General features: G+C 53.7%; 6 protein-coding genes and 1 long non-coding RNA gene across 10 annotated transcripts in view; 2 read left to right on the top strand and 5 right to left on the bottom strand.

Moving 5' to 3' along the window:
* ARRDC1 (arrestin domain containing 1) overlaps positions 1-30216 on the bottom strand; it is a 36809-nt gene extending 6593 nt beyond the window's left edge. The window contains exons 1-2 of the mRNA XM_057407339.1: positions 29995-30216; positions 13560-13670 (exon numbers count right to left, since the gene is read on the bottom strand). Coding sequence (XP_057263322.1) covers positions 13560-13670; positions 29995-30112 — 229 coding nt within the window. The 5' untranslated portion in view covers positions 30113-30216. The remainder of the gene's footprint in view (positions 1-13559; positions 13671-29994) is intronic.
* Positions 30217-44590: 14374 nt separating this feature from the next.
* Positions 44591-50960, bottom strand: LOC130598171 (glutamine synthetase). 3 transcript variants are annotated; one of them, XM_057407337.1, is made up of 7 exons: positions 50938-50960; positions 50596-50771; positions 49940-50101; positions 48180-48326; positions 47241-47368; positions 45928-46127; positions 44593-45593 (listed from the first exon to the last, which is right to left on the bottom strand). In XM_057407337.1, the coding sequence occupies exons 2-7, from the start codon at positions 50759-50761 to the stop codon at positions 45272-45274; spliced, it is 1125 nt and encodes a 374-aa protein (XP_057263320.1). In that variant the 5' UTR covers positions 50762-50771; positions 50938-50960; the 3' UTR covers positions 44593-45271. The 3 variants fall into 3 exon arrangements, with proteins under 3 accessions (XP_057263319.1, XP_057263320.1, XP_057263321.1); XM_057407338.1 differs by lacking the exon at positions 50938-50960 and adding an exon at positions 50919-50937; XM_057407336.1 differs by lacking the exon at positions 50938-50960 and having other exon boundaries at positions 44591-45593; positions 50596-50800.
* Positions 50961-84114: 33154 nt separating this feature from the next.
* On the bottom strand, positions 84115-95927 carry NELFB (negative elongation factor complex member B). Its single transcript, XM_057407335.1, has 13 exons — positions 95772-95927; positions 95485-95648; positions 95199-95298; positions 94261-94491; positions 93102-93287; positions 91160-91272; positions 90420-90522; positions 89383-89478; positions 87894-88036; positions 86844-86950; positions 85973-86114; positions 85044-85152; positions 84115-84508 (listed from the first exon to the last, which is right to left on the bottom strand). The coding sequence occupies exons 1-13, from the start codon at positions 95871-95873 to the stop codon at positions 84371-84373; spliced, it is 1734 nt and encodes a 577-aa protein (XP_057263318.1). The 5' UTR covers positions 95874-95927; the 3' UTR covers positions 84115-84370.
* A 1917-nt stretch (positions 95928-97844) lies between these two features.
* Positions 97845-111207, top strand: LOC130598167 (ectonucleoside triphosphate diphosphohydrolase 2-like). The gene is made up of 9 exons (XM_057407332.1): positions 97845-98565; positions 100762-100879; positions 102495-102645; positions 103373-103520; positions 104751-104978; positions 106283-106552; positions 107345-107440; positions 108340-108474; positions 109464-111207. The coding sequence occupies exons 1-9, from the start codon at positions 98272-98274 to the stop codon at positions 109692-109694; spliced, it is 1671 nt and encodes a 556-aa protein (XP_057263315.1). The 5' UTR covers positions 97845-98271; the 3' UTR covers positions 109695-111207.
* LOC130598169 (uncharacterized) lies at positions 111145-118191 on the bottom strand. 2 transcript variants are annotated; one of them, XR_008971952.1, is made up of 5 exons: positions 117366-118191; positions 116681-116883; positions 116417-116497; positions 115665-115795; positions 111145-111506 (listed from the first exon to the last, which is right to left on the bottom strand). It is a non-coding gene; the product is annotated as an uncharacterized LOC130598169 (long non-coding RNA). The 2 variants fall into 2 exon arrangements; XR_008971951.1 differs by having other exon boundaries at positions 116681-116827.
* A 701-nt stretch (positions 118192-118892) lies between these two features.
* Positions 118893-121115, top strand: TUBB4B (tubulin beta 4B class IVb). Its single transcript, XM_057407333.1, has 4 exons — positions 118893-119025; positions 119129-119237; positions 119313-119423; positions 119911-121115. The coding sequence occupies exons 1-4, from the start codon at positions 118969-118971 to the stop codon at positions 120969-120971; spliced, it is 1338 nt and encodes a 445-aa protein (XP_057263316.1). The 5' UTR covers positions 118893-118968; the 3' UTR covers positions 120972-121115.
* Positions 121036-136458, bottom strand: CIMIP2A (ciliary microtubule inner protein 2A). Its single transcript, XM_057407380.1, has 7 exons — positions 136315-136458; positions 131190-131383; positions 128342-128625; positions 126568-126688; positions 125389-125483; positions 123365-123482; positions 121036-121194 (listed from the first exon to the last, which is right to left on the bottom strand). The coding sequence occupies exons 1-7, from the start codon at positions 136368-136370 to the stop codon at positions 121106-121108; spliced, it is 957 nt and encodes a 318-aa protein (XP_057263363.1). The 5' UTR covers positions 136371-136458; the 3' UTR covers positions 121036-121105.
* Between the last annotated feature and the right edge of the window lie 2091 nt (positions 136459-138549).

The raw sequence follows: 138549 nt of genomic DNA, 5'->3' as shown, positions 1-138549 counted from the left end.
GCACTCCCATCTGGATTCTGATTCCCTCCCAGGGCAGTGTGATGGCTGAACTGGACCTGCACTGTGATCTGGTGACATCAGGCACCTCCCAGAGTTGCCTTCAGTAAGAAAAACACCAAAGTTCACCCACATGTTTACGTGCAAAGAGGAATGGCAGTGCTGAGAGCAGACCTGGGCTCCCAGCCAGCCAGCCTGCGTTTATGCTGCTTTGTAAGACTATTGCTGGGGGAACCAAGACTCAATCTGGCCAGCTCTTGTGTAGAGGAGGCAGCTTGCTCCTCGGCAACACTGGCACCACAGAGCTGACAGCACGTCCTGTTGTCAGGGGATAAAGTGACATGGGAAGGTGGGGTAAAAAGGAAGGTAAAGCCATCCCATTGACACTGCTGCCAGGGGGAGCTGGTGTGTGACTCAGCGCATCCTTCACGTTACGGAGAGCTGCAACTCTGCCCCCTGCTCGCTCAGCCATTCCTCAGGGACACCCCCGTCAGTGAGCACCCTGTCTGCAGGGCAAGGGCAGGCAAAGTATAAGCTTCAGGGCAGGGCTGCAGTCACCGTCCCTGCAAGTGTTCACACCCCGTGGAGACGAGGCCTCAGTGCCATGGGTCAGTGGTGGCCTTGGCAGTGCTGGGGTAAGGGTTGGAGTGGATGAGCTTAAAGGGCTTCTGCAGCCTGGCTGGTTCTGTGACAGGACAGACATCCCGCCGGGTACCGCTGCAAAGGCAACACAGGAGAGACCCGAGGTGCGCGTTCACGTGCTTTGTCCTGCCGGGAGGAGCGGGCTGCTCCCTGCACCCCCGCACCGCGGCCACCTCCCGCTCACCCCGGCCCCCACGTAAACCCGGGTCGCGGCGCCCACGCTGCAACGCCCGCTCTTGCCACCAGGTGGAGACACAGAGCCACCGCTGCCGCCCTGCCTGCGGCGCTGGGGACCTGCTCCCGGCCCCCTGGGGAAGCCCCGCTCCGTTAACGGCGGCCGCTGAGGTGCCCTCGCGTGTTGGGGACAGGGTAAAGCCTGGCCAAGATGCCTCAAGGGCACCTGCCTTTTACTGGGCACCATTCAGCGTTATCCTTACTGCTGGAAAGCGGACTGACACATCGGAGTGCACCAACTCTCCGGCGCAGCTTCTGCACTGCAGCGAGGGGACTCGCTCCATCTGGGAGGGAGAGGGAGCAAGTGCTGGTATTGCCGTGCAGAAGGGAGATGGGAGTCTCTGAGGGCAGGGGCCACTGAGTTTCCACTGACAGCTGGAGGCTTTCCAGCTCTCTGACCCGCAGACGGACACACAAACAGTGATTTCAAGCCTCCTGCTACGAGCATGAAACCTCACAGCCTTTCCAGGACCCTTAGGGTAAGTCCAGACTCCACAAAGTAGAATTCCCCCTTCTGCACTATAGACAGCACGACCCAAGAAGTCATTTTGGTTGAGATCCTGCCCAGCTCATGTGCACCAACAAAACCAGCTGGAAGTGAACCTGTGAGCACCTGGCATTCACGGTTTCTAACACCCTGCAGAAACCCAGGGGTTCTCAAGGTCTCTCCCAACTGCAGCAAGCAAGGCACTCGATACGCTCTCCCAGCAATACATATGGCCAGCATCACTCACAGAGAATCCCAGCCTGGTTTGTGTTGGAAAGGACCTTAAAGTTCATCCAGTTCCAGCCCCTACCACGGCCAGGGACCCCTTCCACTGGAGCAGCTTGCTCCAAGCCCCTGTGTCCAACCTGGCCTTGAACACTGCCAGGGATGGGGCAGCCACAGCTTCTCTGGGCACCCTGTGCCAGCGCCTCAGCACCCTCACAGGGAAGAGTTTCTGCCTAAGAGCTCATCTCAGTCTCCCCTCGGGCAGGTTAAAGCCATTCCCCTTGGCCTGTCCCTACAGACCCTTGGCCAAAGCTCCTCTCCAGCTTTCCTGGAGCCCCTTTAGGCACTGGAGCTGCTCTCAGGTCTTCCCTTCAGGAGCTTTCTCTTCTCCAGGCTGACCCAGCCCAGCTCTCAGCCTGTTGGATGCAGTCCGGCTGTTGGAGCCACCGTGTGACTCAGTGGCACTGATGCAGTTTCCATGCAGGTAGCCCAGCCTCTGACTAAGTCACCAGATGAGAACTGCCCACAGGACAGCACAGAGCACCCTAATAGCTCAGGCCAAGCCTGAGCACCCCAAGACCATGCTCAGACCTGCTTTGACCCCATCTGCAGCCTACAAATCCCTCCTGCAGCTCCTGCCTGCAACAAGCTGCCCACGAGGGCTGGAAAAGCCCATTCCTGCTCTTCACAGCCAGTGAGGAGTACCAAGAGCAGCTACTCCAGACTGCAGCCGTGCCCTCTCACAGCTCACACAGACCGAGGGTGCAGGAACAATGGCACTCAGCCCATGGCCATCAGAGCCCAGACTGCAGCCCTGTGCTGAGCCAGGGGAACGCAGCATGCTCTTGCTCTGTTCTTCACTCCATTGAGCAAAGAGATGCTGCAGGCAATAAGCAATAGCTCTTGTTTTCAGACCTACTCCTTCCAGCCCACAATCTCATCCCAAAGGGAGAGAAGCATCTTTATGCCTCGAGATCCTCCACATACAGGGATTCTCCAGGAGGCTGGACCAAGCACCCAGATCCTACACACCGGTACAGATACCACTGCATAGGGGTTCGTTTGCTAGACAGCGGGCAAACAGGTTGGACTTGATGATCTTAAAGGTCTTTTCCAACCTGGTTGATTCTATGATAACTCCCAGCTGAGCCCCTGCTCTTCCTGCCCTTACTGCAAGCACAGAAGCTGTTAGGAAGGTCACTGGTGAAGGGGCTATCATGGGTGGCAGCATGCTCAGCCTGTGTCTGGCTGGGGACACCCTCGGCAGCCTGGAGTGGGCATTTCCAGAAGTCACTGGTGTGGAAGCAGAAAGCACCGGAGCTATTTATCACAGAACGGTTTGGGTTGGAAAGGACCTGAAGTTCCAACTCCCTGCCACAGAACAGGACATTTAATGTACCAACTGCACAAGCAAGTTGACTTTGCAACAGACAGTGGTTGGCAGCGGGCAGAGGTGAGATGGTTTCCTTTGATGGACACCCCAGCATGCCCAGGAGGAGCAGCCTTTGTGACAGCTCCTTTCCAAGCTGCTCCTGAACCAGCAGCTTTGCCAAACCAAGCCAGAGACTGCATGGGTGTGAGCAGGTCAGCATCACTCGCGGGGGTCTCTACAGCCCCACGGACCAGGCTGGAAGGCTCCTGAGCCGTTTGTGAGCAACCACACTGTGAGGGGAATGGGCTGTGCCAGCCACTGCAGCCGCTCTGAGCCATTACCTCCCCATTCCCAGAAACCTGAACAAAGGCCACAGTGTGCTTGGCTGCAGAAAAGCTTTTCCTGAAGTTTACGTGCAGCTAAAAATACCTTGGGAAAGTCATTAGGCAGCAGAGGCGGCTGCAGCAGCAGAGCGCTGCGGCGGGGCCGTACCTGCTGCAGCCTTTCCTCCGATAGGAGCCGAGCCAGCAGCCACCAGCGGCCCCCGCACGGCCTCTGGAAACATCCTCCCTAAACGTTCCTGGAGGGAAAGGAGCTGCTGCCCCGGACAGGCTGGGAAACAAACCAACCCAGGCAGCAGGAGCAGCAGCAACAGCCAGCAGTGTGGAAAGAGCAGTCCTCGAGTGCACAGCGGAGAGAGTGACCTTGGAGATGTCCCTAAATCCGGTGGGGAAATCCAGCCTGGAAGCAAACAGACTCTCCCTTTCCCAGCTCAGCTGCTCCCCTCCACACCGGGATGAGGGGTGGTTCTAGAGGGTACTAGAGGACATGAAAGAGGTTTGATCGTGTAGAGAAGAAACACCTTGATCCAGAGGGTAACCCCAAGTCCTCTGCTGGGTCCCCAGGGGTGATGCCAGGCCCAGGGGTGCTCTGCTCTGCAATCAGAGCCTGTAGAACATCACCAGTAATGGGGAGCACACCCCAGCCCAGCACGAAACACCAGACCCCAGCGGTGCAGCACCATCCTGCAGCACTCGGGGCATCTGTGGTCACCCTCGTGTGCGGTGCAGGGACAGAAACACAGGGGTTTTCCCTAGGGTTTATGGGGTTTCTAGGCAAAGCTCAAGCTGGCCTTGCCCCTGAGCCCACCCAGGGCTGGATGCACCATCCTCTCCCTGCAGACAGCTCTGCTGCAACCCACAAAGGTTTCCCTGTGCTCATCTCACTGCAAACCGGCACACCACTGCTCAACCACAGGGAAAACATGACACCATCGTAACCCTGTGTGGGCGAGATGACCACGTCTCTATTTACACTGTTAAATCCAAGTCGAGCTTACTCCACCACAGCTCAGGTGCTGAAAGACTTGGCTCTGAGCAGCACAGGCAGAGGAAGTGGCCAGCCCTTCAAAGCCATCATCTCTCCAAGAGCAAGGAGAAGCAGCTGAGGCTGGGCAAGGTCCTCTGGCAGCCTCTGCCCTGGCATGAGAGCAGGAACCTCCTGGGGCCAGGAGGAACCAACCACACACGCACAAGGACGCTGAGCCCTACCTGCTGCATCCTGCCTGTGCTTCCCAGGGCTTGTCTGCAGCTTTCTCCTTTAGTGGCCCAAGAAAACAGGCCAGCCTTACCAGAGAGCCAGGTTCAAACCAGTGCCACCACAGTGACATCACCAAACACCTTGTCCCAGGCTGGCTCCTCCATCCCTGTGGAGCTGGAAGCCACAGGCAGTCACAAGCAGCTCTCCACAAGGCTGACCAGCACCATGACACAGCCAGGACCTCCAGGTTGGGGGCAGCAGGGGGAAGGCACTGGAGAGGATCCAGAGGAGGGTTGGGAGATGCCTTGATCACTGATGCACAAACGCAACAGGCTCAGCCGAGCCTTGTTACCCCTGTGAACTCACCCCCTGGTGTGCTGGGAGAGACAGCCCAGAGCTCTGAGCACGCAGCAGGCTGCAGGCCGGCAACCACAGTGTGTGATACCACACACACCTCTGCTCACCAACCTTCATCCATGGCCAGACTAGGGCGAAAGAGATGCATATTCCATACACTGCTCCCCCTGTTCCCCAAAGAGGATACCATTTGCTCCATAACCACAGCAAGGAGCCTGGAAGGTGACCCTGCACCGCAGGCACAGGAGCCAGGAGTGGCTGAAATCATAGAATCCCAGCCTGGTTTGGGTTGGAAGGGACATTAAAGCTCCTCCAGCTCCAACCCCTGCCACGGGCAGGGACACCTTCCACTAGAGCAGCTTGCTCCAAGCCCCTGTGTCCAACCTGGCCTTGAACACTGCCAGGGATGGGGCAGCCACAGCTTCTCTGGGCACCCTGTGCCAGCGCCTCAGCACCCTCACAGGGAAGCGCTTCTGCCTAAGAGCTCATCTCAGTCTCCCCTCTGGCAGGTTAAAGCCATTCCCCCTTGGCCTGTCCCTACAGGCCCCTGTAATAGGGCTCCTGACCCAACCTCCACCCCTCCTGGCCAGTACCTGCCAAGCAGACGGCAGTGGCTCTGCTCCCTGCTGCTGCACATGCGGATGCTGGAGCAGGAACAAGCTGTGCCTTTGGAGCACACATATTTCCTGGTTCTTCTAGCAGAGGAACAGCAGGCCAGGCCATATGGCATTTTCTCTCTGGCTACTTAGCAAGTGATGCATTAAGTGCTGGCCAAATCACGCAGTACGGGGAAGATACCTGCTGGTCCTCCTGCCACTGCCTGTAGCAGTACAGTCTTCCTGCTGCCTAAAATCAGCCCTCTGTCTCCCACGGGGAAGGTGAGTTCCTCTGAAGATGCTGAGAGTGATGCCAGTGTTGCTGATGCACAGCTCAGGTGCTCTCCTCTCACTGTCCAGGCAGAGAGCAGGAAAGCAGCAGGTTTGTGGCTTCCACTTCGAGGTGGAGAAACAGGCAGCCCTGCGCCCACACTGTGCCACAGGACAGTGGTCCCCCAGGTACAGGAAGCACCAGCACTCACTGCAGCCCTGGCTGCAGCACCCTGCTCCCCCTGCCCTCCTCATCCACCTTCACAACCCAGAAAATCGAATACTGGATGTAAAAGCAAGAAGGTCAGAGCTCTTGCAGCCTGCAAGAGGCTGGATCAGGGACGTCAGATGGGAAGCATGAATTTTGGCTGTGCCAGGGCACTCCAGGCAATGCCCAGCCATTGCAGCTTCAGAGCGAGGACTCCAGCTCAGCCTCGGGGGGATGAGGTGAACACAGGATTACAAACTGCAGCGAATGAGGGGAAATGCACACGTTTGCTTGTGCCATCCCTGCAAAAGGCACAGGGGCCTCACAGGGAGCCAGAATGTGCCCTGCCAGCGAGCACAGCCAAAGCTGCTGGGGAAGGCTCAGTGTTCAGCTCAGCTTAGCTCTGCTCAAACAAGAGCTGTCCTGCTCCCCAGCAGAGCTGGTGTGCAGCAGCAAGGGAGCAGTCCCCAGCTGGCTCCAAGCTCCTGTTCAAAGCAGCAGATCAGAATCCCAGCATCACCTGTGATGGAAGGGACCTCTGGAGATGATCCAGTGCAACCCCCTGCCAGGGCAGGGCCACCCAGAGCAGGGCACATGGGAACGTGTCCATGGTGGATGGCTCCAGAGAGGGAGACTCCACAACCCCCTGGGCAGCCTGTGCCAGGGCTCTGATACCCTCAATGGAAACAAGTTCTTGCTCATGTTGAGGTGACACTTGTTAGTTTATGGCCATTGCTCCTCGTCCTGTCACTGGGCACCACTGGAAAGAGTCTGGCACCATCCTGCTGGCACCCATCTTTGAGATACTGATCTGCATGGATGGGATCCCCTCTCAGGCTGCTCTTCTCCAGACTAACCAGGCCCAGCTCCCACAATCTCTCCTCATCAGAGAGATGCTTCAGACCCCTGAGCATCCTTGTGGCTTCCACTGGACCTCCTCCAGCAGTTCCTTGTCTGGAGAAGCCCAGCACTGGATGCAGTTCTCCAGATGCGGCCTCACCAGGGTCAGCAGAGGAGAAGGAATCACCTCCCTTGATCTGCTGCCACACTGCTCCCCATGCACCCCAGGATCCTCTTGGCCGTACTACTCACTCACACAGGATTTGCATTCATACCAACACACAGTAGGTACAACCTTCAGTGCTCCAATGTGGTTAATGCAGCAGACACAAACCTTTGTAACACAGGAGGTGCAGTGAAAGGAGGAAAACACCCCAGAAAGCCCAGCGCTGAGCCTGGGGCTCTGCTGCTCAGAAATCCCTGTGCCAGCGGTTTCCAGGGCCATTTTTAGGGAATTAGCAGGATGTGGCAGTACAGCAACGCTGCAAAAATCCTCCAAGGATTAACACTGATCTATTCAGGCAAGAAACTGGGAAGTGCTGAGGAAGCTGCTGCAACCCAAGGCAATTGCAGCTCCTTCCACATGGTTTTCCTGGGCTCAACCTGCAGTTACTGCTGCTGTGGCCAGGAGCTGGCACCAGCGCATCCTTAACAGCGCAGCAGTGTCCATGGGCACCCTCCAGCCCTCACCACGGGCTGGGCAGGAGCATCCCTGCTGTCACCTCCACCGATCCCTGAGCACAGAACAACAGAGCACAGTCTCCCAGTGCCTGCTCTGTGGTCACTGAGCTTTCACAGTTCAGCTGCAAGCCAGGATCCTGACCCTGTGCCAGCTCTTGGCTGTGAAGGTGTTGTGCCAGGCCGGCACAGAACCACCCCAGGGAGGAGGTGATGCACATCTGCCCCTCTTTAGCTCTTTGTGCAAGAAATGTGTGAGTGGAGCAGCCAGGAATTCCCACTGAGGAACAAGCTGCCAGAGGTCAGGTCAGCTGGGAATTGCAGCCAGCTCCCTGCACAGCTCAGCTCAGGTGCAAGCAGGGTTTAAAGGGAATGAAAACCTTTGCATGCACAACCCATCCACAGGGCAGGAGCTGTGTGTGCAGGGATACAGGGTGTACAAGGAGAGCAGCCCGTGTGGGTACCAGCACACAAAGGACTTGCTCCTCTGCCTGAATAAGGCTGTAGCTGCAGTAAGGGAGGGGAGAGGAGCAGGAGAGAGGCCCCACAGAGCTGAATTACTCCATTATATCGCATCAAAAGAGGCAGCTCTGTCAGAGAGCAGCACTGTGGGCACAAGTGGTGCTATTCTGTACTCAGTGCAACCGGTGCACTGTAGTGCACTGCTGACACCTACAGAAACCAACACCCCCCACACGTGCACGGTTCCCCAGCCCCTACTGCATTTCTTTGTAAGAGGGGAACCCAAGAGAAACCAGCATCAGGAACAGAGACTCAGAGCATGGTTTGTGTTGGAAGGGACCTTAAAGCTCACTCAGCTCCAACCCCTGCCACGGGCAGGGACACCTTCCACTAGAGCAGCTTGCTCCAAGCCCCTGTGTCCAACCTGCCTTGAACACTGCCAGGGATGGGGCAGCCACAGCTTCTCTGGGCACCCTGTGCCAGCGCCTCAGCACCCTCACAGGGAAGAGCTTCTGCCTAAGAGCTCATCTCAGTCTCCCCTCTGGCAGGTTAAAGCCATTCCCCTTGGCCTGTCCCTACATCCCTTGTCCCAAGCCCCTCTCCAGCTTTCCTGCAGCCCCTTTAGGCACTGGAGCTGCTCTCAGGTCTCCCCTTCAGGAGCCTTCTCTTCTCCAGGCTGACCCAGCCCAGCTCTCTCAGCCTGGCTCCAGAGCAGAGCTGCTCCAGCCCTCACAGCATCTCCATGGCCTCCTCTGGCCTCGCTCCAGCAGCTCCAAGTACCCTCTGCTGCCTCACACTGAGCTTTCCATCACCCTCCACCCCCAAGTCCTTCTCCTCAGGGCTGCTCCACCCAGTCTCCCCCAGCCCGTGTTTGTGCTGGGGATTGCCCCGACCCAGGAGCAGCGCCTTGCACTTGGCCTTGCTTTGCTCCAGGAGTTTTGCTCTGTTCCAGCTCCCCGGCTGTCAAGTGGGAAAAGCAAATCACGCCTCAGCCTCCCCCGAGGGCTGTGTGACCTCCCTGCTGCCTCCAGCGCCTGCTCAGCCCCAGCCAGAGGCTTTCCCGGAGCACAGACACCGCTGTGCTCGAGCGGGGACAAGCACCAGGGACAAGCAGGGACACGAGCGGGGTTCCCTGCAGCGAAAGCACCCATCACCAACCTGCAGATGCTCAGAGCAAGGCTGAGTCCCCCTCACCACAGATGCTGCTTCGAGGTGGGGGATGAGAAGGGAAATTAAGGATGAGGCCAGTGCCTTAAATAAGTGCCTTATGTTGCAAAGCAGGCTGTATCTGGGTTATTTCAGGGCCTGCCTCCTTTCTCATACAGTGTACACCCCTAAAATACCCCAACCCAGTGTGTAATACAGCAACAGCTGATGCGATAGAGGACGAGGTGCCCCCTCACTTATTTCAGTGCAGAGGCATGTGGGTGAAGTACACAGTCATCCCTAGCTGCTTAAAGAGCAATCCAAGCCTCCCTAGCTCTGCAAACCCCCTCTCCCCTTCCCCTCTCGCGTCCTCAAAAGCACAGATCACTGATTTTCGGTTCCTGCTCAGGATGTGGGCAGGGAAGCAGTGAGGTGGGCTGTTTTCCAGGCTGAGCCTGCCTCCTGCACTCCTCCAGGTTCATGAGCCACGTGCCAGGGCAAGCCAGAGGTGCATTGGCTGCATGGCCTTGGGGAGACCAGGGACCTCCTCTAACATAAGGTGATGCTATCAGGCTGGATGAGGCCTCTGCAAGAGGGCTGGGGATGGTGCCACAGGGAGCCTGGCATCACCCTGCACCCCAGGGCACGGCCCTGCTGCCAGCTCCCCCCCAGCAGCTGCTGCTTCCCCTTGATGCACAAGTTCAGAAACAGAGGTAATAGCATTGCTGTAAGGGGGAACCAGGAACTGCAGAGTCCTCTGAGCTCTCCCCTTCCTCCATTTTCCATTTGTGCTGCTGGGAGGTGACACTGGGCAGCTCTGTGAGGGTGCTGAGGCGCTGGCACAGGGTGCCCAGAGAAGCTGTGGCTGCCCCATCCCTGGCAGTGTTCAAGGCCAGGTTGGACACAGGGGCTTGGAGCAAGCTGCTCTAGTGGAAGGTGTCCCTGCCTGTGGCAGGGGTTGGAGCTGGAGGAGCTTTAAGGCCCCTTCCAACACACACTGATCTGTGATTGTATCCCTTGATGGATGCTTTCACAGCGCTCCTCCACCTGACACATGGGGCCTCCCATGGTCCTGCCCTGCCTTCTGCCCCTCAAGGTGTGAGGGGGAAGGGTTGGCACAGCCAGCCCTCACCTGAGGAATGGGCACATATTCACCCCAGGGGGTGACAGCACTGTCCCATATACCACCACAGCACTTGTTCATTGTAATCTCTTCTTGTGATGCTGCTTTTCACTGGTGGCTGTCAAACGCTGGCCAGGGAAAGAGTCATGGGCTGGCCCCATGTTCTATGCTCAAAATGCTTCTGACTCCATTAACTCACCTGGGCTCCTGCCATCACCCATCAGGGAGCTCAACACCCTGAGCCCCAAGAGCCACGAGTGTTTCCTGCCTCAGTTTCCCCTGCCTGCCAGGTGTCAGACCTACAGGGGGGCACCCAGGGAGCATCCACGAGCACAGGGTGCAGGTCCCCAGAGGCAGCTCCCCTCAAACAGCTTCTCTGGCAGACACCGGAGCAGCTCGTCCCTGTGGAATGCTCCTGCCTGGAATCACAGGGAATGGGACAGCTTTGAGCAGAGCAGGCACCAAGGGAGGGTCTACCCGTCTGGAGCTGCTTCACACTGGTCAGGAAAGGCCAGAGCAGCTGAGAGCTATTCCAGGGGAGCCTAAAAATGCTGTGGCTGAGTCAGTGCTGAGGCCCTGACTGCACCAGGCCATTGCACGAGCCCCATAGCAAACCCCTGCCCTGCTGCTGCTGTGCCAAGCCAGGCACCACGCTGCCAGCAGCCCCCTTGGAGCAGGCAGGCAGGCAGAGCCAGGCACGTGTGGAGGCACGGACATGGAGAAGCAGCCTGGCTTCTTGCAGCCCCACCAGCCCAGACACGCACCAGTGTCAAGCCAGGCTGTGACAGCAGTTATCTTGCTCCCCATGCTACAGGCTGGGGCAGTGCCAGCCCCAAGGCTCTTGTTTCCACTCCCCACAGCCCAGTGTAACTGCAAGAGACAGCTTCAAACCCATCTCTGCTGGAGGACACGGGTCCAAAGGCAGATCCATGCTGTCCCCTACCATGTACATCCCACTACTCGCTCTGCTGTGTCATCGCTGGGACCAGCCATCCTGCCTGAAGACAGACATGGGACAAGCACTGCAAGTCCAGGACAACTCCTGCCCTTGGTTACAGTCCCATGCACAGACATGCCCACCCTGTCCGTAGCTGCATCCCTGCAATGGGAGCCAGAGGCTGGCTGGTCCCAGTGGCTGTGTCCCCTTAGCAGAAGGGCACACACAGGTCAGTGACCAGGTACCTGGTACAATGCCCCGGATTGATTGCTGGTAGCTGGGACCAGGCTTTTCTCCATAATTACATTGTAGGTTTGCAACACCAGACAGTAACCACAGTACAACACACCTCAGCTTTCAAGCACAGGACTCTACAGTCCTAAAGGACACGTTTTCCCTTCAATTCATTACATCTCTCATAAGTCACAACAGAATAACAATGATTTGCGTTGGACCTTAAAGCTCCTCCAGCTCCAACCCCTGCCACGGCCAGGGACCCCTTCCACTAGAGCAGCTTGCTCCAAGCCCCTGTGTCCAACCTGGCCTTGAACACTGCCAGGGATGGGGCAGCCACAGCTTCTCTGGGCACCCTGTGCCAGCGCCTCAGCACCCTCACAGGGAAGAGCTTCTGCCTAAGAGCTCATCTCAGTCTCCCCTCTGGCAGGTTAAAGCCATTCCCCTCATCCCTTACATGTCCTTACAAGTCCTCCACTGCTGTTTCTCTCCTCACTGGCCTGGAGCTGTGACAGCTCTGGAAGCCCTCAGCCAGCCCGGTCTGTCCCATCACACCCCTGGCACCGAGCTGGGCAGCTCCAGGAGCAGCTCCAGCACAGAGCTCAGCCCTGCCCTGGGCACCCGTTCAAGTCTCAGGCTGGCAGTCTGTAACAGTGGCAGTTCACAGATAGCAGCACTGCACCGGGTGATACACAGAGCCTCGGGCCAGAAATTAACAGCTAAAAGACTAGGGCTGCCCATGAACTGGAAAACCAGCTGGGAATACCAGCTTTAGGCTGTCTGTGGAATTCAGAGCCATGAAAGGGTGTAGCCATTAATGTATTTCCCTTGCATCCTTCCACACTGGCCCTAGTTGTCAAGGGGATAGCTCCCAAGGGCCACTTCACAAGACCTGACTATCAAACTCTCCCAGGGCTGCCCAGCCAACGAACAGCACATCCACCCTTCCCACTCCTACCTCCTGCTTGGCTTTTGCCACTGCTCAGCTTTACCAGCACAGAACCAACCACAGCATCACAGCTCTCCCTTGGATCTTTAAATCCTAGAAACAAAAGCTGGCAGGTGGGGTTTTCAGTGCAGTTCAGGTTTAAACCTCTCCAGAACACCACAATCATTCGCAGCCTGCAGCTCCCACCTCAGCTCGGTGGCCTGCAGCACCTTATATCCTCTGGGACTTTGCTACCCTGACATTCACAGCTGGGCTCTGTGCCTGTGATCAGCACCACAACCAGACCCAGGCAGGAAGGTTTCTCATTGCCCTCCCTGGCAGTTCACCTCCAGCTGCAGCCCCTGGGCTATGAGCCAGGCACAGGGCTGTCTCCCTTCCCCAGCCCTGGGAGGAAGCAGTGCTCCTGCCACTTGCTGTGAGGATGAGGTCAGTCTCCCCTCAATGCTAAAGCTCTACTTGGAAAACTGCTGAGCCAGCAGGAACTGCCACTTCAGGTTTACCCATTTCCTGTTACAAGATAAACCAGCAGTGCAGGGCTGAGCTCCTGCCACCCTTGGCTTTTGCCATGGCTCAGTTACTGCTACAGCCACTGCCTTTGGCAGGTGAACACTGGCCCGTCTTGATTTCAACAGGAGCCAGAGCACAGCATGAATTATTTGTGGTGAGCTGACCTATTTACCAGCAGAAAGACAGCATTCATTCCAGGCCAGAGTCCCCAGAGCCTGCTGGTGTCGATTTACCCCACAGGATAACACAATCCCACTGCTATCTCTGGGCATCTCACCTCATGGGAGTAACTTGTCCTAGGCTGTTCCTGCCATGTCTCTTGGAGGACAAGCAACAGCTCCGCAGCCCTTTCAGTGCAAACTGCTCCTGGCCTGCAAGCGGGCTCTGCTGACCAGCTCTGATCAGTGTTTTATGACCACCACAGCCAACACACATAGAAAGCAGAGCAGAGTGAGCCCAAAAGGCCTTGAAACAGTGGAGAAGTGACTGCTGGCAGCTCAGTTTCAGGCAGAGCAGGGCCAGAGCATGGGAGCAGTGTTAGCGGGGTGGCTGCCAAGTTCTGCAGCTACTCAGGATGCTTCTCTGCACAGCTCCTTCTAAGCTATTCTCATCTCTAATACTGGCTCCCATCCTCTGTGCACAGTCCTAGGCAGCCTGTGAAGGGGTACTGCACATCGAGAAGACGCTGAAATCTTGGCAACTCATTCCTGTTGAGCATCTCAGAATCACAGATCACCACATCGCTGTGGACCTTACCTTTGTCTGCCAGCGACAGCGTGCTGTTAAAGTACTGCTCCTCCACGGTCCATGCTGTGTCATTGATCTTGTTAGATACCCCACAGGATCCAACGCAGCTCACCTTGATGGCTGTGGAGAGAAAGCACGCCCATAAGCTCTGGGAGAAAGCAAAACCTCAAGTTCAGACTTGCTTCAGGTACTTGTGCAGGAGCAAGGCCTCATGAAACACACACAAGGTGCAAACACAGAGCAAAGGAATCGGGTCATGTTTTCATTCCATTTCAGAAGCATGTTTTCCCTTTACTCTCAACACTATTGCATGCTCCCTGCTACTCCAGTGCTATTCCCAGACGTTATCACCTTAAGTCCTGGCCTCCTTGCACTGTGAAACCCTCAGCAGCACTGATTCCAGCTCTCCAAGAGATAACCCTCTTAGTTCGCTCCCAGATGAAGCAACATGCACGTCAGCCTCAGCACTCAGGCTCACAGCAAAGACTTTGTGGCTTCTTCCTCCAGTTAGAGACTCAGGACTCACAGCAAAGCCACACAGCAAGGTCTGGGAGCACCGGAGATGCCATCTGATGGTCCCAAAGCAAGGAGGGTAAAACTGAGCTATGCTTGTGCCTTGCCTTGGGAAAGCCACCCCAGAGCCCACCCTGCAGAATGGCATTCAGAAGAGGTACCCACAGTACCTTTTCAGTTAGCCTTGGCCAGCTCACAGCAGGCTGAAATCAAGCTCTGATGTTAACACTGGACCACAGAGACAAATGTGATGGCCTGGCCTTGTTTCACAGCAGATAATCTGCAGCCTGCCCCCATGCAGGGGGGATGCAGACAGACCGGTCACAGCACAAACCGGGCCTTCAGCTTTCTCCCAGCTGAACATCTCCTGTCCTCATTGTCACTGGGTTCTGCAGCAGCTTCAATGGATCCCACAGAACTCCCTCACTGGATTTGCTGTGCGACTGCTTCTCCTGGCAGGAGCTACCAGACAGACTCTTCTCCCGTTTCACCCATCTGCTCCCCTCTATCCAAACCGTGTCTCACAGGAAGCATCTCCCTGGGAGGCAGGAGGCCAATCCATGTTGGCTTCAGAGCTCTCCCCTTCCCCACGCCTCCTCAGCCGTGTGCCTCCCCAGACACCAAGGGCTGTGTGATGCTGCACACAACCACCCCAAAAGCTCTCTAGAGCTCCTGCCTGGCTGGTATGACCTTGTTCCGCACCCTGACTGAGGACAGGGCGGAAAGAAACCCAAACCCAGGCTTCTCTGCAGGGGGAATGGGTTGTTCTTACCCCAGTGCCCTACTGGTGCTTTGCTGCGTGCATTCAGGTGAAACGGGCTCCTCAGGGCTTGAAGTCTCTCATCCCACAATGAAGAACAGCCTCCCCCCATCAGATCTCCTACTGTACCTTCCCAGCCTGATCACGACCCTGAACACCAGAGCCTGTTGCAGTCAAAGCACTGTTTTATACTCAAGGGCAACGGATAAACAGCTCCAGATGCCAACTCTCATTAACACACAGCAACAGAGCAGCAATGCTGACTCAGCAGCTCACCTGTGTGTGTCTGGGATGTGCACTGCCACTTCCAAGGCGCTTCCAGGGGAGCGTGGCCTCCAACTGGAGCTGCCCACATCACAGCATGTGGTCTGAGCAGACACCAGTCCCCTCTGGAAGCAAACCATCACCCCAAACCCCTCTGCAGGTCTGGGACATCCAACCCTCTCTTTTGCCAGATGGCAGAGCCAAAACCATGCAGGGCCTTCTGCATCCGAAGGAGCAGGGAATGGTACCCACACATTGGTACCAGCTCACGTGTTTCCGCCTCAGACACACTGCCACATCTCTGGATTCACAACAAGCCTGTCCCACTTCAGGTTAGCCCAGAACTTGGATGGCTTAAGTCAAATCAAGCCCAGACTCAACTGCTCCACTCCCACATTTTCACACGGGAGATGAGAGCAAGAAAAACCCAACCAAGAACTGGAGAACATCCACAGAACATTCACATCCTTCAGGAGCAACAGGCTCCCCCTCAGGCTCCCTTCACCACAGGAGTTTATAGATCACCACCATCTGCTGCAACGCCCAGATACAGGGATGATGGTCTTGAATGTGAGCTTGCTGCATTGCGGTGCTGAGGCATTCCTGCTCCTGGGAGGCAGGTGGGAGGAATGTTCAGGCACATACATGTTAGAGACCATCTCCCTTCCCACAGCAGACAGGCTCAGTGAGCAAAGGCAGTGGGTTTGCAGTAGGACGTGCAGAGCCAGCCTTTGCCTGGTGGCCCCTGCTGTGATGATGGAAGCCCTGTAACCAGCATCAGGGCTGCACTTAACTGTGTCTCAAGGTCTCACTGCGTGTCGTAAGGAGTTGCCCATCACAGGCACAGGAGTTGTCAGCTCCAGAGCTTCTCAACAACCAGCATCCCAAACTGGTGTGGTCGCAGCCAGCCTCTGCCTATGGAAGAGGGACAGGTCCTGGAGGAAGGAGAGGTCTGGGGCTCTTGGGGGTCCCAGTCCTGCTGCCCTCTCCAGTGGCATTCCTGACCATCACAGACCCTGGGCCTGCCAGCCCAGATGCAAGGGGACAAGCAGAGCCAGACAGCAACATCTCAGGCTGAAAAGCTTGAAGGCAGTTTCACACTAATGGAGAAACCCTCCCCTTTATGCTCTCCAGAGCTGCCAGTGTAGTGTTACCAGGCACACCGAGTCACTAGGTATAGGGCAAGCCTCGGAGCAGTTCAGGTGGCAGAGGATTTGCTATGGAGCATCTTCTCCAACCTATTTCAGAAGCATGAGCTTCTTGCACCTCACTGGGGGAGAAATGGGGTGGACAACGTCTGCATTGCTCCATGGCTGAGACAGGCGCTGTGGCTGGATACAGGGATCACCCCACAGCTCATCCCACAGGCTCCTGGAGGAGGCAGCAGATCCCCAGCTCTCCCCAGGGTGGGCAAAGCAGGGGGACAGCAGATCCAGGGCAGCCCGAAAGCCCCCACATTTCATTGCCACAACCACAGAGCAAGCAAGCAGGAAAGCCTGGCAGCTACAGGGCTCTTGTTCCTCCAGGTTATCTTGAGAGGTGCCAGGTTCCACAGGTCAGATCAGCAGCTCTGCTCTGGAGCCAGGCTGAGAGAGCTGGGCTGGGTCAGCCTGGAGAAGGCTCCTGAAGGGGAGACCTGAGAGCAGCTCCAGTGCCTAAAGGGGCTGCAGGAAACCTGGAGAGGGGCTTGGGACAAGGGCCTGGAGGGACAGGCCAAGGGGAATGGCTTTAACCTGCCCGAGGGGAGACTGAGATGAGCTCTTAGGCAGAAGCTCTTCCCTGTGAGGGTGCTGAGGCGCTGGCACAGGGTGCCCAGAGAAGCTGTGGCTGCCCCATCCCTGGCAGTGTTCAAGGCCAGGTTGGACACAGGGGCTTGGAGCAAGCTGCTCTAGTGGAAGGTGTCCCTGCCCATGGCAGGGGTTGGAGCTGGAGGAGCTTTAAGGTCCCTTCCAATACAAACCAGGCTGGGATTCTATATCTCTAACCAGGTTTTGGAGCAGCCTCACCATGAAATCCACAAGCATCCCACAGGCAGAGGAAGATACTGGGGACTTTCCTGGCAATCCGTATGGGCTCCTGCTCACAGGCAGGAGGAGGGATGGGGGCAGCTGATGGCCACAGCTTAGGCAGGTGGAGCTGGGGCAGCTGCAAGCTAAAAAGGGACAGTGGGACAGCTCTGGGAAACCAGCACCACTGGAGCTGCAACTGGAGCCACCTGAGGGGCAAAGCTGCTCAGCATCACTGTCAGGAAGCAGAATGCACAGCCTGAACCTTCCCAAGGAAATCTCTGTGCCAAGCTGCAGACAAAGCAAACGAGACGTTTCCACAACAGAACAGGCCGGTTCCAGTTAAAAGGAACCCATAAATGCCTCTGGAATCCAGTGCTACCAGTGCCCAGGTTACCATGCTCCTGCTCCCTGTGCACCCAGGCTGCTCTGAATAAATAGAGAAGGGAAGTGGAGGGAGGAGGCAAAGAGCAGCAAGCAGAGAAGAAATGAATTATGAAGCCTTGCACCCTGCAGTCCCGCAGGGATTTGGGAAGTGGGCAGCTTCACATCCAGCCAGATACATCCTTAGCAACATACTATGTGCCATAGGCTGGAAATAAAAGGAGACAGTTGAGACCTATCCATCTCTGCAGGAAGTAAAAATAGAGATGCCAGGAGCTGGGCATGTCTGCCGCCTTCCAAGGTGATTTGAGAGCAGTCTTAGACCTCAAGTTACTGCTGCTGGTGACCCAGTGAGATGCCCTCCTCGGGAGAGCTGGTATTGCAGCTGCTGGACGTGCACATCCCTGCTTCCAAAACCCAGCCATGTGCTGAGCAAGCAGAGTGTCACCAGCACAGTGAATGGGGCAGCAGGACCAGCCCTGTCCAGCTTCAAGTCCCATCCACGTCACACACCCACTGCAGCAGGCAGTGGAAGAGGGAAGGAGGCACCACCAGCCTCGGTGTGGGGGCTCTGGGGTGGGGAGGGGAGCAGCAGAAGTCGAGGGTGGTGGTTGTTGCACCGAGCAGCAGTTTACACAGGACAAACAGACCAACCTGTCATTCGAGTGTGAGGTGTCCCTGCCCATGGCAGGGGGTTGGAACTGGATGACCTTAAGGTCCTTTCCAACCCAAACCATCCTATGATTGCCCTTCCACTGCAAGGAGAGCCAAAGAGCTGGTGCTGAGCTCTGGACCAGCGCCTGCAGCCAGCCCTGGGGTTTCACAAGCTGAAGCCCACTCGGATGTGGCCTCAGCCGTGTCTGTTGGACAGAGGCTCCAGCGCCATGAGCATGGGATGAGTGGGATGGCACAAAGCCACCCTTTTCCTGTGCCATGACCTCCTGCAGGACCGGGATGTGTATTCCCAATGGGCTCAGAGGTACCTGCAGACATGAGAGGTGCTTTGGAAAACATGCTCACCTGGAGCAGATGAGGGAGCAGAGGGAGAAAGTGCTGGGGAGACAAGTGACTGTGCATTGGAGACTTACTCCCATAGAAACCAGAGCCCCCTTCCTCCTCCCTGCCCATCAGAGCCGGGGCAGGCAGGATCACCACAATGTAATTAGATTGCCTCAAGCTGCTGTGTGCATGCACGGAGCTGCAGGGACTCAGCACCTCGTGAGCTAGGAACGGGATGCATTTCCCTGCCCCAGCCCTGCATGTCTCACGGGCCAGAAACAGCCCCAGGAGAAGGGTGCCCAGTGCCCAGTGCCCTTCACAGAGCGATGGCTGGCACAGCAGCAGGGCCAGCTCAGCACACAGCACCGCAGCTCCACCCTGCAGTGAAACCTGGCTTCAGAGATGGCACCTTTTGGTACACCCTCAGAGCTCCGGGCCCGGGAAGTCCCTGCCCTCGATGTGATGGAGATGATGTGTTTGGGGTCACACACAGAGCCAACAAAGCAGGACCAGATGGTGCAGGGAAAAGGGAAAGCCCATAGACAGAGGGAGTTACTGTCAACCAGTTGAGGAGACTGGGGGATTCCTAGAAAAGCTCCATGAGCAGTGGATGCTGAGGAAGCCAAAACCCCACAGAGGGGGCAGGATGAGGCCTTTGTACTGACGGCCTTTACACAGAAACACCCCAGCACCACCTCAGACACAAAGGGCTCACATCTGCTAAGCAGGAAGGCTGGAAGCTCCCGAGATCTGCTACTCCCTCAGCGCCCAGCCCTCACGCACGAGTACTGTGACACTACTTCATAATACTAAATACTAACACTGTGACACTACCAATTAAACCAACAGCTCCTAATTCACTCAGCTGGCCCCATCCTTCTGGGGCCATCCTGTCAGCTCCTGAGACACAAAGAGTCATGAGCCAGTGAGGCAAGAGCAGAGCTTACACCGGCTGCTGGAGGCAGCGGAGGGTTCAGTGCAAGGTTAAGGATTGTCTGGGGAGGATTTTATCCTCTTCCTTCCCAAGAGCCCAGCACAGGGGCAGGGAGGGCTCCCGGCCTCTAGTGTGGAAGGAGAGGAGTTGTCGAGAGGAGTAGTTCACGCTTTCCAGCTCAAGTCAAACCCAAGCCTGCAGCCAGGCCCCCCGGAGGTGACTTGCCTGGACCTGACACACACTGAGCACATCTCCCAGCCCAGCAGCAGCCTCCAGCACACCAGGACTTGCCTGCTGCTCCCTGTGACCCGGGGGGGGCATCCCACCTCCCCCAGTCCATCACACAAAGTGACCCCAATACAGCTCTGCTCAGAGGCTCCAGTGAACCACCACTGAAACACTGCTACGGTTTGACCGGTCTGTGCCCCTGTGCTGCTGCCCATGGGCAATGCTGCTGCCATGCACAAGCCCAGCTGGGGCTCAGGACCACCCCTCTGCAGTGCACAAGCTTTAGCACCATTTAGTGTCCAGGAGCAAGAGATGCTCAGCCATTCCTTCCCGAGGTTTGCACTGGCCCCCTGCACCCTGCAAGAAGAATCACTCACACCATGGAAGAGACAGTCCCTTCCTAGCCCTGACCTTCCAGCAAAGCAAGCCCAAGCCCAGCAACACCCATCCTAAGCACCACCAGTGCCTGTTCTCCCTGGCTACAGGACAGGGCTGTATTTGCTGCTGCCAGGCTAAGGCAGGGGGACCCAGCCCCACACAACCTACAGGAAGCCCAGACCCACCCAACACAGCCCCACACTGGGGGAAGGCTGGACACAGCCTGTAGCAACAAGGCAGTGCCAGCTCTGCCACAGGGACAGTGACCCACAGCCATTATTTTGGCTGCACATGAGTTATTTTAGCCAGAGCCCACACCAGCATGGGGAGGGCACGTCCATGTAGGCAGGATCAACACAGGGAGGATGTTCTAGCAGATGCTGAAGTCTGAACAAAAGCAGAGCAGCAAATTGTCTCCAAGTCCATCCCCAGGCAGGTTGGTCCTGCCCTCTGCAACCACTTTCTTCCATCGAGCTGAGCCTAACAAGTTAACCTACATTTTCCATTTTCTCCCCAAAAGCAGGGGTCAACACACATCCCAGGGGAAGCAAGCAGGCTCTTGGGCTCCTCTTCAGAGCAACGTCCTGTTTAAACCGAAAGCTTCTCTCCCCTGTAGAGCTGGCAGGTTTATTTATAGCAGCCCGGTGTCTCATCGCAGTGTGCTGATAGAACAGTGGCTGCCCTCGGAGGCAGGGGTCACCTCAAACATGTGGGATGAAATCCCGGGCTGAGCGTCTTTAACAAGCCCGGCTCTGCAGGTGTCAGGCTGCAGGGGCAAAACCCACCAGTGAACAAGGCCACAGGGGCCGTGGGAGGGGGCAGCCACACGCCACAAAGCCTTGGATCTGCCACTCCTGCTGCCAAAGGCAACCGCAGCTCCTTAGCAACAGGCAGGGAAAGAGGCAGCATCCACATGCAGGGCATCGCGATGGGCTGCACCCATCCAGCCCTTCATCAACCCAGTCCCCACCATGCTGCTGATGCCACAACCCCCTCTCTGCTCACCAAACATGCTCCAAAAGGGCTGCCCCAGCATCACCCCCTTTCTCCAGAACTGCCTTTTACAAAAAAAAAAAGGTGAGTTTGGCTGGGTTTGTGGGGTTTTTTAGCTCCAGATGGATCTTGGGCTGGTTCAGCCTGGAGAAGGCTCAAGGGGAGACCTTAGAGCAGCTCCAGTGCCTAAAGGGGCTGCAGGAAAGCTGGAGAGAGCTTAGGACAAGGGCCTGTAGGGACAGGCCAAGGGGAATGGCTTTAACCTGCCAGAGGGGAGACTGAGATGAGCTCTTAGGCAGAAGCTCTTCCCTGTGAGGGTGCTGAGGCGCTGGCACAGGGTGCCCAGAGAAGCTGTGGCTGCCCCATCCCTGGCAGTGCTCAAGGCCAGGTTGGACACAGGGGCTTGGAGCAAGCTGCTCTAGTGGAAGGTGTCCCTGCCTGTGGCAGGGGTTGGAGCTGGAGGAGCTTTAAGGACCCTTCCAGCAAAAACCAGTCTGGGATTCTATGTTTTCTCCTGTGACACCCAGAGGGATGGATATCAGGAGAGGAGGCTGAGTGCTGGCAGTGCAGCTGAGGTGGGTGGCTGGCACAGAGATATTCCTAGTGAGTGTGAGATCCGCCTCTGCCAGTTACTCCCCAGTACAGATGGGACCGAGCTCCCATCAGAGCTTGCAGCAAGAGTCCCACACTGGCCCCAGAAGCTCTCAGCTCCCAGTGCTCTCAAGTGCAAAGCAGCAGATGCTGCCAGCTTGGTACAGAAACATCTCGTATTTAGGATCTCAGTGAGGTCCAGGAGAGTTATACTCACAACCTCTTAACAAGACAGATTCTAATTTCCTGCCACCCTTCTTAGGGGACCTGGGCAACTTAAACTCACTTGTCAGCCTTGGACAACCCGAATTTAAGCAAGTTATTCTCTTCAAAACAGAACAAGGCTGCATACATAAGCACTCAACATCTTCATCTGCAGTGTTTGGTTCCTAGAAGAGCCCTGTGGGAGGGGAATGCAAGTCCAGATGCCCATAAAGCAGCCAGGCAAGCGGAGCAGAGCCAGCCACTCGCCCCGGCACACAGGAATGCTGACAGACACCAGGACCTGGCAGGACTCGGCACCGCAGCCAGCCAGGGACCACAGCCACCCTTCAGCAGCACTCAGACAGCAGGGGAACCTCGTTTTTTATAGCTTGCCCATACCAAACTAGGTTTCCACCCTGCACTTAGCAATACTTCAGGCCACAGCAGTGGAGATATTCCAGTACACTTGGGTGGTTAAAAAAGAACCGGGCAAGAAACCCCACCGCAGCCGACCACACAGCGCTGCAGGTCACTGGGTGCTGCAAGACCAGTCCACGCTGCAACAAACTGCCCCTTTAAACCTATTAACAAACTGGATTGTTCTTCGCCAGCAAGTGCAGAGCCTCCTCCCAGCTCGCTGGCACAACAAGCCGTGATGGAGAGGCAGGCTGAGCTCCCTGCTGTGCTGGGAACACACCTCTGCGCTGCTTGCCACCTCCACCAGCTCGCTCCCACACACCGGAGCAGGTTCAGCGGGCTCTGCCCCCCGCCCCCGACAGCCCCTCTGCAGGAGCATCACCCCTAGTGCAGGCAGATAAACAGCGACTGATCAGGTTTCTCTGCTTAACCACAAAGAGGTTGATTCACCAGAGCCTACTCCCTTTTCAGGCTCTCTCGAAATAAAGGCTTCAAAGAGTTCTGGAAATTCATGCTTAACAGGCTTACTGTAACACCCGGGCTCCTGTGGGCCAGACACTGCTGCGGGACTGAGTCAGGCTCCTTTCCTCCTGGGACTCTCGGATACACTTGTCTGGGAGTTAAGGTTTGGACAAGTCCTGTTGGCCGATGCTCACGTTGGCAGATCCTCACTGCCACCCACAACACGGCGCTCCTGGTCTCCTCAGCAACAGCCAGCCCTGCAGATGCTCAGGAAAGGGGGTGATGCTCCTCCAGCCCCTCCTGGGCATGAGCCCCCCAGCACCCACTGCTTGTCCTCAGAGAGGAATCACAAGGCACTCATAGAACGGGCTGGGTTGGAAGGGACCTTAAAGCTCATCCAGTTCCAACTCCTGCCATGGGCAGAGACACCTTCCACTAGAGCAGCTTGCTCCAAGCCTGACCAACCTGGCCTTGAGCACTCCCCAAGTCAGCTCAGCACCCAACTGACCAGGAAAAGGCCTGTTACGGGCTGGACACCCCCCACCACATGCGTCTGGGGCACACACAGTACTGCCATAACCAGGCACCCTGAGCAAGCCTCTGCCTCCAAGGCACCAAGGACTAAAGCAGCAGGCTGAGTGCTCTGGAAACAACAGTCCTGATGTGAGGGGTCAGAGCCTGCATATGAGGGGAGGACACAAGAGCACAGGGGACAAGCAACTGTGCATAGCTGCACTGAGGCCCATCACCCTGCTGCTCTAATCCCGGCGCTGAACTCGCAAGTCAGCAGCTAGAATTTGCTGAGACACCTCCAAATGATTTAATGCTGCTGCAGCCCCCAACACGAGCCCAGAGCCAGCTCGCCCCTCCTAGCAGGTGAGGTTTCAAATGTCTTTTCCTTAGGAGCCTTATTTACAAGCAGTAAAACCACCCTGCATTTAGTGACTCTTTTCTAGTCTGCATACCAGCTTCTCCAGCGGGGGGGCAGGAGGTGCAGTGTGGCACAGCACAATGGGAGAACCCAGCCACATCCCCTCCCTTGCTCTCCACTGAACACGTCACACGCCACATCGAGCTCTCGAGCGTTGCTTTCACACACGTCAGTTGTCAAGAAACCCCTCTGCCCCAGCATCCTCAAAGAAAGCAGCTAGAATCCACTTCATTCTGCATTAGAGCTGCTCCTATGATTTTCTCTGATGCCATTCAATACAAGCAGCTGGATTCTCTATTTATAGCAAGATCATCAGTTTGGAAAGACAACTTATGTTCTTGTTATTACCAGAGCAGCAGACAGGTGAATCCCTGCTATGCTAGGAGTACTACCAGACGTTCTTCATGGTCAGGCGGGACACCTGCAGAGGTCGGAGCAGATAGAAAATGAAGCATTTGGGACCAAGACCTAAACCCCTGGACCTGACATTCAGTCCCATGTTGACACTCCCCATCAAAGCAGCACCACCCGATACCCACACACTGAGCTTTCCTTCCTGGAATGTTGCCTTCTGAGCCAATTTTATTCAAGTCTTACTGCAGGAAGCATTTGGGATTCAGCTCAGGAGGGATGGACAGCAAGCTGTTACCTCTGGCCAGAGCTGCTGGAGCCGGAACGACCGAGAGCACAGCTCCTCAGCAAGAACAAAGGATTGGAAGTTCCAAGCATTAGTGTTCCAGAAATGATTCATGCTTCTTGGAAACAGCCTTTTTGCTGCAGATATCTGGTAAGATCTGGTTTTTAATCAATAAGGTGCTCAGAGGTCAGGGTGTTTTCAAACTAGGTCTCCAAACAATCCTAGGCTGGCACTCAGCCTGACACCCTCATTTCGCCAAGGGGGTCAAAAGCAGCATCCACTCTCACCTCAGGACACCCCATATGCTCTTCACTTGACACTGGCACCCCATCAGCTCATTTTAACTGGCCATCAGGAGGCATTTGGGCTTGTAGAGTTGCTGTTCAAAAGCCATCACGAGGAGACAGAAGCCTGCCCATCTCTGTGGTCTGAAGCCATTTCACCTCCTGTATCGGATCCTGGACATGACCCAGGGACTCAGAGCACACACAGGAACAACTGTGCATAAGGGAAAAATCCTGCTGACTGGCAGCACTCTGGTCCTTTCTCATTTTCTCCTCTCCTAAGCAGTCTGCTCTTCTACACAAGAGATTTGAAGAGTGACAGGTTTTAAGAGCAGCACAAAGAGGTAATTAACTTCCACAGCAATCCCTATTGCCAGACTTCAGAGGTCACAACAGTAGCCTAAAGGCTGTACAGTGGTTATCTGGGCAATCAGCCCTCAAGAAAAGAGGCACCAAACTAAACCCCAGCCCCTGGTGCGCTTGCCAGGCTGACCCAGGAGCAGCTGCCCTGAGCAGGAGGAGGAAAGACCTGCCCCAATGCCAGGCAGAGCACCTTCCGAGAGAGGCTGCCCATAGCAGCCTTGCAGCACAACTCAACTCACCCACCGACCTCCTTCTCTTGGAAGAGCCTGAGCATTCTCTTCTCCAGACAGCAGAGGACAGTCTCCATGTCCATTGTACTCTTCCTGGCCTAGACTTCACCAAGTCAAGTGACAGCTACATGTCCTTTAAGATGTACTTCCTCCTCTTTCCCAAGAAAGACTTTCAGCAATAGGCATTCCCTGACACACCAGAGCAGAACATGCCCATCCATGCACCCGCACCTCCCTTGGCAGAGGGGCTGCCCCAACCATCACCTTCCTTGGCTGCTCCAGCTCACCCAGCCCTGCCTGTGGGGCCATGCTAGGGATGGGGACTTGCCTCCAGAGGGGAGGGATGGGAACACACAGACTTCATCCTTGCAGCCAAGGAGCCTCCCTGCTGCCTACCTGACTCCAGCCCTGAAAGACAACCTACGTCTCCGACAGCTCTGCGCTGCTCCGGGGAAGGGATAAGCACTCACACCCCATTTGTCACACTTGGAAGCAAATCAGACAGACAGAACTCTGCTCCACTTGTTCTCCCATTGTGTTAACAAGAGATGTGAGGCCGCAGCATGTCTCCTGGCCACAGAAAGCAGCAAACGAGGTTTCTGGATGAGCACAAGTGGTGTACAAGTGGGGGAGCAGCAGAGAGAGGCACACACTGCAAAGACAGGAGACACAACAATCTCGTGATTAGTTATTGACTCCAGAGGACTTGGAGCTCTAGCAGCAAGCCAGCCAGGAGAGCAGAAATCCCTCTTTTGTTCCCCAGCCTCAGACAGACTTGGCCACACAGCTCCCTGCTGTCTCGCTCCAGACAATGAGAAAAGAAAGTTAATCCACTTCCCCTGCAGCAGGAGCCATCCAGCCTGCCGGGGAGATGCTGCAGAATACATGAGCATTCCTGTGCATCAGCACCAGCCTCATCCCAGCACCCACCGCTGCCAGGGAATGCCAGACGGCTGGAGGACCCCACCAGGCACTGCCAGCGTTCCCAAGGACAGGGACAGCTTTGGATCTGCTCCTGCCTTCTGAACCCTTTGGGCCCTGATCAGCTCTGCACTGCAGGCACCGCTCCCTTGCCACGCAGCACCCAGAGCAGAGACCAGCTGTGGGGTCCCTCCTGCCCCAGTGATGTCCAGATGAGCACAGCAATGTCAAACCCACCTTTACAGAAGGCAGACTTCCAACCTGGGATAGAGCAAGCTTCAGCCTGCTAACAGAGATTGAATCCATCCTTTCACCATCACTTTCCCAAGCAGCCCAAGCCACAGCCCTTCTGCTGGAACAACGTTTTCCTCTGTATCAAGTGGCAGAGAGGATCGCGACCAACAAAGTCCTTTTGTGTCACCTCTTCCCCTCAGGAAGGGCACAGGTTACTCGCACATCAGACCCACCGTGCATGTGAACCAACCCCAAACTTCTCCCTGCTGCCCTTCTAGGGAAACAGAGGTCATCTTTTACTTTGGGCTCATGCCTCAGGATTTGAGTCACCTGCTTTTCAACCCCCTTGTCACCACCAGCTTTCTCAGTTCTCGTGAGAAGTGAGGATGTTTACTACACTGAAGATGAAAGAAGGCAATCAGGATTCAGCGGCACTCTGCTCTGCAGAGGGAATGTGGTACCCGGGTACTTCTAGAGCACAAACAGACATCAGTACTTGTGTCGGGAGCTTTGTAGGTCAAGGGAGTGATTTTCAAAGTCATCGTGGCATAAACTCGAACAGCTAAATACCAGAGAACAGCAAAGTGCTGAAACCTGCTCCGGAAGGCACTTGCCGTTTCTTTTACCAGCGACACAGGCAAGGGCTGGTGCTTTACCACTGCACTTCCGGACACGAGAGCCTGGCAGCAGGGCTGGAATAATCTGCACTGGCCCTGGAAGCCACAGAGCTGGGAGGAAAGTGCTCCAGCATCCCCAAGCAGCTCAAGCCTTTGTTCCAGCACACTCCCGCCAGCGGCCAGGGCTGCCAGCCCTGCTCCGAGCACACTTCTCTCCCTCCTCCCCCCAAATTACCTCCATCTCCAGCTGTCCCAGTGCCAGCTTCCTGTTTGGATTAATTATTCTTTGTGCACCCGTGTTTGACGATTTACCCAGCGAGCCAGGCACACACAACATGAGGAATTCTGCCTTCCCATTAGCGCCCTCCCCTGAGGCTCACAAGTTCTCCGGGAAGGACCTGCACCCTGGCACAGCCAAGTGGGCCTCCCCAGAAGGTCTGCTGGGCCACCACAGGCCACTTGTGACGCTGCTCCAAGGTCAGCTGCAGAAGGTGTGCTCCTGAGCAGCCTTTCCTGCTAGTCAGCAGGGCTGGCACGGAAGCCGGCGTAGGTGGGAGCGCTTGCGATCCCGAAAGGTGCGTCTCCAGTGAGGTTTTCCTATGACCCAAGATTTCCAGCGTGTTTAGCCAGGCAGAACAGAGCTTTGTTTGTAGTGTCTGCCTTTCAGAAGGTGCAATTTTCAAGAGCCATCAAAGGAGTGACCGTGCGAAGCGCTCGTCTACAGACTTGTTTGCATTTGTGATCTCAGAAAGCCACAATGCTGAGAGAAGCCACCACACGGGCTGGTCCAGCTCAGGCAATGGAAAGCACCAAGCCTCAGTGCTGGGGACCAGACCTGCAATGGGGGAGGACTTGGTGTCTCCTCCTGGGAGCCGTTTCCTAGTCTGAGAAGTAAGCTGATCACAGAAGGTGTAGGTGTATATACCAGATAAGGGGATGCCACCCACCTCTCCCCACACTCCACCAGAAAGCCACAGCACGTCAGGGTTGTCTGATTCCTTTGCTTCTGAGCCCATGGAGCTCTCAACAGGGCTGAGCAGCCCCTTTAAGACCTCTTGCCAGCAGGTAGCTGCCTGCTGTCACACCAAGAAGGATGTTTCAGCAGCTACATGAGACTCCTCCTCCTCTGAGGGTGAGGCATTTCCTTCAGCCAGAAGGAAGAGGGTGCCCATGTGGGAGATCCCCAGCCCCAGTGTGGAGGGATTAAACACCAGAGACTAAGATACAGAGCAGCAGGGAGGAGAGGTAGCAAAGAGCAAAGAGCTCTGCAGATGCTGGTGTCCCAGCCCAACGTGACTTATTTGGGTAGATTCACTTATCAGTTACAGGAAGTTTCCACCCCAGCTGGTGAACCAATGTACAGGGATCTCAGCCCAAAACAGCAGCTCAGGTCACCTCTGCACAGAAGCAAAAGGAAGAGCTACACACGGCCCACCTCGCATTCCAGCTGGATGCTTCTGCCAGCACTCTTAGAGCCTTGCTCAGCTGCTCCTGCCTCTTACCAAGATCAAACACCAACAGCAAACCCCCTCCTGGCTTCAGGACCAATCCTTACACTGGGCCCCAACGTTTCACAGGGTCAAAGCAATGAGGAAGCAGAAAGAAGGTCTGGAACAAAGAGACACATTCCTCCTGCCCCACCACAACCAGCTGCAGCACACCAGGAAGCAAAGGAGATCTGGTGTGAAGGAGAACGTGCAGTTCCTCTCCAACATGGGAGTCATAGAGGCAACAGCAAGGTGGAACCATGGCCAGCATAACCGAGCCCTCAGAAACCAAACACTCATCTTGCCCAAGAGGCGTCTTCAGGAACAGGCATGGAAGTGAACGGGATGGGCTGAGGATGGAAGTCAGCCACGCTTTGTTAACATCTTTGCTGGAAGAAGCATGTTTGGGAGTACCCTCCAAAACATGCAACTGTTTCGCTCCAACAGGAGTTGAACAGGCTGCAAGTCTGCACTTGTCCAGGATACTGTTTTCCTCGGGAAGCTTCCAAAAAGCTCTCGCAGACAACTGGGAATGGTGCTCACAAAAGCAAGACATAGACAAGCATAGGCACCACCATCCAGGCTGACGTCTCTGTTCAAGAGAGACTTTGCATTTCGCATTCTTTGGTCTTTCTTCCCCATAATAATTTGTTACAAAGGCAGAGCCAAGACAACCTCAGGGAAAACAGCAAATCAGCCTGCATTTCCACAGCACTGAGCACAACAACTAACTTGTAATGCAAATGACTTCTCCGGGCTGGGGGGAGCAAAGTTCCTGGTTTGGAAGGTCTGAACCAGCTGCTCATCATCCCCCAGCCCATCCCTGTCCCTCTGCCCCGAGGGACCGCAGCAGTCCCCATGGGGGCCCGGGGCTCACCTGGAGCAATCCCGATACCTCCTGCACCATGAGCACAGTGGGGGCTGCTGCTGCTGCTGCCTGCCCCACCGCGGGCACCCTCTCCCCAACACGCACAGGACCACAGGCACAGCCTGGACGCCTCCAAACCGGTGCTTCCACAACTCAAAACGCCCAAGTTCATTCCAGATGGAATAGAACGGATGCTCGCCTCGGACTGTGGTTGCAAACGGGCGGGCATCCTTCCTGCGGGGGCATGGCACAGGGCACCCTCCCCGCTGGGGTATCATCCTCTAGCTCCCCCCATGGCCCTGCCATACAGATCACACACTCCAGCGCAGGGGCCCGCTGTTGAGGGACCGCTGGCACCGCGATGCCGCAGCCCAGGGAGGCCGCGGGGCGCCGGGGGAGGCTGGACACGGAGCGCGGCTCCTCCGGCAGCCTCCCGGTGCCACTAACCGGGGCACCGCCGGGTGCTGTGAAACGAGCGTGCACCGCCAGGGTTTGCTGGGGTTTTAGGGGGTGTGGGGCTGCTTGCTTATGGGATGGGAGCAGAAAGTACGAGGAAGCGGAGGAGGAAATAATTCAGCAGGTTGCTGCTGCCGCCGCTCCCTTGCCCGCAGCGCCCGCTCCCCAGCGCCGGAGAACCGGCTCCTCCGCGCCCCCCCACCGCCCCGCCACCAGCCCCACGGGTGAGGGCAGGCCCCGGGGACACCCCATGCGGGGAGCGGCGGGCAGGCCGCGGGCTCACCTCGGTACTGCAGCGAGCCAGAGAGCCGCACGGTGACGGTGCCCGCCAGCGGCTCGCCGGGGCCGTACACGACGCGGCTGTCGCCCAGGCGGATCTCGAAGAGCTGCACCTTCCCCATGGCCCCGCCGGCCCCCGCCGACCGGCCCGGCCCTGCGCGCTCCGCCGGCAGCGGTACCTGCGCCCTCCGCCGCGCCGACCCGCGATGTCCCTGCCCCGCCGGGCCGCCCCCTTCCCGCCCCGCACCGCCCCTTCCCGCCCCAGCCCCACAGCGCGGCCGAGCCGGGGCGGGCCCGCAGGGACGGGGCGGTTTGTGAGGGGCGGGCTGCGAGGGAAGGAGGCGGCTGTGGGGTCGAGCTGTGAGGGAAGGGGGCGGTAGTGTGTGTGGTGTGTGAGGGAAGGCGCCGGTTGTGGGGCCGGCTGTGGGTCTGGGGTGTGAGGGAAGGCGCCGGTTGTGGGCCTGGGGTGTGAGGGAAGGCGCCGGTTGCGGGTCTGGGGTGTGAGGGAAGGCGCCGGTTGTGGGCCTGGGGTGTGAGGGGAGGCGCTGGCTGTCCCAGCATGGGGCCATATTTTCTCCTGGTGATCCCTGCTCCCTCTAATCCGATCTGCCCCCTGTAATTCCCTGGCCCAGCTGTCACCTCTCTCCCTCCTATTTTTATAACCCCAATCGCTTTAAGTGCCCGGTGAGAAGCAAATACAGGCGACCCGCCGCGTCCTGGGGCTGAGGGGTGAGCGACGGCCCCACGCTCCCCATGGATGAGTGGGGTGAAGGTGTCTGAGCCAGCCGGGGGTGAGCAGCGGGCTCCCCCGCCCCGCTCTACATCATGGAATAAACCCCACCTGCAAAACCCGCAGGAAGGCAGCGCCGGGGAAGGCACCGCTGCGAGCCCGCTGCGTGCACAGGCAGCAGGAGCACGTGTGGAAGGAAGGGCTGTTTGTCTGCAGAGCACACCCAGCTCGGACCCGGCCCGACACACACAGACATCCGTCCTGCCGTGGCCCTGCAGCGACACCAGCGCGGGCATGCGGGAGGCAGGACCTCTCCATGCTGCCTTAGGGTGGGTGCTGCGATACCGAACCCTTCACAGAGCACCAGAGGAGTTGGGGTGCCTAGAGCACAGGGCTCCTGCCGGGCACTGCCTCCTCTGGTGCTGCAAGCTACCTCGTTTCCAGCCTGTGTGTAGTCACAGGCAATACAAACCTCGTTCCATGGTCTCCAGCAGCTCATCTCCTTGTACCCCACGCACGTCTCGCCTTGCGCTGCCCTTCACTTTTGTTTTGCCAGGCTACATGCACTGATTTTCTCCAGTCTCTGGTGTTGTAACGCCAGCCTGAAGCAGCTTCCGTCAGTCCCTGTTTAGCTGTGACCCAACAAACTGGAGAGGGGCTCTTCATCAGGGACTGTAGTGATAGGACAAGGGGTGATGGGTTCAAACTGGAACAGGGGAAGCTGAGGTTGGATGTAAGGCAGAAGCTCTTCCCTGGGAGAGTGCTGAGGCGCTGGCACAGGGTGCCCAGAGAAGCTGTGGCTGCCCCATCCCTGGCAGTGTTCAAGGCCAGGTTGGACACAGGGGCTTGAAGCAAGCTGCTCTAGTGGAAGGTGTCCCTGCCTGTGGCAGGGGTTGGAGCTGGGTGAGCTTTTGGGTCCCTTCCAACCCAAACCAGGCTGGGATTCTATGATATTACTAAGCACCCTTTCCCCATGGAAAGTGGCCAAAGACTCAGGGCTTCATGCACTGCTGGAGCTACCCCAGAGGGACACCGCACGTGCAACAGCTCAGGGTGAATAAAACCCTTCACCAGGCTCCTCTCTCCTGATACAAAGGGGTTTGTGCACCTTGTTTGCAAAAAAAAGTTGACTTTAAGCATGGTAAAAGTTGCTCACCCAAGGTCACAACGTGAGTGAAAAGGATTCCTGTGCCAGGAGCTGAACAAAGGCGCTGGGCTCCAGCCACGCACGCTGTGGCATGGCTGCAGCACGGCGGGGCAGGCACTGTGTGCTTCACACAGGCACGGGAGCCCTTCTCGTGACATGACCAGTGATGCCACAGCGTTAGTCCATCACCCAGCCCACGGCTATGGTGTGCATGGCAGCTTGTAAGGCATAACTAGGTGGGTATAGAATAATAGAATCCCAGCCTGGTTTGTGTTGGAAGGGATCTTAAAGCTCATTCAGCTCCAACCCCTGCCATGGGTGTTTGGGAAACTGCAAAAGATCCACTTTCATGTGATTTTGGATCATTGTTTTGCTTTAAATTGCTTTGAAGGGTTTGATGTGGGAAATCTCACTTCTGCCTGCTCTCCCATCCTTTTTCCCTTAGTAAAAGGGAAATTTCTAAAGAGAAAACTGTCAACCCTGGGTTTAGAGTAAAATTTTCCTATCACATATCATCACGTTCCACTCACTTCAAGGAATATGACATTTCTTGACAAAGAACATGGTAGTTATTAAAAAACCACAACATGTATCAGTACCCCACGCACTGTCACCTGAGTGTGCCCTGCCTGCAGCAGACATGAGCTTCAACCATGGGCCCTGGGAGAGCGGCCGTGGGTGCCCGCGCACAGGGATCGGCTGTAGCTGCATGCTGTGCACTCCCCTCACATGTATGGTTATAGCAAACCTCCAAAGTTGAGTCACAGGCGCTGTCTTGTGACTTAAATTTGTTCCTCTTTTGGCCTCAGATGTTGTCCTGCAGCTGCGCCTGGTGACAAGCTGGTGGCACAGCCCCACCTGACCGTGCCTCAGTTTCCCCATGCAGGACACCGTGATCCTGCCTGGCAGTGCCTGTGCTGAGCCAGGAGCCGGGTGTCCTGAGGGAGAGGCACTGCGGAAATGCCCGAGCATAGCCCAGCTGTGACTGGCAGAGGCTGAGCCATGGGAATGCTTCCAGGTGAGGCTCAGCACGGTACCCCTGGGGCAGGGAGGAGCTGACACCATCGTTCCACCCTCTCGGTGCTCTCGGACACCCCTGTGGCTGCTGGGGAGAGGAACCAGCCTCGCACCCAGCACCCTGGGGACACCCTGGTCTCCTCTGTCACACGGGATGAGGAGCCCTTCTCTCAACCCTCAAGTTTTCTTGCTTCTGCTGTTCCAACCTCTCCCCCATCCTCCTGATGGGAGGACATGATGGGGGCTTTACTGCTGGCTGGGTGAGCTCCCTGCACCCCATGAGGCTGTGGCAGAGGAAGCAGCACAACCACAGCAAGCGGCCATCAGGTTTGTCTGGACCTGAGGGACACATTTTACAATGAGGGTGGTAAAACACTGGCACACGTTGCCCAGAAAGGTGGTGGATGCTCCATCCCTGGAGACATTCAAGGCCAGGCTGGATGTAGTTCTGGGCAACCTGATCTAGTTGAAGATGTCTCTGTTCATTGCAGGGGGTTGGAATACATGAGCTTTGAAGGTGCCTTCCAACCCAAATCATTCTCTGATTCTGAAGCTTCCCTTGGACTCACACACTTTCATCAATGAGCCCATGGAAGGTTCGCTGCTACTATATACATCTATTCTATATACCTATATATGTATAGAAAATCCATATTGATATGTTTATGTTACACTTACATTCGTTCTTTCCAGATCACTTCCCTGCCTCGCTCGGTGCCTCCCTGCTCCTCAGCTGATTCCGTGGCCATTCAACCACGTCATCTGATGCGACAGCAGCAACCATTACTCATTTGTTCCAGGCTGACACCTCTCACCAGCTCACCTGGGTTTGGTGGCGTTCAGCCGCACCTTCCTGCACAGCCATCCTTCACCCCGCAGGAGGCCACAAACCAAGGTCCCCAGCAACCTCCTATGGGTTCACGGGCTTGGCTGTGGGCAGCCGAGGCAGCTTCCCGAGGGCACGTGCTGGGATTGGAGCCAAGTGTCCCATCAGCGGTGGCTGAAGCTCTGGGATCTCAAGTTCCAGAGCATTGCAGCAGCTCCTTGAACTAGCATCTGCCTGATAACCCCGTGGTTGCACCAGCTCTCCCAGAGTCCCACTCCTTGGGATGATGAGAGATCAGGATCAGCCACACAGCAGAGCCAGGCTCTGTGAGGAGCCAGGGGCAGCTTTGGGCTTCATCCCAGGGGTGCTTCATGACCCTGTATCCTGAGACAGTGTCCCAGGCCTCGTTTGTAGGCTCATGGAATGATTTGTGTTGGAAGAGTCCCAACCCCTGCCCCGGGCAGGGACACCTTCCACTAGAGCAGCTTGCTCCAAGCCCCTGTGTCCAACCTGGCCTTGAACACTGCCAGGGATGGGGCAGCCACAGCTTCTCTGGGCACCCTGTGCCAGCGCCTCAGCACCCTCACAGGGAAGAGCTTCTGCCTCAGAGCTCAGCTCAGTCTCCCCTCTGGCAGGTTAAAGCCATTCCCCTTGGCCTGTCCCTACAGGCCCTTGGCCAAAGCCCCTCTCCAGAGGATAAAAAACTTAAAGGGGCTGTAACAGCGTAATAAATACCATCCCCTTACCCTCATACCATGTGCCTGACTGTAGAATAACCTCACTGAGCCATCTCCACCAGACTTCCCTTCCGCAAGGGACAAACCCTATGTGGCCCTGGGCAGTTTGCTTCTGCTGACAACCTTTTTGCTGCTAACACCCACACTTGCCTTTTAGTCCAGCTTTGGCAGGCTTCAGCCACTGGTTCTTGTCCTGGCTTTCTCTGACATTAAAGAGTCCTTGAGTGCCAAGTAATTTCCCCTCGAGGTGGTACTTACACACCAGAATCAAGGCACCTCTCCATTTCTGTGATAAGCTGAGCTTGTCAGGCCCCTCTCTGCATGGTGCTTTATCCAGCCTTTGTGTTCCTGCGCTGGTTTGTGCCTCTGCAAACCCACGTTCTGGCATTTGTGTGTGGATGGGAATCTGTGTGCGGGAGCAGCCTCCCCCCCCACACACACGTGCACACACAGGAGCTGAGGCATTAATTTATCCCCAAATGCACATGGGGTATGCACAAGCCCTTTAGATCACATCATGAGGGACCAGGTGAGCACCCACAGGTAACACACAGGCCGCTCCCGACCTGTTCTCCCCCATACGTTAACCCTCACCCCTGGGGAAGGGCTGATTCAGGGCCATTCCTCCCAAGCCGTCTCCTCCCTTTCAGTCTTCCCCCCAAGCCATGAAGGAAGATGAAGGCAGGGAGAGCCCCTACCTGAGCCAGTGTAGCCTGTGACCCAGCTGGCACCCATCCCCTTCTCGTGGGTGCTACTGCTTTAATCTCCTAATGCCAGCCAGCACCTGGCGAGCCTCACCGAATCCTTCGAGAGAGGCAAGGCATCCATTACTGTTATCATTCACATCCTGCTGCCTGGATTTCTGATCTCCTCCCCTGCTGGAGGAGCCTCTTGCTCAGTGCAGGACTGGGGAGGAGGATCTGGTGGCAGGATTCATTTCTTCCCTTCCCCACAGCATCCATGCACAGGCAGAGTGGCGAGGATGGTTTGCTGTGCTCACCTACAGGCTCTGGGAGCAGGAGGATTCGCTCACTCAGCCCCAGTGATCCCAGCAGGGCCTCACCTGAGAAAAGGGCCAAATTGAACCCAAAACCTGACTCTCGTGCCCCCAGCACCAGGCAGGATTTTGCAGCTCTCCCTCACTGCAAAGCTACACAGAGTCGGGGTCAGGTTCCCACAACACCAGGGCAGGCAGCAGTCGCTGTTCAACACGTATGAGCAGGATGAGGTTCCCCCCAGGCTCATGGGGACCCTTTTCAGAGCTGTGCTGCAGGCAGTACCCAGTGCCTGCTTCCCAGGAGATGCCCTGGGCAAGCAGAGGGTCCAACAGCAGCAGCATCACTCACCCTGCCTGATCCCCACCTGAGGTGCACCTCACCTGTATTTGCCCTGGCTCTACTTTTTCCCCTACACAGGTTCCTCTAACACCACAGCCTGGCTGCCCAGGACAGCAGCCCCATGCAACCCAGCCATCAGCTCTTTGACACTGGTGATGTTTGGTACCCTTCCTCACAGTGGGGATCGCTGCCCCACCACAGGCTCACCACTGGGGATGCAATGTCCCATCAGCCACTCCCATGCAATGTCCGCAATCACACCTGCAGCGCTTCCACCTAAATCCACTGGATTTCCCCCAGAAACGGGAGGGGAGCACTTCCATGTTTGGATGTGGAGGAGATAGCTCCCAGCAGAGAGGCAGTGACAAATATCCGTGGACAGAAGGCAGCAGTGCTGATATCCAAGACCGTACCACAGCTGCTACCTAGAGGAGTGGATTGCCATGCTGCTCAGAAGGCGGCTAGGGTTAATTTGCCCAAGCAGCCCAGGTGTCCCTCTTCCAGCTGATAAAAAGCTGTGGAGCGGACCCTGTCCTAGATGCCATGGCCTGAAATCAAATTCCCCCAACCCTCCAGGAAGCTCATGAGGAGGGTCTGGGGAGAGATCATGCACCAAGGGTCATGCACCCAGCTTGAGAGCCCTGGGGTGCAGCCCAGCACCTGGTGACAGAGCTCCCTTCTGAGCAAACCCCACCTCCATAGCGTGAGCCCCTTCCCTACCACCAGGGCCTGGGTAAGGGGCAGGACATCACACCAGCAGTGCTGATCCCAAGGACACCTCATGGGCTGGGCCAGAAACCACCCAGACCCAGGCGAGCAGGGGAAGGAGTTAATGCCTCGGCACAAGCTGCGGCAGCAGCAGCAGCACTGCCCGAGGGCACCATCAGCACTGAAGGGTTTTCTCTGTGAAGCAGTGCTTTCCAAAAGCATTTGCTGGCTGGCTGCATCCGGGTGGATGCCGTGTGGAAAGCAGTGGGGAAACGGGCATCCCCTATCACTGTACCTGGCTGTTCTTTACCCGTGCTCATCCAAGCTCCCTTGCCCATGGCTAAGATATCCCGGGATTGGCCCTCATCAGCTCTCCCTTCCCCTAGTCATTATTGATCTGGGGTTCTATGAGCTAATACGCAAGACCCAGAGGTCACTGGTCCAAGGCCAGCCGGATGTGTCACACAGCAGCTGAGTCACATCCGACAGCCCTGCCTTGGCCAGAGCAGGAGTCATTAAAGAGCCCTTCACCACCACACCATGAGCAATGCCTGCCCCAGCCACACATGGGTACGATGCTGCTGACACAAGGAGCTGATGGAGGCTTTGCCCGCACTACAACCATGTGCTGGACAGCTGCCAAATGAGTTGGTGGCAAGTGGAGTCTACAACCCATTTACACCAGGCAACGACGCTGCTTGTGCGGGCAGTTACACCTGGATGTGCAAATGCCCTGGGGAAGCAGCCAGCACCTCCCACCGTGGGATAAGAGAAGGCAGAGAGCTGTCTGCCTCCACGCCTCTCGCAACAGTGGGAGCTGAGCGTGATGAGCTTCTGCGTGTCCGTGTCTGCTACCCCTACACTGCCTCTGCAGGGCAACCTGCCGAGCTACTGCCACCCAGTGTACCCGCTGGGACAGCAGGAGCTGAAGGCACTGTGCCACCCCAGGGACCTGTCCTGGCACAGGGCCTCGAAGGGGCTGGGGCAAGCAGCACAACAGAGGCTGCAGCAAGAGCCTCCAGCACCCAGGGGTGGTACAAGGGTGCAGTCCGGCAGGGAAGAAGCACAGAAGGGCAGAGCACATCCCTTGGAGTTTAGACTGCAAGCCAGCAGCAGGTCAGTGTGTTACAGCAGCGCAGCTGGTCAGGAAGCACTGCAAGGCAGCTCAGGGCAGACCAGCAGTGAGCTGGGTACAGACCCGTCAGCATTTCCCTTCCACAAAAGCCTGAGGAGGTGGGAGAAGGACATGCTGGGCACTGAGGAGCTGGTGCAACAAACCATGGGGCCCTTGTCTGAGGGCCAGGAGGGACGAGACGTGGTATGCCTGATTTAACCCAGCCAGGATGGCTGTTAAGTGTGCTTCGGGTCCCTGTGAGCTCATGGGGGAGGTGGAAACATCCCAGACACAGTGTGGGTCCATGTCCTGGATTAAGCTCCATGAAGACAGTTATCCAAGCTAAACCAATCCAGATTGATCTTATTTCATCTTCCTCCTCGGGGTGTTTCTCTTACAGATCAGCTGTTGCCAGATCTGCCAAAGCCTCCTGTACTTCCCTGCACTGTAACATCACATGTGTCTTCCCTCACCCTCCCTGTATTCTGTGAGTTTGAGCTGGTTTAGGATGAAACCAGTTCTTTCACTTGCAGCTCTGGTTCCCGACAGCACCACCTTCACACACTCCTCCCATGGGCAAATATTCCAAGCCCAGCCCTATCTACAGCTATTTTCGGAGTCCTCCTAAAACTTGCCTTGCATTGACATTTCAGCCCCTGAAAACACCTACTGTGATGTGAATCGAGGCCAACAAATGCGCTACATGTGTTACCACAGCTATCAGGCTAGAGCAGCACCACAAGAAATCGCTTCATTTGGGTTTGAATCATGTCTCCACCAGCCACATCTGACTGCAGCACAGCTACAGCTCAGCCTGCCCCTGCTTCTCTTAGCAAGCTCTGCCATTACGGCTTAACCACTTGCCTTCCTTGCAACAACCCAAGGACCTGCAGGAACTTAAATAGGCTTGAAAAAGAGAAAGGCATTATAGGAGAGGGGCTTTGGCCAAGTGCCTGTAGGGACAGGCCAAGGGGAATGGCTTTAACCTGCCAGAGGGGAGACTGAGCTGAGCTCTGAGGCAGAAGCTCTTCCCTGTGAGGGTGCTGAGGCGCTGGCACAGGGTGCCCAGAGAAGCTGTGGCTGCCCCATCCCTGGCAGTGTTCAAGGCCAGGTTGGACACAGGGGCTTGGAGCAAGCTGCTCGAGTGGAAGGTGTTCCTGCCCGTGGCAGGGGTTGGAGCTAGGTGAGGTCCCTTCCAGCACAAACCAGGCTGGGATGATTCTATGGTTATGTCAGTGCCATCTCACCATCCTCCACAGGCACATCCCTGCCCATGGCATCCCACCACCACCATCATTTCTCTGCAGCTGCAGGAAATAAGGATTGAAGAAGAAATTGAACTCTCCAGGCCCAGTTTGCTACCCCCTGCCCCCATGCACAGCGAGGGGACTTCCTTGGTGTGAACACTTCATAATAGCCAAGTCTATGTTTCCCAGCTCCTCACACGGGTGCCTGTGCACAAGGTAACTCCATGGGGGAGCTGACTGCCTATTTCAGCATATGTTTCAAAAGGCAGCACAACAGAGACAGATACCAGTGAGGAACCTGGTCCTGCACCCACAAATACATCTGTATCCCCCCATCAGCCTGAGGAACCAGCTCCACAGCTCAACCCCTCCTCACAGCATCACCTCCCTCCTCTGCACCAGGCACGCAGCCGTGGGTACCACCAGCCTCCAAGGAGCTCACACAGCAGAAACATTGGCTAAGACTGGAAGGGACACCACAGGGGAGATTGTCCTACCCCATCCCTGCACATATCCCACACAGCCCCCCTCTCTCCCAACTGTATTTTCTCCTGTAGCCCCTTCTACAACCACTACCACCCACCAGGGTACAGCAAGGGCCAGGAGCACCCAAAGGTCCAAGAAGCCAGAAGAAACACCACAATTACAGGCAGGGTCTCCCCAGCAATGGCCTTGTCCCTCTGCTCCCAAGCAGAACAGACCTAGACATGATAGAAACATACAATCAGGAGTGAGGAGCACCAGGAAAGGTCCCCATGAGGGAGATCTAAAAGGCAGAAAGTCAACCTGCAGTTCAGGATCAGTGAAGGCAACCAAGGTGAGACAGAGCCTGGTGATCTTCTGGCAGGCCTACAGTGGTGAGACACAGCAAGCTGGGCAGTGAGCTCATGGTTAGAGGCTGGATGATCACAAGAGAAGACTAGTACTCCTCAATACAGCTCAGGCAGGGACTGACCCCTCTGGCAGAGCTTAAATGGACCCATGGGCTGGGGGTCCAGGTGAAGCTGGTCAGAGCCGTTAAAGCCTATTAGCGCCTTGACACCCTGTGTAGGTCCTGCCCCCGTGCAGCCCCCAGCCTGCAGTAGGGAGCTTTTGATGGCTCATCTGGCCTTGTTCACCCACCATAGGCCTGGGTGCTCAGGAGTGGGGCTGGGCCCTGGGGTGGCTGCTGTGGGACATTGAGGACTCGTTTGTGAAGGCTGCTCTAGGGGCACCTGCAAGAGGGGGATTCCTTGCAGACCTTTCTCAAGCCATCCATCAGCCCTGCTGTGGCTTCACAGCTCTGCTCTGTGAGTCTTGACTGAGCAAAGCAGCAGCCCCACTGCAGCAGGGAGCACAAGGAAGACCCTGTCCTATCCTCACCAGGGTGCCAGGGAGTCTTTGCCCATCCCAGCATGGCTGGGATGAGCAGGGACAGTGCAGGGCTGATGGGAACAGGCAGCAGATCTACCGAGTTGCTCCATCCTCTGCTGCTTTCTCTGCCAGGAGCAGGAGTGCAGACCCATGGGCTCTTCTTACACCTGGGTGCAAGCTCCAGCTCAGCACTCACTCATCCTTCCCCAGTGCTCCTACAAACACCCCCCTGGACTCTGGATGCTGCCACTGACCATCACATCACCCACTCATCCTTCCCCAGTGCTCCTACAAACAACCCCCTGGACTCCGGATGCTGCCACTGACCATCACATCACCCATGACTGCTCGGTGTTGCACCATCCAGGCACAGAGCAGGCAGGAGGCAAAGCTGCAGCTGCTGGGCCCTGCCATGGGAACAGGCTTTCCTGGGAAGTCTCCTTGCTCTATCTGCCCAGCACTGAGTGGGCAGCAGGTCCCCAGCAGCCGGCATGGCCCCTTCCCCACGCCATGTGGGCTGGTCACACAGATGGGAAAACCCACCCTGCATTGCAGGTTATTGGCTGTGTCACCCTCAGCAAGATGCTGCTCACCCAGGGTGTCCTGGGGGCTCCCCAAACACCCCACCTGCAGCTCAGGTTGGGCTGCTGGGGCTCTTCCATCCCATACTTTTAGGGACTAAGCTGAAAGCAGCCACTGCAAACCCAGCACCAGCCCAGTGGAGGCTGACCTGATAGACGGGCTCCCAGGAGCAAGGCTTGGACCAGGAATGCTGCACAGGGCTAGTGGGGGACCAAGCACCCCCCAGCCAAACCTCTCTCTACCTCATCTTCTGGCCCGTTGGGTGCTGCTATTGTGCCTGTCCCTCTCCAGTTGTGGCTGCATTTCAGCAGCAGTGAATTGCTGGTAATGAGCCTTTGAGACCAAAGATGCTCATATCCAAACCCAGAATGTGGTCACTGGCCTTTAAAGGCCAGACTAAGCTTCTGAGGGAACAGAACTTCAATTTTCTGTAGCTCTAATTTGAAACCACTTTAATGCTCATTAAGATAGAGAGACCCGAGCCGCTTGTGCAGGCTGGGGGACAGCGAGGGGAAGAAAGAAGTTATTATTGACATTTCAGTTTAGGTCTTTATTCTACCCAGAGCTCCCCACTTCTGGCCAGCAGCTTTGAGTAATGCTATTGTTAGCACCAGGATTGTAATTCTAATGTCCTTTTTATAGCTGGCTTGGGAAAAAATGATCCTGAAGGCCTCGAATGATTTCAAAGTAATGGAATTTATAGTGATAAAAAGAGACCTGAACACAGAGAAACCTGCAAGCTCCTCTGCCGTTGCTCCCTGTCATGGGGTGATCACGATGCTCGCCCGCCCTGGGTGTTCCCCTCTGCAGCAGGGTGCTCAACGGTGGGGGACGAAGGAAGGGACCACAGTGGATGCCTGCTGCTTGTGTGCCCCAGCTCAGCAGCCCACTGGAGCCATCTGCCAGAACCACTTGGCCATCAGTCAGGTCACAGCCCTGGGAATGACTGCCCCGAGGGATAACACACCCCTGGGCAGCTCCGTGCCCCTGGCCGAGGGGTGGCGTGGGTATGGAAAAGAGCCCAAAGTCTCATGAGACCCCCCCTGCAGCCCTGATCCAGCTCTGGGGCAGCAGCACAAGAGGGACGTGGAGCTGTTGGAGCGAGGCCAGAGGAGGCCATGGAGATGCTGCGAGGGCTGGAGCAGCTCTGCTCTGGAGCCAGGCTGAGAGAGCTGGGCTGGGGCAGCCTGGGGAAGAGAAGGCTCCTGAAGGGGAGACCTGAGAGCAGCTCCAGTGCCTGAAGGGGCTGCAGGAAAGCTGGAGAGGGGCTTGGGACAAGGGATGTAGGGACAGGCCAAGGGGAATGGCTTTAACCTGCCAGAGGGGAGACTGAGATGAGCTCTTAGGCAGAAGCTCTTCCCTGGGAGGGTGCTGAGGTGCTGGCACAGGGTGCCCAGAGAAGCTGTGGCTGCCCCATCCCTGGCAGTGTTCAAGGCCAGGTTGGACACAGGGGCTTGGAGCAAGCTGCTCTAGTGGAAGGTGTCCCTGCCCGTGGCAGGGGTTGGAGATGGAGGAGCTTTAAGGTCCCTTCCAACACAAACCAGGCTCTATTCTATGATTTGCCGCTGTCTGTGAGCGCTCGGGTGGGAGCAGAGGCTCGGGTGAAGGTGGGTGCGTCTGTGCAGCGGGCGAGGGCTCAGGGTGGTCCTGGGGCAGGTGGGGGTTTAGAGCCCCCAGCACCGTTCACCCAAAGCTCCTTTAGGAACCAGCCGTCACCCCCCTCGCCCGCTCGCTGTTACTCGCGGCTCCGCCTGCGGAGGGCAGCAATCCCCAGGGAAGCGCCTCCAGATCCCGATCCCTTCTCGCTCCCAGCTCCCAGCGCCATCTCCCTGCGGTGCTTCCCCGGGAAAGCCCTGCGGGTGGCTGGTTACCTGCAGTGGCCCCGGATGGAGCGGATGCCACCGAGGGTCCCACCGCTGCTCCCACCCATCCTGGTTGAGCCTGGAGCATTGGAGAACCTCCTCCCGGCACTATGCAACCCTCGGATGGGGATGGGTGCACTGTCCCCTCACAGTGGTCTCAAGCCCCAGCCTGAAGGCTGGCCGACCCCAACAACCCACCTTCAACAGGGGTGAACACAGCAAGACTATAAGCAAAGCTGTTGTGGGAAGTTGCTGGTGTCCTCATTTCCCCTGTGCTGCAGGCCCCGGGGGTGGGAATCACTCCTGCTTTAGGAAAAAGAAACCCAGGACATATGGTTTCTGGCCTGTTTTAACCTCAAAGTACAAGCAAGAGGATTTTTGTTCTGGCAAAGGAGAGGATGAGAATGTCCAAGCACGCAGCAGCTCCAGGGAGTGGGCAGCAGCATCCCCAGAGAACAGTGGCCAGGTCCTGGATCTCCCCTGGAGCCCCACTCATTCCCTGAAGAGGAGGGTCCTTCCTCAGAGGGGAATTGCAGGGTGAGATCCAGGAACGGGTACAAAGTGTTTGGAGGTACCACGGTGCTGTGTCTGGTCAAAGATGTTTGCAGTGTGGATTCACACGATCCCCCAGATTTAGCAGTGGCTGCACAACACAGTATGATGAAAGCTGAAGTCCTTTAAGCCACTAGTACAGCCCAGGAAACAAACATGCATCTTCCTGCTCCAGATTTAGCGCATTATTGATTTTCCAGCTGCATCCATCAGTCATTGTCCCAAGGCTCAAATTACCCATTAAAGACATCATAGAAATGAGAGGAGAAGAAGACTGTTGTGGTTTTGATGAAAAACATTAAACATCTCAAACAGCAATTTCTGGAAGGAAAATGTGTCCTTCTTAGGGAGGGGATGGCTTACATTTGTTCTTGAACAGCTCAGAGACACCGAGGGCTCCTGGATGCTTGCAGCACAGCTCCCAGCCCCCGCTCCCTGCTCCACTGGCAGCACCGTGACCCACAGGAGGGACTTGGAGATCTGCATTTCAGCTTGTCACCTGCTTCAGATAGAGAGAGAAACATCAAACCAGTTTCTAAATCCTCATGACTGCACTGGAGTGGACAAACGAGTCCAGAGGAGGCCATGGAGATGCTGCGAGGGCTGGAGCAGCTCTGCTCTGGAGCCAGGCTGAGAGAGCTGGGCTGGGGCAGCCTGGGGAAGAGAAGGCTCCTGAAGGGGAGACCTGAGAGCAGCTCCAGTGCCTGAAGGGGCTGCAGGAAAGCTGGAGAGGGGCTTGGGACAAGGGATGTAGGGACAGGCCAAGGGGAATGGCTTTAACCTGCCAGAGGGTAGACTGAGCTGAGCTCTTAGGCAGAAGCTCTTCCCTGTGAGGGTGCTGAGGCGCTGGCACAGGGTGCCCAGAGAAGCTGTGGCTGCCCCATCCCTGGCAGTGTTCAAGGCCAGGTTGGACACAGGGGCTTGGAGCAAGCTGCTCTAGTGGAAGGGGTCCCTGCCATGGCAGGGATTGGAGCTGGGTGAGCTTTAAGGTCCTTCCCAACACAAACCAGGCTGGGATTCCATGAAGTTGTTCCCTGTCCATGCTGCTCCTTCCCTTCACCTGCAGGTAACCCCTCATGGCTACTTCCTGCTCAAGGTGTCCCTGCCATCAGAGCTGTCCGCTGTGATTGCAGCTAGCTCCTCCCCACAGCTGTAGCATGGAGGGTCCCGAAGGACCAGGCCATTGGAGATGCTGTTGACACCGCATCTTCATGCAAATGCCCTACCTGGGGGCTTGACTCCATGAATACAACCCAAGACCCCTCCTGCAAAGAGAATCCCACTCCAGGAGCTGCACCGTGTGTCTCTCTTCAGCACAGCATCACTCAGGGTGCAGCAGGAAGTATCCCAGGCTCTCCTCCCTCACCCAAAGGTGTCCCCAGAGGGAAAGGCTGCTGCTCACCGTGCCCAGCGCTGGATGTGCTGACTCAGCAGCGCACACCCTATGTAAACCCAGCCAGCTGCTGCCCCTGTTTGCTCAGCCTGCGCCTCTCTGTTTGCTTTCAGGGATCACGATGGAAGGAGATGGCCTTTCAGCGCCGGGAAATGGGGAAAGGCAGCTCCAGGCAGCTTCCCCAAGGATCCTCCAGCGAGACCCAAACGCAATCCCCCCTGGAGCTCAAGGAGCTACAGAACAACGCACCCATTACAGCACAACCCGGCTGCCAAGAGCCAGGAGATTTATTACCATTTCCTTGCAACAGAGAGATGCAATAAAGCACCAACCCTCCCCAGGTGCCACCAGCAGCAGCCGCAGCTTCCACATAGGGATCTCTGCACATCCCAGCGTAAAGTCCATTGGGAAAATCTCAATCCAAGTTTAAAAAAACCCTCCCCACATACAACCTAAAACCAGGAACCAGAAAAAAAAAAAAAGGTAGTTGAGAAAATAGGTTGCCCCCTCCCTCCTGCTATAAAATATTTATATATTTATATATTCCTAAGGCGACGTTTCACAAGACCAGAAGCAAGGCTCCAAAAAGGCTGAGCTTGCAGCCCAGGGCACCGCAGAGCACACATCCCACATGAGAAGCTAGTGTAGAAACCAAAGCCTCCACCCGCCCCGTGCCTCAGTGGTCAGCATAGTCCTTGGTCTCCACCCCGGTCTCGTTGAGCACCGTGGTCCTCATGATGGCCTCGGTGACCGCGTAGGGGTCGCAGTTGGCCGCCGGCCGCCGGTCCTCAAAGTATCCGTACCCATCCTGGCCGACCTGGCGCGGGATGCGGATGCTGGCGCCTCGGTTGGCCACGCCAGCGGAGAACTCGAAGATGTTGGAGGTCTCGTGGTGGCCGGTGAGGCGCCGGGAGTTGTCCCTGCCGCCCCGCGGGTCGTACACACAGATGTGGTAGTCGTGCCGCTTGCTCAGCTTCTCGATGGCAGCTTCGATGTGTCTGTGGGAGAGGAGAACAGGGATGGGTTTGTCAGCTGGTCCGTTTGGGGGGGTGTTCCTATGGGCAGGAAGGGTGGTATCCCCTCCTCGGTGCACCTCTGTCATGAGGACACCCCAGGGGACAACCTGACATGACCCAGGCATGGTCTAGGGTGAGGTGTCCCTGCCCATGGCAGCGGTTGGAACTGGGTGATCTTAAGGTTCTTTCCAACCCAAACCATTCCATGATCCTATGACAGGCCCAGCCCTGCCTGGTGCAGCCACCCAGGCACAGAGACTTACACTTTACAGAGCCAAGGACACTCCAAACCTCCCAGGGACCCCCCAGGACTCACTTGAGGCCCCCTTCTCTCCGCATCTCCTCGGTGCTGTAGTTGGTGTGACAGCCGGCACCGTTCCAGTTCCCGGTCATCGGTTTGGGGTCCAGAGTAGCCACAACCCCAAAGTCCTCACAGACACGGTGCAGGATGAACCGAGCCATCCAGAGGTGATCCCCCATCTCAATGCCTTCACACGGGCCCACCTGGAATTCCCACTGGAAGGAGCAAGCAAGTACTAGTGAGGATGGGCAGGTTTGTGCCTCCGCATCCATCACACCCCTAACAACCCCTCAGGGAGAGCTGCCAGCCTGGGCAACAGCTGAGCTTTACCCTTGGGTATCAGCAACAGGGATGGGAAGCATGGAGTTAAGCAACAGGACAGCTTTGGCATGCAAAAAACTAGGAATAACCAGCTAAAACTAGAGCAAATCAGAAGGGTTTTAATAAAAAGGAGGTAAACAAACACGACTCCTGCCTTCAAGGCTGCTGCTGGAGCTGCTGGCATGAAGAATCCCCCAGCCCACACTGCAGAGGGCAGGGGACCAAGGAGGAGCCCATGAGTCCCCCCCAGGGCTGTTCTGTCCCGGCTGGAGCTGGGGTTGCGCCATCCACAGTGACTAAGCAGCGGGTGACGCATTCATGGCTGCTGCCATGGCCCGGCCAGATGGAGCCCGGGATGCAGGAAGCAGCCAAGAAGGACCCTGGAGAAGCCCAGGCAAACAGCAGGGTCGTTAGTCCTGGCCCAGATAAGCCCCTGCTTATCACCACCACATCAGGAGAGCCTGCGGGGCCACAGCGCGTCCCTCAGTCTGGCCACCCACCTAATGCAATCAGGGGCTCCTCCAGCTAACTCCTGACTGACCCCAGGTCCCCCCCAGCTGCTTCCCAAGGCCACGTCCCACTCTAGTTTCCCAGCTCCCGGGATGGAGGAGCAGGATGCACCCACTGCTCCATGTGCTGCTCCCATAGCCCGTCCTGGCTCCCACTGTCGCCCACAGCCCTGCTCTGTGGTGAAGAAGAGCACCCAGGGAAGCACCCAGCTCCACACTGGCTGCCACCTCTGTGAGGAGCTTCCCTGCACTGTGCCCCAGCTGTGATTTCACTTGCCTGTCCCAAAAAGCAGGGATTTGCATATCAGGATGAGTTAGGAGGACATCAAACACGGACATTTTCATCCTATCACCCATGCAACTGCTCCCATCTAGACAAAACCCACGTGGGGAGTCACTGGATTTGGCATCCCAGAGGAGCTGCTGGGTTATTTCAGCCTCACAGTAACTCATATCCATCACCATAAAGAGGAGCTGCACAGGGCCAGCCACACATACCTGGGAGGGCATCACCTCTGCATTGGTGCCACAGATCTTCACCCCTGCGTAGAGACATGCCTTGTAGTGGGACTCCACAATGTCACGCCCATACACCTTGTCTGCTCCAACCCCACAGTAATAGGGACCTGGAAAGGAAGGAGTCACCACCAAAGTAAAGCTTTTGGCACCACCAGCAGCAGCGCAGCATAACCCCCCAGCTCCCAGGTACCAGCCATCATCTGCAGAGGATTTATGGGAATTAAACAGTGTTTCCCCTCCATGGTGCATCAAGCCACTGACCCCTACTCCAAGAGTGTGAGCAATTCATCTCTGCAACCTCAGCCTTATCTAGGCAGTTAAACAGGACTTGTAATGCATCAACCAGGAGGTGGCCGGGAGATAAGGGCAGCTTGGTCTGCCCCGCAGCCCTCGGGACCCTCTGAGCACATCAAGCAGCCGAGATTGTTTTGACAACAGCCCACACTGCTCATGGCTGTGGTTTTGTGCAGCTCCTCAAGCAGGTCAGGCCCAGATCTCCTCCCCGCCTGCGGCAAGGGAGATGTTGAAAGCGGCCGGTCCCCACAACAGGCTGCTGATGCGGGTTGGGAAACCCCTGGCCCTGTCCCAGGCGGCAGCAGAGGCGCTGGGGCTCGCTCCGCAGGGCTCCATGAGCCGGCCCTTGCCGAGCAGCCACGGGAGGAGTTGGCTTTCCCAGCCCCTGCCAAACAAGTGGTGCCGCTGGGCTGAGCTGTTTGCGCTCCGCGGGGAGCCCGGCAGGAGCAGCCCTGCCGCGCGGCTCACCTGAGCCAAGGGCTCCCTGCAAACGGCTCCTAACCCCATCCCAGTGCCAGGCACCATGGGGAAGCTGCACCGAGGATGGGGATGGGATGCTCACAGCCAGGCAGCAGGGTGGGAGCCAAGGGGAGCGCTGGGGTTGGGGAAGGGATGAACACTCACCTTGTGGGCCGGGGAAGCCGTTGTCGGGCCAGCCATAGGGGTGGCCGTTGATGCCCAGCAGTGTGTACTCCTGCTCCATCCCAAACCAGGGGCGGCTGTCCTTAACCAAGTCCATGATCTTCTTGCATGTGTGTCTCAGGTTGGTCTCTGGGAGCAGAGAGGGCTGGGTTAGACCTGTGCCGTGGGCAGGCACGCACCATGCTCTGCTCCATCCTACCTCGCTCCACCACTGCCAAGTGCTTCCCACAGAAGCCTTAAGAGAACCAGTGAGGAAATTCCCTCTTCCTGCAAAGCTCCCTGCTCACCCAGCCCCTTCTTGCAGAGCTACTCCATCACCACAGCATCAGGCCATGGACCAAGAGTGTGTAATTAGCCTGCTCCCCAAACCACCAATGGTCCATGAACATCCTCCCCCTCTTACACACCAAGAGATCAGGAGCTATCCCCCAGCCCTGTCCTACAGGTATCTAGCAGATCTGGGAACAGGGACTATACATCTCCCATCACTACTTCACCCCCAGCTTAATCATCCTTCTCTTTCTCCAGCTCCAGGCTGGCTGGTGGAGCTCAGGGCAATCAGAGCTTTGCCAGGAAAGACAGCAGAGAACCATCCTAACACGGGCAACATGCCAGGATAGGGGAATGAGGACTCAGACCAAAACTGAGGGAAAACACAGCTGAAAAACTGTTGTGACAGGGACAGGCAGCCTCCAGGCTGCAAATTCTGCCTTTAAATCACAGTAAAAGACCCCAAAGCAGCTACAACACATGCCCATAGCGTGGGGCTGGAGAAGAGCAGTGACATCCCCCTTGCACTGATGGGAGAAGGGGGAAGGAAGTTACCACCCACCCAGAGCCCACAGAGTCTTTAACGTCCATGGAGACCCCCCTGGGAAGAGCTGGAGGGTGCACCCCTTATCTGTGGGGCTCCGGGCTGAGCTCTCTGCCTTGGCTCCAGCCCCAGGAGCTCCAGGGCCTGGGGGTCTCTTTACAAAGAGCTGCCATGGAGGAGCTGCCGGGCAGGAATCTCAACCAAGACTGAAAGCCATGGTGCTGTCTGAGGAGGAACCAGCTCTGTCTTTCACCATCGCTGCCCGCAGCCTCTCCTCTGCATCACCCCGCAGATGCTGCCTCCCTCCCTGATGCACCCACCACAGACATGGCCCCGCTTCACTGGTAAATAACCAGTTGGTTGCTGACAGAACCCCCTCTGGGAGCCCCTCAGCACGTCCCTGCACACCGTCTGCTTGTCCTGTCTGGGGCTTTATCAGAGGAACAAGACAGACACTGGGACTGCCGGCTTCTGCCTGCTGTGATAAGAGACCAAGAGCCAGCGTGCTCCAGGGCTGCTTGCGAAAGGTCAGCACCTTCTGCCTCCTTCTCTACAGCTGCCCATCAGCAAGGAAAGCAGCCACAAACCCGGCACTCTAAAACTCCCACCGCTCCCCGGGTTAACCCCAGCCCCAGGGCTGGATGTGCTCGGGCTCAAAAGCCAGGTGACGCCTTCAGCACACTTGAGCTGGCAAGCACCATGAGCTCCACAGCTCCCTGCTCTTCTCTTCGCCCTGCACCTCCAGAACAGGTTCCTGCAAGCAACCGCCACCACCAGCACTTGAATTTCAGAGCCTCAGGCCAAGCACCCAGTGCTGAGCTGCTCCCCAGGACCAGCGGTGCAGAGAGAGCAGCGCCTCGGAGGGATGGCACCCGAAACAGTAAGTGGGTAACCCGTGGAAGCCGGGGCGCGTGCTGGAGGTGCTCACCTGCGGGTTTCCTGTTGTATTTCAGCACTTCGCAGAGCACCAGCTTGTTGGGGTCCAGGCAGAAAGGGTCCCTGAACATGCGGACGGGCACCAGGAACATGTCGCTGTTGGAGCCCTCTGCCTGTGCCGTGCTGGAGCCATCGAAATTCCATTCAGGGACATCTACGAGGCAGGAGGGAGACAGAGAGAGGAGTGGGATTGCGAAAAGGTATCTCACATAGGGATTGTGCCAAGTGTTGGTGGCTTAGACCCAGGATGGAGAACCCAGAGGGCACTGAGTGCTGTGGGATGAGGATGGCCAAAAGGTTTTCCTGCCCAGCAGTGCTCCTCAGCATCGGTGTGTTCACCCCCCCCAGCATGACGAGGGGCAGGCAGGATCAGCCTCAGCCACTTCACCCTCCCCCAAACCCCATCCAGATGCTGACACATCTCCGTGCCTGTTCCCTGGTGGAGAGGGGTGAGGATCTCATCCTCCCCTTCCCACCCAATGCTACTGGCACAGATTAAGCAAACCACAGCAACACGCTTGATACAACCTCGTGAGATAACTAAAGTATCATCAGTGCCACACAACCAGGGACAGCAAGTGCCAGCCCCCAGAGCACCCCAGAACTTTTCCCCAGCCCTGCACGCAGAGGGACAAGCAGCCGCCTTACCTTCGATGCTCTTGGGTTCCTTGTCGAGGGTCCTGCTCTTGCAGCGCACGCCCTCGCCGCTGCCGTCGATCCAGACGTAGGTGACCTGCACCAGCCCGTCCTGGGGCAGCCGCACGTACTGCTCCCGCACCAGCTTGTTCAGCCTGGAGCTGTGCGACACCGACATGGCGACGGCCCTGCGGGAGCGTGCAGGTGAGCGCGGCATCACCCCCGGCCCGGCCCCCACCCGTTAAAGAGCCTCCAAACAAACCCCCGGAACGAACCGCCCCGAACGGCGCCCAGGTAGCACCCCCCCACCGAGCGTCCCCCCGCGGGCATCGAACCCGCGGCCCCGCCGCTCACCGGCCCCAGCGCTGCCCACGCCCGCGTCCGCCGCGCTTTATACGCGCCCGCGGCCGGAGAGCAGGGGGCGGGGGCGGCTCCGCCCCGGGAGGCTGCGGCACCGCGGCGGGACCCCGAGAGCAGCCTTCGGTGTGCGCTGCGCTTCCCATCCACACACGGAAACAGCGGGAAAGCTCTGCCCTGGGAGGGTGCTGAGGCGCTGGCACAGGGTGCCCAGAGAAGCTGTGGCTGCCCCATCCCTGGCAGTGTTCAAGGCCAGGTTGGACACAGGGGCTTGGAGCAAGCTGCTCTAGTGGAAGGTGTCCCTGCCCGTGGCAGGGGTTGGAGCTGGGTGAGCTTTAAGGTCCCTGCCAGCACAAACCGGTCTGGGATCCTTTGATTACTTATTAAAGCAATAACTCATGGTGAAAATCTCTATTGATCAACAAGTTCTTGGCGAATAACTTGTTATTAAACACCATGTATTATTCAGCGAAAATATAATTTACAGCCTCCTGCTCCCTCGCTGCCGCATCCCCCCTCCTGACACGTTGTTTTTGTAGGGTCAGCTCCTGCATGCCAGCGGGAACTCTGCCCAGTGAGGCTGGCTCAGTGCATGCCCCCCTTGAAAGTCCCCCAAAAGCCTCAACGGGCCTATGCCCTGTGGATGCCTCAGAGTGGAGTAAGGTGTCTGGCTGGCCCATGGTCCACATCCCTGGGCCATGGGCATCCAGATCCCTGGGGACAGCGACAATTGGGTCCCTTGGGGATGTGGGTATCCACATCCCTGGAGACAGGGACATCTGCATCCCTGGGGACAGGGATAACCACATCCCTGGCAGCCCTACCAGCACCCATGTACCCCCTACCCAACCCCGGACGCCCCCAGGACAACTCCAGCCCCTTGCTGCTGCAGGGCTGCATTTGCCTCCTGGGTGTCTGTGCTTTGAAAGAACAAGAAACACAGGAGCAGAAATCAGCTGCAGCCCCTCGCTACCGTACAGTGTTGAGCTGAAGTACAACTTTCGCATTTGTAAGCACTGGGACACGGTTAAGTACCCTTAAACCCAAACGCTCTCCACGCTCAGCAATGGCTCTGATCTGGTTTACACTCAATACCCCTCAGCCGACAGCTGGGAATTGGAAGAGGTTATTTCAATCCAGCCCCACCGTGCAGCTCTGCAGGCGGTCCCAAAGCTCTCTCGGGTTAAACGGGGCTCTGCCTTCCCTGCTTTCCATCGGTGCGCCCCGGGGCCCGCGGCTGTTGGAGCAGAGGGATCCACACCGCGCCCGCGCACAGCCCAGCGCAGCGCAAACAGCCGGCGCCTCCCGGCTGTTATCACAAAGACTCCGGTGTTTTCCTTCTGGGAGGAGGGCAGGAGCCAAACAACCCCCAGCAAACGCGGCCGGGTGAGCGCACCACGACCCTTCAGCCCCGGTCCGGGAGCAGTTTCCCAACGCTGCAGATGAGAAAAGGCTTTAAAGCACAACCAGGCTCTGGGTTTTGCCGATTCCCCTGGTCCTTGAGGCAGACTCATGCTTGTGGCTGCCTGACTCACCCCCAGGAATGTTTTTCTGCAAAACAGTAAAACATCTGCATTGGGGCAGCGCAAAAATCCTCTTGACAGTCAGTGTCCCCCCATCGGGACACCTCCTTGCTAGGCACAGACCCACAAACTGCCCCCATTGCACCTCCTCACCGGGCACTGACCCCAAACCTCCACCCCTGTTTTCCTTCTGAAGGTGTTTTGGTCCCACGGGCAGATCAAGAACCCGGAAGAAACCCGAAAGCATCTGGGATTGCACAAGAACCAGGAAATGAGATTGGCAGAGAGAGAAGCAAAACTTAATGAGCAATTTTGGTCCCGGGGTGCTGACATCAGTGGCAGTGGGCTGCGGGCAGGCTGGATGTCACCATCACCAGCCCCACTGCCCCTGCCTGCTGCCTCCAGCTCTCGTGCCAAGGAGGTGGCACCCAGGGATGTGCCCGAGGTTCCCCAGAGCAGCAGTGGCAGAGCCATGTGTATCTCCTCTGTGTCACCCTTGTGCCACCCAGGGCTCCTGTAGCTGGAGCTGGGGTGCAGCTCAGAAACAGCCACCTCCCTCTCCGGGGTATTTTAGGGTCACATCCATGAGTGCAGTTGCAGAGCTCACTGTTTCCTCATTCCTGTTTGGAAATCATCCCAGCACAGGAGGAAGCGTACCCCTGGGTGTGCAGCCCAGCAGCAGTGCTTCCCGGAGCCGTTGCAACACGAGTGATGGAGCATCAGCTGCTCTGCCAGGTCTCTTGGCCTGGTGCACACATCCTTGTCCTGCTGGAGTTCATGGGACTGGCCTCAGGGCTGATGGAGCAGTGCTGATGGTGAGCTTTCATGGAAAGCAGGAAGAATGGAGACAGACCTGCATCCCCTGGGGAGCATCACAAACCCAACCGAGGGAGAGCTGAGCCATCTCTCTGGAGTCTGATGGGTTCCATCCTTCCAGCAGACAGCAGGGCCAGCACCAGTGTGTTCATGTGAGATGCGAGGGTTCACATCCCTGAGCTGGGTATGGGAGAGCCTCTTTTTATTGCCAGTGAAAGCCCCAGTTTCCCTCCTGGAATCACCCAGCTGGGCAGAAACACCCCAAAGCATGAGAGGGCTCAGACCCATGGAGAAACCAAGCAAGCTTCAGGCTGTGTTAACACTCACTGGTAACTGGCTTGGGGAGCAGAGCTCCTCTTTGAGTGACTGAAACCACCGAGCACCAAAGTACCCAAATGGGGCAGTCAGAGCAAACACAATAATCCCTCACCCGGTCAAAGCCCATCCGGCTCCAGGAGGACAAACACGGGCTGTTTACGGCTGTTTGGGGACCAGCCCGCGGCTGCATGGCCACATCCCATCCCTGCCCCAACCCTGCAGCCGAGCAGTTCACCAGGTATGTGCTTGATGCCAAATTGTTTCATGTCAAGAGGGATTTCAGGGAGCACAAAAGGATTTCTGCCATGGAGTGCTGGGAATCTGCTCATTCAGGTTTTCTTAGGATCAGGACTTGCCTCTCCTCAGTCTAATTCCAGCTGTTTCTATAGCATCAACTCCATGTTAGACCAGTAACACCGGACACAATCCACGCCTGGATCCTTGAGCTCCTCAACAACATTTCATCCCCCAAGCCAGCCCATGCTCTGCAATCAGCAGGTTCCTGCCTGCTCCCCTCCGCACCAGGTACAGTAAATATTAACCATCACAAGGCATTGGACTCGGAATCAGTGACTGGCCCAAGGTCAGCAGCCGGAGGAGATGGAAGCAGAAGGGAGCAGCGATGTCCTTGTAGAAGTAAAAAGTGACACATTAAATCTCCAGAGGCCTTTGATGAAGCCCATTCAGAGCTGTAGCACGGTGCTGGAGATAGCACATGGCAGGAAGAGAAGCTGGTTCTGCTTCATTGCTGCAGCACAGCCCAACCATCACCTCCACCACGGTGAAGGAGATGCCATCCAGTGCCCACCGATATCACCCAGCAGCTGCAGATGATGCTGCAGGATGCAGCAGGGCTGTTCCCTTTCCCAGCACTGTTGTTTGGGGTGATGGCCATGGACCTGCAGCCAGATGCCCACAGAGCTCTCCTGGGGAGACCTGGCCAAGGCCTAAACATTTTCAGTTCTTACCTCTCTGACTTTGAGACTTTATCAGCACAAGTGTTCTCCAGCCGTGCCAGAATACACCAAAGATGTTATTAAAGCCTTTGCTTTAATAGTAATAAAAGCCTTAGGAAATTTGCCAGGTTGAAACACTTCAGTAACACAACAGGCTTTACCAAGAAAGGGTTAAACAGGGGCTAACTTACCTGCTGTGGTTAAACAGGGATTAACTTGCTTCCTGGGGTGACTTTTAACACCTTCACCCCAGCTACAACAAGGCAGGGATTGAGCTGGGGACCCTGCAGCCTTGGCTCTCAGATCCCACCCCACACCAGCCTGGAGGCATCACTGGAGGGATCACCCCTGGGCACAGCACGAAGCAGAGCTGTTGGGATGCAGATGTGTCCTACTCCAGGTCACCCTCCAGGGCTCAGGATGTGGCTCAGAGCCGAGGTTGTTAAAGCCCAGGAGCATCCCCCGGAGCCTTGGGTACCACGGAGCCCGGGCAGGAGCGTTTCCTCTCGCAGGTTCAGTGGGATCAGCCCGTGTCTGTGTCCTGCCCAGGCTGTTTGGTGGTGAGATTAGAGGGGAGGCAAAGAGCAGGGTCGGTGCAAACACCATAAAGGGATTAGAGAGGCCGGGGGGAGTGGGGAGGGGAATGTTCCTGAGCGCTGCTGGGAGGAGGCAGTTTCAGAGCTGAGGAAACGCTGTGAAGAAAGGGCCTGTGGGGCAGCAGTGCCAAGGTGAGGGGCCGGGGGTGCTGCTGGGGTGCAGCAGGAGAGGACCAAGGTGGGGCAGGTCAGTGCTGGAGCGGAGACCACCCAGCCCCGTGCTCAGGGAGGGCTGTGCTGGCGTTTCCCTGTCCCAAATACACCCTCACTTTTACACCTTTCCTACAAAACAGCTGAACTGACAGTTTCCCTTTACAGTTGAGACATATTTAAGCAACAGCAAATCTCCTTATGTCTACATGTTTGCACCCAAACCACTTCCTCTTCATTCAAAGAGAATGATAGATCTTTTTATGTACACACACACACACACACGTCATAAAATCATAGAATCCCAGCCTGCTTTGGGTTGGAAGGGACCTGAAAGCTCCTCCAGCTCCAACCCCTGCCACGGGGCTGCTCCTACCCCGGGGGGAGCCCAGGAGACCGCAGACCCCGATTTTCCTCCTCTACTCACCCTGGCTCGGCTGGGTCTGGAGGATGCTTCCCCCCCCACTCCTCTTCCCAGCCTCCCCTGTGCAACATGGAAATAACCCCCTGGAACAGCTCCTGGAGGGGGGGGGAGTGAGAACCTGCTCCAGGTCTCAGAGCAACCCCACTGTGAAGCCAGCGACTCCCTTCCAGCCTTGCAGCTCCCGTGTGGGCTGCCCAAAGAAGCCCAGGCTCCCCCGCAGCACAGGGCTGTCTGCAGGAAGCTCAGCTCCAGGAGTAAGGGGTAAGCTTGGGGTAAGGTTGATCTGAAGAGGCAGCAGAAAGGGCTCACAGAGCAGCAGCACTGGGTAAGAGCTGCCCTGAGCATCCCCATAGAGCCCCAGAGCTCCCCCACTCCTCCAGCCCACAGGCAGAATAAATCTGGGGATGAACCCTGAGCTGTGTTCATAGAACCCCAGCCTGGTTAGGGTTGGAAAGGACCTGAAGATCATCCGGTTCCAGCCCCCCTGCCATGGGCAGGGACACCTCACACTAAACCGTGGCACCCAGGGCTCTGTCCAACCTGGCCTTGAGGGTTTCCTCCGCAAGGATTTGGGTTGAATTTACCTTTAATCCCCCGGCAGTCACTTCAGGCTGCAGGGAAAGCGGCTGGGGGGATGAAAGGGGACGTGCGGCACCCGCCTGACCTCGGGAAGCTCAACGGGACAGGAGCCAACAGCGCAGGAGCAGGAGCACAAAACCCCTTAGCGAGGAGCAGGGCTGGGCTCAGTTCCCCTCAGGGTCACCACAGCCCAGGGCTGATGAGGGCAGGCTGCTGCACGGGGCCTGAGGGGTGCCTGGCCATGGAGAGGGACCAGTTCCCTGGGTGGGCTCTGAACCACGGGGGGAGTTTCTTCTCATCTCTTTCGAGGAAGAAATCACGACTCGGATCCACCCAGATCCATCCCTGTCCCACAAGGATCTCACCCGGCTCCCAGCTTTTCCTGCAGCCCTTCGCTTCAGGGACAGGAGCAAAGGTCCCATTGCCACCGGGCTCCAGCCAGGCTCCTGGGATGTAAAACTCCATCTGAAACACATCCAAACTCCCATAGCACAAAGGGCTCCGAGCAGGGACCCGCCAGAGGTGAACCTCCACATGTGGCGGATGGGACGAGAAGCACCAGCAAGCGATGCACCCAAGCAGGAGGGCAGCTGGCCGCGGCCTCCTCACCCAGCTGGTTTCCCAGCCCTATATCCTGTTTGGCAACCCGACTTTGTACTCAACACACATGCAAAAGCTTTTTCACTTATCTTGCTCACATCCAGCCCGGGCATTCAAACCCATGAGGCTTCCTTGGCTGGAGCCAAAGGAGGGGGTTCCTGTGATGCCGGTGCTTTCCCAAAAGCAGTGCTTTTCTCTGCAGCAGCATTGTCATCTCCTTGCAATCACGTGCTTCCAAGAGCTGGAACTTTGAAGCAATTCAGCATTTTTAAGGCAATTCCTACAGCTGCAGGGTTTGGCTTTAGATGCCCAGAATAAGGCTGCCTTGGGCAGGTGCTGTGCAGTCTGAGGCCATTGGTGCAGCTGGGGAGACATCTGGGGGCAGAAGCTTTGGTTTTTAAAGGAAAACACCTTCTTGCCAGCTCGTTGGAGCCTTTTGCACAAAGGCAAATCCTTTGCTCAGCAGGGTTGGAGCTTGCAGTCTGTAGCTCATTTCATATCCTACAAAGGGAAAACCAGGAGGGCCTTTATGTGAACTTAAACCAAACCTGCCAGATTAAGAAACTCCCTTGTTCTGAGGGAAAAGGCCCTCTAAGCCCTTCATTTTTGGTCTCATTTAACCCATTTTGGAAGTAGATTGATACAAAAGGAATTACTTCTCTTCCCTAGCAGAGCATCCCATCCACGAGGGCTGTCACACCCTCCCGGCAGAGCTTAAACTGATCCAAGTGTGGTCTTCTGAAAGACCACCCACCACCTGGAGTCGTCACCCCATGGCAGTGCTCATCTCGTGCCCCACAACGTGAACCCCATCCAAACACGCTGGAGACCAGAACGGCTTCTTTCATTCCCAAAATCTTCAGAGCCTCTTCCAGCATGGCCATGGGGTGGGCTGGGGATGCAGCCCCTGGTGCTCACTTTGACTTCGAGGAGAGATCAGAGAGACCATTGTGTTCAGGCTGTTTCCTGAGGGCTTGCTAGGGGAGGATCTTGTGTTGATGGTGTAGGAAGGGAAGAAAACAAAAGCTGCCTTCTCCCCATCTCCTGCTGCTCCGCTCACCCTTCCCTCCCAGCTCCACTGGCCCTGAGGTGTCTGGTGGGAGAGGGGATGAGATCCAAGCCTTGAGCCATGGCTGCTGCACGGGGTGTGGAGCATCCCAAAGCTGTTCAAGCCACCGAGAGCTCTGTGATCTCGCTCTGTGTCTTTTCCTGGGCTCCCCAGGACAAGAGAGGGACATGGGACCATACGAGCTCCAGAGGCCCCATCCCACCTCAACCACTCTGGAAGAAGAAGGAAGCTTTCACAACGGCATCGAGCCAAGGCAGCAGCCGCCGAATGCCTTCGAAGGGGGATGAGCCGAGCTTTGGCATGGCACGTTCATTTAGGCTGTGGTTAGATTTTGTCGTGTCATAAACAGGAAGCACGTTTCCAAGTCACCAGCTAAAAATGTGGGTAAGTGGCCGTGGTTCTTGCTGGGCAAGCAGGCTCTGTCAGCACGGGCTGCCCACGCACCGCATCGGTGCTGCCAGGATGCCAATGCTGTGGATGAAATAGATCCTCAGCCCTGCACAGCGGGGAGAAGCTGAGGGCTTTCCCCAGGCCCGTGTCAGCAACGCTTCCTCCCGGGGGTGACCACTGGAAATGCTCAGAAGGGCTCTGATACCATGAGAAAAACCTCTCACTATGGCTCATTATCCATCGTCATCCATCATCTTAACATGCAAATAGGCTGATATTCCCCTGGGGGAGGAAGGGCTCTGGGAAATCCAGGGAATCTGCGGAATGAGGTGTTTGTACCCAGGGTGAGAGCTTTCTGCTGAAGCACTGAGGAATGGATCTCCATCCCCTGGGACCCATCCATAGCACCCCTGCTCCCATGTGTGCCGTGTGCTGCAGCACCATAGAATCACAGAATCCCAGCCTGGGTTGTGTTGGAAGGGACCTTAAAGCCCATTCAGCTCCAACCACTGCCACAGGCAGGGACACCTTCCACTAGAGCAGCTTGCTCCAAGCCCTGTGTCCAACCTGGCCTTGAACACTGCCAGGGATGGGGCAGCCACAGCTTCTCTGGGCACCCTGTGCCAGCGCCTCAGCACCCTCATAATAAGGAATTTATTATCTCCAACCTGAACTTCCCCTGTTTCAGTTTGAATCCATCACCTCTTCTGTTGCTAAAGCCCCTGATGAAGAGCCCCTCTCCAGCATCCCTGTAGGTCCCCTTCAGATACTGGAAGTGCACAGGGTGCAAACCTCAATGCAATGCTCCACACAGCACTAAAGCACACAGTGCAAACCCCGATAGAACACTGCTGTACTTCACAAAGCCTGACACACGCTTTGGCTTTGGTGGCATCTGTAAAGAAACCACTGGCTTAACCCAAACCTTGAACCCAGCTTCACCATGGGCAGGCACCATCTGCCCAACCCCAAGGCTCTTCCACCATTTACAGTCTTTTACCAAGCTTCTCCCCCCCATCACCACCTTTGCTGTGCTCCCAGTGAGCTCAGTACCACAAAGCATCATCACAGGACCAGGACCTCCACGCTGCCAGGTCATAGAGGGGGACTTGGTGCCATGGTCTAACCCTTTCCAGCCCTGATCAGGCTATGATTCCATGGTGAGGTTTTGGGCCTGGGCTCCCCAGGGCTGCTCCAGAAGCTCACAGTGCTCCACAGAAAACCAGCTCAGGTCAGACTCCTGGTTATTTGCCTGTCACTTGTGAGGGCAAGGACCCAGGCCACTGATGGGACACTGCACATGCTCCTGCAGTGGGCTCCCAGCCCGAGCCCAGCTGAGGTCCATCACAGCACCACCAACAGCCATTCTCTACATGGTCAAGAAGACTTAGGACACCAGTAACAGGGTTATAAAGCCCATTCCCCTGGTCATCACTGTTCACAAGAGCTCAGCCAGTGACCAAGCCCCTTACAGCCTGCCCCATTAAAGCCTGTATGTGCTCCAGGAGTGAGGACCTGATGGCTCTTCCCTGACCCAAACAGAATCCCTCTCTAGGGAATATTACTGGAAATCACAGGCTGCTTCCGTGCTTTTTTAGCGCAAGGGGATCTCACCTGATGGCGCTGTGGGAGGGTCAGCAGCCCCTGCAGCGCTCACTCATCCCTGTCTGTGCAGAGCAGGTGATGCTGATTCACCTCCTTGGGTGGGTGAGGGATCGGTCAGCCCTGGAATAGCCATTTCCATGTGTGAACCACCCGGCGATGGGTGCCCGACACCAGCCACAGCCTGTAATGTTCCTGAAACGTTCCTGCTGCCTTCCCTCTCCCCTCTGCCCAGGCTCAGGCGATTCCCGTTTCCCAGTCTCAGCCCTCAGTTGCTCTTGGGGGTGAACCAGAGCTTGGGGCTGAGGTGGGACCAAAGTCAGTTTAAATCAAGCTGGAAAAGGTGGTGCCAGGAGCTGGGAGCCTGCAAGTGGCCACCCAAAGCCATTGGTGACTTCGTCTTTGCCCACAGCTGGGGATCAACTGTGTTGTTTGCCTTGTGAGCCTTTAGCACTAGTGCTCTGCCTGGTTCCTCCATGGTGAGGGGCCAGATGCAGTGAAGACACAGCCATGGGGCAGTGGTAAACTGGGTTGGACCAAGGAACGGTATGGCCGTGCTCCTTATAAATGCACGAGTTCGTCTCAGGCATAAGAAAATCACCTTTAAACAGAAAAGTTTCACAACCATTTTCCTCACAGCAAGTGAAAAGGGACCATATTCCCAAATGGGTTTTTTCAAACCAAACATGTCAGGAATGGGATGACTTTACTGGATTTACTGAATACTCAGGACCACTCAAACCAAGGAAGGGCAATGGGATTTGTGGTGTTGCTTAGGTTTAAAATGTAGGATGAGATACAGTCCTTTGCAGGACTGAAGATACATTTTAGTTCCTGATTATTTGCCCCATCTGTTTTCGAACAACTATGGGATGTAAAGCTGGGGGTCCAGGTGAATTACTGGCAGTTAGGTAAGAGCAGATGGGTGAATGTTGACCTGCAGAAGGGCTTAGCATCAAAATCACGACAGTTATGCTCCCTGGTGGAATAAAGGGGCATTATCCTCACCGCTTCCTCCCCATCACTTGCTTCCCTGCGTTCAGAAAGATCAGGCTTCATCTTTTTGCTGGGCACTTTGGCAGACGTTGTGGTGGGGATGGGAACAGGCACCTTTCCCCCAGACATTTACAAGTGTCCCCTCACTTATGCATCGAACCAGTAACGCAAAAGCATTTCCTCCTCTAAGTCAGAGCCCGAAACCAAGGTGCTGTTTGCTGCCACCCACACGCCTGTGTGAGGCAGGGCCCTGGGGCCTGCCTGGGTTTTGCAATAGGATTTATCCCATAGGAGTGTTACCACCAGCAGGGAACTGCAGCTTGGCTGAGCTTGCGAGGTGCGCTGTAGACACAAGCTCAGCCAAGCTGCCCAGCAAGCCCTGGTAGGGCAGGCAGGGGCTTAGCCAGAGAATTAACTGGGAGAGAGAAGCCAAGGCAGAAAATGAGCCTCTCAGTCACTCGCACCCTGCCCTTGAGGCAGGTTTGTAGGATAAATGTGTTATTAGATGGGGCACGTTGGAGCAGACCCCTGCAAGAGGCCTTCCTGCACCTACTGCTGCCCTAGAAGCCTCCTGAGACCCTGCCTGGTGCCAGGGAGAGCCCATCCAGCTCAGAAATGCTGCCCCCCACAACTCCTCCTCCTCCATCCCATCACCCCAGCTCCCCATGAGCTCAGTCCCTTCCACTCCCCCTGCTCCTGCTCCCTCCCCAGGTAACAGAGTGCAGCCACTTCCCACCACCCAGGAGGAGCTGCTTGTCCCGGGGCTGTTGGGCTCCCAGGGCCCAGGCACCCGCCTGCATAGGAAGGAGGTAAAGGGACCACTGAGTGGGAGCAGACAGGGGTCTGGCCCTGCTCACCTTCACGAGAACCAGGCGACAGCACAAGGTGGGCACGGGGTTTGCATCTGGTCTCCAGGCTCCTGCATCCTCCATCCATGCTCTTGTAAGGGACCTTGTTCTCCCCTGGGTGTCACCCTGGGATGGAGGCAGCTCCTTGCAGGCTTCAGACCCATCCCTCTGGGGTTAAGGCTGCGCTCCCGTTTCTCAGGAAGCTCCTGGCTCATAAAGCACCATCCTCACATCTGCCTCCTGCACTGAGGAAAGACCCAGCTGATGGTTGGAGCGTGCCTGATCCCATCACAACACGCTCAGGTTGGGATTGCCTCCAGGGCTGGGGAGCTCCCCACTTCTGGGTGGCCAAAGGGATGGCCTGGTCAGAGCTCCCTCACAGCCCAGGGAGTCCCTGCCCACAGGAACAACCCCTCGATAACACCAAAGGATCCCAGAGAAGCCCTGAAACCCCCACAGCCCTGCTACCAGCTCCAGGGACACGGGGCACAATGGGAGGAGGAGGAACCTCAGGGTCTGGATCTTCAGCAGCCGCCCCACAGAAGCCCCTGGGAAGCTCTGGGGTGGCTCTTTCACACTCACCTGGTGCCTCAGCATTTGCAAAAGAAGTCAGCAAAGCTCCTCTTAAACTCATCATTGGCAGCCACACACACCTGGGCATCCAGGCAGGTGTTTGCCTGGCGTAGTCAGCACCTTCTCCTGGGTGCAAGAGCTCGCAAGGCATGCCAGAGTGCTTCCCATCACACCCATGGCCCTGGAGATGGGCAGGGGCCAAAGCGGGCAGCAAAAGCCTCCAGTCGCTGTTATCATCTGCAGAGCCCTGCACCGCTTCTTGCCTCGGGAGCTTTCCTTTGTTGCTTCAGCAATGGCAGCTCCCAACAGAGCTCCTCAAGTCAAGGCAACAGCAAAGGGCAGCACACGCAGAGCTCAGGCCGTGAGCAGGACGCAGCCCAGCAGGAGAAGGGTCCCCAGGGCAGGGATGGAGGGTGCAGCCCCCGGGGCACGCGGTCCATGTTAGTGTTCATGGAGATGAGGGAAGCCAAAGCCCCAAGGACCTGGAGCAGCCCCCGTGCTGACCTGCAAGGGGTGGAACAGAGAAAGCAGCAAAACCAGGCGAGCTCATCCTCCGAACGCTGAGCTGGGTCAGAGGCTGCAGCAGCAGGAGCAGGGGTTGGGGCACCTCTGGTCCTGCGGCTGTCACCATGGGTTGGCTGCTCTGCGTCCCAGCCCTCAGTAGGTGACCTGGCAGGTGGAAAGGGGAGAGTCTTGCTTTTCACATGTCAATATGTGACCTCAGAGCTGCCACACTGGGCTGGACTTGCCCTGATTGTGCTGCAAAGGAAAGAGAAAGGGCCCAAAGGAACTGCAGGAGCAGCTGAAATGTTCCCTACTGCCAAGAGCTGATGGGGGAAGGTGAAATAGATGATGCTGTGCTTGGCTCCCAAAGCCTCTGTGCTGAAAATCACCAGTGAGATCCCAGCATCACCCACACTGCCGTTGCTTCAGCCTGCTTTGTTACAGAGCTGCCCACAGACCTGCTCCCCCTCCTGCTGCAGACAGAGCAGCCCCAAGCAGCCTCTGTGCACGTCGCTCAGCCACCAGATACCCAAACTTCTCCCCCTGCCCACCAAGCAGGACACCCCACTGGGTGTGAGGTGCTGCTGTTTATTCACAGCCTGTTGAAGGGAGCATCTCTGCCGCATGAGCTGGGTCTCCCTCCTGCAGGGAGGACCACAGAGGGGGTGGTTGATGCTGCTCCCTCCACTCACACCAGCTCATGCTCTTCAGGTACCTCATCATTGCTGGGGACCTCCCCTGGCTGGGGACTCAGCATCCTCCAAAGCTGCTCTTTTCCATTGAGCACAACTGTGACCCAGACCCACCCATAGCCCAGAGGGTGAAATCCTGATGCTTCATCCTAAAGAACTCCTTGGGACCAGGTGCAACCAGTCCCTGCAGGAAGGTTCAAGCATCAAGAGCTGATGCTTTACAACCTCCCTGCAGGCTCCTGTCAGCAGCCAGCACCAGGGGGACAGGGGCTCTCACTTCCTCATGTGGAATGTTCTCTGAACCATGTCAAGCCAAAAGGGATTTTTTCTTGGAAAAGCAGGGTTTAGCACAGAGCCTATGGCCCACGAGGCTATGCAGAGCAGAGCCAAGAGCCTCCCGACCCAGGACTTCATCTAATGCAGTCTGCAGCCACACGAGGTGACTTCCAGTGCTCAGGAGCAGTGCTGCACATCCTAGCCACAGCACTGGGGGGGTGAAGTTCTTTGTTTCCCCCAGTGCTGTGGCTGTGCTGGGTTTGTGGTGCAGTCATTGCTGGGTACAGCCCATGGGACATGGGTTTGTGGTGGCCTTGGCAGTGCTGGGGCAAGGGTTGGACTTCATGATCTTAAAGGTCTTTTCCAACTGGTTGGCTCTATGAGCTCTATGAGCTCCATGGCTCTATGAGCTCTATGAGCTCTATGGCTCTATAGCACTATGAGCTCTATGGCTCTATGGGTCTATGGGCTCTATGGCTCTATGAGCTCTATGGGTCTATGAGCTCCATGGCTCTATGGCTCTATGAGCTCTATGAGCTCTATGGCTCTATGAGCTCCATGGCTCTATGGCTCTATGGCTCTATGAGCTCTATGGCTCTATGAGCTCTATGAGCTCTGTGGCTCTATGGGTCTATGAGCTCTATGGCTCTATGAGCTCTATGGCTCTATGGCTCTATGAGCTCTATGGCTCTATGAGCTCTATGAGCTCTGTGGCTCTATGGGTCTATGAGCTCTATGGCTCTATGAGCTCCATGGCTCTATGGGTCTATGAGCTCTATGGCTCTATGAGCTCCATGGCTCTATGGCTCTATGAGCTCTATGGCTCTATGAGCTCTATGGCTCTATGGGTCTATGAGCTCTATGGCTCTATGAGCTCCATGGCTCTATGGCTCTATGAGCTCTATGGCTCTATGAGCTCTATGGCTCTATGGGTCTATGAGCTCTATGGCTCTATGAGCTCCATGGCTCTATGGCTCTATGAGCTCCATGGCTCTATGGCTCTATGAGCTCTATGGCTCTATGGGTCTATGAGCTCTATGGCTCTATGGGTCTATGAGCTCTATGGCTCTATGAGCTCCATGGCTCTATGAGCTGTCTTCTTGGGAGTTCCTGTTTGGAGTCATTTCTTGTGTTGTGGCACATCCCTTCCTCCCTGTGGGGTCATCGCTTCTGCACGGGGGTGAGTTTGTCCAAGGGTGCTATGGCAGAACAGTGGGGTGAAAATGTAGAATCAGACCCAAACCCCGCAGGAAACCTTGGTTACCTCAGCACAGAGATGGAAGCCGCCCACCCTTGGCTACACCTTCATCCAGCCCAGTTAACTGCAAATCCCAAGTGGGAGGTGAGCCCCTCATGGGGGGCTGGATGCAGACTGCTGGGTTGCATCGCTCGCTCAGGTCTCTGGGCTCCACGCCACCGATGCTGGATCCCGAGTTCTCCATCATCACCAGCTCCCATCTCGAGGTGAGCTTCTTGGGCCGGATTTTCTTCACCAGAGCTGCAAAGCAACTGGAATGGCTGCAAATAAGCAAAGCCAAGCCTACAGCATCCAAACCAAGAGTCTGGTCTGCAGACGTGCTCCTCTGCATAAAGGATGAGAGGACAAATATCTGTGCTATAGAAGCAGCATCAAAGATGCTTTTCACCACACTGGATCATCCCTTACCCCACCAGCTGTCCCTCTGGGGTGGCTCCCAGGCTGAGAAAGCCAAAACCAGCAGAGAGATGCAAGGCCTAATAGAGAGTGGAGACAACCTATACACCGTGTATGTAAAAGGGTTTATTGGAGGTAACCATGATGGCGTTTACAGGGATAAATCCAGCATGTGATCAGCAGAGCGAGGCATCCCTGCCCCTTCATTCCCTAAGGGTGCAGCAGTGAGGACATCTGCCTGCCCTGTTCAGGTCAGTCTGTCCCCATTCAGGTGCATCTGTTCAGCTTGTGCACTGGGGACAGTCCTACCCCGCAGCACTTCAGTGGTTAATTCAAACACACTCGAGCAGAGAGCAGGGAGAACACCCAGCTCCATGTCCTGCCTAGGACCAGGGCAGGCTCCGCTCCAGGAAAACAAAGTCCCCACCACCCAGAAACACCTTCTGAACAGTTTCCCTCCTGCCACCTTCTGCATTTGTTGCTCTGTTACCAGTGGGGTGCCTGCATCTACTGGGATGAGCAGTGGATGCCTCGGGAAATAGCCCCAGTGTCCCAGAGCTGGGGCACTTCTTTGCAGAGGGTTTATGCTATGCAATGTGCAGAAAGTGTTAACTGCTGCTCCTGCCTCTTTTCCCCAAAACATCCAAGGACAAGGCATGAACTCCATCTCCCATGCCAAAAGCTTCATCTCCCCTAAGAGTAGAGGTCTGCATCTGAGCTGCTTCCCCAGCCCGCCTGGGGTAAAGGATGGGGCACCTCAAGAGCAGGGTTCAGCCGGCTTCCTTTTGATGTTTATCTTTGGAGGAGACAACTCACAGCCCCTCACGTGCCCCTCTGTGCTCACAGGGGTCTGGGGGCCTAATTCAGTGCAGGGGCAACTCCTGCCATGGGTGAGCCAACACCACAACAGGAACAATTTGCAAACAACTGAGCAGGAGGCAAATCCCAGCCTGGTTTGGGTTGGAAGGGACCTTAAAGCCCATCCAGCTCCAACCCCTGCCACAGGCAGGGACACCTTCCACTAGAGCAGCTTGCTCCAAGCCCCTGTGTCCAACCTGGCCTTGAACACTGCCAGGGATGGGGCAGCCACAGCTTCTCTGGGCACCCTGTGCCAGCGCCTCAGCACCCTCCCAGGGAAGAGCTTCTGTCTAAGAGCTCATCTCAGTCTCCCCTCTGGCAGGCTAAAGCCATTCCCCTTGGCCTGTCCCTACAGGCCCTTGGCCAAAGCCCCTCTCCAGCTTTCCTGGAGCTTTAGGTATTAGAAGGCTAAAATGATGCACATCTGCAATGTATCTACATTTGTATCTGGTGGCTACTTCTGGATAATGAATACATCATCTATTCCAGCTCCCTTCCCTACCTACTCCTGGGTAATGCCTCTGTGAGCCTGAGTCAGGTTTATAAACGGTTGGCAAGGAGAAGAACAGGCAGCACTTGAGCCAAACATTATGTTCAGCAAATAAGGTTGTTTTGCCATGGCCAGTTGCTGCTAGAGCTCAGTGTCAGCTCTCAGCACTTCCCATCCCACATAAAACTGCTATATGGGGTGGCAGGACACAACAACTGATTTCACCTCTAAAATCTCATTTCATGCCCGAAGAATAGACTCGAATAAAAGGGCAATATTTTATTCCCTCCCCATCTAGCTGCTCATTAGAAAGTCACTCTTACATTTGGCTCGACTGCTGGGAATGCTCCAAAGCAAGCTAATTACAAGGCCATTGCACTTGGTGGCATAACTCCAAATCACCAGCTCAATGCTTTCCCCCTTCCACCCTGGAGTAACTCATTTAATAAGGGTGAAGAAAAGCAGAAAGAACTTGACAGACTCCCAGTGAATAAGACTTAATGGGGAGCCAGCGTTCCCAAACTGTCCTGAGCCCTGGGTGCAAGTTCTCTTGGGAATGGTGGCAACCTGGACACCAAAGAGCTTCCAGTCGCTTTGGGAAATGCTGCTTACCAGCCACAGAGCCCTCGCGTGGAAGGAGAGGAGCCTGAAACCATTCAGAGGCCTCCCAGGGTTGCCCATGCAGGAGCAAGTTTCTTTCTTCCCCCCAGGAATCTACTCAACCCTTTGGGAAGAAGAAGGAAAAGTCACTTCTGTGTGTCGGGTGGTCAAAGCCTCATCCCACCGCTGCTGATCCCGCTGCTGGCTGAGGGGTTTCCACCCTGGTTCCTCACCACGCAGGGACGGGTTCGCAGGAGGAAGGGGTTGTTCCTCCTCATCACGCCAGGCTCGGCGAGGAGAAGCAGGCTGCAGGTTGCAGATCACGGTGCCTGGAGGATGCCTCCTGCCGGCTGCTGCGAGGTGGTAAGTGGGTGCAGACCTCGTGAGCGATGGGTGCCTCGGCTCCGTCAGCTCTCCCCACGCTCCCAGCGGATGCATCCTCACGCTTTCCGGATGATCCGCCCCGGTTTCCTCCAGTCCCTGTACCTCTCCCTGCGCACCGAGTGCACCAGCGGCCTGGAGAAGCTGGAGTGGTTTGATCTGGTGGTGCTGCTGCTGAGGAGCAAAGCGAGACAGGCTTAAAGTGGTGTGGGGCAGAGCTGGGGCACGTCTCCTGCATCTGGGCTGTAGGGACCCGGGTGAGCCTCTCTGTGCGCCTGAAGCAGTGATGGGGGCCCTCCCTGTCTCACCTACCGGAGGCTTTGGGTCACCGCTGAAATACAAGTGCACAACACCCCATGAACAGCCTGTCAGAGCCGCAAGGACCGTCCCCTCCGGCCAGGTGGGTCACTGAAAACAAACCCCTTGGCTCTGAAACTTCCACTTCCAATACCTTTGAGCAGTTTTCTTTACACCCACCAAACACAACAACGTGCTTTCTTTGGGCTTCTGCCACCCTTTGTTACAGTCCATGTTCCACCAGGGGGTTATCCAGGGGGAGAACCAACCACACCACATGCAGAGATGCCCAGGACACTCCAGGCTGCTGGAGCAGTGGGGCCGGGTCCACCTCAGGCTCTTTTGGGATGCCTGAATGCTCAGCCCCACTTGCCCTGGGCATTTCCACTCTCCCTGGGCACCGTGCCTCGGGCTTTTCTTTCTTTCCTCCTGGCTAACACCTTCTCTACCTCTTTTTATCTCTAGCTTTTGCTAGCCTGGCACAGTGAACGTGCCTGTTCCGCTGCCAGAGCAGGGGGTGATGGGGGACACAACGGAATCTGCAGCAGAGCTCCTGCAGGGTGAATTCCCCCCCACATCCCTGCACAAAGGGCTGGGTCTGCCTCTTAGGGACCCCTTCCCAGGTCCCGCTCAGTCCCGCGATCCCAGGGGTCGATAAACACCACGCAGGCACCATCTCCCCCGTGCCCGTACGCGGTGCCGGCAAGGCTCCCGGCCGGCGGAGCCATGTGGATGAATGGAGCAGGGCGTGGGGAGCGCCAGCCGCGCCGGGAGCGGAGGAAGGCAGCGCTGGGGGAAAGCTGTGAATGTGAGAAGAGCTGCTCTACAACAGCTTGCTACTACCGAGCAGCCCCGGGACGAGGAAGGGCCCCGCCGTCCCTGGCCGCGCCGCGGCTGCAGCCGGCAGAGCGCTCCCGTGTCCTCGTTAACTCGCTGCTTTGTGACTTCATTTCCTAATTGCTTTTCAAGTTAATTACTTTGACCGGGGGAGGCGGCAGCTCGGGCGCTGCGGCAGGAGATCAAGCCTCGCTCCACAGCTCCAGGCCGTGCTGGGAGGCAGAGTGGCCTTAATCCCCCTCTTCCAAGGAGGTCTTGCTGGTGGCTCAGGTTTAAGCTCTTAGGGGAAGGGTCTGGGACAAGGCAAATCCTTCCTAAAGCGACAGCAACCCATGGATCCCAGACTACACCAGCCCCTCGCTCGCGTTCCTCCCAGCTGCAGATGGTACCCAGCAGGGCTGAAGCGTGCCCAGGGGGAGCAGACATCACATTCCAGCACACAGGAATGAGCTCACCCGGGTGCCCCAGATCCGTACTCCCAATGTGGTGCAGGTGTGGGCGTACAGACACTTCCTGACAATTCAATCCAAGCTGATATTGCAGCTTTCTTTATGCTTTCACGTTTGTGCTGCTTCAGCTGCGCGAGGACGCGTGATTCTGGAGCTGGGCTGCAGTGAAGGGATGGTCCCTGGTCCAGCGTTAAACCAACTATGCGAGCCCCACTTGTGAGCTGGCTTTGTGCTGTGCTGCTCCTGGCCTAATGCAAGGCATGAGGAAGCTTTCCTGCACTGCTGAGCCACAGCTTGGACCCTGGAGAGCCAGACCACAAATGTGGCCATCACTTCAGAGCATTTCCTAAGCCTGTACTGATGGGTGAACATCTGGCTGTGCTGCTTGAGCATTGGAAACCTGTCCCTGAGGGCTCATCACTCAAGAAAGCTTCAGCATCATTGCATGAGCCCAGGCTACACCACATTCAGGGTGTCCATACAGGACAATCTCAAGTCCACCAAGAAGATCCCAGTTCATCCTGTAATTTTCCAGTTTCTGGGCAAGGAGCTTCACTTGTTCATGGTACAACCTGTGACCAACCTGTGCAGCACACACAGACCTGCTGGCTCTGCCTTCCCAAGCTGGCTGGAATCAGGAGGGGGTTTAGGGCAGGGACAGGCTGGGCACAGCCGGTTGTGACCACAGGCAGGGCAGGCTGTGTGATCCACTTGGATGGAGGTGGCTGGGATGCCCTGCACAACTCATCCAGCTTGGTCCCACTTCCCCAGATGAGGCTGGGTTAGATGGCAACCCCTGGAGATGTCCAGGGGGGTACCTAATTCCCTCAGGTCCTCTTAAACCCCCCCATAATGAGTCCTGTGACACTAATCCTGGCTGTCTCATGAAAATTCCTTGCTGGCCTTTAGTAAATAAACTGATTCCTTCAGGTTTTCTGCATTGCATCTGTTTTGCTAGCGCTGGGGTACCTCAGACCTCGGTGTAAGTTACTGCCAATGCCTCCCTGCGCTCCCCCCTGACAGCAGGGAATCTGCCTCTAACCTCAGCTATCAGCAGCCAGCTCGGTCGCCTTCAAGCTATTTCTGCTCCGGAGCCGTCTCCACCCATGGCTGCGCTCCCAGGGCTCATCATTTCACTTGTACCACACCAGACAGTGCAAGGTGCACTCCGGCTTTGCTGGGCTATAAAAGCAGCCACTGCATTTAGCCCTGAGCTGCAGACAGAGGCCGGTGTCTGCTGGCTGCTGTCTCCAGCAAGCCATGGCTGCATCCTGGCTCCTGCTTCCTCTTGGTGCTCTCACCTATGTGCAGCACCAAGCACCGTGGGGCTGGAACTGCGGTGGGGATTGCTGCGCATCAGAGGATTAGGATAAGGAGCTGTGAGCTCTGCATGCTGCTGCTGTCAGATCCAGAGCAAACTGGGTCACGGGCATCTTTTCATGTCCAAAGGTACTAGATGTTGGTCTGTCATTGCCCAAGAGCCAGCAGGAGGTGAATTTGGGGTTCTGGGGGGCAGGTCTCTAATCTGTCGGTATCTTTCTTTATAAGACCCCAACAATATTAAGACCAATTATTACAAGTGAACCAGGGGTAAGCAGTATTTGCAGAAACAGCTGACTTTTAAGGGCATGCAGTGCTTATCTTTAACGTCCTTGTTTCTCCAGCTCCTTCCTGTTGTTGGGCAGAAAACAAGGCAGGGATTAGTGTAGTGGGCACAGCCCAGAGAGTGGGAGGAGACGGTGAGATAGTGACATGCACGCTAGTGATTTAACATGAAACACTCGCGTTGTGGGGAGTCTCTAGAGGTTTGTACCTCATTGATGAATATCATGCATGAAGCGTAGCTCCTTTTGCTACCCACAGTTTTCTCTTGCAGGTATGCTGATGGGGAACCTGAGTCAGGGGAAACGTGCTGAGTTACAGCACATTTCCACACACAAACCCCCCAAATCACAGGCATTTTGTCTGCAAGTGTGTCAAAGGCACAGTCTGTGCAGACAATGCAGGCTCAAAAGATTAACAGACCTTAATCCTACCTCTGTGGTTCGCACGCAGTGGATGATACCCACACATACGCAGCTATAAGGACTGAGGTACACGCACAAAAGGCAATCTTCCCCGTCAAAGCACACCTGAGCTATTCCCCTTTTGGATGCATAAGAGGCATTAACTCACCTAGAAGACCAAACTGGACCCGCCTGCTTCTTTGGCTTGGCTATCTGCTTCTGGTACTCCATCCAGCCACTCACCAGCTCGTGAAGGATCATCACGTACAGGAGGAAAATGAGAATCCTGGGATCCATCCGTGGCACTTCGGGGTCTGCTTCATTGGGTCCAGGTGACATTGGATCGAGAGCAGGGGAGGGCAGCCGGAGGTCTGGGAGCTGGAGGGATGGGGAGACTGCTGCTGGAGAGGAGCCTTTGCAGGCTGGGCTTTGTGCAGAGTGAATTAGCGCTGTCGGAACCTCCCGGGGGATGAGAGGCTGGTGCCTGGGGCGTGGAGCGGCACGAACACAGCTGCAGGGGCTACGGCCACTTCCTTTCACGGCCAGGATCACATCTTGCGGGACTCCATCCCTCCCGTTCCCCCTCACTCCTGCTTTGCCTGCATCACTCCGCAGCCATGAGCTCCCTGCACTGGGGCGGCAGGAGCAGCCCTGCGAGCGGCGCGGGGGGAGAGCTGCCTGCGGAGCCGGCACCGGGAGCACCGGCTGCCTGCGAGGGATGAATTCAACGCCTTCAGTGACTCGGGATCCTCCGGCTGCCTCTCCCCCGTGGCTCAGGGTTTGGGCTGCACTGAGCCAGTGTTGACTGGGAGCGTTTCCAAGTATTCTATCGCTGAAGAACCTTGTCTCCTGCTCACTTCTCTCACACTGATTTTGCTCTCCTCGTTATTATTCCTTACCTAAACCTTCCGATGCTGTAAAGCTCTGGAGGGGTATCCAGTGTGCAGGACAACCCTGCTGCCACAGCTTCCTGTCTTTTCCCTACTACAGCTCCTCTCCCAGCCCCTCGACCTCTTTTTGTTTAGCAGTGTAGCATCGTGCTCCATTGAGACCTTGTTGTGACACCAAATCCCCTCAGCATCTCCCTTCCTTCCCCAGTGGAGACCCCCAGGACACAAGGCAATACACGTACCTGGTATTTCTAGCAGGACAAAAGCACAACCCACTGCCGTTTAGACACCTGCGTAAGCCAAGCAAAAAATCACCCCAACTCTAAGACCATCTTGCTCAAAGTTCAGGTTACTCCAGTGAAATTCTTCAATAAGTGAAACAGTGAACCCTCAGCAATGATTTAATTACCAGGATCACCTAGAAGCAAGAAGGCAGACTGATCAACCTACCTTTGCTTAATGGAGTTGAAAGGGCTGTACCTAAAGGCACTACAAGAAACCTGGAGAGGGGCTTTGGCCAAGGGCCTGTAGGGACAGGCCAAGGGGAATGGCTTTAACCTGCCAGAGGGGAGACTGAGATGAGCTCTTAGGCAGAAGCTCTTCCCTGGGAGGGTGCTGAGGCGCTGGCACAGGGTGCCCAGAGAAGCTGTGGCTGCCCCATCCCTGGCAGTGTTCAAGGCCAGGTTGGACACAGGGGCTTGGAGCAAGCTGCTCTAGTGGAAGGTGTCCCTGCCCATGGCAGGGGTTGGAGCTGGAGGAGCTTTAAGGTCCCTCCCAGCACAAACCAGGCTGGGACTCCATGAGCTGCACCAATTCAGTGCAGAGAAAGCGGTCCAGGTGAGGGGCAGATCCAGCAACACCCATGATCTTCAGCTCCACAGCTCCTCCGTGAACACAGGGACCGCTGGGCTTGCTCTCCACACAGAGCAGGGCTCAATGTGATGGTCACTGGGGTTCCTCAAGGATGTGACAGACACATAATACACAGTGTCACAGTAAATGTACCACGAGGAAGCTGCTTCCCACTAACTCAGGTTACGTTACCTGTGGGTTTAACACCTGAGGTTAGGATTTTCTCAGCAGCTTTTGCCCTTTGGGATATAACTGCAGACAAGTGTGCAGAAGCGAGAGATTTTGATAGTTGTCTATTAAGCACCATCTCAATGCCCATTAGGGGATGCTAACTGTACAGTACATCTGCATATTTAACAAACCCAAGGGCAGTATCAGTGTCCCAGTCAGATGTGCACCTCAACGCATGGAGTGACTTTCCCTCAGCTAACTAATGTTCTTTCATTATGACTCCAGAAGCGTTGAGTAACTATATTGGGAGGAGAGGATCTCATGGATGGGAGTGAGCAAATGAATGAAACCAGCGGGGTCTGGAGGTGTTCCAACAGCTACAAAAAGCGGGACACTTGAGGTTCTCCACCAAAGGATAACGGAGCCGTTCCTATAGCAACAGAGAGAGTTGCCAGGCTGCAGGAGATGGGTTCTGATGCTTGGTACAAGTCATTCGTAGTGAGGGAGTTTAAAGACAACACTGATATTTGATACATATGCAATTAGCAGTGAGTAAAGAAAACGTGACTGCTTTGTTCCAGGGGAGAGCAAAAAAACAGAGAGAGATGACGGGGGTGAAGCTGCAGGATAACTCACTGCACCTCGCTCCTAGTTTGCATGAGGGCTCCATCTTATGAATACAAACACATACATAAACATCTGCTGCTTGCTGGACATCACAGTCCTGGCTGCCTGCTGCTCCTTTTACACCCTGCAGACTGCCTCTGCCCTTTTACCACTGTCAGTGCTCAAGCAAACATCTCCTAGGGCTGACGAGTCTTAAAAGACTTGAAGCTTATAAGTTCTTGAGTCTTACAAAAGTTCTTTGAACTTCCACACACCGTTTTTTGTTCAAAGTTTCACCAATTCATCCTTAATACTACATAAGGCAGCGAAGCCACGAGCTGTGAGTTACTGCCAGAGCCCACAGCTTCAACTCAGCACTTGGTTTCCAAACAGGTGGGTGACACTCACAAGGAAGTTCTTTGACAAATGATTCAGAAAAGGAACTGGAAAGGCTGATTTTAGGGTGATTACAGCCCAATTTGGGAGGGCAGGGCAGGGCGGGAGGTGGATGTGTTGTTGTTCCCCTCTGCCCCCCCCTGCACTGGTGCATGAATTCAGCCCAAGGGCACAGCCTCGGCGTTGCCCTGGACAGGTTTGGTGGGAGCAGAAGCGCCTGTGTGGGTTCTTTGATTTGTGCAGATGCTCTGACAGTAGAGACCAGCAGCACTCGGCAAGCTCAGGGGGGACTTACCAAGGGTTTGGAGCACTTGACACCTGGGCTGTGCACACCTTCACAGACTGGGTTTGGCTGGAAGGGACCTTAAAGCTCCTCCAGCTCCAACCCCTGCCACAGGCAGGGACACCTTCCACTAGAGCAGCTTGCTCCAAGCCCCTGTGTCCAACCTGGCCTTGAACACTGCCAGGGATGGGGCAGCCACAGCTTCTCTGGGCACCCTGTGCCAGCGCCTCAGCACCCTCACAGGGAAGAAGATAGTGAGAGTCATCAGTACAAGACAGATATGCCAATAAAATGCATATACAAGGCTATCGTGTAACATAGGCACCTGAGTGCTGAAGCAGACCTTACCTACAGACCAGAGCCTTGATCTGCTTCTCAAGTTGTCCATCGTTCTGCAAATGGTTTTAATCAGGAGCCAGCATCCTCAGACACATCATGGCAACAAATAGGTCAAATACAGGTGAAGTTTGTGTGAAAGATGTGGCACGGGAAGAAGCTTCTCCAAGCTTGAAATGAGCAGGGAGCAGAACCTGGAGTGAGGTCAGAGAGCCTGGAGCTCAGGTGGGCTCTGAAGAGCAAAAGCAAATGGAAAGCAGGCTCTGGAACACAAAGTTTAGTTGGGCAGAAACCCCTGCAGGGGACTCCTCTTTCCAGTTTAAGCAGACACAAAAGGAATGGTGACAAAGCCGGGCCACTGATGCATTCATCAAACCTCATTCCGAAGCAGCAGAAGCAGCAGCATGTGCAGGTTTGTGATTCCTTTGTGAATCCAGGCTGGAAACGAGGCGCTCCGTCCAGGCAGTTGGGCTGGAATAAAAACCCAGAGTACTTGAATAGTTACTGAGCCTTTCTTCCTGACTGCTGCAGCATTCCCACTCTTCTGGGCTGTGTATTGTTGGAGCAAAGGCACTGAGGAACAGGACTCTGTCATTCTGCTACTTGGTGCCTATTCCGCTCTCTGCTGGGTGACAATCTGGGCCTCTTTACTACTAAAGAGATTTTAAACCACAGAGGTGAGTAGATGCCAGTCAGTGTTAATATTCATTGCAGCCCCAAGGGCAGCACCAAAGATCACTTCCTTCATCTCCTCATTCTTCCACTTGGAATGCAGCACTACGGACTGGAAACCCACCCTCCCAAGGCTCACCACTGACCCAGAGCTCACACAGTCTCCTAAGTGCATCACGGCTGTTTTGTTGCAGTAAATCAGGGTTGACCTCAACTGTGTGTTTGACCTGTTGCATTTACTGGCTGTTTAGAAGGAACTTCACTGAAAGGGCAGTGACCTGCATTCCCCTTGTGCAGGGCCCAAAGGCTGCAGGGTTCCTCTAGCTCACAGGATGACCAAGGACTGGGAACATCAAACCTGCCCCACAAGTCAAACTGAAGGATCAGGCAGAGCAGCTCCTACAGCAGGCCATGGGGTCATGGTCCAAAATCCCTCTGGCATCCAGAAGATACAGGGACAAGCCCAGGCTGCAGTCAGGCCACAAGCACCCACGATGTGAAGTACCTCTACATAGACACAGTGTGAGTAAAGGTGCATCTGAGGTCTTAGGGTTTTCGAATACCCCAGGCAGGAGCCCATTAGCTGCTGGCATGCTTTCTGCATCTCCACACACACCTGTCCTCAGCCAGAGCCCATGAGTGCTGTCCTGCCGGGACAGGTGAGATGGAAAACAGATTGCCCTTTGTCTGCTCGTCAAGGAACCTGCCTGGAAAGAGCCCTCTGTAATTATATGTTTCATCTCTATTGAGATTAAATCTCTATATCAGAGACCATGGTGCTCATTTGGAGCAGGCCATGGGCTGGTAACAAGCCTATGACCTACTGGACCAGATGTTTTGCTATTGCTGCCCAGGTTTTGTTTCACAGGTCAGTAATGACTCTGCCCCAGCAACTCTGACATCTCCAGTGGGGCTTCATGGGCAGTGCAGAGGAATAAACATCACCTGCAGACACATAGCATTGCACAGCATGGTTTGCATTGGAAGGGACCTTAAAACTCCTCCAGCTCCAACCCCTGCCACGGGCAGGGACACCTTCCACTAGAGCAGCTTGCTCCAAGCCCCTGTGTCCAACCTGGCCTTGAACACTGCCAGGGATGGGGCAGCCACAGCTTCTCTGGGCACCCTGTGCCAGCGCCTCAGCACCCTCACAGGGAAGAGCTTCTGCCTAAGAGCTCAGCTCAGTCTGCCCTGTTTCAGTTTGAACCTGTTATCCATTGTCCTATCACTGCAGTGCCTGATGAAGAATCCCCCTCCAGCATCCTTGCAGCCCCCTTCAGACACTGGAAGCTGCTTTGAGGTCTCCACACAGCTTCTCTTCTCCAGGCTGAACAGCCCCAATGTTCTCAGCCTGCAGAAACCTCACACAGGAGGTGCTCCAGCCCCTGAGCATCCTCATGGCCACCTCTGGACTTGCTCCAACAGTTCTATGGCCTTCTTATGTTGAGGACACCAGAACTGCACAGTGCTCTCCTTCCCCTCTCACTGACATCAGTGCTGCCTTCCTAAGCTCAGTAGTGGTCAAACCGATCTGGGAATAGAGCAGCAAACAGAGCCAGAAGAGAACAGATCTCAGCAGATCTCGGCCTTCACAGCAGACAGGAAAATGGATTTTCAGAGTTCTAAAGAGAAAAGCGGCACTGCAGAATCTGTCAGCAGCTTCCACAGCCTCACACAAGCCCTCAGTGAATAAAAGACAACAGACGCTCTGAGACACAGTTATTCAGAGGGGTTTCAATTGCTTCTACCTACAGATGGAGTTGGAAACGTGGCAATGTGAAACTTGCACGCTTCACCACCAGATTGCTTTGTATCAGATTGCTCATGACTCAGCTCCAGGGTTTTACAAACATTTCACCACTTTTCATTCTGTTAACCCTGATCAGACAACACAGCTTTGGCACAGCAAACGGGTGCTAGTCTGAGGGAAAACATACTATTAATAATAATAATTGTGTCCCCAGTTCTGGACTGCTCTTCTAGGACAATACACAAGAACCAGGAAGGCTTTAGTGTGACTCGAACTGCAGGACTGGTTACAGGGGTTATCTTATTTCATTGCATAGACTGACATTCAGAGCACCTGGAGGAGATAAAGGCACAGATACCCACTTCTTGGCTGCTGCCTTTAGCACAGATGCAGAAGCTGTGGTCAAATACTGATGCTTTTCCCCTTCCCTGAGCAGATCAGGGGCAGCAGCAATCTATGAGGTGAGATACCTTTGCCCCTTGTGCAATTGTTTTGCAAGGAAAGGAAGCTGGTTTCACTGCATCCACTTGTTCAGCTCTGTCCTTCCCATCAGACTCCCCTTGCAGGTCCAGCAGCCCCAAACGCACCCACCCTGATGGTTTAGTTGCTTTCTGTGAAGTTATCCTTCAAGCTGGACTGACGTTGGTATCTTCAGTATGGTCTCTGCAGGCTGATGGATACTCCATTCACTGCTGGTCCTTCTTGCACTCCGGAGGTGTTAGCCAGGTTCAAAATTCCCCTACAAAGCAAGAAACTTTCCAAAATCAGTGTCTCCTGCCAGAAAAATATGATTATTAAGTAGTGAAGATGGTGAAGATGAAGACAATGGAGCTGAAGATGATGGCAATAAGTGCCAGGCACCCAAGAGCGAGAAGCAGAGAAGAAAGGACCTGGGAAAGAGCAGTGAATGCAGAGGATACTCATGAATGGCAAAGCCTGGAGCAACCATAGAACTGAAACCCTGTCCTCCACACTAAGAGTAACCTGAACCTGGGTGCAGCTGCCCTTAATCCAGGTTTTAAACCCACCTGAAGCTGTGAGGAGCTGATTTGCCCCTTGTTGTTAACGCTGAACCTGGCTGGTGGAGGGGCATGCTGCAAGGACACCCAGAGCATGTCTGTGGGTTCACAGCTTGGGCTGGTCCCTGAGTGCTGCTGGGCTCAGCCCTTCCTGATGTAACAGCCTGAAGGGGAAAGGAAGGGGAGAAAGCAAGCGGGGACTGCAGAGGTTCTGTGGTCACAGTGGGATCTACCAGAGCTGCAAACTGCAGAAGTACTTACTCCTCCTGAAGAGCTGCTCCACCAGGACCTTTCTCCAGGCAGAGCTGGATTATAATGGCATTTGTATGCCAGGAGAGGCTTGTACCAAAGAGAACATAAGGCAGCACCTGTGTGTCACCCATCACAATTGCAATAAGGGTCAGAAAGTCTCTAAACCACCCTGTGGTGTTGTCTCTTGCTCCACAGAGTCCTGCTGCAGGTCACCTACAGGCACCACCTCCCGTTGCCTGACACACCGCTCCAGCTTAAGGAGTTCTACGCTAGAACTATAGACACCTGCAGGCAAAACTGGTGTAATTGTCCATCCTCAAATGGATTAACTGGTCTGAAAAAGGAATTAACAAGACTGTCCATGACACTTCATTTTCTGTGCCAAATGCAGCTCTTCCACAGTCAAAGCCAAACAAATCCCAAGGAAGATGGGCAAGGGGATCCTTGCATACAGGGGAAGCCACATACCAAGTACCCAACCATGCACAACTCATCAGTTAACCTACAGGCAACTGTAAAGCCTGAACCATACAGCAGCTACACCAGATAATTCGCTTTGCTGCTGCGCAGCTTCTGCTCCAGACTCAGACACTCCTTTTAGATGTCCATCTTCCCTCCAGCCATCTGCATCACAGCCCATTGCTCCCCACCACTTCTCCATGGATCCACTGCCCACAGCACTAAGAGCAGGGTGTTCTGCCAACAAGCAGATGTTCTTGAGCATTTAGCCTTGTAAAGATACAGGACAATGCCTTTCAACTGCTGGGTCCCCACCTCTCATTATCCTGCAAGTCACAGCCTTCCAGAGCTGCCCTTACAAGGATCCCAGCTGTGGCTCTTGTGGGAGCATTTGGGAAATACAGGTTGGAAACCAGAAGCTGGCAGCCAGGGCTCTCCAAGAGGGTGATTTCAGGGCTATTCTGTTCCACCAGTTCAGGTTTAATCCAGAGAAGAGCAGGAGCTGCAGGCTGTCAGCATACAGCCCTCTTTTTGAATAAGAGGCTTCCTCTCGTAGGTAGAAATTGGTGGCATGAAACTTCTCCCTGCACCACTAAGGATCCTACTGAGGCCATGGCACAACCAGAGGCTTCTTCAAAAGAAAGACTTCTGAATGCTCTGTCCTAACGGGAGCTATTCCCTACCTGCCAGGCTCCTTGTTCTCCTTGTTCCTTGTTCTGTGATTCTCCTTTCACTGCTTCAGGGCAAAGGAGCTCTGAAAGATAAAGCATCTAAATCTCATGAGATGGCTCCTAAAGGCACTGGGTGGACACACATGGTCCCTTGTCAAAACACCAAGGTTTAAATGCCTAAATTGGATGGATCTCAGTGGGGAAATCAGGCACCTGAGTAGCAGAGAAGTGCTAAATGCTCATGTTCTTGTTGAGCACATTCCAGCCAAGCAGGACCTGGTAGATGGGCACCAAGGCACTGAATCAGCATCAGCAAGCATCACACCAGTGTCTTCTTTCTGCCTGCCAGGCTGCAGGGTGGCTCTGCAGGCAGGGAGGGTGCTGCCATCCCATCGCTCCTCTTTCCATTCCTCCTGGATAAATCCACTGAGCAACACCCCTGGTGAGCTGCAGGAAGAGCCCTGAAGGTCAGGCACAGCTCACAGCATACAGAGCTGCGGCAGCAGGTCAGGGAGCTGCTGCTGGTCAGTGAGGGCTCTGCATCGCCAAGTGAAGGTCACAGACTTCCCCAAAAGCAGAGCAGTAAACCAAGGACAGAGGTGTCACCCAGCCCCAGGGACCTCCAGGGAAGCAGGAACACACTTGCTGAACAGAGCCAGGATGGCCAGAGCCCCCAACAGCACAGGACAACCAGGGTGATGGTCACACCATACCCTGGTTTAACCTCCTAGATGAAGGTGCACACTGAGAACTAGTACCTGCCGTGCAGTCTTGCACTTCTCCACAGCAGAAGGCCAGAAGACACATCTAACTGCTCCCACCACACACTGCCTCAGCAGCCAACCTTTAAAGTCATTGCAAGAACAATTTGGTGAGGCTCCAGGCATTCCAGCAGTAAGGAGTAATCCTGTCCATCTGCACAGAACCATCACTCCACAGGCAAGGCGGAGTTGCACTGCAGGAGGAGCAGTGAGGGAGTCGGCACCAGTGCCTGGTTCATCCGTCCCTGCAGAGCAGCTCCAGCCCACAGACCTGAGCTGCTCCAGAGCCAGAGCACGGGGACCACAGGGTGAAGTTCAGACAACCCAAGCTTTGTGTTCCCCCCACACAAACAGGTCAGACATGGAGATGTGCCTTCCTGAACCCAGCCACTTCAGTTCAGCATGGGAATCAAACTGATCTGGGCAGAACACATGAGAAACCTGGAGAGGGGCTTTGGCCAAGGGCCTGTAGGGCCAGGCCAAGGGGAATGGCTTTAACCTGCCAGAGGGGAGACTGAGATGAGCTCTTAGGCAGAAGCTCTTCCCTGTGAGGGTGCTGAGGCACTGGCACAGGGTGCCCAGAGAAGCTGTGGCTGCCCCATCCCTGGCAGTGTTCAAGGCCAGGTTGGACACAGGGGCTTGGAGCAAGCTGCTCTAGTGGAAGGGGTCCCTGCCCATGGCAGGGGTTGGAGCTGGAGGAGCTTTAAGGTCCCTGCCAGCACAAACTATTCTCTGATCCCACACACAGCTCCGGCTCCTGCTCTGTGGAGGTTCACACATCCCACAGGTGGGTGTGTGGTTTCTGACACTGGGATGAAATCATTGGCACCGCAAAGGACGGAAGCAGACCCTGATGTTCACTGCTAAAAGGATGTTTTCTGGAAGGTATCCCTTATATTGCTCCCATTCTCAGCTGCCCACGTTCCACACCCCCCCCCCCCAGCCCAAACAGCCACCAGCACAGGTAATGGGCAGTTTGTGCTCTGGGACTCCATTCCCTTATGGATTTAAACAACCTGGGAAAACCCCCGGCATGTATCTCTGTGTACAGGCTGAAGCACAAGAGCCCTTTCCACCAAGCAGTAAACCACACAGCCTGGATTAAAAGGAGTTTGTGCTGCAGGAGTGGTCAGCATGTGGGTAAGGGAAACCTTTAGTAACCAAGAGAACCCCGCCACAAACCTACAATACACTTTTGAGTCTGAGCAGAGCGTGGGGCCTGAGCAAGTTCACTGTGAAAGCTTTGCCAGCAGCGTGGGATGTTATTGTGTGTCAGTTACCATGACAGTTTCAATGGTTTAAAACAAAACTTTGCAAGAAAAACATGATTGTTATACCCAGATCCTGCTTCCAACAAGTCTGATGCCTGCACTGCTGTGAGCTGCCAAAGGCAACACCGACCCCAGGAGTTGGAGTGGAGGTGCACAGAGGTGGTGTGGATCAGAGGCACCAGTATGAGTGCATCCACAAACCTAACCCAGCTTCCCATTGCCACAAGATACAGACAGGTCCCTGCATGAAAAGGGAAATAAAGCCCCAAGGTCATGAAGAGAAGTGACACTCACTTTCCTGACACAGCATCTGAGAGCTCAGAAGGAAGAAAACCACCCCAAGAGGGAGACAGCAGCTCTGGGGAGGGATGTCCATCTCTACTTAACCAGCACCTGGTTTTTGATTTCAGGAAATGAAGCCTCACAAGCAGGATTTGGCACTGGGAGTGCTCAAGTCCCAGGAAACAAGGAGTGATGAGGGGCAAAAATCATTTCTAGAAACATGATGGAGAAGGAAGTGACAGGGCATGGCCAGAACAGAGGAGAAATTCCAAGGGTTAACTGTGCCTGACAAACCCAATAACCTGCTCTGAAGAGATGCCTGGCTTGCTGGATGGGGGAGCACAGTGTGTAGCTTACCTTGACTTTAAAAGGGCTTTTGACACAGCTGTCTGAGGAATTCACACAGGCACATCACCTTGAGACAGTTCAGATGGCTGCATGGAACCAGGCAGGATACCCTCAGAGGGCTGTGAGCTATAGCACGAAGCCCCATTGGCAGCCCACTGCTCACAGCATTCCTCAGGGGGCATCAATGGGGCTAATATCCTTCATTGCCTCTATTTAGAGACTGAAGACAGAACACAGCCTCAGCAAAGGACACCAGGTTGAGGGCATGGCTGACACATGGGGCAGGGCTGTTCAAATGGACCCCCTTCCTCAACAGGCTGGACAAGTGACCCACCAGAAACCTCACGAAACTCAAAGGTAAAGGTAAATCCAAAGTCCTGCTCTTGGGCAACCTCACCAAGGCTGGTCCTGCTCCGAGTCACGACCACACATCCTCAGAGGTGCCTTCCTACCTGAATTACTCTGCCATTCAGAGTATGCCATGCAGACAGCTTCCTGCTTACGGGGGACTGGCAAGACACTCTTCAGGCACATGGTACCTGCTGAAATCCATGTAAAGTGCATTGTAAACTAGCCCTACCCATTCTTCTCCCATGTCCAGCTTCCTGCACACTCTACCTGGGGTTGTGGTAACAGTAGAACAGGAATTAACTGTAGCAGTACAGATAGCAACACAAAAAACAGCCATGAAGAACAGGCTATGTTTTCAATGACAGAATTTTACCCCACCTACACTCAAACTTTCGTCACTGGGGAACGTGCTAGTGTCTTGGTTTTCTCTTCCCCCACTGGCTCCAGGACTCATTTCAAGCTACTCCTTTGGAGAAAAGGGGAGAGAATGATTCAGTCTCTGGCCTCCTTTGCAAGAGCCTAGCTGAGAAGATGGCTGTTGACTGCTGCTTGGTCTGGTGACAGTGGTGGGCATCTCTGACTAATGCAGCATGTCCTACCATGCATCAGAAGAGCTAAAACCTCAAACAGGGAATGGTATCAGTGGAGCTTTTCTCCTCTGACATTTCTTTCTGTGAACATCTTATCCAAAGAGCCAGAGAGCCAGAGGAGGCCATGGAGATGCTGCGAGGGCTGGAGCAGCTCTGCTCTGGAGCCAGGCTGAGAGAGCTGGGCTGGGTCAGCCTGGAGAAGAGAAGGCTCCTGAAGGGGAGACCTGAGAGCAGCTCCAGTGCCTGAAGGGGCTACAGGAAAGCTGGAGAGGGGCTTTGGACAGGGGCATGTAAGGACAGGCCAAGGGGAATGGCTTTAACCTGCCAGAGGGGAGACTGAGATGAGCTCTTAGGCAGAAGCTCTTCCCTGTGAGGGTGCTGAGGCGCTGGCACAGGGTGCCCAGAGAAGCTGTGGCTGCCCCATCCCTGGCAGTGTTCAAGGCCAGGTTGGACACAGGGGCTTGGAGCAAGCTGCTCTAGTGGAAGGTGTCCCTGGCCGTGGCAGGGGTTGGAACCGGATGAGCTTTTGGGTCCCTTCCAACCCAACCCAGGCTGGGATTCTATGAAGAAAGTTATGGTTAACCTGTCGGAGTTCACACTACCTGCTCAACTATAACAGAGCTAAACACTCATTGATCAGCTCTTAAAGGAGAGTTTAAAAATACAAGATGCCAAGCTTAAAAATACGCCTTTTTTTGGGAAGTAAAAAAAACAAAACTGAACCCCAAAGTCAGATTTTAAAGTGAATCTAAAAGACGACACTCAACTATCTTTAAGAAAAGTAAACCTTTGCAATGCACTGCATACAGAGTTTTCTAACCAGCAAGAGCCAGTGGGGTGGTGTAAACTGCAGTGTTTCCTGAAAGAGCTTCAATGGCTTTTGGTTTGGTTTCCACCCCGTAGGCAGAGACACTTGAAAGGCAGCACAGTGCCTTCACGCTGCAGAGCACGAGGTTAGTTCCTCTCCTGTGTCACTCAGGGAGAGCTCAGCGTGAGGCTGGTGTGGGCACAGTGGGCAGGGGCAGCTCCATAGAGGGGGTCTCAGTCACTTCAGCTGGACTTGGCTTCCGAAGCTCCAGTTTCTCAGTGAGCTGGTTGTAAAGCTCCTTCACAGCTTCCCCACTCTGTAGAATGAGAATTAGGAGGAACAAATAGAAGAGTTACACTTCATTCTTCATCAGAAAGTATAGTGATGGGACAAGGGGTGATGGGTTCAAACTGAAACAGGGGAAGTTCAGGTTAGATCTAAGGCAGAAGCTCTTCCCTGTGAGGGTGCTGAGGCGCTGGCACAGGGTGCCCAGAGAAGCTGTGGCTGCCCCATCCCTGGCAGTGTTCAAGGCCAGGTTGGACAGAGCCTTGGGTGACATCGCCTAATGTGAGGCATCTGTGCCCATGGCAGGGGGTTGGATCTTGATGATCTTAAGGCCCTTTCCAACCTAAACCAGTCTATGATTCTAGTCACTATGAACTACAACACTAAGCATGCAATTACCCTGTGTGTTTTAACACAAAGCAACAGAGAAAGAGGAAGTTCCAAGCTAATTAACACAAATCGTGGTACAGTTGGAAAGCAGAGCACATGTTCCATTAAGCAATGTCCGGAAAGGAAGCTGCTTTCATTTGCTATTAATTTTCCCTTTCTCCTGCTTCCTTTCTTACCTGCTTGGTGGGTTCCAAAGCCTTCTGGAGAGACTCTAACTTGGCAGGTGCCACTTTGTGATGCAGATGAAGCAGCAGCCTTAGCACATGTCTGTGTACATTCTCCTTTCTGCAAAAAGCAATTTAAAGCAGAGGAGCTGATATCAACAAACACCATCTTGAGAACAACAGAGCTACAGCAACAGCACCAGAATAATTCACACCTCCACAGACTGTTGTAATTTTTCCAGACACCTGAGAACTGTAGCCTGTGTGCTACAGAGTACTAACTCTGCCTTAGACTTTCAAGGAATTCAGGTAATTCTTCAACAGGAGTGAACTGGAGCACCCATGAGGAAGGAGGGAGAAATACTGAGCACAGCACGTGGCAGCAGCTGGTCTCTGCTGGACAGGCCACATTGCACATGCAGGAGGATGTTTGTGTCTCAGTTTGTGTGGAAGGGGTGGCGGCAGCATGTGCTGCTGTGCCTGAACAGCAGCCCTGGTCACTTTGGGAAAGCCTCCTGGGGGTTGGAGCTGGGCTGCAGGTCTCCACCTGAACCACTGAATTAACAAACAGATTATCTGTATGCAAAGAGCTAAGCTGGCTCTTCATCTTCAGAGCTACTGAGAAACAGGATGGATACTGTCTTTTGCAACTGCAATTTAGGAATAATGAGTTACAGTTTAGGTAATAATTCATAAATCTGAATTAATCTGTGGGGCATCCACAGCTTCTCTGGGCAACCTGTGCCACTTCCCAGTTTTGCTGATAAAAACTCGGGCACAAAATATAAGCGTTTCCTTAAAGAAGAACAGCATTAGGGCAACATTCCCACTGTACGTGAAGAGTTTGCTGAACCAGAACTAAAGTTCAAAGCAGTACAACCTCTCTCAGGTATCCTGCAAACTCATTTCCCTCACTTTCCCCCGAGGAAAATCCAACTTACTTTGAGCAGGCAGTGAGAAAGAAGTTGTCAAAGAGACTGGTGCAGAACTCCTCAAGTGCAAATTCCTCACCCAGCAGCGTGAGGTTTCCAGTAAGCAGATGCAGAAAGATATCACCAAAGGCCAAGTCACTGAATGTTTCAACTGTATAACATGAAAAGGAAACAGACTGAGACACAGGTACCAAAACCTGGTTACAGAGCAGATGTTCCTGCTGAAAACTTTGCAGTGAGATTCCCTTTTCAAACATGTAGCCTAGGCAGGTGGCTTTGACCTTTCAGACATAAAAGATTAGGAACAGAGAGGTGAGAATACACAGAAAGCCATGTCTTCAGCAAGGCTGAAGTCTTGCTCCTGCCAATATTACAAAGTCCCCTGCTCCAGCATCCTCTGCTCATGGCCACATCCCTCTCCTACACTCCTCAGACCCCACAGGGAGCAGATGCAAACCACGCATGTAAATGAGCTGACAAATGATCTAAGGAACTACAGACCATCAGGCACTGCCCCTAAGTTCTCAGATCAGCAGAGAAGTATCCTAATTGCAGACAAAAAAAGACCAACCTCTCTCCTGCTCTTTTATCATTCAGATTTATTCCAGGCAGTTGTTAACTCATTTCATTGTTAATACAGCTTTTGATCTAAGGAACTACTGACCATCAACCACTGCCCCTAAGTTTGGAGATCAGCAGAGAAGTATCCTAATTGCAGACAAAAAAAGACCAACCACCTCTACAGGGCCTTACAACTAAGTCACTAGAAGAGCCAAAGGCAGGACATCATGTCCTTGATGCTGAAATCACTTTCACTCCAGGTTTGCTTGCCTCCTGGGTGTCCTGGCAAACAGCTACAGAAAATGAGACAAAAACTTACCTAGTGCTGGCAGGAGCCTAAGGAAAGCATTCTTGTTCCTCTGTTTAGTGATGTGAAGGATGTAATACAGCCCAATCTCACAAGCTATTCTGTTCTCCTGCAAGAATCTGTTATGGTAGAAGGAAAGTTTCTTAATGAATAAAGCTAAAATAAATTCTGTATTAAGAGGGCTTAAAATACCACACCAAGCACTTACAGCAGTGGCCAACCTCGGACCCACTGAAGAGCAGCTACTCAGTGACTGAGCACATGATGATCACTGTGTTCACTACCATGGTCCAGAAAAATCTACCATTCAACAAACACAGCACAGTCTTGCAATCAAACAGTTGGATTTGATTACCAGCATTTAGAATATTATTTATGATCAAAGTGCTCTTCAAAATGGGTTTCAGAAGCAGCCCAAATGCTCAAAAATTACATAAAACCCAATATTGTTTTGTTATAACAAAATCAGGTCAAATACCAGCACTGTCATAGCAGAGAATACAACCCTGAGGATACAACTCCAGATTCTGGCATGCTGGTAAGAGCTGTGCTGGAAATTAGTGCAAGATCTGAATACCAGAGAGCACAAAAAGGTTTTCTTTATCTTTTTGAGGCCCCTGGAGTGTCAGCTTATCAACAGAGCATGAGTGTGTGACAAAAATGCCAACTTCACAATTTACAACAGCCCTCTTCAGAACCAAGCACAGGCACTCATCCAGCTGCACCCAAGTATCACCCACTCCTTGTTCACTGCTTGGGAAGCTACACAAGTAGTGTATTTGGAAGCAGCAACACCAAATACTTCCATATTCAACCTGCCAAAAGAATGGTTACTACAAGAAATATTACTTTATGTAGATTTTACTTGAGGAACATAATGGAAACCTGTTCTGCTAAAGGAGAAGTTCAGGTCTGATTAACTGGCACTAAATCTTACCCCAAGGAAGTCTTCATTTTACCACAAAGAGTATCTTCCCCTGTCTGTTGGCTGGCTCCTTGCTGCTCTGCTTTGGTAGCAACACTCTATGTAACAACACAAAATCAGTAAGGCAGGTTACATACTTGGTGAAAGCTTCAGGGATGGTGCTGGGGTAGGGAGTTGGTCCCTTCTCCTCTGAGGGCAGTTTCTGATCTACGTTGAACATCTGGTCGTCCACCACAAAGGACATCAGCATAGGCAAGAACCTGGTGATCAACTCAACTTCCTTGGAGGGATGGAAGAAGAGAGGGAAAAGAACAATGCTTTCATCAGTCACCTCATGCCACCTAATGGTCCCAGAGTGCTGTAACAGACAGTGAGGCACTCGCATGAGCCCCATCCTACACTTGGGAAAACAAGCTTCCACTTTCTAGTTCTAGTCAAAATTCTTAAGCAATTCATTTCCACATGTTCCACTGGTAATTTGGAAAACTACTTCACCTCATCTGTAGAAACACTCCTGCTCAACTCCTTTCTCTTGACAATTACTTAGCATTTCTTCTGTGAGACCTTTCCCAATGCTGCTGCAAGCACTGCATGTTAAGGATGATACCAACTGCTTTTATCAACAATAACAAATCATTTTGTCCATTCCCTAAGCTGACAGGGATCAGTGCACAGCTAGAAGTGCAACAATAAAGAGCAGCTCCTCACACAAGGCGGATCAGCCTGTGTTGTATGATATTCACAGAATGGGAAGTTACAGCTTGTGACAATAACAGATAAAACAGATTTTAAATACAGATTTAGAGATTCCCTTCAGGAAAAGCTTCACAGTTCCTTTCTAAGAGATTCATGAGAGCCCCTCTGCAAGTCAAATCAGTCACACTCAGTGTTACAATCCCAGGATGAATGCACACCCTGTGGTAAATTTAAACATGCAGTCAACCTGTAATATATATTTTGGAGCCTTCAAATGCCCCCCAAGGTAGATATTTGCTGCTTTATAGTACAGAACAGAAACAGCAAGTTTCTCTTGAGAAACAGCCCTGGTGTGCAGTTTCCTGTCACCAGCTGAACATACCAGCTCCCAAACTACATCAGAGCTGCCCTTTGGAAAAGTATTTCCAAAGCAGGAAAGACTGTAGCTAAATGTGGCAGTACAAAACACTGCTATAAGATAGCTGGAAGGGAACAACTTCTTCATCTCAATGAAAAGCTGTTACACTGCTTCCAGTTTCAGACCAGTCTCTGAAATCCCTCTTTGCTTATCCAAGATGTGTTTTACAAATGCATCAGTTGTGTAGTGATGCATCCAGGAACAACGTTCTGCACGCAGCTGTGTTGCCAGGATCAATGAGCACCCAGTGCAGAACCTAACATAGGTACAGTCTGATTTAAAACAGCAGGGCCAGGCATTCATGTAAAGAAAAAAGCAAGTAAATTAAGCTAAATTAAGCGGGTAAGTAAGCTTACAGTGTGCCTGCTTAAGCTGCTGCTGTGACCACTTACATGCTTTGTCTAAGGAAGCTGTGATGAGAGGTATGTTAAATCAGGGATGCAATAAAACAATGATCAACTCTAAATTTGTTTCATTAAATGTGTTAAATTCTACACATCAAAATGACTCACCATTTTTGGTTCCTTGAAGACTTGACTGTCAATCATGTCCCAGGCCCCCTGGCCCAAAGACAGCATCCTGAGGAGCAGCAGCATATCTGGGCTTTCCTTGGATTTTTAAGGGGAGCATAAAAACAGCTGTTTTGATCTTCCACAACTTGCACATACAGATATTGACTTGGAAGTGGTGCTTTACATTCAAAGCTCTCCAAGACTGCTAAGGGCATTCAGTTCTCCCATTTATTGACAACTGATTCCTCAAATGGGACTCAAATAACAGACACACCTGATGGTTTGTGGGTTTTAGTAACATTTGAGAATGCACCAAGAAGTATGCAGCCAATCTGACCTTATTTTTAAAGGTGTAAAGCCAAATCAGTACACTGAAATATAACGGATGACAAGACAAATCATGTCATCTCAGCAGAAGTAAGGAGGAGAAAGTATAAGGAGGACAATGGGGTTTTGGTTATATTGTGCCCTGAAATCAAGACAATTTTCAATCTTACACTGGAAGTTATTCAATCCAACAATCAAATTTAACTCAGGGATAAACCCACCAAATGCCTTACACTGTTCAGACACCTGTAAGGTTACATTCCTTTCGCTATTAGCTTAATTTAAGCACCTCCTGCAGTGACTGCTTGCAGGAAGTGCATTATACCACAGCCAACAGACCAGAACAGTGTAAACTAATCCTCTGTATTTACCATGGTGGGGACAAAAGGCTGCTGCTATTAGGCAAACTGATGGAAGGACAAAGCAGGAAGGCACCTATTCTATGTGTGCATAGCTGCTAGGATAGAATGAGCTCTGCAAAGAATTCACAGTCATTTCAGAGAGCTCCAAAACGCCTGTCTCCAAACAGCGCTCCTGCAGAGCTCTGTGATACATGCTGCAGATGGAGAGGGAGCATCTTGTTTCCCCTATCTCAGTTTACACGTGCATTTGAGAACTTAAATGTACTTCTACAGCACCAGTCCTGTGTTTACGGATGCTGTTCAGTTAAAACTACAGTTCAGATTAGGAACACAAGCTGCAACACTCACCCTGGGTAAGGTGTCCTGCCCAACCAGGTCTTGCACATGCCTTATGGTACTCAAGGCTAAGGTGTTAACGGCAAAGGGATCACACAGGATCATTGATAAGTCCCTGAGAAGTAAAAATCAACTATGTGTCATACAAAACAAAGACCCCAACCATACAGTTCCAGACCCAGCTGTAGATACCAGCTTCCTGAACATGTGTTTCACTAAATGAAGATATCTGAGCCCACTCTTTGTTGCCATCCTGTCAACTATCAGATATCACATCAAAGTAGTGTGCGTGTGTGCATGTAGGTAGACAAAGGGCAAGTACTGTAACAATACCCTTACTATGATAACGTAAAACCTGAGGTTCTCTCTTTTGTTACCTACACCTATCCACCTGATGAACCTTCTCCTGCCTTGTAAAAACACCATTAATGTTATTTCTTCAAATTGAATGTTATCTGAAAACAATTACTACAAGTCTTCTGCACTGAAATCACACAGATCTCCCACAGCCAGTTACCACAGGCCACAGGGGAGACTCAAAGAGTGGTAATTTAATACAAGCTGTGTTGCCACAATGTGCTTGGCTATGCCCTAGTGCATTAATGCTTGTGGATGTACTGGATGTGACTGCACAGAAGAGCAACTGGCTGTCAGTGAGGTCTGGGGAAGAATTAACAACTGCAATACCTGCCAGATGCTGTGACTGACAGGCTACTTATTCAGTTTCTCAATAAACAGCCCAAGCACCGTACCCCAACACTTGTTCTTGTCCTTTCTTCACCCCATCCAGAAATCCCTGCAATTCCCGAGCTCTCTTGTTGTCTACAAACTTCTCCCGAATGCAAGCATCAAGGCACCAGGTGAACTGTCAGAGAAACAGAGAAAGCTTTATGAAGCACAGCCTCTCATGAAACCAGCAGTAAGATACACCATGTCAGACAAATCTGGCTCAGAATGACTGGGACCACCAACACAGGAGGGATGTGGAGGGAGGAGGCCATGGAGATGCTGTGAGGGCCGGAGCAGCTCTGCTCCGGAGCCAGGATGAGAGAGCTGGGCTGGTTCAGCCTGGAAGTGAAGGCTCCTTAAGGGGGGACCTTAGAGCAGCTCCAGTGCCTAAAGAGGTTCCAGGAAACCTGGAAAGGGGCTTTGGACAAGAGCCTGTAGGAACAGGCCAAGGGGAATGGCTTTAACCTGCCAGAGGGGAGACTGAGATGAGCTCTTAGGCAGAAGCTCTTCCCTGTGAGGGTGCTGAGGCGCTGGCACAGGGTGCCCAGAGAAGCTGTGGCTGCCCCATCCCTGGCAGTGTTCAAGGCCAGGTTGGACACAGGGGCTTGGAGCAAGCTGCTCTAGTGGAAGGTGTCCCTGCCCGTGGCAGGGGTTGGAGCTGGATGGGCTTTAAGGTCCCTTCCAACACAAACCAGTCTGGGATTCTATGACCTCCAAATATGTGGCATTAATACACTTTAATAATACAGTTAGGTATAGTACCAAGCTGGTCACAAATACTGGAGGTCAGAAATACAAACCCCAAAAAGAGGACAAAGCAATGTCAAGAAAGGCATTCCTTGGCAATCAAGGAGCAGGCATGTATAAAATACACCACTGCCCAGGCCAATGGGTCAATGTGGATTTACACAAGCAGGAGACCAAGAAAGAAGCAGCAGCACTTAGCAAAAACAGCAAGGATATTTTAGCTACTGCAATACCACTCCCACCTTCTAAGTAGGGGATACTAACAGTGGAGGTGCTTCTGCTTTATAGCTGTACTATCAAAATGGAAAAAGACAGTCAAACATCCTATTTGACTCAAAATCAAGGGCTTTTTCTCCCCTTTCAGAAAACAATATGTATTTTACAGTAAAACAGAAAACAATAGATATATTACAGTATTTTCCCACAACAATTCAGCAAGAACAACTTGTTGAATTTGCTGCAATGCTTTCAGCAGGCTCCCTGCCTTGCAGCAGTAACTGCATGTTGCAGTGGCAAAATGAGGTTGATAAAAATGATCTGTAGCTTGAATAAGAACTTTCCTTTTCTAGCCAGTCACTGCCTGCATACTGATTTTGGGAGTCTTGATCAGAAGACATTAAAAGCATGCAGTAACATTTATTGTCACTCTAGGATATAATCTCTATAAGCAGAATACACATAAAACAGCAATTTTACTCAAGAGAAAAGGCCTTGTTCTAGATCAGAGTGATGTTAACTATGGACAAAGACTGTAACAAGATCCTGGTGTGACATTAACACAGCTGTTACCTCCTAACATTTTAATATTTTCTTATAATTCAATATCCAAAGTATTTATTGTTACACACAAGTTTACCAACAGATGGAGTGTATCACACCCAGCACAGCAGGGAAGGAAGCAAGAACCTGGGTCTGGCTAATGTTTTTGATCACTTTTGGCAGCATCTCCATAGGTCAGATTAGGCTTTGTTCTTACCACTGCACAAGTACCATAAACTTGAATGATTTATGGGTTATGAAATGAAAGCAAGCTGCTGGTTAACCAACATGAGATTTTCACCTAAGTTCCGAGGAATTTAAGATGACTTTTGCATTCAAGGTCTGAGCTCTCTTCACAGAGAGGAGTCACCTTCTCTGGGCTGAAGTCCTGCTGGGCAGCAGGTACAGGGGAAACAAAATTCTCCAGTAATGCCCTCATGTGTCCCACATGATTAATACCTTATGACAGGGGTCAACAGTGCAGATTTCACTGATTTCCAGGTCGTGCAGTGACATGAGGAGCTCTGCCCGTAGTGTGCAGTAATGAATATTCCTTGTGCGGAGGAACAGGGTTCTCAGAAACTGCAACACCATGTCATAGAGCTTCACGTTCTTCCCAATCATCTGGGTCAGCTTCTGAACCACCTAACCAAAGCAGAAAAAACGTGCACTCATTACCAAGAGATGCTGTTATTTCACACACACACAATGTGAATTCTTTCTTTTATCTGATTTATTGAGACTGAACCATCTGCACTGAGAGGAACTCCTGGAAAGGAACTATTTATACCAAGATTTCCAAGAGCATTTGTTCAAGATATGTTCACCAAATTTTTCATAGCCATAATGAAATAGAAAATGACCAGAAAAGGTTCTCTTGCCAAAGGAAATTGAAGCATTTGTAGAATAAGGTGCTCAGCTATGTGAAAGAAGCAGTACCTGTTATTGATGAGTCACAGAAACAGCTGATTGCTTCTCTGAGTGGATCCAACTCACTCTCTTGGAAAATTACTCACTGGTTTTATTTGCTAGAGTTTCCATAGCAATTATTGAGCTGAATCAGGGTGACAAGCACCAGAGCTACATGTACAGAGGAGCAGCCCCTGCCCTTCCTGTGGCTCAGTGTTGGATCAGCCCAGACACCTCCAGTAATGCCATTCAAACAGCAACCTCTCTGAATGCCTTAGCTGCAACTTGCCATGTCCCTTTCCATTTGTGCAAAATAAATGAGTAACTAAAGTTTTTGCTGGTCTATGTCCTCAAGAAAAGCAATTTAATATACTCAAACTGATTTGATAGAGAACCTCAGCCTTTAAAACAGCTTAGCAACACTAAGCAACAAAGGAAATTTGGCCTTGCCTTTTTTTTTTAAAGCACATAAACAGCTCAGAACATTAACATGAAACATTAACAGTTATTGCTCAGCACTGAGTAACTACAGTTACATCAAGAGATGTAGGAAGAATCAGCTTGGTACTTCTGGCAAATACTTTTTCTAGTTAAAGAGCTTCAGTAACGAAGCTGAGTGGGTGAAATGGACACCGTTATTTGCTGAGGTGGACTGAAAGCTAGTGAATTCCACTAACAAGCCTGTTGACAGGGGTTTCCTTGTCCTTACCTCTCCCTGACGCCTTGTTTTGGGAGATGGACTGAAGAAATTGTGCAAGACAGAAATGTCACTGCTGAAGAGAACGTTCTCCTTCTCCAGGATGTATTGCTTCAGCAGTGGAGAAACCTCATCACCAAACAGAGCCTGGTTGTCCTGCCAAATCTGGCGCTTCACCTCCACTGCACATGCTTTATACAAGTCCTTATCAGCCATTACCAACTTCAGCTTCTTTTCGGGGACCTGAAATCAACAGAGCAGTTACCAAGTGCAGAGCAGCTCACCTGCCTGACTGTGCAAGGAGTAAGGAACTGACTGCAGAGGACATCTAAATCATAATCTGGTAATCTGCACAAGAATGCAATTTAACACCAGGCAGCATGAGACTCATCTTTTGCCTCACCTACCCCTGTAAAAGCCAGTCCTCAGACACTTAACTTTTTCAACAACAAAATGACACCTCAAGCTTTTCTTTACTTCTTTCAGAGGACAAAAGACTTCCTTTAAACCTCTGATGCTGAGATCTGGGACGATGTTCCAGTAACTTACAAAAGTTCCAGTAGCAGTTTTGAAGCCATTACCGTAAATACAAGACGATGCTCTTAGTAAGGCTACTCTGAGATTTCATTCACAGATCTGAATGTCACTCCTGTCTACCTCTAATTGTGGTCTTCAAATCTCATTTTCCAGTTGTCATTACATCAGCTGTGGAAACCTTCACCTGTAAGTGAACTTGACAACGTTTAGGAAGCTGCCTATATTGAATAAAGCTGGGAAATAGCCTCATCTAACTATGAAAATGTAAAATGCTTTTTGAATTACCAGATAATGTAGTAAATCTTCAGCCAGCTCCTAACACTGAATGACAAACTTGCATTTGGCTGCAGATGGAGCACACAGCCCATCCAACAGCACAGCTAAGAGAAACTGCACAACAGAGATGGCTTTACCTTGGGCAAGTGCTTCATGACACACATGACCACAGGCTGGATGGAAGGCATCTTGACCAGGGAAAAGCTCTTCTCTAGGAGATCTTCCAGCTTTTTATATCTGAAAACACAGAAGCGCAAGAGACTAAGTACCACATAACAGTTAAGCATCAAAGTGGCTCATCCCAAAGCCACCAGAACTTGATCCCTGAAGAACCCGGCCCTTGCAGAAGTCACTCATCCACTCTAACTCGTGTTCACGCAGACCTCCCAGCTCACTCCGACCAACCAGCACGCCTTAACAAACCTCTCCTCGACCTTCCCTTCCAAGGCGATGGCAGAGACCCTCTCCAGCAGCTTCTCCCTCAGCTCATCGAAAACCGACTGGTGGAACTCCAGCCGGGGGGTGCCGTGCAGGTCCAGGAAGGGCAGCGCCGACTGCAGCGAGGGCAGCAGCACCCCATTCTCTGTCTGCCAACACAAACACCATGCGAAAGGACAAACCCCACAGAGCAGAGCCCTCCTCGGGCCCTGCCGCTCTCCCACCACCCCGCAGCGCCGGCCCCGCCGCTCGGGCACCTTGTCCCACCGCACCTGGAACTGCTCGATGGCCTTCAGCGGCTCCGTGCAGTTGGTGAGCGTCTCCTTCAGGTCCTCGCCGTTGGCCACCCCCAGCTCCTGCAGCCCCGCGTACATGGCGGCTGCCGGGCCCCCCCCGGGCCCGCTCCCACAGCGCCGCGGTCCGACCCACCGCGGGTCCCCCAGCGGAGCGCGGTCCGGCGCTGCGCCCCGCCCCGCGGAACCCGCTCCAGCACACAAAGGTTCCGCCACACAAAGGCTCCGCCGCCGCTGCCGCGGGGTACCCGGGCTGCCCGCACCCCCGCCGGCACCGGGGAGCCCCAGGGCACGCTGCTGCGGCAGCAGCGTTAGGGCAGCGCGGTCGGGGTTGGAGCGGGGCGAGGGGAATCCCTCCCTGCGGGGCAGCCGCAGCTTCTGGCTGATCCCTGGCAGACAGCGATGGAAAGGGGAAATGGAACCAAAACCGGCCTCATAAAGGAGAAGTGGCCTTTTCCCGTTCATGGTTTGAGATCTGCAGGCTCGTACTTTCGGGATAGCTGGTACAGAGCGAGGAAACAAATCTTACCGTGTCTTTCACAAGGGCTGCGGCCAGGCGCCAGGGTTGTATTAAGCTGCATCAGTCTGATCCACTGCAGAAACACCCTTGGCATCTTCCCACCACATCTAGTGGCAAACCAATAGTGGCAACTAATATCTAGGCAAATCTAATGGATTTAGAGCCTCCCCACACCCCCAAACCATTCTAAGGTTGGGCTGCTGTTGACAGACCCCTGTAAACCTGGATGTCCAAGCAGAACAGATGCTCTCCACTATTCCCAGCCATGAGCTGCTGCAATGCCCTTCAGTCCCATGTTTCCCCTCTCTATGTCCCAGCTGTCAAAGCAGCCCCTGCATGGATTAAAGGGCATGGGGGTGGGTTCTATGGGAGCAAAGCAGAACTGGCCAGACCACAGCAGCATCTGGCAGCTCCTCAGTGGCTGCTGGCCATCCTTTGGTTCTGATGATATATTATGATATTGTATAAACTATCGTGAGCAGCTCATGGGCATGAGCAATTAGCCAACACCTCCACACAACCCATGTACAGCATTCCTTTGAGGCAGGAGGACACCTGGGGCACCATTTCATTTGCAAGACTGCAGCAAGATGAGCTGCTGTGCAAATCCTTCCCACCGCAGCACTTGAAAGCCTGCCTGTCTTCATGGGGAAATGGGAAAGCAGGGCCATGAGGATTGTCAGCACTCTGGAGATTTAATCCTATTGCCCTTTGCAAAGCAGAGCATTGTCAGCCCAAGTGCAGGCAAAACAAAGAATCCAGCCTGGTTTGTGTTGGAAGGGACCTTAAAGCCCATCCAGCTCCAACCCCTGCCACGGGCAGGGACACCTTCCACTAGAGCAGCTTGCTCCAAGCCCCTATGTCCAACCTGGCCTCAAACACTGCCAGGGATGGGGCAGCCACAGCTTCTCTGGGCACCCTGTGCCAGCGCCTCAGCACCCTCATCATCAAAAAAGTCTTCCTTATGTGCAATCTAAACCTGTCTTCTTTTAGTTTAAGAGCATTCCCCCTTGTCCTGTCACATCTGTAGATGCATTCTAGTCACTGACCAGCAAAATCAGAACTGGAGTCTAAAGTCTGCAGGAAGAGGAGGGAATTCTGGCACTTTGCTTAAAACAACACTAAGATGGAGAAGTGCATCTCCAAATACCCCTGCAAAGCCAGTAAGGTGTTCTGCAAACAGAGGCCTGGCTGGTGAACTCCTCTGGGGGGTACAAGATGGCCTTGCCAATAAATGGTCCAGCTCACACACACAAAAGCTTTTCTTTAAGGAGTAGCACTTTTATTCCTAGCCCCAGTCCCTGGAACCAGATGGGGACAGGCTGAAAGGAGCCCATCTCCTGGGAACAACACATTTTTCTCCAGGAATTCTGGTTTGGGGGACAGGTCTTTGTGGCACCAGAAAGGAGAAAGCAGGCACATGGTTTGTAAAGTCTGGGGGTTGGTTATCCTTCACGGAAAGGCTGTGGAAAGGGTGTACAGACACCTATGCTGACACTGACCCTCTGGAGGCAAAGTTTCAAGCACCCCTGCTGTCTCCTACCCACAGCAAAGGCCAAACCAGCCAGAGTATCCTGTAGGTATAAACACAAATGTGCATGGGTTTTCGTGTCCCAAGTGCCACCTGATATGAGGCAGGAGCAGCCTGCAGGAACTGTGCTCTGCCCCAGCCCAGTGCACACATGCTTGTGGAGAAGCACCCCAGGTTCACCCTGGAGCCCTCAGACCTAAGTAAACCCAGCATAAGGAGTTTTCCCACTTCTAATTTTGACAGCTAGCACTGCCAGGAGCAGAATACCAAACACATGAGTTCTGCCTGCTGCCTGCTCATCACACAGCTGAGTTAACCCCACAGGTCTGTTTACCTCAACCCCATCGCCCAGGGCAGTTTTGAGGTTGCACTGATGCCTTTGCACTGGAGCAGGCACGAAGCCATCATTGTATTTACTGTGTGGAGGGATGGAAGGAGAACTGCTTGAGTCATCGCTCCCTGTGGTCCCCGTGGCTTGGGGCTGGGCTGAACCCAGAGCGTGGCCCCAGCTCCGCCTTTCTTCTCTTTTAAAGGTTGTGGAAGTAGCCGCTGTCAGTTCACTGCTCCACTGCTTCCTCTCGTGTCTCTCTGTAGGGAGAAAGCACTTCATGTCTTGGCGTGAACTGCTTCCCCCCTGGCTGGTGATCGTGGCAGGACTGACGGGCATCGTGCTGCTCTGCGTCTCCACTAAAGATGTGCCCTACACCCCTCTCAGGACCAAGGTAAGAGCATCCACCTAAGGGGTGGCCAAACTGGGGTCAGGTGGGACAATAAGCAGAAGACCTTCTCATTGCCTATGGGGCCACTTCTTAAGGAGAACCTGCTGTTTCCTTGTGCAAGCTGGGCATTTGAACTGGTGTGTTTTGTTGCTTTTTACATTCATTGCACTACTGAGTTATTTACTAGCCTGAAACAAACTGAGGAAGGGACTACAATAAGACTATGAGGACAGATTGGCATACTTTAACATGCTGTAGCTTTTCAAAGTGAAAAAACAAACCAACCCCTTTGGCTGGACTGGGAAATACAAGCTGGATGTGGGCCATGGATCAGCAGAGATGCTCACCACAGGCTGGGGAGCTCATGTCAGAAGCTACCCCAAGAGTCCAGAGGTGTTAGGGGTGGGAAAGAGCTAGATCCCTCTTCAAAGTTGGTAGGAATCTGGGCCTGAACTGCTGCTTCTCTATTAAATATATGTATTATATATATTTTATATGTGTATATCTATCTATCTATATATCTATGTATCTTCCATGCCTTCTCCTCTTCTGTTCTCTCTTGATTTTAACCAAAGAGCCAACCTGTTCTACATGGCAGGGTCAGATCTGCCTGGTGACCAGGGGGTTAATGCCCATCCGCTCTGCCTCTTGATGTACCCGCTGCTGAGGTGGGAGCAGTTGGCACGCTGTGGTTGAATCAACCAGAAGCAGGTTAACCTGTGTGGTTAGAGACACTGCCCCTCCTCCACACTCCTCTAAGGGACAAAACTGGATTTAAAACAAAAAAAAACAAAACAAACCCTTACTGCTGCGTGCTCTGTCCTTCCCTGGGGCCGAGCTGGGGCAGAAGCGCCATGATCCTTCCTCCTCCCTTGCGCTCCCAGCAGCCTCTCCTTTTGTGAAGGAGGAAGAACCCCAGGTTCCTCTGCCAACACCACCCGTTCCTTCCTCTTCTGCAGCAGCCGACGTGTCCCTATGAGCAATAGGAGCTGTCACTCATGTGGGCAGATGCCAGCAGGCTCAGGCAGGGAGCTCCGTCCTCCTTCCGCATTTCTGCTCCAGCTCCAGTCCCAGGCACTGTGTCTGGTGCAGCTTGGACTCCCAAGGGAAGAGGCAGCCAGCTTGGCTCTGAGGCTGCAGCCATGCTCTGTCTTGTGCTAAAACCCTGCTGATGGTGTCAACATCAAACCTCTCGGGAGGTTTCTCCTCCCACTCAGTCACAGCTACAACTATTTCTGTGCAAGATAACAGCTTAGACCATGTGTGTCATCGTGTGTCCCCCCCCACCCAGATCTCATGAGTTTCTTCTCCATCTGTGTAAATACCCATTTGTGGTCATGTAATAGTGGGAGGAGAGAAGGAGACCCTAGGATAGCACTAGGGCTATTTTGAGTCTGAGGACATCCAGAACAGTCACAGAGCTGCACTGCAGGGTACACCAGTGGCCTCTCACTACCCAATCCTCATGTATGAGCTGCAGCTCAGCAAAGCTTGGTCAGCAGCAAACAGCCCAGACGCTGGGCTGCAAAGAGACTAAGCAAGCCCTTGGCCTCCCTGCTAGGTAACAGGATGACTGTCAGTGGACAAGGTGTTGAGAAATCCCATGCTCGCTGCTCCTCTTTCCACCAAGATGCTATCTTGGTCTCAGTGGGGCTGCTGCACTGGACAGTGTATGTGCTGGATGGTCCCAGTGTGCTGCAGCTCCTGCCCATGTCACACCATCTCCACAGTGGGGCATCAAGGGGATGTGGGATTCAGGTTCCTCAGAAGTAGGAACAAGCCACAGCCCTCTAATTCCTGCACAAAAGCTGTAGCAAACCAATCCAGCAGCAGCCTGAGTCCCAGAATCAGTCAAAAGCCTGGATACTGCCATCTCCCACTGGTTTAAGACCTGTTTTTCCTGAGCTCCAGGTGGCTAAGCTCAGTGGAAGCCCTCTGCCTGGTTTCAAGAACACAGCACACCACTGTAGTTCTGAAGGATTTCTGGGTGTCTCCACTCCTGCTGCTCCTCATGTATATTCAGAAATGCAGATGGTTCGCTGCAAATCCACATCATCTTCTGGCTTCACCCTTTCTTTGCATGTAAAAAGCTAACTCAGACACTGCAGTGCAGGCCCATGGGTTACCTACACAATGCTACAGTAACAAAGCAGCACACATTCAGTGGTGTTGATCTGGAATGTTTTTGGGGTTTTCCAGTATGGCATTGTTCTGGATGCTGGCCCATCCTGCACCAACCTGTTCATCTACCAGTGGACCACCACCAAGGCAAATAAGACCGGGGTGATCAGAGAATGTAGTTCCTGTCCTGTGCAAGGTAAGGTGTCCGATTCATGCTGGCTGGGCTGTGGGACTGGCTTGGGATGGATAGAAACAGATATCTGTGCATGGACCATTATTGCGATGTCCTTGGCTCCTCTATCATCAGGCTGTATGCTGAAACAGTGGTGATAGTGAAGCAAAAGCTGCTTATTTCCACCATGAGTCTTCTCAACATGGGCAGATTTAGCCATACACAGCTGGACATCAACAGCAGGTGACAGTTTCTTTAGCCTGCTGCAGGCACAGAAGCTCAGAGAGGGGACAGGGCTCATCCCCATGTCCATGTGGATCAGTGGCACAGCCAAAGTTGCTGAGCTTCTTACCAAGTGAACAGCAACAGAGACAAACCTGGCTGCAGGGTGACATTTTGCTTCCTCCTGACTGTACACTGGGCTCTAGTGTGTGTAGCTGGTGTAGCTCCGAAGCAACAGAAGTACAAAGACTCCAGCCCCCTATGTAGGGTTTGATAGCACAAGCATGAGTACAGTGTGGGTTTAGGTGTCAAATTTTGGAGAATATTGGGGTCTTCCTCACTAGTTTGAACCAGTTTAGCCCTGCCAATGCCAGCTGATAAGGTTTCATGCAGTAATGCTTGGGGTTTTCCTTCCCTATCTCTGAATCTTGCTCTGATGTTGAAGCCTGATTATAGCAGGATGCTGGGAAACCCTGAACTCCCAGTAGCAGTATGCTGTGGGAGGGCAGCTGCACAGCAAGCAGGGAAGAGGGTTTGTGCCCTTGCAGGCTGTAGGCAATACAAACCATGTAGAGAAGATGCAGTAAGGGCTCCCTGAAACCTTGTACATGTCCCTTGCCTGCTGCCACCTTCACCAGATGGCTTAAAACCAACAACTACAGCTCAGAGCAGCAGTTTGCAGCAGCAGCAATAAGAGGTGCAGGGAGCTCTCTCACCCACATGTGAGAATTCATCCTTTGCCTACACCCTCTACAGCCTTGGAGTAGCTGCAGACAAGCTGCAGCTCAGCCCTACACAGGGCCCAGGAAAGCAAAGCAGGGAGTCACACAGCCAGGAAGATGATGGGCAGAGGATGGGGAAGTGAAGCTCTTTCTGGGTAGTAGTTCAAAGCCAGCATGTAAGACTCCATTGAATCTTGCTGGAAAGACGAGGCAGGGCTTGCACACAGCTTCTGTCTGCGCAGCAACAGCTTCCTCTAGAGCAGAGGTGTCTTGTGGTGGCTCAGAAGCCACCTTTGTCGGCACAAGAGGAAGTGGCTGGAGGAGAGAGGTGACACATCAGCCTCAGCTCTGTCTGCATGGCAGCATGTCCTTTTGCTTATCTTTTACAGTGGCTAAAGCCACATTTTTCCTCTTGTGGCCTCAGCTGCTGAACTGCCCTTTGATTGATAAATGGTCACTTGTAGGACATCTCGGCAGCAGAGCTAGGTTCCTCTCAGTGTGATTTGGGATTTACATGCACGTGTTTCCCTCCCAGTACCATATTTCAGCAGGATGGGTACATGGAGGAACTCCATTCCACCTGTGGCAGGTCCTGACTTTAGCCGTGCCCTAGGATAGCAACCTCCTGGGTAACAGCTCTCACACTTCTTCCATGCCTTTCCTTAGAAAATGCCAATTTTATCCCTGGTCCTCAGGTCTGGGAGTCTCCAATTACGCAGATTCTCCTCAGAAAGTCATGGAGAGCCTGCAGCCCTGTTTGACCTGGGCCCAGCAAGAGATCCCAGCAGAGCAGCACAGCCAAACCCCACTCTACCTGGGAGCAACCGCCAGCATGAGGCCATTGAAGTGAGTGAACATTGCAAACCCATCCCCAGCCATCAGCACACGCCATGGGATCAGTCTGTGGCTGCATGCCAGCCTGCCTGCTGTGCAGTGCTCCATCCCTGGCCTGGTAGCCAGGTAAACCTTCCCCAGGTCCTGATGTACCCCAGGGGACTGCGGCTGTGTGTCCACAGTGTCCCCCCAAGCAGCCATGAGGATGACAGTCTTGCTATTGCTACCAGTCTGTGTTGTGTCCTTCACAGCTGTGCTTGGGAAAACACCCATCAGTCTGGAAGTTGAAGTTTATGTGACAGCCCACCTGGGCTTGCAGGGGTGCTTCTTGTCAGCAGCCTGGGAATGGTGGTGGGGAGATCCACCTCATCATACACACTTTTGTGGATCCTGTTCTCAGTTACCTCATTACTGGGACTTTTATCAGCTTTAGACACTGGGGAAAAGTAAAGCCTGGAGGGGACCTGGTCAGGGGAGCAAGGCCACAGGACTCCCTCAGTGGCACAGGGTACAAAGCTCTCAAATGGTGGCACAACTGCTCAAACCACCCCTCTGCTCTTCTCACCCTTAGTGCCATGTGAAGAGAGAGGGAAGCAGCAGCAGGAGTGGGATTGTCATTTTGTCTCCGTGCTGCTACCCAAAGCAGGAGCACAGCAAAAGCCCTGCAGCTATGCCTCCAATGCAGGTTGCTCCTGCAGGGTCCTGCAGCAACAAATGTGCCTTTTTCTTTTCTGTTTAGCCTCACCCATCCCATCCTCTCTGATGGTCTCCTTGCAGCCCTGAAGTCATCTCCTTTCAAGTTTCAGGGGGCACAAATCCTGTCCAGTCCAGAAAAGGAAGCATTCAATTGGGTTGCTGTTAACTATGTCCTGGAGAACTTCTTCAAGGTAAAGGACAATCCTACCTGGGGAGTAGAGAACTGAACAACTCCCATTAGCAAACAGCCATACAGACATGTATGTACGTTGAAATCCTGTAGCTTAAACAATGCTTAAGCACAACTTGCACTGCCTTTCAGAGGAGGAAGGTTATATCCAGCACCAGCTGGTTGGGGGACAGAGTATGAGATGGTTATAACTAGGATGAAGGACTAAAGCTCTAATATAGCTTGTCATGGTCATACTCACACAGTTGCCCTAACAGACGTGAGACTTCCTGGACAACACATCCCATGCTTGCATAACCTGGCCCTGGGGTGTCAGTAACAACTCCACTGCTCCAAGTCCCTGCAGCTCTAGCTCAGCACCACTGTCAAACAGGCATTGCTGCTGTTTGTGGCATTGCCCCTGGAGACCAGCAGTCCCACAGGATATCCTGTGGATGGTGGACAGAGAAGCAGTCTTTTGCTGCCAAAGCAAAAGCCTCTTATGGAGATGCCAGTGAGAGTAAATCTGAGTGTCCCCAGCACAGGGGACTGGTCAGTATTCAGAAGGCACGCTAAACAGAAAGAATACACAGGAGTTTCCTTGCTGTCCCCTCAAGCCAAAGCCTTTGAGTTCTTCTTATGAACTCAAAGGGCAGGAGAAAGGCAGGTTAGGCCAAGTGATTCCACATCAGCAAAGTGAAAGGCAGTTCTGATTACCAGCAGCAAGCATGCACTGGTTAGGGAATTGCTAGCAAATTCCAGCACAGCCTCCCCCAGCCAGGGCAGAGCATTTCCACCCATGTAAACCTGCCTGCCTGCACTGCTAACTTCAGCATCCCCAAAATCAGTTCTGCAAGACTGCAGGAGATGAAACATCAGGGCTCATCTGACAGCAGGGTCACTTTAGTACCAAGGCAGCACTTGAAGCCCATACCTTCCCACCTAGAAACCTCCTTTCCACCACCCTCTCTTCTTTCCCCTGCTCCTACCTGCCAAGACCACTGCTTGCTGAGCCCCGTTTGCTCTCACTGGCTGTGGGGAGCTCTCAGTGCAGATGGCAGTGCTTGTTCAATGGCTCCTCTGTTCCCTGCCAAGCCACCACTTCAGCATCCTTATATCCTGTGGGCAAAACAAGAAGTTGGGCTGTACTGCACCAAACAGCTTTCTCTCTCTGTGCACTAATGCTTGCACTGTGACTGCGACCAGATGCAGATGTTTTAAGAACTGGCCTCTCTGGTTCCTTTTGGGTCAGTATGACTGGCGAGGACAGTTGGTCCCCTCCGGGAAGGGGATGGCAGGAGTCCTGTTGGTGGGAGGAACCTCAGCACTGCTCACTGCCAAGGTAGAAGAGGAGAACCAGGCACCTACAGAGGAGGTGAAGCTGCAGCTGTATGGTCAGACACACAGAGTGTACACTCATCACTGCCCCTGCCACGGCACAGCCCAGCTCCGCAGCAGGCTACTCGCTCTGCTCATTCAAGTGAGTATCAACAGAGGGTGTTTGCAGGGTTCCTGACTACAACAGTACTATACAAAAGTTGCACAAGGTGTAGTTTCTAACAGGCAAAATGTCAATCACTGTCTTTAACACAGGGAATTTGCATATACTTTAAAAAAGCCAAATGCATTGGTAGAACATACTCCCTATGCCTGAATCAATGCCCTCCAAGCAGACACACAGGCACCCATTCAGGGGTTTCCTACTTGTAGGCTCTATTTGGCTTCTTTCTTAATACACATGAGCACAAAACTGCTCTCCAGAGGTGCTAAGATCACCTTCAGGGTGAAGAACAGCAGCACCCAGGAAGCAACGGGGACCTTCCATTTGGGGTATTTCCTTTGCTGACTTAAACCCTGAAGCATCTTTAAAAGAGCACTATTTCATCTGGAAAACACACAGGTCCTTTGGTTCTTCCAAACTTTATTATACTTGGCAGGAGGCAGGATCTGATGTAAAGTCAGGAATCACTTTAGTCTCCACCAAACCTGTTTTTTTTTTGTCAGAAATAAACTACCTGCTGCCCATCCACTTGTCCCCTTCTAAACCGCACCTCTTATATGAGACCTGAATGTCCTACATAGAGACCCACTTCACCACAGTTATATTGAGAATTCCTAGAGATCCCAGACTGGTTTGTGTTGGAAGGGACCTTAAAGCTCATCCAGCTCCAACCCCTGCCATAGGCAGGGACACCTTCCACTAGAGCAGCTTGCTCCAAGCCCCTGTGTCCAACCTGGCCTTGAACACTGCCAGGGATGGGGCAGCCACAGCTTCTCTGAGCACCCTGTGCCAGCGCCTCAGCACCCTCACAGGGAAGAGCTTCTGCCTAAGAGCTCATCTCAGTCTCCCCTCTGGCAGGTTAAAGCCATTCCCTTTATCTCCTGATAAGAAACACTGGTTCTTGAGGTGTTGAGCCATCTGGATGGTGGACCTGAACAGCATCTTTCTTGCAACTAGAAAGAGTACAGGATCCATTGAAACTGTATTTCTGGTTTAAGGGAGAGCAGGTAGCACTGGGACTCCTCAGCCTCCCATAGCAGGCCCAGTCATTGCAGCTTGCCTGGACCCTGCGGGAGCTGGGAGGCTGCTGCATTGGTCTGGGACTTCCAGCTGAGTGCCTGAGACAAGGTTTGCAAACATTTGCAGCCTGTTTGCTCATTACAATACCCTGGTGGCAGAGGAAAACCATTCTTCACTCTGTCCCATTTTGTCTTCCTTCGTGAAGCCCTGGGATGCCAGCCCGTTCCCTTGCTGCCTCTGTCCTTGTTTTATTCTGCCTCTAGGATCAGAGAGGGGCTAAAACTGTGTTTAATCCTTGCTGGCCCATCTCCTACTCCCGGGAAGTGCAGTGGCAATCGGTGCATGCTGGGCCTTGTGCTGTCAGTGAGGACACATCAGACATCTCTGGCCCTGAGGTCTTCAATATCACCGGCTCCAGCAATCCCACCGCCTGCATGAGACTCATGCAGAGCCTGCTCAACTCTTCCTCTTCCTGCAACTTCTTCAAGCATTCCCTCAGCGGAGTCTTCAAGCCTCTCCGGACCAGGTTTCTGGTGAGTTCTCATCTACACTGGGGTAGGCAACTGGTGTGGAGAATCCATGCCATGGGACCAGTTTGATCATTAAGAAGTACAGTGGGAGTTGCCACACCGTGCCCTCTGCTTTGGGTAATGCTCTACAGGTGCTCTCCTGCCCTCTCCTCCTCATTGACACACAGCTGGTCAAATATGGACCACAGGCTTCCTACCAGTGACTGTGACAGGGCTTTGCTCATCCATGTCTCAGCAGTGCTGGGGCTCCACAGAGCCAGCCGCAATAGAACAGCCAAGAGTCTCCTGCTGAGCAGGTCTGCTCACATGAAGTCTGTGGTGAAGCTGAAGATCTTCTGTCACTTCCTCAGCAAACATTTGGGCACGTTCCACCACAAGCATCCTTGTATCTGAGACCCTGGATCTAGCGTCCAAAGTCATTGGGTTGTTAAGTCAGGACTAGCTCAAGATCCCAGGACAATCCGAGTGCATTTCAAGGAAGGAATTACAAACATTTCCTCAGCTTCCTGCTCCTGAGAGCCTCCCATGGACACAGTGCCAAGGAGCAGAAGGACTAGTCTACTTATCCAGGTAGGGCACAAAAGCCAGAAACAGTCCTGTGTCTATCTCCAGAGAGTAACAGGTCTGCTTGTCCTCCTTGCACACATCAGAAACACCATAACCACCAATACAGGCACATGGAGAGGGCACCCTGGCCACACACCCCACGGCTACTGCCACTTTCTTTCCTATAGGCACTGTATGTGATGTGAGGATGCAAAATGCAGTGTGACCTGATGATTATTTCTGTTGCAGGTGATTTCTGAGGCCATGGACTTCATGAGAGAAACCGTGCCCTCTCCTGACTTGGGTCAGGCAGTCAACAGGCTTTGTGGGATGTCCATCAATGAGGTAACTGGAATAACTCAGTGTGCAAGGAGAGTGCAAAGCAAGGAACAGGCTGTTGTAAAACCCCATAGGGCTCAGACTGACAGAGCTTAATTGACTGGCTCCCTCAAGGAAAAACCTCGATTTTCCTGTTTGCTGTTTACATTCACTTTGAGGAAACAGGCTCCCCTTATTTTCTTTCAAATCCCAGCTGCTGGTAACGCCTGGACTGAGTTAAATGAAAAGCCACAAGTAGCTTTTGCTGCATATTAAGGAGTAAACAGGAAGGCTGTCTACTCACTCCTGCACATCACCCTTCTCTCCTTAAGCACAAGGAACATTCACTCAAATGCCAGCAGCTTTCCCATTTCACCTAGGTCCATGCAGGCCAAGCCAGGGAGAAGTTGCAAGTTCTCTCCCTCAGTTTATGGCTTAGAGGTCACACTCATTTGTGCCTACACTGACCAGCATCCACAGTAACATTCAAACTGGACAGTTTGCTAATGGGGTAGCAAAGCTGTTTCTTAGAACTTTCTCTTCTGGACAGAAGAAACAGATCTTGTTCATGTTCCTGCTGAGAGAAAGGCTGCAGCATTAGCTCAACCTAATTAGAGAGCAGATGATCATACCAAGCAGTGCACCTGCAAGGCAACTGCAGGAGACCTGCCTGCCACCCTTGCTGCTCTTGAACTGCCTGGGCTTTAATAAGATGGGAACAAAGGCACATAGAGATGACACCAGTTCCCAGACTGCATTCCAGAAGGTGCAGGAAACATGGTTTCAGTCTGCACAGGACACAAAGCCTTCCTGCAGTCCCACAGGTCACCCCAGAGCAGGAAAGGAGAGGTTATAGCAAGGCTGAAATTCTGCTACTGAATATTTGCTTTATTTTTTTCCTCATCTTCTTTTGGAAATGACACCAGCTGCTGAAGGAGTCCCAGACAAGCCTGGATACACTTGCAGATTACTGCCTTGTGTCTGCCTTCATCTTTCACCTCAGTACAAAGGGATACACCTTTGACTTCAATGGGTCTGTCTGGACTTCATTCCAGAAGAAGGTCAGTTACCTACAGTGTGTACTTCCAGTTACAAGGGAGGGGTGTTTTCAGCAAAGCCAACCTGTCCCCATTCCTGCAAGCCCAAACCAGCCAGGTTTCTCCAGCAAGATGCTTTTGCAAAATAAATTCATAACTGTGATAAGCAAGAAAGACAGTGACAGAAAGCTAGAGATTGCACTGTCCTCTCTGAAAAACAGATGGGTCAAAACCCTACCTGGAGCAGTGTTATCCTTTAGAGCTTGTATCCAACAGGCAGACATTGCTTGAGTGACACTTTATGCTAAGGACAAGCTGCTGATATTTTCTGAGCCAAAAGATGTTGCCCTACCTCTTTATACCAGTGAGGCTTTATAACTGGATTACAAGGTATGAAATTGCTTCAGGATCTGGAGCCCCCAAGAAAAGGAGGATTGGATTCAGGTTCTCCCCTTCACAAATGAAAAGAAAGCCTATTCCCAGACCCTGTCACAACTCACCAGTAAAGCACAGTCCCAGTGAGCAGGGCTGCAGCAGTGACAGCAGTTCAGTCAGCCATCACGCTAAGGCAAGGTAAGGAGGTAGGACCATGGCACATCCAGGGAGCCCAGTCTGGGAAGCCTGTAACATAGGTCTGAGGTGACAACCAGGCAACAGGGCCAGAGACAGAACTAAAGACTTAAGATCCACCTGGGAAAACCAGATAGCAAGAAGCAAAGGAACAGCACACACCTACAGCCTAGCTCAGGGAAGAAGGGGCTGCCCAGGCCAGAGCTTAAATGGAGCTCCCAGGCCCACGGGCAGAGGCAGGGGGGCGGAAGTGTCAGGTGAGGCTGGTTGGGGCAATGAAGGCCTGTTAGTTCACTCAGGGCACCGGGAGTGCGATTGCCTCTCATTTCAAACCTTGGATCAATCTCAAATAAAGTATATGAGGCCTTAGGCCTGTGCACAGAAATACAGTTGAGGTCCAGAGTGTCTCCTCTTCTCACCTCTCCTCCTTTTTCTTTCAATAGATGGGTGATAGATCCTCTGGCTGGAGGCTGGGATACCTGCTGAGTCTGACCAACACTATCCCCCAGGACAGCCCGAGCTTTCTCAAGGGGATTGAGCCGGGGGTCTGGTCTTTGCTCCTCATCCTCTTTGTCGTGCTGCTCACTGGCTCTTTCATGCGCATCTCATACCGAGTGATGGTGAAGGAGAACAGCTTCAGTAACAGGAACAGCAGGGTCTTTGATGACATCTGACCGTTACTCTGGGACTCAATAATTCTGCCAGAGGGCAGTTCATAGGGCACATACAGAAACCACACCACTGTAAGTCACTGGAGGATGCAAGTGATTTTCCTGCAGGACTCCCAGAGCCTCAGTGCCTTACTTCAACTTGCTAGCACTTGCACTGCCATACTTTTGAGACAATGGATCCTGCTCTACAGGAAACTTGTGATTCCTGGTGGATGGCAAGCTGTTCGTTATCCAAATGAGGCAGCCTGCACTGATCTTGCTTGGGCTGCAACTGGGATTACTCATGTCAATGTAATGGAATGATGCCTCTGGGCAGTCAGGCCCTGAGCTAATACAGACTTAATACTGAATAACACTGTCAAATCAGGAGAGGACGTGTCTGAAGAAAGTGCTGTGTCCTCTTCTGTGGCAAGAGAGACACCACCTGCAGTACTGCCACCAGCAAAGACTGGAACAGCATTAAATACAGTCAGAACGCAACAGGCAACTTGCTCCCACATTCTAGAGAAAAAGCAGGGGTTTTCTGCCTGCCTCTACTGATTGTCTTTGCTCTATCTCAGTGATGGTATCTATGTGGCCCTTCAAGAACTCTCCAAAAGCAAAGCTTTTTACACTTGGCCTCTACAAAATGCACAGAGCATCGAAGGAAAAACAAAGGGCAGCTGAGTTCCAGTCTCTTGGCTGAGTCGTGGCAACTCAGGGTTAACACTGTCTATTTAAAATCTTTAACCAGGACTTGGAATTAGATGATCTTTAAAGTCCCTTCCAACCCAAACCATTCTATGACTTGAATTAACACATTTAATTTCACATCTGCTAAAACAAGGTGCAGGGGAGGCTGACGATCACCAGTCTGGTCATTTGCACTGAACTGCTTGACTCTGAAAGGGCAGTAGCTCATCTAACACTGTCCCTCAGACAGGAGCAGACCCAAGAAGACCTTTCCTAATTGACTTTCATATTAGTCTGTGACTAGATATACTTTATAATCCAACACTCCAGTTTCCTCTGGGCATTGGCAGTCATTCCAAGATGCCCTGCTTGTCTAAGAGCTGAGGCACTGTATAAACTCTGTGTTATTGTGAAGAAAGGGATCAATTCAGACAAACACTGTCCTTTGACTAAAGCACTCAGAGTTCACCTCTGCTTCAAAGCAACAAACAGGCTGCTAAAAGCCCAAAGGACAAGTGTCTCCAGCTCTTTTCAGACCACTTGAAAGAGAAATTTAAATGCTCACAGATATAATGATGTGCCTGGCAGGATTTTTAAAGCTACCATGGAACCCAAATCCTTTCAAATCTGATTATTAATTCTTTGTGCTCCCAACTCATATACATGGACACCCCCATAATATTGGGGCATTCATAAATTTTCAGGCCATTAATGAAGGTTTGGAACCTGTCAGTCAAGTTTGGAGGGGTGTGGAAAGAGATTTAAATGAACTTCATATTCATTTCTTGGAGTTGCACATTAGATATTTTTAATTACATCATGGTATTAAAGATGTTTTAATAGACTGTCTGTGTTATTCTTGGCAAGAGATCACAGGGGGGTGTTATTGTGCATACAGCACGTCCCAGTGAGGAGGATGGGGGGTGCTGGGTTTGCCTCTGTTTACTTCAGAGCTGTTTTACTGTGTACTTTCGGGGTACACAATGAGATACCCTGAAGGCACTTTCTCCCCAGTGGAAGGCAGACAGAAAATGACTTCAGATAACCTGGCTGCTGGTATTCAGTTGATGAAAGACATGTCTACATCTTTGATGTGTTCTTTGCTCCAACCATCTGAAGAAGGTAGGAGGGATTCAGGCAAGCCTGCATAGGAAAACAAAAGAGGTTATCAGGGAATCAGTGATACCAGGAAAATCCCTGAGACTTCATTTGTCCCGTATCTGGAAATGCAATTCTTAACAGAGCTCTGGCTCTGTGACCTGTCAGCACACAGGAGAACTATGGGATTCCCTGTGGAGATGTGCAACCTGCCCAAGAGGAATCCTACCACTGTCAGGAATGGAAATAAGCCAGTGAGATGCCAGGAACCCCAGGACTGGGTGTTCTGGCCTGCTCAGTCATTACAACTTCTTGACTTTGGATACTAGATCACAGGCTCCAAGAGAAAAGGACACTGGCTGCAACTTCCCCAAGCCCTTGTTTAGAAGCTTTGGGTCTTCCATGTAGATAATAAGTGAGCAATTAGACAAGAAGCTCAGCATGTCCTCCAACACTTTAGTTTTGCCTGTACTGAGCCCTGTCCTGAGCTCTACTGAGCGATGGCACGTACAGATGCCTAACTGGACCCATTAAATGCATGATACTTGAGGCACCATTTGACACTGAGTGCACTGCAGTGCAAAGACAACCCACAACCACTTGATTTCAAGCAGATCTTAAAGTCTTGACCTAAAAGCTGCTGTTCTCACCAAATGCACAGTGAGATGTTTCAATGGCTGAAGTTCTTTCCTCGGTTGTTCACACACTGCAGGTGGCAGCTCCGCTCTCTCCTTTCCCACCTCTCCTTCCAGATACCAACACTACTGCCTCCTCCAGCAGGCAGGTCATGGGGACAGGCAGGGGCAGGAGTTCTCATGTAATGATTGTGCTGCCCACCTCGAGCTGCAGCCCCCAGCATAAGGGCTCCCAGTGCACTGGGCTTGGGCTGGGCAGTCTTGATGGTGCATATCATTCTCTTCCTATCTGGCAGAAGAAAACCCACTTACAGATGTATTTAGCAGACTATGAGCTAGATTGGTATTTTTAAATCCCTGAAGTGTGTTTTTAGTCATAAAAAGGCAAAATAGAACCCAAAATTGGGAACCCTTGAGAAGAATGGAAACTAAGAAAAGATATTCCTTTCTCCCAGCTCTCTATGGAAGCAGATTCTTCATGTTAGCACTATGTAGCTTTGCAGAATTAACCCCCAGATTACCTGGACAGAGAAGACCTACTTAAAATGAGATTCTAGATTAACTCACTGACTTTGAAATGAAAATGCTTGAGCCCTTTGGTAACAATGCAATTGTGGAAATGCTTATTAATGAGGATTTTCTATCTGTCCATAAATTCTTTATGTTTATGCATAGCTGCCTCGCTACCCCCTCAGGCTGAACCATTGGAGAGCTCTTCTGGCAAATAATGTTTGCTCATGTGTAATTGCAGTTCTCCTGCTGTTGACAAGTACCAATAAGAAGGAATCAAAAGCATTAGATATAAAAAATGACACCAGAAAAGCCCTTTGACTATTTTAGCTCCAGAAACACACTAGGTTATGTGACATGCTGCTGGCTACAGCAGCCTAAATTTCATTTAGGCATGTTTGGAGTATATTAGGTCCTGTCTTTCTTCCAGCTTGTACCATTTCCAAAGCATCATGGATTCCCAAAAGTACATCCCCTGGGTTGTTTCAATGAATTCTCATGAAAGCTGTGAGAAATAATGGTTTATTGCCTGCAGTCCTGTTCTGCAGTACAGAATTCACCACTTTGCTTTTTGAGTATAGGTATTTCACAGGATGCTTACAGATGGATTAGTTCACCAGGATTTCACAGGGCTGGAATCTCTACCCAGTGCTGTCACAGACCTCCTGGATTATCTTGGTGAGTGATGAGAAGGTCATTCACGCTTCAAGGACTCTTCCAAAACTTGCCACACGGCTGAGCTCCAGCTTTCCATTAGTAACGCAGTGACTGTAACTCTTCCTCTCCCTGAGATGTGGAGATATCCAGTTCAGTAGTTAAGCGAAGGCCTCTGGAATAGCAAGGGCAGAAATGATGTATAGCACCAGGAACTGCACTCAGTTTAGTTAGAACAATAATGAAATAACTTAAAATCCACAACCACTGGTGGAGCAAATCCAGAATAGGAAAGGAATGGAATCATAGAATCACTTAGGTTGGAAAAGACTTCAGAAAAGATCATCAGATCTAACCATAGAACACCTTTTGGAATGGCTGGATTAGAGACTGATCAGAACATTTCATTTTGTTACTATACCATAACTATGATCATGTATCTGGGTATCTTCCAGAGAAGTAGGAAGCCATATGATGTTTATATGCTACCTCATGGACTGTCACTCCTACTTCAAGAACTAATTCAGAACACACCAAAGCAGATGGAAATGCTATCAGAACAAGCCCAGATGAATACTGGGGTCAGTAAAACCCCAATTTTGCCACATATCTCCTAATGTAAAAGTCCTTTCATAAGGGTGGTGAGGCGCTGACAAGGGCCTGTAGGAACAGGACAAGGGGGAATGGCTTTAAGCTGCCAGAGGGGAGACTGAGATGAGCTCTTAGGCAGAAGTTCTTCCCTGTGAGGGTGCTGAGGCGCTGGCACAGGGTGCCCAGAGAAGCTGTGGCTGCCCCATCCCCTGGCAGTGTTCGAGGTCAGATTGGACACAGGGGCTTGGAGCAAGCTGCTCTAGTGGAAGGTGTCCCTGCCTGTGGCAGGGGTTGATACTGGATGAGTTTTAAAGTCCCTTCCAACCCAAACCAGGCTGGGATTCTGTGATAATCCATCAAAGCCAGGCAAGTTAAAGTTTTGCACAGTGGAAACCCGGCATAAGAAGTGTCTTTGACCTGGTTTTCACCATGCTCTCGATACGAGAGAGTCAGAGCCTCGCTGCAGTAGATGCTTTTAGATCCCTGATCAAGTGAGATCAACACAGAACGTTGAGCTGTTGCTCCCCTGAGCGTGTAATGACAGGGACTAGTCACAAGAGGGAGAACGGCAGAATAGCGCCTTAAGCTTCAGGAAATCTCCAACGCAGCGAGTAGCTGGTCCCACCACAAATGAAAATGAGCAAGCAGGCGTGTCTGGAGACTTGTCAAGGAGACTTCTGATGCGGACACAGATGAAAGACACATTGTAGCATGGAAGCTGTCTACGTGTAGGATGTGAGAGCAGCACTGATCAGTGATTTAAGAAGCCACAGCATTAGTGGAAGGCAGCCTCTGTGCAGGGAGGTAGGCACTAGCATGGAGTGTGGATGAAAACTTTTCTGGAAGCAAGAGGGAGAAAGAATAATCCCCAATAGAGAGAGAGGACTGTGTTGGGAATGAAGAAGAGGGGGGTTGAGATAGAAAGGAATGATAAAATCAACTCTTGTGTGAAGGAAAGCTTATTTTTGCTCACAGCAGGGGGGTGTCACCATATGTGCACCTCACGATGGAATTAGTCACCACTTCTTGGTGGAAATTCTCCAGAGGAATAGATCTCCTGAGTGAAAGAAGGTGCTGCCTCTAGGGCTCATCACCGACCACAGCCACAGAGCTGTGGGACTGAGTGAAGGAAACTCTATGCGAACAGTGTTCAAAGTTCACTGGATTTAATCATAAAGGAGACGTAAACTGCTGATTAATGCTGACCCTTATGTCAAGTACAAGCTGGTTTAGTATTACCTCCCGTTCCATGGTAATCGTTGACAGTGGTTACGACTCTCTTGAGTGCAAGCTTTGAAGTGACAGGCTCATAGCCACCTTCTGACCTGAGGAGCTCAGTGGAAACCATCAAACCAAATGGAATGAGTTCTTCTTCCACACAGGGTGTGGTTAAACCATGGGCCTCATCGTGACAGGAGGTTGTTTATGCCAACAGTTTACATGGCTGTAATAGGTGATTAGATAAATTCATAATAATCCTTTGGGGGTATTGAACAAAAGTTACTTGCTTGTGGCTAAAGAATTGCCTGAACAACCTGCCACATCCATACGTGTTTGCCCTGTTCTTTGGCAACTGCTGCTAATCGCTGGAGACAAGACTGTCCCAGAGGGACTTGTGGCTCATTCCCCTTCAGCTGCTCCTACTTTTCCCAAGCAGGAATCCACCCACTGCACCTCTCACCCATCACTCTCTGGAAGCAGTCCCTCACCTTCAACAACCTCGTTCTTTTGAGAGCAATAGTTTCTAGAAATGAAGTATTGTTTATCCTTAGAAGTAACAATCAGAAAGACTGGAATGACAAAAGGTCTGCACCTACCCAGGTCATAAGTGTTGTCATAAACCTGGGACGACTCCAACACCATAAGCTCTTCCATTCTGGAGGCAGGCTTCTACTCACATACACTCTGCAGTGTCCCTCTCAAACTCAGGGCTTCAGATTTTACCTGTATAAACAGAATTAGTTCTGTGACTTCTGTTTGGGCTCCTGCCAGCCCCAGGTACTAGGCTGAGCTTAGACCAGGATACTTATTCAGAGGCACAGACTGCTATCATGCTGGGTAAGCATCAAGAGAAGGATCACAGCCATTGTCTGCTTGCCTGCTGAGAGGAGGGATCCTCTCTGTATGCTCCATGCAATGGTTCAGTAAAAGGAGAATGCAATACTCAAAAGTATCTCCCCACTATGCTCAAAACAACTGTATTTGCAGTAAAATCTGTTTCCATGCTGACAGCAGTAAAGAGTTTAAAAAAATCAACAAAACAATAAGTTAAAAAAGAACTAATATATAGTTCAACAAAACGGAAATGCAATTTCCATCTTAGTTTTACCTCCACTACCATGCCTTTTGCTGGATTATACCCAGGAACTTTGGCCGTGTAATACTCATCCCTAGCATTTTCTAGTATCCCAGCCATTACCTGATACAGTGAACTTCCAGCTGGGAAATTCAGATGCACCTGAATGAGGTAAAACCTTCTTGCACTTGCAGCAGGGTTTGAGGAGAGCTCTCAAAGGATCAAATACCAGCTAAAAGCAATGAAAACACAATGTGGGAGCCACATACTTTCCCATATGGGTAGGATTCTTCTCTCCTCTGCTACCCCAACTGCTTTCCAACCATAGCTGGCAATGTGCAGCAGTGCCTCTAAAACCAAAGAGAACCAGGAATGCACTTCAGCATTGAGCTCAGGCAGGACCATGGAATGCTCTTTTTTGATCCCCAGATTTGCCCAGTTGTCAATGTTTCATACAGAGCTTTGCCTCTCAAGGAATGCTTCATGTGAGACAAGGTCCTGGCAGAAACCTGCCTTGTTATTCCCTAGCTCACCTACGGCTACACACTAATCCGGTTGCTGGGTTGCCACAGCATTAGAAGTCACAGGGTAAGACAGTCACAGCTCCAGCAGCTCTCCATGGAGATTCCTGGCAGTTTGGCTGTGTTCCTCCTCACAGAGAGCTCAGAACTGGCATTTCACTTCCATTTTAAAAAACGCAAAAGTATTTAAAATAGAATAGTCATTTCCTGTGGATCTGCATGTAGCCAAGAACACAAGAACACAAGTACTCACTGACTGGTGTGGAATTAGCAAAAGGAAATGTTGCACAAATAATGTGAAATGCCTCCTAACCCATCGGTCTGCAGGTGCTGCATCTCCCAGGGAAACCTCTGGAGGCTGGACCACAGGAGCAAAGTTTGAGGGTACATCCCCTGCTCTGCTGGCTGTGATCCTGCCACCCTTTTGGAGATAGATACTGAAAGTCTTAACTGGGCAGAGTATTTCCACTCTTTTGCTGCCACTGAGAATGCTGGGGGTGGCAACCATGTCTCACTACACATTACAGAGCAGCTGCCCTAATATTAAAAGCAGAGCAGGCTGAAGCACAAGCAGTGAGAAGCATTGGCTATAAAGGTTCCCAATGTCTAATAAATTAAGGAAGCAGATCCTTGTCACTGCTGCACAGTCGTGTGCTTGCTGGCCCTGGCTGAAAAAAGCAAGAAACCACAACTGTACCTGCATTAACTGCAGCAGCGCTTGTACCAGCAAACCTCCAGCCAGCCCTGCAGTGGTTCTCCCTGCTCCATTCTGGGAATGGTTTTCCATGAGCACAGGAGCTGGCTAATGCTGTTCTGAGTATGTCTCGATGAGAATTTTTGCTGAGTGTGCTTTCCTAGACAGCAAAACACAAACAAGATGTTCCACAGTCTCTTTGTAATTAGGAATAAGCCAGAATTCCTTTTTAATGTTACTCTGAAGGGATGGCGTTGCATCCTGGAGGAAAAGCTGTCTTTACTGAATGATTACAGCCTTGTATGAAATCTTCAGCAAGTCTGATCCAGATTCATCCTGGCTGCCTTTGGTACCTCAGAGATACTGAGATTTTGGATTTGGTCATTTTAAGTACCTTTACAGAGAGCAGAAAGGTGGTGTTAAGAGTGCTATGCAGAGCTGGAATGGGCACAGCCATCCCTTTCCACTGACTCTGGTATGAGCACAGCCCCGAGTTAGCTTTTGAAATCAATGTCTATAATTAGGTGGGATAAATCTGGACCCTAAAGCCTGTGCATTACTCAGCTATCTCAAACCAAACTGCATAAACCTCCTGCATTCTGGCTTCCAATGTGGGGGATGAGCCATGTACGTGTCTGCCCAGGGTCCTCTCAGGTCACTCCTGATGCTCTGGGGCTCCTCCCAGGGTCTTGGGGGCTGCTCCAAGTGCTCCTGGGTTCCTTCCAGCATCTCTGCGGGGGAAGATGTTATTTACATGGCAAAAGTAGCAATCACCATAACCTTTGTACTAAGCCAGCTATTTGATCTCCAGCAAGAGCCTTCACAGGGCTATTCTGCCCACCTCACAGAAGCAGCTGGACTCTGTTCTCCAAGCACAGACCATGGTGTGTGCACAAGCCTTAAAGTACCTCTGTCTGGTAGGAATGACACAGAGTGCCAGCCCCATGTGTTCTGTGTAGAGAGAATCGAGGTCATCTGCTGCTCCCGCCTCAGTCCACTCCCACGTCAAGGCAACAGTCTGAGCCCAGCCAGGCTTGAAGAACTCAATTAGAGGCCACTTTCAAGTTTTAGGTGCATTATGGAACAAGAAGAGGTGCCAGGACTTGCAGACATCACTGTCATCCTAACGAGCACGTATAATCATAAATGGCTCTGCTAAAACAACCACCAAAGTACGCTCAGCAGAAGCTGCGACCAACACAGGAACTGCCCATGCAAGAGCGCGCTACCGAAGGTGGATGGTAGAAGGTGAACAGCGCGGCGAGGGTGGTGTTTATCCAGACTGGTATGCTCGGCTGCCGGGCTGCCATAGGAGCAGCCGCTCAGGACTGAGCAGCCACCTCACGGGGCACGGCTGTGCTCAGCACCGGCCCGAGAGCGGGCTCCATGCCCGGCACTCCCCGCCTCACAGCGGCGCGGGCCGCCCGCCACAGACCGCCGAGCGGCGCGGTTGCCATAACAACAGCCGCCGGCCCCCGCCGCCTCAGGCGGCTGCGCGCCAGAAAGTGCTAGAAAGGCGCTGCAGCCCGCGCGGTTTACTTCACGCAGCCAGAGTCGGTTGGGAGCAGGGTGATTTTAGGTGGAAGTGACCGGTGTCGCCGCCATCATGAGGGAGATCGTGCACCTGCAGGCCGGGCAGTGCGGGAACCAGATCGGAGCCAAGGTCCGGGCGGTGGGCAGAGGGCGGCTGCAGGAGGGGGGGGACACTGATGGGTGGCGCGGGGCGCGCCCGGCCCGGCCGCTCTTGACGCGGTTTTCCCTGGCAGTTCTGGGAGGTGATCAGCGACGAGCATGGCATCGATCCAACCGGTACCTACCATGGAGACAGCGACCTGCAGCTGGAGCGCATTAACGTCTATTACAACGAGGCCACAGGTAGGGCCTGTCCCGCCTCCCCCTCTTCCCGATCTGCCCCCGGCGCCGCAGTCACGGCTTCTCCTCGTTTTGCAGGTGGCAAGTACGTGCCCCGCGCCGTGCTGGTGGACCTGGAGCCCGGCACCATGGACTCCGTGCGCTCCGGGCCCTTCGGCCAGATATTCAGGCCAGACAACTTCGTGTTCGGTGAGTGCGCCGGGAGCGGGGGAGGGACCTGTCGTGTAACCGGCTCGGGGTGGGGTGGGCAGGGCAGGGACGCTGCACTGCGGGCTTTGCCGCTGCACATGCTCCTGAGGCGAGCGCGGCCCCGGGGAGGGGGTTAATCCTGGCTCTGCGTGACGGGTGCGAAATACCGGCGAGCCTGCGGGCGGTGCGGGATGGCAGCTGCGGGGGAGCCGTCCGAGGAGGCGCAAGGGGTCGTTGCTCTTCCGAGTCTCGTTACCTCCTCCGCATCAACAGGAGCAATCAAACGGCTGCTGTGTCATTAGTAATAAATGTTTTCTGTGTATCCGCCGAGCCATTTCAGAGGTGCTTGTGTGAAACCACAGCTCAGTGCTGGCTAAAAGGAAGCTCTCCTGGGGGTGGGGTTCTGTGTAGCCTGATGCGCCCTTGCTTGCAAGCAATAAGCAGGAAGCAGTGACCGTAATCTAATACGAAAATGGCTCTCTTCCAGGTCAGAGCGGCGCAGGAAACAACTGGGCAAAGGGCCATTATACGGAAGGTGCTGAATTAGTTGATTCTGTGTTAGATGTTGTAAGGAAGGAGGCAGAAAGCTGTGATTGTCTCCAGGGCTTTCAGCTTACTCACTCCCTCGGTGGTGGTACGGGCTCAGGTATGGGTACCCTCCTCATCAGCAAAATCCGTGAAGAGTACCCAGACCGAATTATGAATACTTTCAGTGTTGTTCCATCCCCTAAAGTGTCAGATACTGTAGTAGAGCCCTACAATGCCACACTCTCGGTTCACCAGCTTGTGGAGAACACAGATGAAACATACTGTATTGATAACGAAGCTCTCTATGACATATGCTTCAGAACACTGAAGTTAACCACTCCAACCTACGGTGATCTGAACCATTTAGTGTCAGCCACCATGAGCGGTGTTACCACCTGCCTGCGGTTCCCAGGCCAGCTCAATGCTGACCTGCGGAAGCTGGCAGTCAACATGGTTCCCTTCCCCCGTTTGCACTTCTTCATGCCTGGCTTTGCCCCTCTCACCAGCCGTGGGAGCCAACAGTACCGGGCTCTGACAGTGCCAGAGCTGACACAGCAGATGTTCGACGCAAAGAACATGATGGCTGCTTGTGACCCGCGGCACGGCCGCTACCTGACCGTGGCTGCTGTGTTCAGAGGCCGTATGTCCATGAAAGAGGTGGATGAGCAAATGCTAAATGTTCAGAACAAAAATAGCAGCTATTTTGTGGAATGGATCCCTAATAACGTTAAAACGGCAGTCTGTGACATTCCACCTCGTGGCCTGAAAATGTCTGCCACCTTCATTGGGAACAGCACAGCCATCCAGGAGCTGTTCAAACGCATTTCTGAGCAGTTCACAGCCATGTTCCGCCGAAAGGCGTTCTTGCACTGGTACACAGGTGAGGGCATGGACGAGATGGAATTCACAGAGGCTGAGAGCAACATGAATGACCTGGTGTCTGAGTATCAGCAGTACCAGGATGCTACAGCTGAGGAGGAGGGGGAGTTTGAGGAGGAGGCTGAGGAAGAGGCTGAGTAACAGCTATGCAGATGAATACCTGTAAATTTTGTTTAAAGCTGTATGAACTCTCATCAAACCTCTGTCTGTGTTGTGTTCCTCTTTATGTCTCAAAAGTCACTTCAACTGCTGTACAGGCACCATTAAAGCATTTTTCACAGTGCACGAGCTCGTCTCTCTTGTTCCTTTTGGTAAGCTTTTCGGGTGCTGTTTCCGTAAGTCAGTGCGTAGATGTTCTGGAGCTCTGGAAAAGAGAAGCAAAGGACTTGGGGTGAGCCCTGGCTGAGGCAGCCGGGCTTCTGCCTCTCAGCCTGCTGTGGGTGTCACTGGATGTGGTGAACTGATGTTGCTTTACAATCCAAGTGTGCTGGTGGTGGGGATAACACCTCCTGAGAGGATGGAATTCAGCTTTGAGCTGCATCTAAATTTAGGTACCTGTGTGTGGACTCCTGTTACAGGCTCAGCGGGAGCTGAGCCGCTCTGTAGTAGATACAGGTTCTGTCTCCCTGACAACACCTTCCCAAGGCAGGCAGGGCTCCAGCAGATGAGGAGCCAGGCTGATGGGCTCAGCAGTGCCAAACGGGCAGGTAGCCACGACCTGTGCCAGCAGCGCTGTGGACAGCAGTGCCACACCACACTGCTGAGGAGGAGCTGAGCCCCTGTGTGCACAGCCGTGTTTTCAAATCGTATATGGAGAGTTTAAACCTCCGAGTGTTACTGCAGGCTCTGCTGCTGAGGTGGGCTGAGCGCCCGCTAGCACATCAGGGGGGTGTTTCATGGCACCCCTGTATTAACACCACATTCCTATTGTGGTAGCCATGGTGTCAGCTAAAGCGACTGACCTGCTGCTGGGGAGCTGGGCAGGGGAGCAGGCTGCTTTCCTGGTGAAGAAACCCTGCTCACTGCTCTTAAATTCTGAATTGTTTTGTGCAGAGTTTGTGTGCCTTGAAAACAATTTCTCCTTCCAGTGCCTGAGCTGCTTGGAGTCCAAATGGCACCAACTGGAAACTGTCTGCAAGAATGGGTGGCTGGCTCCAGACCTACCTGGGAGGGAGCTGCTGTAGGTGTAAAGGTAGCAGCAGATGGTGAAAGCATGAAGTAAAGACATGAGGGTGGGTGACCAAAGCCCTCCCCAAGCAGCCCTACGCAGAGGAAACAGCCCCTGGAACAGTCTGGGCTACACTGAGGCACCCCAGAGCTGCCATGCAAAGGATGTGTGCTTCCCCACTCCTGGCTTTCATTTCTACCAAGTTTTCTGCTTCTAGCATTTTCCTCCTCTGCACTGCATTAAGTACAAGCTGTGAGGTTAGTTCTTTCTCCCTGATTTCCCAGCCCACATTACTGAGCTCTGGGTAGGGAAGGGACAAGACAGTTGCTGATTTGTTGACATTTTAGCTTGATACCTTAATGCTTTCAGGTGCACGGGCAGAGCTTCCCCTTCACATGCACAAAAATCACTTCAGCCCTCTCTGTTTAGGCAACAGCACTGAGGATCAGGCAGACAGTGCAGGGTAGCCACTGCCTGTCTCTGGCTAATACCATTTCACTGCTATTATTCTGTGCATTCTCATCCCATTTGTATAATTTGCATCTTGCTTTTTATCAGACTTTAAGGACGTGGAGCTGCTGGAGAGACTCCAGAGGAGGCCATGGAGATGCTGCGAGGGCTGGAGCAGCTCTGCTCTGGAGCCAGGCTGAGAGAGCTGGGCTGGAGCAGCCTGGAGAAGAGAAGGCTCCTGAAGGGGAGACCTGAGAGCAGCTCCAGTGCCTGAAGGGGCTGCAGGAAAGCTGGAGAGGGGCTTGGGACAAGGGATGTAGGGACAGGCCAAGGGGAATGGCTTTAACCTGCCAGAGGGGAGACTGAGCTGAGCTCTTAGGCAGAAGCTCTTCCCTGTGAGGGTGCTGAGGCGCTGGCACAGGGTGCCCAGAGAAGCTGTGGCTGCCCCATCCCTGGCAGTGTTCAAGGCCAGGTTGGACACAGGGGCTTGGAGCAAGCTGCTCTAGTGGAAGGTGTCCCTGCCCGTGGCAGGGGTTGGAGCTGGAGGAGCTTTAAGGTCCCTGCCAGCCCAAACCAGGCTCTATTCTACGAATCACTTTCCTGACGAAGACACTGTAACACACCCGGGTGACGGGCAGGGTGTTACTGAGCCTCCGCTGCTTTAGCAGGGGTTTGGTGGCTGGAAACCAGAGGAACATTCTGCACAAGCCCAGGCTGACAGCCAGGCTGACAGGCTCTCCTGCAGGAAGGGGATGGCACCACTCCAGCACCTCAGCACAGACCAGGAAATAACCTACTACCCATGTGGAACAGGTGAGTAATCGTTCACTTCTCCAGCACTACAGCTAATAACAGCGCTACTTAATGACAGCAATTAGTATCAGTGACTTTCCTTTCACTCAGCTGATAACATTACCTGGTACAAAGCCCATGTAGGAAGGTATCAGTCCAGCACTGGTGTAAATTCTGTAGGTAGGCCAGTAATTCTGGGGATATCTCTTGCCAAAGCTGTAACATGGGTTTCTCAGCATAAACTGGGGGGGAGGAAACAACACCAGGGTACAGTTAATTTTAAAACACACCGTTTTTACCAAGTCATCTGCTTTGACTCTGCATTCAATATTGAAGCCATGTAAAGCAATTCTCCTTCCAGTTCAGTTTTCTTCTAATTAGGAGCTACACTGCATTCACCTCCACCTCTGGGCATCACCTGCAAGTCCCAAACACCTTGTGCTCCTATATCTGATGTACTGGGAGCCAGCAATGTCTGCTGGGCTTGGGTACAAGCCTCATCTGCTCCTGTGCTGTGACTCTGCACATCTGGGGCTTGGTTTGACCCCTTCAACTGGGTTTGTTTCTCCATGAGTCCCACTGGTGGCGATCAGCCGGCAGTTCCCTGGCTGGGAGGGACAGGAAGGCTTAGGGAGAGTGTAAATCACCCCCTGCAACTGTCTGCCCCCCCCAAGGTCAGCCCCAGACGAGGGGCTGGAGGGTGGATGTTGCTGCTCTCAGTATTCAGATGTCACTTAAAGCTGTGCTGCCCACACTGGCGGAGAAGGGATGGGGCTGATGGAGCCGAGCAGCCCGTGGGGCTGCTGACCCATCCTGTGGTGGTGAGGAGCGGCTGCTGCATCCCTCAAGCGCTGCACTGAAGCGTGAGGGCTGCACTATTTTGCCTGATGCAGGCAGTAAGCAGTGATCCATAGCACATCCCAGTATGTAACCTAGGGCAACAGAGATTTAGGGCAGCAGATTAATGGCTTGAAGCCATCTTAGATAGAAATGTGGTGTGATTTGGTTGGGGTTTTTTTTAGTGTACTCATTCCTTCAGTGCCTGATGTGCCGCAGCTGAGCTCTGGAAGGCTGGATTCTGCTGAATCCTGCAACAGAAACACCTCCCTCGCTGATTTACTACAAGCAGAATGCTACTTAAGGAATCAGGGGCAGAAAGGCTTTGCAAACAGCACATTCAGTTTTGATAATACCATGGTTTGGAGTTGTTTTTCCTTGCTGCTTCATCTCAATTCCTATTAATGGCAGAAGCGTAAGGAAGCCAGCACAGGAAAATACATTTCAGCCTGAGAAGCAAGAGGCTGCCATGAGCAGCCAGACCTGCTGCTCTCCCTGCTGAGTCATTTCTTCCCAGCTGAGTTTTTCTGAGCTGGGGAGCCTCAATCTTGGAATTTTTTCCTACATCAGACCCGTACACTCTGGGATGAAGGCACTGCAGCCAATCCCAGTGACCAGAAAGGATTGGGAATGTTTTAACCTGTGTCACTGAGCTGACCAGCTCTCACCAGTGCTGGACCAGGGATGCTGCTGCATCTCACTGCATCCTGGTAGCAGGAGGAAATGCATCCCTTGGAATGCAAACTGTTAACTACTGGGGGGAGGGATCTCATTTTCCCATGTAGGAGGGAACTATATGGGGGATCTGACAGCAAGGGGACAAATAGCATTTCAGGAGGGATATTTCTGCATCCTTCCCAAAAGGAGATCTAAATCCCTTTACGACAAATCCTGTTAGGAAAGGAAAAAGCTTTACAACCAGTTAAAAGAGAGGAATATCCACCCAAGCAGGCCAGGAAGGCATCCGGCACTGCCAGCCCAATAGAGAAGGTGGATTGCACAAGGGAAGCACAGATTGTTGCATCCTGTGTTTCTGCACTCAGAGCCACATATTTAGCAGCCACCCTTGACCCAGCCCTCTCTAGATTTGCTTAATCCTTTTATGAACTCATTTCTTCTCCCTCAGTGTCCCAAGGAAACAAGTTACAGGCTTTAATTGCTCATGATTTTTTCACCATGTTACCTAATAGCATTTTACTCTGCTTGTAACTTATACCCCAGTCCTAACCCTACTGCTGCAAGTGAAACCACTTCTGGTGTTGCAGCTGACTCAGTTACACAGCTGGAATGAGATTTGGGCCTGTAATGTACCTGGTGTTGGTCAAATTCCTTCATTGCTTCCGTCACACTCCGGATGTAGTTCACACCGTGAAACCAGGAGAGGCGGGGGATGAATCCAGCGTACCCTGGGGATGAAGACAAGAGAGAACATTGTCTGCTTGTGAATATACATATCCTACAGAGATCAACCAGCCCGGAAGTGGAACAGGCTGGGATAAATACAAAACCTCAGCAGAGCACAGGAAGGAAAAATGCACCCATTTAAAGTGTAAAATTAACTCTTACCCATGAAGTATCTGTTCTGAAAGAGTCTTTTTTACAATGCCCAAGGAAAACTCAATGGATTGAACTGATCTGGGTTGATCTCCATGAGGTATGGAAGAAACATCTCATTTTCTTATGGCCTTTCCTGTGCACCAACAGCTCTGTCATGTTCTCTCCCAGTTTAATACACATTCAGGAGCTAACAACAAGGCGTCCAACCTTTCTTCCTCACTTGCCCTGCCCATCCAACAGATTTCCACCAAGTAGGAGACAGAAACTATATAAAGTCTAAACCTACATAAAACATAGTGAGGTACATCTAAAACACAGGCAGAACTCCCTCTTCCCAAAGGAATGCTTTGAAGAGAGAGAAAACTGTCTTCTGCATCCTGAAGCATCGATGCTCTTTCATTTTGACTGCAGTACTCTGATACAGAGCTCCTCTTTGCTGTGGTCCACTGCAGAGTGAAGATCCCCCCACCCTGTGCATCGCCCTCTGCAATGCTCAGGCTCTTCCAGAGCAAGTGGTGGAGCTACAGAACAGAATTCCTTGTCCACCAGCTTTATGGAGTCCTGGCGGTGCGATGCATCACTGCTTGTTGGCTTCATGATTGCGGAAGGGCTCTTGTTGCTGATGGAGAACGAACCACCTCAAGGGCAGCAGGAGGTGGTGCAGAGCCCATGGCCCAGCTCTGCATTTCTGGAGCATTTTCTAGCCTGGCCCTGGGGCTGTGGGGACCTCGGGTGGCTCCTGCATCCCATCCATGATGAGCTCTCCTGCCCATGAAGAGCGTCCCAGAGGAGCACCCTTGCATGGAGAGAAGCAGTGGCATTTTCCATCCCAAAGTGCTAACTGAACCGGAATGACCAGCCAGGATCCCCGAGGTTTCCCATGGGGAAGGACGGTGACGCGGCTCTTTCCGAGGGGGACTCCCTCCCTTTTACCTGTGATGACTTTCTGCTGGATCACCTTTGGTAGATCCATTTCTGGCAACCAAATCTCCTCCTCCTCGGCCCCGTTGGTTCTCCCGGGCCCCTGGGTCAGCGGTGGCAATGTCACCTGCCCCTGCGTTACAGGTTCAGAGCAAGAGCAGTAAAAGCTGCTGCTTCCTACAGCCCCATTGCTTAAATCAGCAACAGAACCTGTGAATGGCAGCTGCCATTTCCTGTTCTTCATGGAACCATAGAATAGTTGGGGTTGGAAAGGACCTTAAGATCACCCAGTTCCAACCCCCCTGCCATGGGCAGGGACACCTCACACTAAACCATGGCACCCAAGGCTCTGTCCAACCTGGCCTTGAACACTGCCAGGGATGGAGCATTCACAACCTCCCTGGGCAACCCATTCCAGTGCCTCACCACCCTCACAGTAAAGAACTTCTTCCTTATATCCAGTCTGAACTTCCCCTGTTTAAGTTTTCACCCCTTACCCCTCACCCTGTCACTCCAGTCCCTAATGAAGAGTCCCTCCCCAGCATCCCTATAGGCCCCCTTCAGACACTGGAAGGCTGCTATGAGGTCTCCACACAGCTTCTCTTCTCCAGGCTGAACAGCCCCAACTTCCTCAGCCTGGCTCCATACAGGAGGTGCTCCAGCTTTTTCTTCCCAGCTTTACACTAGGAGCTACCCAAAGGTTTCTGGTGAAGTCCCATTGCACGTGCCCGCTGCACACAGAGGCTCTGCCCAGGGAGAGCAAGGGGAGCTTTGGGCACTGAGCTCCTCTCTAAACCTGCTTCTCAGAGCAAGGAGCAGGAATGCCCTTTCCTGGGATCTCTGCCCCAGCCAGCTGTTGATGTGGTCGGTTCATGGGATCCCTGCTCTCTGCCCTCAGGGAGCGTGCAGAGCCCCGGCTGGCTGCAGCGGGATGCAAGAAATGAGGGGCTCAGACACGTTGGTCCCAAGTGCTCCTGGCTCTGCGGTGTGAAACAGCACCAGCTCCAGAGGCAAACCCAGTGCTTGTGCTTAAACAAGGGGCAGCTGTGGTGAGAAACTCAGGTGGGAGCAGGGAGGGGATCAGAAACCCAGTGTGTAGCCAAAGGGGACAGGAGGAAGAGGGTGTCAGGGCTGCCTGTTCACCCAAAGGAAACACAGGCCTGGCACAGTGCAAGATCTGATGGTGGCTGGGATTTGAAGCTAATACTTCAGCAAGTAAGAAGTTCAGGTTTTTTAATTAAGAAGAGTAATTACTGAGTACTGCAATTTCCTGGGTATGGAAGGGATTTGCTACTGCTGGAAATGTTTCTGCATTTGATATTTCTCTGCATGACACTCTAAGCTCTCTGCCCTTGTCATCCACACCCACATCCCAGAATCCCAGCCTGGTTTGGGTTGGAAGGGACCTTAAAGCTCCTTCAGTTCCAACCCCTGCCACGGGCAGGGACACCTTCCACTAGAGCAGCTTGCTCCAAGCCCCTGTGTCCAACCTGGCCTTGAACACTGCCAGGGATGGGGCAGCCACAGCTTCTCTGGGCACCCTGTGCCAGCGCCTCAGCACCCTCACAGGGAAGAACTTCTGCCCAAGATCCAACCTGAATCTCCCCCATTTAAGTTTAAAGCCATTCCCCCTTGTCCTTTCACTACAGCCCTGATGATGAGCACATCAGGGTCCCTTTTCACTGCCCTGTTCCAAGGACATCCCTTCCATGCTCACCAGTCCCAATCCCCATCCCTCCCCAGCAGCATCCTCTACCCCGTGCCCGTTCCCCCCCAGAACACTTACTGGTGCGCTTCCTGCCCAGGCACCGCCGCGCTGGCCGGGTCTGCCCCTTCTCGTCAGCCACTGTCGCCCTTCGGACGCAGGATAGTGTGGAACACTGCGGGGGGAGTCCCGAACCACTTGTGTCCTCGGGACGTACTCGCTGGAGTGGTCCCGGGGCTCAGGGTCCGCCTGCACCATGGTCAGCTCTTCCTCGGACAGCTCCGGCTGCAGCAGGGGCAGCCTGGCCTGAAGGAGTGGGTCAGGGAAGGTCGCTGCAGCCCCAGGTCTCTCAGAGGGGAAGCACCCTGTGGAACGACACCGAGGAAAGGGAAAGGAGTGGCTGAACGGGGGATTCCCATCACCCTGGACCTCAGCCCCGTGTGGTGAAGGAAAGGAGCCTGGAGCTCAGCAGCATCCCACAGGCTGTGAATGCATCCTGTGGGCACCATCGGCCCACCCAGGTAACCATCCTGCACAGGAAAATGCACAAAGAGAAGCTCAATAGCTTGGAATTTAATCTAAATGGCACCTAAGCTCTACGATACCATCAGCCGAGCTATACAGGGCAAAGTAAACCCCAGCGTGTCCCTTTGCTCCCTGTGGCCGTGTCAGCGCACCCCAAACACAGACCCACGGGTCCAGCACCGCCTCGAGCTCTCCGATCCCATCACGGACAATACCCCGGAGGACCCCAGGCGAGGCTGCACTGAAGGGTTTAAGGAACCTCCCTGACAGCAGGAGCTGGGGATGAAGTCACCAGCAGCAGCCAGCGCTTCCCAGCTCCAATGCTAGCAGATGAAGTAGGGGTTGGTGAGGAGAGCGTGGAATGGGGACAGGATAATGAGGGAGGGCGAGCGGGCTGACTGGTTAGTTGGGTCCATCCAAACTGCAGCTTAATCCGAGGACATGCAAATATAAATGTCCAGGAATGAAGCCCATAAACACCAGCTGTGGTGGAGACCCGGCTCCCGGGAAACAGGGCTGGGATGGGCAGAAAGGCTGGAAGCTTCCAAGCTGCACGGCACAAATTCCCAGCAGGAAATGGGAAAGCATCGCCTTGGTGTGGCCATCCCCAGGGAAATGGAGACCCAGATCCTGCTGGGAATGTTGCCCTCAGCCTGGAGAGGCCTCGCTCCCACCAGGCAGGGTGTCCGCACGGTGTGGTACAGGGCACACGTGTCTCCATGGGATGGATCATGGGAGAGGTGCTGCTGCTGCAGCCTATTTTGGGTCTGCTCCACAGGGACCAGGCACTTTGGCTGAAAGAGCTGGGACTTGGCAGGAAATTCCTGCAGATTCCCAGTGTTGGGAATCTAGAGAAGAGTATCTCAGTGTCTGATGGAGGAGATGGGGCCTGCGAGCAGGGAAAGAGGGACAGTGGGAAAGGGCACACAAGCCCATCCACTGGTCTGAGGTGGGAGCATTGGGATGCAAAGTGAATCACAAGCTGTGAGTAGGAGCTCTGAGGAGAACAAGCCCTGCACCAGTGGGGTCAGCTGGGAAAGGGCTGGGAACAGCAGAGCTGGGTGTTCCCAGAGGATGGATCTGAGCCCTTGGAATCGTGCTGGACCCACCAGGGAAGTTCATCGTCCTCACAGCCTGGGTTTGTGCTGCAGAGCTGCTCACACAGGGATGCTCCAGTCACTGCTGAGCACTGCTCACACAGGGATGCTCCAGTCACTGCTGAGCAGCACTCACACAGGGATGCTCCAGTCACTGCTGAGCACCAGTCACTGCTGAGCACTGCTCATACAGGGATGCTCCAGTCACTGCTGAGCGCTGCTCACACAGGGATGCTCCAGTCACTGCTGAGCACCAGTCACTGCTGAGCACTGCTCATACAGGGATGCTCCAGTCACTGCTGAGCGCTGCTCACACAGGGATGCTCCAGTCACTGCTGAGCAGCACTCACACAGGGATGCTCCAGTCACTGCTGAGCAGCACTCACACAGGGATGCTCCAGTCACTGCTGAGCACTGCTCACACAGGGATGCTCCAGTCACTGCTGAGCAGCACTCACACAGGGATGCTCCAGTCACTGCTGAGCACTGCTCACACAGGGATGCTCCAGTCACTGCTGAGTGCTGCTCACACAGGGATGCTCCAGTCACTGCTGATGAGCAGCACTCACACAGGGATGCTCCAGTCACTGCTGATGAGCAGCACTCACACAGAGCCAGGACCTTTTCTGCTCTTCCTGCAAGCAGGGGGCCACAAGGAATTGGGGTAACGCAGCCAGGCAGTGACCCCGACTGGGGTATCCTGGACCATGTAACACCATGCTCAGCAATGAAACTGGGGGGGCATTGGAGTGGGGCTGCTGCTTGGGGGGTGGCTGTGCATCACACAGTGATGGTGAGCAATGGTTTCCAATGGCATCACTTGTCTTGCCTGGGGTTTGTTTCTGTCTTTCTGGTATTTTCCTTTTCATTACAATTTATTGCCATTTTTCTATTCCAACTATTAAACAATTATTATATTACAAATAAACATTAGATTTTTATCTCAATCCATGAATTTCCTCACTTTTATCCTGATTCTCCCCTATCCTGCAGCAGTGGGGTGAGTGAGCAAGCGGCTGCTGGGGCTTAGCTGCCGGCTGGGGTTAAACCACCACGGAACACGGAAGGATTTCATTACACAGCAGACCACCACCTACCTTCATCTAACAGCAGGTAACCCAGGAACTTAAATCCCCCTCCCCACTCCACCAAACGCCAGGGTGAGGAGCCCCACGCTCAGCTCCACTTCGCACCGATGCTGCTACCCCGGAGCTGTGACTGCTGCATGGATAACAGCCAGGAGCCTGCCAAGGACCCGTGCGCATCGGAGCAGGGCCCATGCAGCGAAGGGCCCGGGCTGTGCTCACCTGGGTGCCCGGGGGGGTGGTCCTGGCCTCCGTGCTTGGCCCCGCTGAAGTCCTCCATGAACTCCGGCTTCTGCAGCGGTGCCAGCAGAGCGCGGGGGCTGCGGGCAGCGGTGGGGTCGGTCAGCAGCCGGTGCGTGGCCCTGCCAAAGGTCTCTCCGGACTGGAACCGGTACTGAGGGACGAAGCCCTCGTAGCTGAGGAGGAACCAAAGAGTGGTCACTGCGGTGGTGCTGGGACCTGCCCCTCGGCTGGGTTTCTGTTTAGAGCTGGGGGGCACCGGGAAGGCTGCAGCCGGGAGCACGCGGGGGCTGGAGCGCGTGGGCCCAGGGAGGTGATTGCACAGGGATGTCCTGCGAGCAGGAAGGAGCAGCACGAGGGAGCACGGAGCAGCTGTGTGTGGTTCTGCATGGAGCCAGGCAGGTGAGCGTGTGTTTGCACATGTGTGTGTGTTAGCACGTGTGTGTTAGCACATGTGAGTGTGTGTGCACATGTGTGTGTTTGCACATGTGTGTGTGTGTGTGTGTGTGTTAGCACATGTGTGTGTGTGCACGTGTGTGTGTTTGCACGTGTGTGTGTGTTTGCACGTGTGTGTGTGTTAGCACATGTGTGTGTGTGTGCACATGTGTGTGTTTGCACATGTGTGTTTGCACGTGTGTGTTTGCACGTGTGTGTGTGTGCACGTGTGTGTGTGTTAGCACGTGAGTGTGTGTGCACATGTGTGTGTGTTTGCACGTGTGTGTGTGTTAGCACGTGTGTGTTATGTGTGTGTGTGTGTGTGTGTGTTAGTGTGTGTGTGTGTGCACGTGTGTGTGTTTGCACGTGTGTGTGTAGTGTGTGTGTGTGCACATGTGTGTGTTTGCACATGTGTGTTTGCACATGTGTGTTTGCACGTGTGTGTGTTAGCACGTGTGTGTGTTGCACGTGTGTGTGTGTGCACGTGTGTGTGTGTGTGTGTAGCACGTGTGTGTGTGTGAGTGTGTGTTTGCACGTGTGTGTGTGTTTGCACGTGTGTGTGTGTGTTGCATGTGTGTGTGTGTGTGTGTGTGTTTGCATGTGTGAGTGTGTGTGTGTTTGCACGTGTGTGTGTTGAGTGTGTGTTTGCACGTGTGTGTGTGTTTGCAGCACGTGTGTGTTTGTGAGTGTGTTTGCACGTGTGAGTGTGTGTTTGCACGTGTGTGTTTGCAGTGTGTGTTTGCACGTGTGAGTGTGTGTTTGCTCGTGTGTGTGTGTGTGTGTGTGTGTGTTTGCACGTGTGTGTGTGTTTGCACGTGTGTGTGTGTTTGCACGTGTGAGTGTGTGTTTGCACGTGTGTGTTAGCACGTGTGTGTGTGTTTGCACGTGTGTGTTAGCACGTGTGTGTGTGTTTGCACGTGTGAGTGTGTTTGCACGTGTGAGTGTGCGTTTGCACGTGTGTGTGCACGTGTGAGTGTGCGTTTGCACGTGTATGTCAGCATGCAAACTGGCTGATGGATTTCCAGGCACTGTAGGCACAGGCTCAGTGCTTCGGTTCATGGGGGAATACAGAGAGCGGCCAAAGCAGCGTCTGTGGAGAGGAAAACTTTATAGAACCCCAGCCTGGTTTGTGCTGGAAGGGACCTTAAAGCTCCTCCAGCTCCAACCCCTGCCACAGGCAGGGACACCTTCCACTAGAGCAGCTTGCTCCAAGCCCCTGTGTCCAACCTGGCCTTGACGTGTGCTGCAGTCACTGGGACAGCGCCCAGTTAAAATCCCATTCCCAGTTAGAGGCGGCTCTGTTTCAGATGCTCCTCTCCCTCTCTCTGTTACTGGGAATTCCCAGGTTCCAGTCCCTGGTCCAATACCAAAACTCCAACCAAACTCCTGCAGGATGCGCTGCTCCTCTGGCCCCCGGTGCCTGGCACGGGCAGTTGGGTGGCTCAGGGCACCGGAGCCCCGGGTCCATCAGCACCCATCGGGAGCTCCAGCTGTTCCCGGTACCCCAGCTCCTCACAGTGATGTTATTTCACCTCTGAAGCAGCAAGGCAGAGCTGGCGGTTGCAATGTACAGACACAAACACTGAAGGAGCCCACTGCCTACCCAGGAATAAAGCCAGATGATGCATGAGGATCACAAGATGATGAGCAAGTACTTTCCCTTCCAAATGCTTTCCCCAAGAGCAAGCAGAGCCACGCATTTCCACTCGGCCAGCGGTCCTGCTTTGCGTGCAGGATGGCAGCAGCACCTCCGTGCCTCATCCCCATTGATTTCCAATGGGTCTTGCAACATGGGAAAGCTACACCGGGACCATAAAGCTGAGCGAGGGCACAAATGGCTCAGCCCAGGTAATGACAGGGTGGGGGGAGAGCTGCGAGAGGATTCAACTCATGGCAGTTAAAAGCAAGGCAACAGGAGGAGCTCGGCTGAGTCAGGCCGGGCTCTGGGGAAGGGATGTGCCATGGAGTGAATGGCGAGGGCTGGGCTCAAAGCCCTGGTCCCAGCGGGGCTGTTTGGGCTCCTCCTGCCTTGTGTTCATCTGAAGAACCCAGAGGGGTCCCCCTGGCCCTGCAGTCGCTGCTCCCACCCCTCACTGGCCTCCCCAGGGCCTCCCACCTGCCCCTCGCTCAGCCCCGGCTCTGCCATCGCTGCTCCCACCCGGCAGCACCAAAACCTGCTCCTGGACCCCGCACCCTGCGCAGCTCCGTGGAGCTGTCCATGGATTTACCCCTTCTGTGCCCCGCGTCCTTCCCAAACCAGCCCAGCTCCTTGGCTTTGCCTTCCAGCGCTGCTCAGCGCCGCTCTGGTGTTTCCAAAGCCCCATCTGTGACCATTGCCCAGCACAAGTGGCAGCGGCCGATGCCGATGTCCTTGTGTTCACGGCACGGCCCATGGGACAAGAGGTGAGATGCTGCGATGCAGCAGCATCCTCATCCTCCTCCTGCAGCGCCCAGCGGGGTGCAGGGTCCGCTGGCTCTGGTGGTGCCCCTCAGGCAGCTCCTCCCTGTGCTCAGCACCCAAAGCAGATGCAAAGCAGCACCCGCGGGGGGGTGACACCACAAGCCCACACAGCCCTGCGAAATGCAGGAGCAGAAGTGGGTTCCCCTTCCTCCTCCTCCTCCTCGCTTCAGCCCCAGCTCCTGTGGCTGCATCAGGGACTGAAGCAGGGGTGAGCAGGGGGAAGGTCTGAGGCTTTTGGAGGTGCAAACGCAGCCCCAGCTCCCTCCTTGCTGCTCCTCATCCCTGCCAGCACGGCTCTGCCAGGGTGGCAGCGCAGCACAGCCACGCAGCACAGCCACGCAGCACAGCCACGCAGCACAGCCACGCAGCACAGCCACGCAGCACAGCCACGCAGCACAGCCACGCAGCACAGCCACGCAGCACAGCCACGCAGCACAACCACGCAGCACAACCACGCAGCACAACCACGCAGCACAGCCCGTGCTCAGCACAACCACGCAGCACAACCACGCAGCACAACCCGTGCTCAGCACAACCAGCCCCGGAGCTTGAGTAAGCCTGGGAGATGCGGAGATCAGCCATGGAGGAATCCTGCAGGGTGCTGCGATGGGAAGGACCAATCTGAGCACCAGGAGCGGTGCTAAGGAAGGAAGGGAACAGGTTCCACACCGCCTGCAGCTCGGGGTCTGCCTGCGCTGCATCTGCAGCCGTGGGGGACAAACCTGGTCGGTCGCAGCCCCTCTGCCCCGGACATCGTCCTGACCCCTTTGGAGCCAGCCTCAGGCTGGGCTAATCCCAGTGGTCCGGTACCAACAGACACTTGTGCGCTGGGGCTGCTATGGGGAGCCTCTGGCTCTGCCGTCCCATGGGCTACGAGCCCTCAGCCACTGCAGTGGTGTCCACGTGCCATGAACACATCTCCCAGCACAGGCACCAGGAGACCACACGCACCATTTCCCTGTCCCCACAAAGCCAATGCCCTGACTCCTGCCATTTGTGTCTTACCTCTTAACCACCAGTCCGTCATAGAATCATAGAACAGTTTGGGTTGGAAAGGACCTTAAGATCATCCAGTTCCAACCCCCGTGCCATGGGCAGGGACACCTCACACTAAACCATGGCACCCAAGGCTCTGTCCAACCTGGCCTTGAACACTGCCAGGGATGGAGCATTCACAGCTTCCCTGGGCAACCCATTCCAGTGCCTCGCCACCCTTACAGGAAAGAACTTCCTCCTTATATCCAATCTAAACTTCCCCTGTTTAAGTTTTAACCCGTTACCCCTTGTCCTGTCACTCCAGTCCCTAATGAAGAGTCCCTCCCCAGCATCCCTGTAGGCCCCCTTCAGATACTGGAAGGCTGCTCTGAGGTCTCCACACAGCTTCCCTTCTCCACGTTGAACAGCCCCAACTTTCTCAGCCTGTCTCCATACAGGAGGTGCTCCAGTCCCTGATCATCCTCGTGGCCTCCTCTGGACTTGTTCCAACAGTTCCATGTCCTTTTTATGTTGAGGACACCAGAACTGCACACAATGCTCCAGGTGAGGTCTCACAAGAGCAGAGCAGAGGGGCAGGATCACCTCCTTGGACCTGCTGGTCACGCTCCTTTTGATGCAGCCCAGGATACAGTTGGTTTCTGGGCTGTGAGCACACACTGAAGCCGGCTCATGTTCATTTTCTCATCGACCAACACCCCTTACCATCACAGTCTGGGCTGCTTCTTTCCAAGAACATCACAAGCAGCTTTGGAAAACCCCCTAACCACGTATGAACCAGCCCACAGCATCCACAGCCCCCGACTCTTCAAAGGCCTTGATCCAGCAGCAGGGCTGCGCTCTGACCAGCCTGACAAGAGGGCGCGATGCCTCTGCAAGCTATCTAGCCAATGGAGGCCTTCAAACATCCTTGATGCAGGAGCTATGGCAGTTTGGAGCCAACCCCTGCACAGCTGCCCTGGTGCCATTTGCTGCTTAAAACAAGTTAAGAAAGGGGGAAGGGGGAAAGAACACTGCTGGCCTTACCCTCAATGCACTACGGCAATGCCTTTCGCTGTACCCTTCTATAAAGTGGTGCTCCTCACGCTGGAGCCCTGCCTCCTTTGGAGGAGTTTTTAATGGTGTCTTTTAAACAAAACCAAACAACTTACCACAGCTCAGAACTACTGATCCCAATGGGAGCTGTTTGCCTTGAACAGGCATTTTGGCTGAACTTACCCAGGGATATGGTAGGGATGGGAAGGGAAGATGCTCTTTTCCTTGGAGGCTGCCATGGCAATGCAGCAGCTCTGGCTGGTGGGAGGAAGGAGATGCAGCACGATGCAGTCGCCTGGGAAACCTCTGTGATGCACCAGGAGCTGTGTTGTGTCGCTCCCAGCTCCTCAGGTTTGCCTGGACACGTCCTTTGTTTCCCCCCATCTGGAAGCCCTGGATGAGCAGGGAGATGTCTCAGCGCTTGTCAGCCCCCCCCCCCCCAAGGCTGGTACCCCTGGGACAGCTGTGCCAGATGTTCCCCACCAGCAGCCCCAGCACAGCTCTGGAGAGCCCCAGTCACTAGTGCAGCAGAGGCTCAGGGATTCCCCGTGCTATAGGGGAAGGCTCAGCCCTCCTCTCCCTCAGTGCCTCCTGGTCTGGCTGCGTGAGGGTGCAGCCCTTTGCTTCACACACACAAGGGCTGCTGCCATTCCCACCACCACACAGGTGACTGTGTCCTGTGTGTGGTGGGGTTCACCCCCTCCAGCTGAAGGCAGGCACAGGACATGGGGTCTCCTGCACTGAGCAGCCGCCATGGCCAGCACATCACAGCCCACAGCGCCCTGAGCGCCAGCATCCTTTCACCAACTCCAGTAGCAGCAGTGAGGCTGCTTCACTGCCGAGGTCCCTCTATGGGCCTGGGGAGCTCAGCCACAGCGCTGGCAAAACCATTCTGTTTCAAAGCAGTAACCAGAAACCAGAGCTCTCATGTGGTCAGGTCCCTGCTCCTCCACCCGAAAGCTTCTCTGAGGAGGTAAAATTGCTGCTTTGACTCCTGCCCTTGGTGCCTAGCGATGGATCTGGAGTTTCCAGCCTTTATAAATGTGCTGAGTTTGCCCAGCTCCTGAGCACCACCACGGGACAGCCCCCTCCAGCAGCCCCAGGTCTGCAGTGGATGGTCTGTGAGGGGGTCATGGCTCTTCTCAGAGGTGAGCAGTGAAAGACAGAGGAGATGACAGGTACAAGATGCACCGAGGGGCAGGCCCAGAGGACACAAGGAGGAAGCTCTCCTCCATGGGAGCAGCGCAGCCCTGGGGCAGAGGTGGCATCTCCATCCTCAGAGATCTTCAAAGCCCAGAAGAGCAGTCCCATGGAGCTTTGTGGTCAGCTCAGCTTTTGGTGGGCAATTCAATAAGGGACCTACAGAGGTTCCTCCCAGCCCAGGTCTTCTGATTTTAACATGAAGAAACTGCTTTCTGAAACGCAGCACTGTGTTAATGACACCAAACAGTGATCCCAGGCTGGTCCAAGCCCCACTGGCCCAAGGGGGGTCAGGTCAGCATCATCCCAGCACTTCCAGAAGCTCCCTTCAAAGCTCACTCCTTTAAATGATCAATGGCTGCTCCTTCAAACCTGGGGTCCCATACTTACCAAAGAGCTATGGAACAATCAGAGCAAGGTATCTGTGCTCAGTGCAGGCACCTGGGTAAAAGAAAAAAGCAGAAATCACTTTTGTCAAGGTTATCATCAGAATTTATTGATACGAGAGAACCTTTGTATGTCCACATGTCAAGAGAGGAACAGCACATCCCGATGGAACAAGTACAGAGCCCATCCAGGTGACTTTACAGTGCTCTGGCACCTCTGAGTACAGGAGATCACACACACACGGCCGGGTGTTGCTGGGTACATTGTCTGGGACAGGACAGAAACACTGCAGATACACATTCAGTGTGTGGTTTGCCAGCACCCACCCAGTGCCCCACAGGCTGCAGCAGGGACCACAATGGCTCTGACCCCCATCGCCCAGCTCCAAGCAGACCCTGCACAGGTAACAGCAGCTCCTCACAGCCCCTGCAGTCAAAGAGGGGAAAACACCTATTTGGGGGTGAGATCCACCTTGGAGGTGGGGTGACTTGGACCCTTTGCTCAGAGGACCAGCTCACATGGAGGTGCTGGGGAACCCCACACTGGGTCTGCAATGGGACAACCTGGGTCCTACCAAGTGAGCCACAACTGGGAATCTTCAGGATGGAGTTTGCCCTGCCCAGGGAGCACCACAGCCACGCTCCAGGCTGGCACCTGCCAATGCAGCAGCAGGTTACTGCCTTCAGCATAACATTTATCCTCAGATGCTGAGTGTTTGGACATCCCCCTGTCAGCAGTGCCCGCTCGCAGAGCTCTCTGCACAGCCATTCACACTGAGCTTGTGGCTAAGATAAAAGCTATCTTATTATCCTTACTGGAAATACACGCTAT

Source organism: Pezoporus wallicus, unplaced genomic scaffold, assembly GCF_028554395.1.
Source record: "Pezoporus wallicus isolate ANWC-B61680 ecotype Strahan unplaced genomic scaffold, APGP_CSIRO_Pwel_v1 contig_8234, whole genome shotgun sequence".
NCBI lineage: Eukaryota > Metazoa > Chordata > Aves > Psittaciformes > Psittacidae > Pezoporus > Pezoporus wallicus.
Note: the sequence above shows the minus strand (reverse complement) of the source record. Positions and strands in the feature narration are given on the sequence as shown.

What these genes read in the sequence shown, in the direction of transcription:
- LOC130598171 (XM_057407336.1), bottom strand. Translation starts at nt 50,800, where the DNA reads ATGCCGCGCTCACCTGCACGCTCCCGCAGGGCCGTCGCCATGTCGGTG. An exon ending in CAGAGGTGATGCCCTCCCAG is followed by an intron (nt 46,128 to 47,240) that starts GTATGTGTGGCT and finishes TGCTCCTTCCAG; the next exon opens with TGGGAATTCCAGGTGGGCCC. An exon ending in CGGAGAGAAGGGGGCCTCAA is followed by an intron (nt 45,594 to 45,927) that starts GTGAGTCCTGGG and finishes CCTCTCCCACAG; the next exon opens with ACACATCGAAGCTGCCATCG.
- NELFB (XM_057407335.1), bottom strand. Translation starts at nt 95,873, where the DNA reads ATGTACGCGGGGCTGCAGGAGCTGGGGGTGGCCAACGGCGAGGACCTG. An exon ending in CTGTTGACCCCTGTCATAAG is followed by an intron (nt 91,273 to 93,101) that starts GTATTAATCATG and finishes TTTCTCTGACAG; the next exon opens with TTCACCTGGTGCCTTGATGC. An exon ending in TAGGCTCCTGCCAGCACTAG is followed by an intron (nt 86,115 to 86,843) that starts GTAAGTTTTTGT and finishes CATGTTATACAG; the next exon opens with TTGAAACATTCAGTGACTTG.
- LOC130598167 (XM_057407332.1), top strand. Translation starts at nt 98,272, where the DNA reads ATGGAAGGAGAACTGCTTGAGTCATCGCTCCCTGTGGTCCCCGTGGCT. An exon ending in GCCAGCATGAGGCCATTGAA is followed by an intron (nt 102,646 to 103,372) that starts GTGAGTGAACAT and finishes TTTTCTGTTTAG; the next exon opens with CCTCACCCATCCCATCCTCT. An exon ending in TCCTGGAGAACTTCTTCAAG is followed by an intron (nt 103,521 to 104,750) that starts GTAAAGGACAAT and finishes CTTTTGGGTCAG; the next exon opens with TATGACTGGCGAGGACAGTT.
- TUBB4B (XM_057407333.1), top strand. Translation starts at nt 118,969, where the DNA reads ATGAGGGAGATCGTGCACCTGCAGGCCGGGCAGTGCGGGAACCAGATC. An exon ending in GGAACCAGATCGGAGCCAAG is followed by an intron (nt 119,026 to 119,128) that starts GTCCGGGCGGTG and finishes TTTCCCTGGCAG; the next exon opens with TTCTGGGAGGTGATCAGCGA. An exon ending in GCCAGACAACTTCGTGTTCG is followed by an intron (nt 119,424 to 119,910) that starts GTGAGTGCGCCG and finishes GCTCTCTTCCAG; the next exon opens with GTCAGAGCGGCGCAGGAAAC.
- CIMIP2A (XM_057407380.1), bottom strand. Translation starts at nt 136,370, where the DNA reads ATGGCAGCCTCCAAGGAAAAGAGCATCTTCCCTTCCCATCCCTACCAT. An exon ending in CCTGGGCAGGAAGCGCACCA is followed by an intron (nt 126,689 to 128,341) that starts GTAAGTGTTCTG and finishes CCTGTAACGCAG; the next exon opens with GGGCAGGTGACATTGCCACC. An exon ending in AGGAATTTGACCAACACCAG is followed by an intron (nt 123,483 to 125,388) that starts GTACATTACAGG and finishes CCTCCCCCCCAG; the next exon opens with TTTATGCTGAGAAACCCATG.